Source organism: Symphalangus syndactylus, chromosome 12 (assembly GCF_028878055.3).
Source record: "Symphalangus syndactylus isolate Jambi chromosome 12, NHGRI_mSymSyn1-v2.1_pri, whole genome shotgun sequence".
Taxonomy (NCBI): domain Eukaryota; kingdom Metazoa; phylum Chordata; class Mammalia; order Primates; family Hylobatidae; genus Symphalangus; species Symphalangus syndactylus.
This window is the reverse complement of record NC_072441.2, coordinates 108,013,910-108,158,088: the sequence shown is the minus strand read 5'-3', so window position 1 is coordinate 108,158,088 and position 144,179 is coordinate 108,013,910.

The following is a 144,179-nucleotide window of genomic DNA, read 5'->3' as shown; positions in this document are numbered from 1 at the left end:
GAGTTGAACATTACTTTTGATTGAGCCGTTCTGAAACCCTCTTTCTGTAGAAACTGCAATTGGACATTCTGAGCGCTAAGAGGCCTATATTGGTAAAAAGAATGTCTACAAATAAAAACTACACAGGAGAATTGTGTGAAACTTCTTTCTGTTCTGTTTGTTCAACTAAAAGAGTTGAACCTTAGTTTTGATTGAGCCGTTCTGAAACACTCTTTCTGTAGAAAATGCAAGTGGAGATTCGGAGCGCTAAGAGGGTAATAGTGGAAAAAGGAATGTCTCCAAATATAAACTACACAGAATCATTCTGTGAAACTTCTTTCTGATCTGTGCATTCAGCTAACAGAGTTAAACCATACTTTTGATTGAGCAGATCTGAACACTCTTTCTGTAGAAAATGCAACTGGACATTTGGAGCGCTAAGAGAGTAGTAGTGGAAAAAGGAATATATTCAAATATAAACTACACAGAAGCATTCTGTGAAACTTCTTTCTGATCTGAGCATTCAGCTAACAGAGTTAAACCATACTTTTGATTGAGCAGTTTTGAAACACTCTGTCTGTAGAAAATGCAACTGGACATTCATAGCGCTAAGTGGGTCATAGTGGAAAAAAGAATATGTTCAAATATAAACTACACAGAAGCATTGTATGAAACTTCTTTCTGTTCTGTGCATTCAACTAACAGTGTTGAACCTTAGTTTTGATTGAGCCGTTCTGAAACACTCTTTCTGTAGAAACTGCAATTGGACATTCTGAGCGCTAAGAGGCCTATATTGGGAAAAAGAATGTCTACAAATAAAAACTACACAGAAGAATTGTGTGAAACTTCTTTCTGTTCTGTTTGTTCAACTAAAAGAGTTGAACCTTAGTTTTGATTGAGCCCTTCTGAAGCACTCTTTCTGTAGAAAATGCAAGTGGAGAATCGGAGCGCTAAGAGGGTAATAGTGGAAAAAGGAATGTCTCCAAATATAAACTACACAGAATCATTCTGTGAAACTTCTTTCTGATCTGTGCATTCAGCTAACAGAGTTAAACCATACTTTTGATTGAGCAGATCTGAACACTCTTTCTGTAGAAAATGCAACTGGACATTTGGAGCGCTAAGAGAGTAGTAGTGGAAAAAGGAATATATTCAAATATAAACTACACAGAAGCATTCTGTGAAACTTCTTTCTGATCTGAGCATTCAGCTAACAGAGTTAAACCATACTTTTGATTGAGCAGTTTTGAAACATTCTGTCTGTAGAAAATGCAACTGGACATTCGTAGCGCTAAGTGGGTAATAGTGGAAAAAAGAATATGTTCAAATATAAACTACACAGAAGCATTGTATGAAACTTCTTTCTGTTCTGTGCATTCAACTAACAGAGTTGAACCTGACTTTTGATTGAGCCTTTCTGAAACACTCTTTCTGTAGAAACTGCAATTGGACATTCTGAGCGCTAAGAGGCCTATATTGGGAAAAATAATATCTTCAAATAAAAACTACACAGAAGCATTGTGTGAAACTTATTTCTGATATGTTCATTAAGCTAACAGAGTTAAACCATACTTTTGATTGCGCAGTTCTGAACACTCTTTCTGTAGAAAATGCAAGTGGACATTCGGAGCGCTAAGAGGGTAATAGTGGAAAAGGAAATATATTCAAATATAAACTACACAGTAGCATTCTGTGAAAATTCTTTCTGTTCTGTGCATTCAACTAACAGAGTTGAACCTTACTTTTGATTGAGCCGTTCTGAAACACTCTTTCTGTAGAAACTGCAATTGGACATGCTAAGCGCTAAGAGGCCTACATTGGGAAAAAGAATATCTTCAAATAAAAACTACACAGATGCATTCTGTGAAACTTATTTCTGATCTGCAAATTCAGTTAACAGAGATAAAACATATTTTTGATTGAGCAGTTAGAAACACTCTTTTTGTAGAAAATGCAAGTGGAGACTCGGAGCGCTAAGAGGGTAATAGTGGAAAAAGGAATGTCTTCAAATATAAACTACACAGAATCATTCGGTGAAACTTCTTTCTGATCTGTGCATGCAGCTAACAGAGTTAAACCATACTTTTGATTGAGCAGATCTGAACACTCTTTCTGTAGAAAATGCAACTGGACATTTGGAGCGCTTAGAGCGTAGTAGTGGAAAAAGGAATATATTCAAATATGAACTACACCGAAGCATTCTGTGAAACTTCTTTCTGATCTGAGCATTCAGCTAACAGAGTTAAACCATACTTTTGATTGAGCACTTTTGAAACACTCTGTCTGTAGAAAATGCAACTGGACATTCGTAGCCCTAAGTGGGTAATAGTGGAAAAAAGAATATGTTCAAGTATAAACTACACAGAAGCATTGTATGAAACTTCTTTCTGTTCTGTGCATTCAACTAACAGAGTTGAACCTTACTTTTGATTGAGCCGTTCTGAAACACTCTTTCTGTAGAAACTGCAATTGGACATTCTGAGCACTAAGAGGCCTATATAGGGAAAAAGAATGTCTACAATTAAAAACTACACAGAAGAATTGTGTGAAACATCTTTCTGCTCTGTTTGTTCAACTAAAAGAGTTGAACCTTAGTTTTGATTGAGCCGTTCTGAAACACTCTTTCTGTAGAAAATGCAAGTGGAGATTCGGAGCGCTAAGAGGGTAATAGTGGAAAAAGGAATGTCTCCAAATATAAACTACACAGAATCATTCTGTGAAAGTTCTTTCTGATCTGTGCATTCAGCTAACAGAGTTAAACCATACTTTTGATTGAGCAGATCTGAACACTCTTTCTGTAAAAAATGCAACTGGACATTTGGAGCGCTAAGAGCGTAGTAGTGGAAAAAGGAATATATTCAAATATAAACTACACAGAAGCATTCTGTGAAACTTCTTTCTGATCTGAGCATTCAGCTAACAGATTTAAACCATACTTTTGATTGAGCAGTTTTGAAACACTCTGTCTGTAGAAAATGCAACTGGACATTCGTAGCACTAAGTAGGTAATAGTGGAAAAAAGAATATTTTCAAATATAAACTACACAGAAGCATTGTATGAAACTTCTTTCTGTTCTGTGCATTCAACTAACAGAGTTGAACATTACTTTTGATTGAGCCGTTCTGAAACCCTCTTTCTGTAGAAACTGCAATTGGACATTCTGAGCGCTAAGAGGCCTATATTGGTAAAAAGAATGTCTACAAATAAAAACTACACAGAAGAATTGTATGAAACTTCTTTCTGTTCTGTTTGTTCAACTAAAAGAGTTGAACCTTAGTTTTGATTGAGCCGTTCTGAAACACTCTTTCTGTAGAAAATGCAAGTGGAGAATCGGAGCGCTAAGAGGGTAATAGTGGAAAAAGGAATGTCTCCAAATATAAACTACACAGAATCATTCTGTGAAACTTCTTTCTGATCTGTGCATTCAGCTAACAGAGTTAAACCATACTTTTGATTGAGCAGATCTGAACACTCTTTCTGTAGAAAATGCAACTGGACATTTGGAGCGCTAAGAGAGTAGTAGTGGAAAAAGGAATATATTCAAATATAAACTACACAGAAGCATTCTGTGAAACTTCTTTCTGATCTGAGCATTCAGCTAACAGAGTTAAACCATACTTTTGATTGAACAGTTTTGAAACACTCTGTCTGTAGAAAATGCAACTGGACATTCGTAGCCCTAAGTGGGTAATAGTGGAAAAAAGAATATGTTCAAATATAAACTACACAGAAGCATTGTATGAAACTTCTTTCTGTTCTGTGCATTCAACTAACAGAGTTGAACCTGACTTTTGATTGAGCCTTTCTGAAACACTCTTTCTGTAGAAACTGCAATTGGACATTCTGAGCGCTAAGAGGCCTATATTGGGAAAAATAATATCTTCAAATAAAAACTACACAGAAGCATTGTGTGAAACTTATTTCTGATATGTTCATTAAGCTAACAGAGTTAAACCATACTTTTGATTGCGCAGTTCTGAACACTCTTTCTGTAGAAAATGCAAGTGGACATTCGGAGCGCTAAGAGGGTAATAGTGGAAAAAGAAATATATTGAAATATTAACTACACAGTAGCATTCTGTGAAAATTCTTTCTGTTCTGTGCATTCAACTAACAGAGTTGAACCTTACTTTTGATTGAGCCGTTCTGAAACACTCTTTCTGTAGAAACTGCAATTGGACATGCTAAGCGCTAAGAGGCCTACATTGGGAAAAAGAATATCTTCACATAAAAACTACACAGATGCATTCTGTGAAACTTATTTCTGATCTGCAAATTCAGTTAACAGAGATAAAACATATTTTTGATTGAGCAGTTAGAAACACTCTTTTTGTAGAAAATGCAAGTGGAGACTCGGAGCGCTAAGAGGGTAATAGTGGAAAAAGGAATGTCTTCAAATATAAACTACACAGAATCATTCGGTGAAACTTCTTTCTGATCTGTGCATGCAGCTAACAGAGTTAAACCATACTTTTGATTGAGCAGATCTGAACACTCTTTCTGTAGAAAATGCAACTGGACATTTGGAGCGCTTAGAGCGTAGTAGTGGAAAAAGGAATATATTCAAATATGAACTACACCGAAGCATTCTGTGAAACTTCTTTCTGATCTGAGCATTCAGCTAACAGAGTTAAACCATACTTTTGATTGAGCACTTTTGAAACACTCTGTCTGTAGAAAATGCAACTGGACATTCGTAGCACTAAGTGGGTAATAGTGGAAAAAAGAATATGTTCAAATATAAACTACACAGAAGCATTGTATGAAACTTCTTTCTCTTCTGTGCATTCAACTAACAGAGTTGAACCTTACTTTTGATTGAGCCGTTCTGAAACACTCTTTCTGTAGAAACTGCAATTGGACATTCTGAGCGCTAAGAGGCCTATATTGGGAAAAAGAATGTCTACAATTAAAAACTACACAGAAGAATTGTGTGAAACATCTTTCTGCTCTGTTTGTTCAACTAAAAGAGTTGAACCTTAGTTTTGATTGAGCCGTTCTGAAACACTCTTTCTGTAGAAAATGCAAGTGGAGATTCGGAGCGCTAAGAGGGTAATAGTGGAAAAAGGAATGTCTCCAAATATAAACTACACAGAATCATTCTGTGAAAGTTCTTTCTGATCTGTGCATTCAGCTAACAGAGTTAAACCATACTTTTGATTGAGCAGATCTGAACACTCTTTCTGTAGAAAATGCAACTGGACATTTGGAGCGCTAAGAGCGTAGTAGTGGAAAAAGGAATATATTCAAATATAAACTACACAGAAGCATTCTGTGAAACTTCTTTCTGATCTGAGCATTCAGCTAACAGAGTTAAACCATACTTTTGATTGAGCAGTTTTGAAACACTCTGTCTGTAGAAAATGCAACTGGACATTCGTAGCACTAAGTGGGTAATAGTGGAAAAAAGAATATTTTCAAATATAAACTACACAGAAGCATTGTATGAAACTTCTTTCTGTTCTGTGCATTCAACTAACAGAGTTGAACATTACTTTTGATTGAGCCGTTCTGAAACCCTCTTTCTGTAGAAACTGCAATTGGACATTCTGAGCGCTAAGAGGCCTATATTGGTAAAAAGAATGTCTACAAATAAAAACTACACAGAAGAATTGTGTGAAACTTCTTTCTGTTCTGTTTGTTCAACTAAAAGAGTTGAACCTTAGTTTTGATTGAGCCGTTCTGAAACACTCTTTCTGTAGAAAATGCAAGTGGAGATTCGGAGCACTAAGAGGGTAATAGTGGAAAAAGGAATGTCTCCAAATATAAACTACACAGAATCATTCTGTGAAACTTCTTTCTGATCTGTGCATTCAGCTAACAGAGTTAAACCATACTTTTGATTGAGCAGATCTGAACACTCTTTCTGTAGAAAATGCAACTGGACATTTGGAGCGCTAAGAGAGTAGTAGTGGAAAAAGGAATATATTCAAATATAAACTACACAGAAGCATTCTGTGAAACTTCTTTCTGATCTGAGCATTCAGCTAACAGAGTTAAACCATACTTTTGATTGAGCAGTTTTGAAACACTCTGTCTGTAGAAAATGCAACTGGACATTCATAGCGCTAAGTGGGTCATAGTGGAAAAAAGAATATGTTCAAATATAAACTACACAGAAGCATTGTATGAAACTTCTTTCTGTTCTGTGCATTCAACTAACAGAGTTGAACCTTAGTTTTGATTGAGCCGTTCTGAAACACTCTTTCTGTAGAAACTGCAATTGGACATTCTGAGCGCTAAGAGGCCTATATTGGGAAAAAGAATGTCTACAAATAAAAACTACACAGAAGAATTGTGTGAAACTTCTTTCTGTTCTGTTTGTTCAACTAAAAGAGTTGAACCTTAGTTTTGATTGAGCCGTTCTGAAGCACTCTTTCTGTAGAAAATGCAAGTGGAGAATCGGAGCGCTAAGAGGGTAATAGTGGAAAAAGGAATGTCTCCAAATATAAACTACACAGAATCATTCTGTGAAACTTCTTTCTGATCTGTGCATTCAGCTAACAGAGTTAAACCATACTTTTGATTGAGCAGATCTGAACACTCTTTCTGTAGAAAATGCAACTGGACATTTGGAGCGCTAAGAGAGTAGTAGTGGAAAAAGGAATATATTCAAATATAAACTACACAGAAGCATTCTGTGAAACTTCTTTCTGATCTGAGCATTCAGCTAACAGAGTTAAACCATACTTTTGATTGAGCAGTTTTGAAACACTCTGTCTGTAGAAAATGCAACTGGACATTCGTAGCGCTAAGTGGGTAATAGTGGAAAAAAGAATATGTTCAAATATAAACTACACAGAAGCATTGTATGAAACTTCTTTCTGTTCTGTGCATTCAACTAACAGAGTTGAACCTGACTTTTGATTGAGCCTTTCTGAAACACTCTTTCTGTAGAAACTGCAATTGGACATTCTGAGCGCTAAGAGGCCTATATTGGGAAAAATAATATCTTCAAATAAAAACTACACAGAAGCATTGTGTGAAACTTATTTCTGATATGTTCATTAAGCTAACAGAGTTAAACCATACTTTTGATTGCGCAGTTCTGAACACTCTTTCTGTAGAAAATGCAAGTGGACATTCGGAGCGCTAAGAGGGTAATAGTGGAAAAAGAAATATATTCAAATATAAACTACACAGTAGCATTCTGTGAAAATTCTTTCTGTTCTGTGCATTCAACTAACAGAGTTGAACCTTACTTTTGATTGAGCCGTTCTGAAACACTCTTTCTGTAGAAACTGCAATTGGACATGCTAAGCGCTAAGAGGCCTACATTGGGAAAAAGAATATCTTCACATAAAAACTACACTGATGCATTCTGTGAAACTTGTTTCTGATCTGCAAATTCAGTTAACAGAGATAAAACATATTTTTGATTGAGCAGTTAGAAACACTCTTTTTGTAGAAAATGCAAGTGGAGACTCGGAGCGCTAAGAGGGTAATAGTGGAAAAAGGAATGTCTTCAAATATAAACTACACAGAATCATTCGGTGAAACTTCTTTCTGATCTGTGCATGCAGCTAACAGAGTTAAACCATACTTTTGATTGAGCAGATCTGAACACTCTTTCTGTAGAAAATGCAACTGGACATTTGGAGCGCTTAGAGCGTAGTAGTGGAAAAAGGAATATATTCAAATATGAACTACACCGAAGCATTCTGTGAAACTTCTTTCTGATCTGAGCATTCAGCTAACAGAGTTAAACCATACTTTTGATTGAGCACTTTTGAAACACTCTGTCTGTAGAAAATGCAACTGGACATTCGTAGCACTAAGTGGGTAATAGTGGAAAAAAGAATATGTTCAAATATGAACTACACAGAAGCATTGTATGAAACTTCTTTCTGTTCTGTGCATTCAACTAACAGAGTTGAACCTTACTTTTGATTGAGCCGTTATGAAACACTCTTTCTGTAGAAACTGCAATTGGACATTCTGAGCGCTAAGAGGCCTATATTGGGAAAAAGAATGTCTACAATTAAAAACTACACAGAAGAATTGTGTGAAACTTCTTTCTGCTCTGTTTGTTCAACTAAAAGAGTTGAACCTTAGTTTTGATTGAGCCGTTCTGAAACACTCTTTCTGTAGAAAATGCAAGTGGAGATTCGGAGCGCTAAGAGGGTAATAGTGGAAAAAGGAATGTCTCCAAATATAAACTACACAGAATCATTCTGTGAAAGTTCTTTCTGATCTGTGCATTCAGCTAACAGAGTTAAACCATACTTTTGATTGAGCAGATCTGAACACTCTTTCTGTAGAAAATGCAACTGGACATTTGGAGCGCTAAGAGCGTAGTAGTGGAAAAAGGAATATATTCAAATATAAACTACACAGAAGCATTCTGTGAAACTTCTTTCTGATCTGAGCATTCAGCTAACAGAGTTAAACCATACTTTTGATTGAGCAGTTTTGAAACACTCTGTCTGTAGAAAATGCAACTGGACATTCGTAGCGCTAAGTGGGTAATAGTGGAAAAAAGAATATGTTCAAATATAAACTACACAGAAGCATTGTATGAAACTTCTTTCTGTTCTGTGCATTCAACTAACAGAGTTGAACCTGACTTTTGATTGAGCCTTTCTGAAACACTCTTTCTGTAGAAACTGCAATTGGACATTCTGAGCGCTAAGAGGCCTATATTGGGAAAAATAATATCTTCAAATAAAAACTACACAGAAGCATTGTGTGAAACTTATTTCTGATATGTTCATTAAGCTAACAGAGTTAAACCATACTTTTGATTGCGCAGTTCTGAACACTCTTTCTGTAGAAAATGCAAGTGGACATTCGGAGCGCTAAGAGGGTAATAGTGGAAAAAGAAATATATTCAAATATAAACTACACAGTAGCATTCTGTGAAAATTCTTTCTGTTCTGTGCATTCAACTAACAGAGTTGAACCTTACTTTTGATTGAGCCGTTCTGAAACACTCTTTCTGTAGAAACTGCAATTGGACATGCTAAGCGCTTAGAGGCCTACATTGGGAAAAAGAATATCTTCAAATAAAAACTACACAGATGCATTCTGTGAAACTTATTTCTGATCTGCAAATTCAGTTAACAGAGATAAAACATATTTTTGATTGAGCAGTTAGAAACACTCTTTTTGTAGAAAATGCAAGTGGAGACTCGGAGCGCTAAGAGGGTAATAGTGGAAAAAGGAATGTCTTCAAATATAAACTACACAGAATCATTCGGTGAAACTTCTTTCTGATCTGTGCATGCAGCTAACAGAGTTAAACTATACTTTTGATTGAGCAGATCTGAACACTCTTTCTGTAAAAAATGCAACTGGACATTTGGAGCGCTTAGAGCGTAGTAGTGGAAAAAGGAATATATTCAAATATAAACTACACCGAAGCATTCTGTGAAACTTCTTTCTGATCTGAGCATTCAGCTAACAGAGTTAAACCATACTTTTGATTGAGCAGTTTTGAAACACTCTGTCTGTAGAAAATGCAACTGGACATTCGTAGCACTAAGTGGGTAATAGTGGAAAAAAGAATATGTTCAAATATAAACTACACAGAAGCATTGTATGAAACTTCTTTCTGTTCTGTGCATTCAACTAACAGAGTTGAACCTTACTTTTGATTGAGCCGTTCTGAAACACTCTTTCTGTAGAAACTGCAATTGGACATTCTGAGCGCTAAGAGGCCTATATTGGGAAAAAGAATGTCTACAATTAAAAACTACACAGAAGAATTGTGTGAAACTTCTTTCTGCTCTGTTTGTTCAACTAAAAGAGTTGAACCTTAGTTTTGATTGAGCCGTTCTGAAACACTCTTTCTGTAGAAAATGCAAGTGGAGATTCGGAGCGCTAAGAGGGTAATAGTGGAAAAAGGAATGTCTCCAAATATAAACTACACAGAATCATTCTGTGAAACTTCTTTCTGATCTGTGCATTCAGCTAACAGAGTTAAACCATACTTTTGATTGAGCAGATCTGAACACTCTTTCTGTAGAAAATGCAACTGGACATTTGGAGCGCTAAGAGCGTAGTAGTGGAAAAAGGAATATATTCAAATATAAACTACACAGAAGCATTCTGTGAAACTTCTTTCTGATCTGAGCATTCAGCTAACAGAGTTAAGCCATACTTTTGATTGAGCAGTTTTGAAACACTCTGTCTGTAGAAAATGCAACTGGACATTCGTAGCACTAAGTGGGTAATAGTGGAAAAAAGAATATTTTCAAATATAAACTACACAGAAGCATTGTATGAAACTTCTTTCTGTTCTGTGCATTCAACTAACAGAGTTGAACATTACTTTTGATTGAGCCGTTCTGAAACCCTCTTTCTGTAGAAACTGCAATTGGACATTCTGAGCGCTAAGAGGCCAATATTGGGAAAAAGAATGTCTACAAATAAAAACTACACAGAAGAATTGTGTGAAACTTCTTTCTGTTCTGTTTGTTCAACTAAAAGGTTTGAACCTTAGTTTTGATTGAGCCGTTCTGAAACACTCTTTCTGTAGAAAATGCAAGTGGAGATTCGGAGCGCTAAGAGGGTAATAGTGGAAAAAGGAATGTCTCCAAATATAAACTACACAGAATCATTCTGTGAAAGTTCTTTCTGATCTGTGCATTCAGCTAACAGAGTTAAACCATACTTTTGATTGAGCAGATCTGAACACTCTTTCTGTAGAAAATGCAACTGGACATTTGGAGCGCTAAGAGCGTAGTAGTGGAAAAAGGAATATATTCAAATATAAACTACACAGAAGCATTCTGTGAAACTTCTTTCTGATCTGAGCATTCAGCTAACAGAGTTAAACCATACTTTTGATTGAGCAGTTTTGAAACACTCTGTCTGTAGAAAATGCAACTGGACATTCATAGCGTTAAGTGGGTCATAGTGGAAAAAAGTATATGTTCAAATATAAACTACACAGAAGCATTGTATGAAACTTCTTTCTGTTCTGTGCATTCAACTAACAGAGTTGAACCTTAGTTTTGATTGAGCCGTTCTGAAACACTCTTTCTGTAGAAACTGCAATTGGACATTCTGAGCGCTAAGAGGCCTATATTGGGAAAAAGAATGTCTACAAATAAAAACTACACAGAAGAATTGTGTGAAACTTCTTTCTGTTCTGTTTGTTCAACTAAAAGAGTTGAACCTTAGTTTTGATTGAGCCGTTCTGAAGCACTCTTTCTGTAGAAAATGCAAGTGGAGAATCGGAGCGCTAAGAGGGTAATAGTGGAAAAAGGAATGTCTCCAAATATAAACTACACAGAATCATTCTGTGAAACTTCTTTCTGATCTGTGCATTCAGCTAACAGAGTTAAACCATACTTTTGATTGAGCAGATCTGAACACTCTTTCTGTAGAAAATGCAACTGGACATTTGGAGCGCTAAGAGAGTAGTAGTGGAAAAAGGAATATATTCAAATATAAACTACACAGAAGCATTCTGTGAAACTTCTTTCTGATCTGAGCATTCAGCTAACAGAGTTAAACCATACTTTTGATTGAGCAGTTTTGAAACACTCTGTCTGTAGAAAATGCAACTGGACATTCGTAGCGCTAAGTGGGTAATAGTGGAAAAAAGAATATGTTCAAATATAAACTACACAGAAGCATTGTATGAAACTTCTTTCTGTTCTGTGCATTCAACTAACAGAGTTGAACCTGACTTTTGATTGAGCCTTTCTGAAACACTCTTTCTGTAGAAACTGCAATTGGACATTCTGAGCGCTAAGAGGACTATATTGGGAAAAATAATATCTTCAAATAAAAACTACACAGAAGCATTGTGTGAAACTTATTTCTGATATGTTCATTAAGCTAACAGAGTTAAACCATACTTTTGATTGCGCAGTTCTGAACACTCTTTCTGTAGAAAATGCAAGTGGACACTCGGAGCGCTAAGAGGGTAATAGTGGAAAAAGAAATATATTCAAATATAAACTACACAGTAGCATTCTGTGAAAATTCTTTCTGTTCTGTGCATTCAACTAACAGAGTTGAACCTTACTTTTGATTGAGCCGTTCTGAAACACTCTTTCTGTAGAAACTGCAATTGGACATGCTAAGCGCTTAGAGGCCTACATTGGGAAAAAGAATATCTTCAAATAAAAACTACACAGATGCATTCTGTGAAACTTATTTCTGATCTGCAAATTCAGTTAACAGAGATAAAACATATTTTTGATTGAGCAGTTAGAAACACTCTTTTTGTAGAAAATGCAAGTGGAGACTCGGAGCGCTAAGAGGGTAATAGTGGAAAAAGGAATGTCTTCAAATATAAACTACACAGAATCATTCGGTGAAACTTCTTTCTGATCTGTGCATGCAGCTAACAGAGTTAAACTATACTTTTGATTGAGCAGATCTGAACACTCTTTCTGTAGAAAATGCAACTGGACATTTGGAGCGCTTAGAGCGTAGTAGTGGAAAAAGGAATATATTCAAATATAAACTACACCGAGGCATTCTGTGAAACTTCTTTCTGATCTGAGCATTCAGCTAACAGAGTTAAACCATACTTTTGATTGAGCAGTTTTGAAACACTCTGTCTGTAGAAAATGCAACTGGACATTCGTAGCACTAAGTGGGTAATAGTGGAAAAAAGAATATGTTCAAATATAAACTACACAGAAGCATTGTATGAAACTTCTTTCTGTTCTGTGCATTCAACTAACAGAGTTGAACCTTACTTTTGATTGAGCCGTTCTGAAACACTCTTTCTGTAGAAACTGCAATTGGACATTCTGAGCGCTAAGAGGCCTATATTGGGAAAAAGAATGTCTACAATTAAAAACTACACAGAAGAATTGTGTGAAACTTCTTTCTGCTCTGTTTGTTCAACTAAAAGAGTTGAACCTTAGTTTTGATTGAGCCGTTCTGAAACACTCTTTCTGTAGAAAATGCAAGTGGAGATTCGGAGCGCTAAGAGGGTAATAGTGGAAAAAGGAATGTCTCCAAATATAAACTACACAGAATCATTCTGTGAAAGTTCTTTCTGATCTGTGCATTCAGCTAACAGAGTTAAACCATACTTTTGATTGAGCAGATCTGAACACTCTTTCTGTAGAAAATGCAACTGGACATTTGGAGCGCTAAGAGCGTAGTAGTGGAAAAAGGAATATATTCAAATATAAACTACACAGAAGCATTCTGTGAAACTTCTTTCTGATCTGAGCATTCAGCTAACAGAGTTAAACCATACTTTTGATTGAGCAGTTTTGAAACACTCTGTCTGTAGAAAATGCAACTGGACATTCGTAGCACTAAGTGGGTAATAGTGGAAAAAAGAATATTTTCAAATATAAACTACACAGAAGCATTGTATGAAACTTCTTTCTGTTCTGTGCATTCAACTAACAGAGTTGAACATTACTTTTGATTGAGCCGTTCTGAAACCCTCTTTCTGTAGAAACTGCAATTGGACATTCTGAGCGCTAAGAGGCCTATATTGGGAAAAAGAATGTCTACAAATAAAAACTACACAGAAGAATTGTGTGAAACTTCTTTCTGTTCTGTTTGTTCAACTAAAAGATTTGAACCTTAGTTTTGATTGAGCCGTTCTGAAACACTCTTTCTGTAGAAAATGCAAGTGGAGATTCGGAGCGCTAAGAGGGTAATAGTGGAAAAAGGAATGTCTCCAAATATAAACTACACAGAATCATTCTGTGAAACTTCTTTCTGATCTGTGCATTCAGCTAACAGAGTTAAAATATACTTTTGATTGAGCAGATCTGAACACTCTTTCTGTAGAAAATGCAACTGGACATTTGGAGCGCTAAGAGAGTAGTAGTGGAAAAAGGAATATATTCAAATATAAACTACACAGAAGCATTCTGTGAAACTTCTTTCTGATCTGAGCATTCAGCTAACAGAGTTAAACCATACTTTTGATTGAGCAGTTTTGAAACACTCTGTCTGTAGAAAATGCAACTGGACATTCATAGCGTTAAGTGGGTCATAGTGGAAAAAAGTATATGTTCAAATATAAACTACACAGAAGCATTGTATGAAACTTCTTTCTGTTCTGTGCATTCAACTAACAGAGTTGAACCTTAGTTTTGATTGAGCCGTTCTGAAACACTCTTTCTGTAGAAACTGCAATTGGACATTCTGAGCGCTAAGAGGCCTATATTGGGAAAAAGAATGTCTACAAATAAAAACTACACAGAAGAATTGTGTGAAACTTCTTTCTGTTCTGTTTGTTCAACTAAAAGAGTTGAACCTTAGTTTTGATTGAGCCGTTCTGAAGCACTCTTTCTGTAGCAAATGCAAGTGGAGAATCGGAGCGCTAAGAGGGTAATAGTGGAAAAAGGAATGTCTCCAAATATAAACTACACAGAATCATTCTGTGAAACTTCTTTCTGATCTGTGCATTCAGCTAACAGAGTTAAACCATACTTTTGATTGAGCAGATCTGAACACTCTTTCTGTAGAAAATGCAACTGGACATTTGGAGCGCTAAGAGAGTAGTAGTGGAAAAAGGAATATATTCAAATATAAACTACACAGAAGCATTCTGTGAAACTTCTTTCTGATCTGAGCATTCAGCTAACAGAGTTAAACCATACTTTTGATTGAGCAGTTTTGAAACACTCTGTCTGTAGAAAATGCAACTGGACATTCGTAGCGCTAAGTGGGTAATAGTGGAAAAAAGAATATGTTCAAATATAAACTACACAGAAGCATTGTATGAAACTTCTTTCTGTTCTGTGCATTCAACTAACAGAGTTGAACCTGACTTTTGATTGAGCCTTTCTGAAACACTCTTTCTGTAGAAACTGCAATTGGACATTCTGAGCGCTAAGAGGCCTATATTGGGAAAAAAAATATCTTCAAATAAAAACTACACAGAAGCATTGTGTGAAACTTATTTCTGATATGTTCATTAAGCTAACAGAGTTAAACCATACTTTTGATTGCGCAGTTCTGAACACTCTTTCTGTAGAAAATGCAAGTGGACATTCGGAGCGCTAAGAGGGTAATAGTGGAAAAAGAAATATATTCAAATATAAACTACACAGTAGCATTATGTGAAAATTCTTTCTGTTCTGTGCATTCAACTAACAGAGTTGAACCTTACTTTTGATTGAGCCGTTCTGAAACACTCTTTCTGTAGAAACTGCAATTGGACATGCTAAGCGCTAAGAGGGCTACATTGGGAAAAAGAATATCTTCAAATAAAAACTACACAGATGCATTCTGTGAAACTTATTTCTGATCTGCAAATTCAATTAACAGAGATAAAACATATTTTTGATTGAGCAGTTAGAAACATTCTTTTTGTAGAAAATGCAAGTGGAGACTCGGAGCGCTAAGAGGGTAATAGTGGAAAAAGGAATGTCTTCAAATATAAACTACACAGAATCATTCGGTGAAACTTCTTTCTGATCTGTGCATGCAGCTAACAGATTTAAACCATACTTTTGATTGAGCAGATCTGAACACTCTTTCTGTAGAAAATGCAACTGGACATTTGGAGCGCTTAGAGCGTAGTAGTGGAAAAAGGAATATATTCAAATATGAACTACACCGAAGCATTCTGTGAAACTTCTTTCTGATCTGAGCATTCAGCTAACAGAGTTAAACCATACTTTTGATTGAGCAGTTTTGAAACACTCTGTCTGTAGAAAATGCAACTGGACATTCGTAGCACTAAGTGGGTAATAGTGGATAAAAGAATATGTTCAAATATAAACTACACAGAAGCATTGTATGAAACTTCTTTCTGTTCTGTGCATTCAACTAACAGAGTTGAACCTTACTTTTGATTGAGCCGTTCTGAAACCCTCTTTCTGTAGAAACTGCAATTGGACATTCTGAGCGCTAAGAGGCCTATATTGGGAAAAAGAATGTCTACAATTAAAAACTACACAGAAGAATTGTGTGAAACTTCTTTCTGCTCTGTTTGTTCAACTAAAAGAGTTGAACCTTAGTTTTGATTGAGCCGTTCTGAAACACTCTTTCTGTAGAAAATGCAAGTGGAGATTCGGAGCGCTAAGAGGGTAATAGTGGAAAAAGGAATGTCTCCAAATATAAACTACACAGAATCATTCTGTGAAAGTTCTTTCTGATCTGTGCATTCAGCTAACAGAGTTAAACCATACTTTTGATTGAGCAGATCTGAACACTCTTTCTGTAGAAAATGCAACTGGACATTTGGAGCGCTAAGAGCGTAGTAGTGGAAAAAGGAATATATTCAAATATAAACTACACAGAAGCATTCTGTGAAACTTCTTTCTGATCTGAGCATTCAGCTAACAGAGTTAAACCATACTTTTGATTGAGCAGTTTTGAAACACTCTGTCTGTAGAAATTGCAACTGGACATTCGTAGCACTAAGTGGGTAATAGTGGAAAAAAGAATATTTTCAAATATAAACTACACAGAAGCATTGTATGAAACTTCTTTCTGTTCTGTGCATTCAAGTAACAGAGTTGAACATTACTTTTGATTGAGCCGTTCTGAAACCCTCTTTCTGTAGAAACTGCAATTGGACATTCTGAGCGCTAAGAGGCCTATATTGGTAAAAAGAATGTCTACAAATAAAAACTACACAGAAGAATTGTGTGAAACTTCTTTCTGTTCTGTTTGTTCAACTAAAAGAGTTGAACCTTAGTTTTGATTGAGCCGTTCTGAAACACTCTTTCTGTAGAAAATGCAAGTGGAGATTCGGAGCGCTAAGAGGGTAATAGTGGAAAAAGGAATGTCTCCAAATATAAACTACACAGAATCATTCTGTGAAACTTCTTTCTGATCTGTGCATTCAGCTAACAGATTTAAACCATACTTTTGATTGAGCAGATCTGAACACTCTTTCTGTAGATAATGCAACTGGACATTTGGAGCGCTAAGAGAGTAGTAGTGGAAAAAGGAATATATTCAAATATAAACTACACAGAAGCATTCCGTGAAACTTCTTTCTGATCTGAGCATTCAGCTAACAGAGTTAAACCATACTTTTGATTGAGCAGTTTTGAAACACTCTGTCTGTAGAAAATGCAACTGGACATTCATAGCGTTAAGTGGGTCATAGTGGAAAAAAGAATATGTTCAAATATAAACTACACAGAAGCATTTTATGAAACATCTTTCTGTTCTGTGCATTCAACTAACAGAGTTGAACCTTACTTTTGATTGAGCCTTTCTGAAACACTCTTTCTGTAGAAACTGCAATTGGACATTCTGAGCGCTAAGAGGCCTATATTGGGAAAAAGAATATCTTCAAATAAAAACTACACAGAAGAATTGTGTGAAACTTCTTTCTGTTCTGTTTGTTCAACTAAAAGAGTTGAACCTCAGTTTTGATTGAGCCGTTCTGAAACACTCTTTCTGTAGAAAATGCAAGTGGAGATTCGGAGCGCTAAGAGGGTAATAGAGGAAAAAGGAATGTCTCCAAATATAAACTACACAGAATCATTCTGTGAAACTTCTTTCTGATCTGTGCATTCAGCTAACAGCGTTAAACCATACTTTTGATTGAGCAGATCTGAACACTCTTTCTGTAGAAAATGCAACTGGACATTTGGAGTGCTAAGAGAATAGTAGTGGAAAAAGGAATATATTCAAATATAAACTACACAGAAGCATTCTGTGAAACTTCTTTCTGATCTGAGCATTCAGCTAACAGAGTTAAACCATACTTTTGATTGAGCAGTTTTGAAACACTCTGTCTGTAGAAAATGCAACTGGACATTCGTAGCACTAAGTGGGTAATAGTGGAAAAAAGAATATTTTCAAATATAAACTACACAGAAGCATTATATGAAACTTCTTTCTGTTCTGTGCATTCAACTAACAGAGTTGAACATTACTTTTGATTGAGCCGTTCTGAAACCCTCTTTCTGTAGAAACTGCAATTGGACATTCTGAGCGCTAAGAGGCCTATATTGGGAAAAAGAATGTCTACAAATAAAAACTACACAGAAGAATTGTGTGAAACTTCTTTCTGTTCTGTTTGTTCAACTAAAAGAGTTGAACCTTAGTTTTGATTGAGCCGTTCTGAAACACTCTTTCTGTAGAAAATGCAAGTGGAGATTCGGAGCGCTAAGAGGGTAATAGTGGAAAAAGGAATGTCTTCAAATATAAACTACACAGAATCATTCGGTGAAACTTCTTTCTGATCTGTGCATTCAGCTAACAGAGTTAAACCATACTTTTGATTGAGCAGATCTGAACACTCTTTCTGTAGAAAATGCAACTGGACATTTGGAGCGCTAAGAGCGTAGTAGTGGAAAAAGGAATATATTCAAATATAAACTACACAGAAGCATTCTGTGAAACTTCTTTCTGATCTGAGCATTCAGCTAACAGAGTTAAACCATACTTTTGATTGAGCAGTTTTGAAACACTCTGTCTGTAGAAAATGCAACTGGACATTCGTAGCGCTAAGTGGGTAATAGTGGAAAAAAGAATATGTTCAAATATAAACTACACAGAAGCATTGTATGAAACTTCTTTCTGTTCTGTGCATTCAACTAACAGAGTTGATCCTTACTTTTGATTGAGCCGTTCTGAAACACTCTTTCTGTAGAAACTGCAATTGGACATTCTGAGTGCTAAGAGGCCTATATTGGGAAAAGGAATGTCTACAAATAAAAACTACACAGAAGAATTGTGTGAAACTTCTTTCTGTTCTGTTTGTTCAACTAAAAGAGTTGAACCTTAGTTTTGATTGAGCCGTTCTGAAACACTCTTTCTGTAGAAAATGCAAGTGGAGATTCGGAGCGCTAAGAGGGTAATAGTGGTAAAAGGAACGTCTCCAAATATAAACTACACAGAATCATTCTGTGAAACTTCTTTCTGATCTGTGCATTCAGCTAACAGAGTTAAACCATACTTTTGATTGAGCAGATATGAACACTCTTTCTGTAGAAAATGCAACTGGACATTTGGAGCGCTTAGAGCGTAGTAGTGGAAAAAGGAATATATTCAAATATAAACTACACCGAAGCATTCTGTGAAACTTCTTTCTGATCTGAGCATTCAGCTAACAGAGTTAAACCATACTTTTGATTGAGCAGTTTTGAAACACTCTGTCTGTAGAAAATGCAACTGGACATTCATAGCGTTAAGTGGGTCATAGTGGAAAAAAGTATATGTTCAAATATAAACTACACAGAAGCATTGTATGAAACTTCTTTCTGTTCTGTGCATTCAACTAACAGAGTTGAACCTTAGTTTTGATTGAGCCGTTCTGAAACACTCTTTCTGTAGAAACTGCAATTGGACATTCTGAGCGCTAAGAGGCCTATATTGGGAAAAAGAATGTCTACAAATAAAAACTACACAGAAGAATTGTGTGAAACTTCTTTCTGTTCTGTTTGTTCAACTAAAAGAGTTGAACCTTAGTTTTGATTGAGCCGTTCTGAAGCACTCTTTCTGTAGCAAATGCAAGTGGAGAATCGGAGCGCTAAGAGGGTAATAGTGGAAAAAGGAATGTCTCCAAATATAAACTACACAGAATCATTCTGTGAAACTTCTTTCTGATCTGTGCATTCAGCTAACAGAGTTAAACCATACTTTTGATTGAGCAGATCTGAACACTCTTTCTGTAGAAAATGCAACTGGACATTTGGAGCGCTAAGAGAGTAGTAGTGGAAAAAGGAATATATTCAAATATAAACTACACAGAAGCATTCTGTGAAACTTCTTTCTGATCTGAGCATTCAGCTAACAGAGTTAAACCATACTTTTGATTGAGCAGTTTTGAAACACTCTGTCTGTAGAAAATGCAACTGGACATTCGTAGCGCTAAGTGGGTAATAGTGGAAAAAAGAATATGTTCAAATATAAACTACACAGAAGCATTGTATGAAACTTCTTTCTGTTCTGTGCATTCAACTAACAGAGTTGAACCTGACTTTTGATTGAGCCTTTCTGAAACACTCTTTCTGTAGAAACTGCAATTGGACATTCTGAGCGCTAAGAGGCCTATATTGGGAAAAAAAATATCTTCAAATAAAAACTACACAGAAGCATTGTGTGAAACTTATTTCTGATATGTTCATTAAGCTAACAGAGTTAAACCATACTTTTGATTGCGCAGTTCTGAACACTCTTTCTGTAGAAAATGCAAGTGGACATTCGGAGCGCTAAGAGGGTAATAGTGGAAAAAGAAATATATTCAAATATAAACTACACAGTAGCATTATGTGAAAATTCTTTCTGTTCTGTGCATTCAACTAACAGAGTTGAACCTTACTTTTGATTGAGCCGTTCTGAAACACTCTTTCTGTAGAAACTGCAATTGGACATGCTAAGCGCTAAGAGGGCTACATTGGGAAAAAGAATATCTTCAAATAAAAACTACACAGATGCATTCTGTGAAACTTATTTCTGATCTGCAAATTCAATTAACAGAGATAAAACATATTTTTGATTGAGCAGTTAGAAACATTCTTTTTGTAGAAAATGCAAGTGGAGACTCGGAGCGCTAAGAGGGTAATAGTGGAAAAAGGAATGTCTTCAAATATAAACTACACAGAATCATTCGGTGAAACTTCTTTCTGATCTGTGCATGCAGCTAACAGATTTAAACCATACTTTTGATTGAGCAGATCTGAACACTCTTTCTGTAGAAAATGCAACTGGACATTTGGAGCGCTTAGAGCGTAGTAGTGGAAAAAGGAATATATTCAAATATGAACTACACCGAAGCATTCTGTGAAACTTCTTTCTGATCTGAGCATTCAGCTAACAGAGTTAAACCATACTTTTGATTGAGCAGTTTTGAAACACTCTGTCTGTAGAAAATGCAACTGGACATTCGTAGCACTAAGTGGGTAATAGTGGATAAAAGAATATGTTCAAATATAAACTACACAGAAGCATTGTATGAAACTTCTTTCTGTTCTGTGCATTCAACTAACAGAGTTGAACCTTACTTTTGATTGAGCCGTTCTGAAACCCTCTTTCTGTAGAAACTGCAATTGGACATTCTGAGCGCTAAGAGGCCTATATTGGGAAAAAGAATGTCTACAATTAAAAACTACACAGAAGAATTGTGTGAAACTTCTTTCTGCTCTGTTTGTTCAACTAAAAGAGTTGAACCTTAGTTTTGATTGAGCCGTTCTGAAACACTCTTTCTGTAGAAAATGCAAGTGGAGATTCGGAGCGCTAAGAGGGTAATAGTGGAAAAAGGAATGTCTCCAAATATAAACTACACAGAATCATTCTGTGAAAGTTCTTTCTGATCTGTGCATTCAGCTAACAGAGTTAAACCATACTTTTGATTGAGCAGATCTGAACACTCTTTCTGTAGAAAATGCAACTGGACATTTGGAGCGCTAAGAGCGTAGTAGTGGAAAAAGGAATATATTCAAATATAAACTACACAGAAGCATTCTGTGAAACTTCTTTCTGATCTGAGCATTCAGCTAACAGAGTTAAACCATACTTTTGATTGAGCAGTTTTGAAACACTCTGTCTGTAGAAATTGCAACTGGACATTCGTAGCACTAAGTGGGTAATAGTGGAAAAAAGAATATTTTCAAATATAAACTACACAGAAGCATTGTATGAAACTTCTTTCTGTTCTGTGCATTCAAGTAACAGAGTTGAACATTACTTTTGATTGAGCCGTTCTGAAACCCTCTTTCTGTAGAAACTGCAATTGGACATTCTGAGCGCTAAGAGGCCTATATTGGTAAAAAGAATGTCTACAAATAAAAACTACACAGAAGAATTGTGTGAAACTTCTTTCTGTTCTGTTTGTTCAACTAAAAGAGTTGAACCTTAGTTTTGATTGAGCCGTTCTGAAACACTCTTTCTGTAGAAAATGCAAGTGGAGATTCGGAGCGCTAAGAGGGTAATAGTGGAAAAAGGAATGTCTCCAAATATAAACTACACAGAATCATTCTGTGAAACTTCTTTCTGATCTGTGCATTCAGCTAACAGATTTAAACCATACTTTTGATTGAGCAGATCTGAACACTCTTTCTGTAGATAATGCAACTGGACATTTGGAGCGCTAAGAGAGTAGTAGTGGAAAAAGGAATATATTCAAATATAAACTACACAGAAGCATTCCGTGAAACTTCTTTCTGATCTGAGCATTCAGCTAACAGAGTTAAACCATACTTTTGATTGAGCAGTTTTGAAACACTCTGTCTGTAGAAAATGCAACTGGACATTCATAGCGTTAAGTGGGTCATAGTGGAAAAAAGAATATGTTCAAATATAAACTACAAAGAAGCATTTTATGAAACATCTTTCTGTTCTGTGCATTCAACTAACAGAGTTGAACCTTACTTTTGATTGAGCCTTTCTGAAACACTCTTTCTGTAGAAACTGCAATTGGACATTCTGAGCGCTAAGAGGCCTATATTGGGAAAAAGAATATCTTCAAATAAAAACTACACAGAAGAATTGTGTGAAACTTCTTTCTGTTCTGTTTGTTCAACTAAAAGAGTTGAACCTCAGTTTTGATTGAGCCGTTCTGAAACACTCTTTCTGTAGAAAATGCAAGTGGAGATTCGGAGCGCTAAGAGGGTAATAGAGGAAAAAGGAATGTCTCCAAATATAAACTACACAGAATCATTCTGTGAAACTTCTTTCTGATCTGTGCATTCAGCTAACAGCGTTAAACCATACTTTTGATTGAGCAGATCTGAACACTCTTTCTGTAGAAAATGCAACTGGACATTTGGAGTGCTAAGAGAATAGTAGTGGAAAAAGGAATATATTCAAATATAAACTACACAGAAGCATTCTGTGAAACTTCTTTCTGATCTGAGCATTCAGCTAACAGAGTTAAACCATACTTTTGATTGAGCAGTTTTGAAACACTCTGTCTGTAGAAAATGCAACTGGACATTCGTAGCACTAAGTGGGTAATAGTGGAAAAAAGAATATTTTCAAATATAAACTACACAGAAGCATTATATGAAACTTCTTTCTGTTCTGTGCATTCAACTAACAGAGTTGAACATTACTTTTGATTGAGCCGTTCTGAAACCCTCTTTCTGTAGAAACTGCAATTGGACATTCTGAGCGCTAAGAGGCCTATATTGGGAAAAAGAATGTCTACAAATAAAAACTACACAGAAGAATTGTGTGAAACTTCTTTCTGTTCTGTTTGTTCAACTAAAAGAGTTGAACCTTAGTTTTGATTGAGCCGTTCTGAAACACTCTTTCTGTAGAAAATGCAAGTGGAGATTCGGAGCGCTAAGAGGGTAATAGTGGAAAAAGGAATGTCTTCAAATATAAACTACACAGAATCATTCGGTGAAACTTCTTTCTGATCTGTGCATTCAGCTAACAGAGTTAAACCATACTTTTGATTGAGCAGATCTGAACACTCTTTCTGTAGAAAATGCAACTGGACATTTGGAGCGCTAAGAGCGTAGTAGTGGAAAAAGGAATATATTCAAATATAAACTACACAGAAGCATTCTGTGAAACTTCTTTCTGATCTGAGCATTCAGCTAACAGAGTTAAACCATACTTTTGATTGAGCAGTTTTGAAACACTCTGTCTGTAGAAAATGCAACTGGACATTCGTAGCGCTAAGTGGGTAATAGTGGAAAAAAGAATATGTTCAAATATAAACTACACAGAAGCATTGTATGAAACTTCTTTCTGTTCTGTGCATTCAACTAACAGAGTTGATCCTTACTTTTGATTGAGCCGTTCTGAAACACTCTTTCTGTAGAAACTGCAATTGGACATTCTGAGTGCTAAGAGGCCTATATTGGGAAAAGGAATGTCTACAAATAAAAACTACACAGAAGAATTGTGTGAAACTTCTTTCTGTTCTGTTTGTTCAACTAAAAGAGTTGAACCTTAGTTTTGATTGAGCCGTTCTGAAACACTCTTTCTGTAGAAAATGCAAGTGGAGATTCGGAGCGCTAAGAGGGTAATAGTGGTAAAAGGAACGTCTCCAAATATAAACTACACAGAATCATTCTGTGAAACTTCTTTCTGATCTGTGCATTCAGCTAACATAGTTAAACCATACTTTTGATTGAGCAGATCTGAACACTCTTTCTGTAGAAAATGCAACTGGACATTTGGAGCGCTAAGAGAGTAGTCGTGGAAAAAGGAATATATACAAATATAAACTACACAGAAGCATTCTGTGAAACTTTTTTCTGATCTGAGCATTCAGCTAACAGAGTTAAACCATACTTTTGATTGAGCAGTTTTGAAACACTCTGTCTCTAGAAAATGCAACTGGACATTCTTAGCGCTAAGTGGGTAATAGTGGAAAAAAGAATATGTTCAAATATAAACTACACAGAAGCATTGTATGAAACTTCTTTCTGTTCTGTGCATTCAACTAACAGAGTTGAACCTTACTTTTGATTGAGCCGTTCTGAAACACTCTTTCTGTAGAAACTGCAATTGGACATTCTGAGCGCTAAGAGGCCTATATTGGGAAAAGGAATGTCTACAAATCAAAACTACACAGAAGAATTGTGTGAAACTTCTTTCTGTTCTGTGTGTTCAACTAAAAGAGTTGAACCTTAGTTTTGATTGAGCCGTTCTGAAACAGTCTTTCTGTAGAAAATGCAAGTGGAGATTCGGAGCGCTAAGAGGGTAATAGTGGAAAAAGGAATGTCTCCAAATATAAACTACACAGAATCATTCTGTGAAACTTCTTTCTGATCTGTGCATTCAGCTAACAGAGTTAAACCATACTTTTGATTGAGCAGATATGAACACTCTTTCTGTAGAAAATGCAACTGGACATTTGGAGCGCTTAGAGCGTAGTAGTGGAAAAAGGAATATATTCAAATATAAACTACACCGAAGCATTCTGTGAAACTTCTTTCTGATCTGAGCATTCAGCTAACAGAGTTAAACCATACTTTTGATTGAGCAGTTTTGAAACACTCTGTCTGTAGAAAATGCAACTGGACATTCGTAGCACTAAGTGGGTAATAGTGGAAAAAAGAATATGTTCAAATATAAACTACACAGAAGCATTGTATGAAACTTCTTTCTGTTCTGTGCATTCAACTAACAGAGTTGAACCTTACTTTTGATTGAGCCGTTCTGAAACACTCTTTCTGTAGAAACTGCAATTGGACATTCTGAGCGCTAAGAGGCCTATATTGGGAAAAAGAATGTCTACAATTAAAAACTACACAGAAGAATTGTGTGAAACTTCTTTCTGCTCTGTTTGTTCAACTAAAAGTGTTGAACCTTAGTTTTGATTGAGCCGTTCTGAAACACTCTTTCTGTAGAAAATGCAAGTGGAGATTCGGAGCGCTAAGAGGGTAATAGTGGAAAAAGGAATGTCTCCAAATATAAACTACACAGAATCATTCTGTGAAACTTCTTCCTGATCTGTGCATTCAGCTAACAGAGTTAAACCATACTTTTGATTGAGCAGATCTGAACACACTTTCTGTAGAAAATGGAACTGGACATTTGGAGCGCTAAGAGAGTAGTAGTGGAAAAAGGAATATATTCAAATATAAACTACACAGAAGCATTCTGTGAAACTTCTTTCTGATCTGAGCATTCAGCTAACAGAGTTAAACCATACTTTTGATTGAGCAGTTTTGAAACACTCTGTCTGTAGAAAATGCAACTGGACATCCATAGCGCTACGTGGGTCATAGTGGAAAAAAGAATATGTTCAAATATAAACTACACAGAAGCATTGTATGAAACTTCTTTCTGTTCTGTGCATTCAACTAACAGAGTTGAACCTTAGTTTTGATTGAGCCGTTCTGAAACACTCTTTCTGTAGAAACTGCAATTGGACATTCTGAGCGCTAAGAGGCCTATATTGGGAAAAAGAATGTCTACAAATAAAAACTACACAGAAGAATTGTGTGAAACATCTTTCTGTTCTGTTTGTTCAACTAAAAGAGTTGAACCTTAGTTTTGATTGAGCCGTTCTGAAGCACTCTTTCTGTAGAAAATGCAAGTGGAGAATCGGAGCGCTAAGAGGGTAATAGTGGAAAAAGGAATGTCTCCAAATATAAACTACACAGAATCATTCTGTGAAACTTCTTTCTGATCTGTGCATTCAGCTAACAGAGTTAAACCATACTTTTGATTGAGCAGATCTGAACACTCTTTCTGTAGAAAATGCAACTGGACATTTGGAGCGCTAAGAGAGTAGTAGTGGAAAAAGGAATATATTCAAATATAAACTACACAGAAGCATTCTGTGAAACTTCTTTCTGATCTGAGCATTCAGCTAACAGAGTTAAACCATACTTTTGATTGAGCAGTTTTGAAACACTCTGTCTGTAGAAAATGCAACTGGACATTCGTAGCGCTAAGTGGGTAATAGTGGAAAAAAGAATATGTTCAAATATAAACTACACAGAAGCATTGTATGAAATTTCTTTCTGTTCTGTGCATTCAACTAACAGAGTTGAACCTGACTTTTGATTGAGCCTTTCTGAAACACTCTTTCTGTAGAAACTGCAATTGGACATTCTGAGCGCTAAGAGGCCTATATTGGGAAAAATAATATCTCCAAATAAAAACTACACAGAAGCATTGTGTGAAACTTATTTCTGATATGTTCATTAAGCTAACAGAGTTAAACCATACTTTTGATTGCGCAGTTCTGAACACTCTTTCTGTAGAAAATGCAAGTGGACATTCGGAGCGCTAAGAGGGTAATAGTGGAAAAAGAAATATATTCAAATATAAACTACACAGTAGCATTCTGTGAAAATTCTTTCTGTTCTGTGCATTCAACTAACAGAGTTGAACCTTACTTTTGATTGAGCCGTTCTGAAACACTCTTTCTGTAGAAACTGCAATTGGACATGCTAAGCGCTTAGAGGCCTACATTGGGAAAAAGAATATCTTCAAATAAAAACTACACAGATGCATTCTGTGAAACTTATTTCTGATCTGCAAATTCAGTTAACAGAGATAAAACATATTTTTGATTGAGCAGTTAGAAACACTCTTTTTGTAGAAAATGCAAGTGGAGACTCTGAGCGCTAAGAGGGTAATAGTGGAAAAAGGAATGTCTTCAAATATAAACTACACAGAATCATTCGGTGAAACTTCTTTCTGATCTGTGCATGCAGCTAACAGAGTAAAACCATACTTTTGATTGAGCAGATCTGAACACTCTTTCTGTGGAAAATGCAACTGGACATTTGGAGCGCTAAGAGAGTAGTAGTGGAAAAAGTAATATATTCAAATATAAACTACACAGAAGCATTCTGTGAAACTTCTTTCTGATCTGAGCATTCAGCTAACTGAGTTAAACCATACTTTTGATTGAGCAGTTTTGAAACACTCTGTCTGTAGAAAATGCAACTGGACATTCGTAGTGTTAAGTGGGTAATAGTGGAAAAAAGAATATGTTCAAATATAAACTACACAGAAGCATTGTATGAAACATCTTTCTGTTCTGTGCATTCAACTAACAGAGTTGAACCTTACTTTTGATTGAGCCTTTCTGAAACACTCTTTCTGTAGAAACTGCAATTGGACATTCTGAGTGCTAAGAGGCCTATATTGGGAAAAAGAATGTCTACAATTAAAAACTACACAGAAGAATTGTGTGAAACATCTTTCTGCTCTGTTTGTTCAACTAAAAGAGTTGAACCTTAGTTTTGATTGAGCCGTTCTGAAACACTCTTTCTGTAGAAAATGCAAGTGGAGATTCGGAGCGCTAAGAGGGTAATAGTGGAAAAAGGAATGTCTTCAAATATAAACTACACAGAATCATTCGGTGAAACTTCTTTCTGATCTGTGCATTCAGCTAACAGAGTTAAACCATACTTTTGATTGAGCAGATCTGAACACTCTTTCTGTAGAAAATGCAACTGGACATTTGGAGCGCTAAGAGCGTAGTAGTGGAAAAAGGAATATATTCAAATATAAACTACACAGAAGCATTTTGTGAAACTTCTTTCTGATCTGAGCATTCAGCTAACAGAGTTAAACCATACTTTTGATTGAGCAGTTTTGAAACACTCTGTCTGTAGAAAATGCAACTGGACATTCGTAGCGCTAAGTGGGTAATAGTGGAAAAAAGAATATGTTCAAATATAAACTACACAGAAGCATTGTATGAAACTTCTTTCTGTTCTGTGCATTCAACTAACAGAGTTGATCCTTACTTTTGATTGAGCCGTTCTGAAACACTCTTTCTGTAGAAACTGCAATTGGACATTCTGAGTGCTAAGAGGCCTATATTGGGAAAAGGAATGTCTACAAATAAAAACTACACAGAAGAATTGTGTGAAACTTCTTTCTGTTCTGTTTGTTCAACTAAAAGAGTTGAACCTTAGTTTTGATTGAGCCGTTCTGAAACACTCTTTCTGTAGAAAATGCAAGTGGAGATTCGGAGCGCTAAGAGGGTAATAGTGGAAAAAGGAATGTCTCCAAATATAAACTACACAGAATCATTCTGTGAAACTTCTTTCTGATCTGTGCATTCAGCTAACAGAGTTAAACCATACTTTTGATTGAGCAGATCTGAACACTCTTTCTGTAGAAAATGCAACTGGACATTTGGAGCGCTAAGAGAGTAGTCGTGGAAAAAGGAATATATACAAATATAAACTACACAGAAGCATTCTGTGAAACTTTTTTCTGATCTGAGCATTCAGCTAACAGAGTTAAACCATACTTTTGATTGAGCAGTTTTGAAACACTCTGTCTCTAGAAAATGCAACTGGACATTCTTAGCGCTAAGTGGGTAATAGTGGAAAAAAGAATATGTTCAAATATAAACTACACAGAAGCATTGTATGAAACTTCTTTCTGTTCTGTGCATTCAACTAACAGAGTTGAACCTTACTTTTGATTGAGCCGTTCTGAAACACTCTTTCTGTAGAAACTGCAATTGGACATTCTGAGCGCTAAGAGGCCTATATTGGGAAAAGGAATGTCTACAAATCAAAACTACACAGAAGAATTGTGTGAAACTTCTTTCTGTTCTGTGTGTTCAACTAAAAGAGTTCAACCTTAGTTTTGATTGAGCCGTTCTGAAACAGTCTTTCTGTAGAAAATGCAAGTGGAGATTCGGAGCGCTAAGAGGGTAATAGTGGAAAAAGGAATGTCTCCAAATATAAACTACACAGAATCATTCTGTGAAACTTCTTTCTGATCTGTGCATTCAGCTAACAGAGTTAAACCATACTTTTGATTGAGCAGATCTGAAAACTCTTTCTGTAGAAAATGCAACTGGACATTTGGAGCGCTAAGAGAGTAGTAGTGGAAAAAGGAATATATTCAAATATAAACTACACAGAAGCATTCTGTGAAACTTCTTTCTGATCTGAGCATTCAGCTAACAGAGTTAAACCATACTTTTGATTGAGCAGTTTTGAAACACTCTGTCTGTAGAAAATGCAACTGGACATTCGTAGCGCTAAGTGGGTAATAGTGGAAAAAAGAATATGTTCAAATATAAACTACACAGAAGCATTGTATGAAACTTCTTTCTGTTCTGTGCATTCAACTAACAGAGTTGAACCTTACTTTTGATTGAGCCTTTCTGAAACACTCTTTCTGTAGAAACTGCAATTGGACATTCTGAGCGCTAAGAGGCCTATATTGGGAAAAATAATATCTTCAAATAAAAACTACACAGAAGCATTGTGTGAAATTTATTTCTGATATGTTCATTAAGCTAACAGAGTTAAACCATAATTTTGATTGCGCAGTTCTGAACACTCTTTCTGTAGAAAATGCAAGTGGACATTCGGAGCGCTAAGAGGGTAATAGTGGAAAAAGGAATATATGCAAATATAAACTACACAGTAGCATTCTGTGAAACTTCTTTCTTTTCTGTGCATTCAACTAACAGAGTTGAACCTTACTTTTGATTGAGCCGTTCTGAAACACTCTTTCTGTAGAAACTGCAATTGGACATGCTAAGGGATAAGAGGCCTACCTTGGGAAAAAGAATATCTTCAAATAAAAACTACACAGATGAATTCTGTGAAACTTATTTCTGATCTGTAAATTCAGTTAACAGAGATAAAACATATTTTTGATTGAGCAGTTATGAAACACTCTTTTTGTAGAAAATGCAACTGGACATTTGGAGCGCTAAGAGCGTAGTAGTGGAAAAAGGAATATATTCAAATATAAACTACACAGAAGCATTCTGTGAAACTTCTTTCTGATCTGAGCATTCAGCAAACAGAGTTAAACCATACTTTTGATCGAGCAGTTTTGAAACACTCTGTCTGTAGAAAATGCAACTGGACATTCGTAGCGCTAAGTGGGTAATAGTGGAAAAAAGAATATGTTCAAATATAAACTACACAGAAGCACTGTATGAAACTTCTTTCTGTTCTGTGCATTCAACTAACAGAGTTGAACCTTAGTTTTGATTGAGCCGTTCTGAAACACTCTTTCTGTAGAAACTGCAATTGGACATTCTGAGCGCTAAGAGGCCTATATTGGGAAAAGGAATGTCTACAAATAAAAACTACACAGAAGAATTGTGTGAAACTTCTTTCTGTTCTGTGTGTTCAACTAAAAGAGTTGAACCTTAGTTTTGATTGAGCCGTTCTGAAACACACTTTCTGTAGAAAATGCAAGTGGAGATTCGGAGCGCTAAGAGGGTAATAGTGGAAAAAGGAATGTCTCCAAATATAAACTACACAGAATCATTCTGTGAAAATTTTTTCTGATCTGTGCATTCAGCTAACAGAGTTAAACCATACTTTTGATTGAGCAGATCTGAACACTCTTTCTGTAGAAAATGCAACTGGACATTTAGAGCGCTAAGAGAGTAGTAGTGGAAAAAGGAATATATTCAAATATAAACTACACAGAAGCATTCTGTGAAACTTCATTCTGATCTGAGCATTCAGCTAACAGAGTTAAACCATACTTTTGATTGAGCAGTTTTGAAACACTCTGTCTGTAGAAAATGCAACTGGACATTCGTAGCGCTAAGTGGGTAATAGTGGAAAAAAGAATATGTTCAAATATAAACTACACAGAAGCATTGTATGAAACTTCTTTCTGTTTTGTGCATTCAACTAACAGAGTTGAACCTTACTTTTGATTGAGCCTTTCTGAAACACTCTTTCTGTAGAAACTGCAATTGGACATTCTGAGCGCTAAGAGGCCTATCTTGGGAAAAATAATATCTTCAAATAAAAACTACACAGAAGCATTGTGTGAAACTTATTTCTGATATGTTCATTAAGCTAACAGGGTTAAACCATACTTTTGATTGCGCAGTTCTGAACACTCTTTCTGTAGAAAATGCAAGTGGACATTCGGAGCGCTAAGAGGGTAATAGTGGAAAAAGGAATATATGCAAATATAAACTACACAGTAGCATTCTGTGAAAATTCTTTCTGTTCTGTGCATTCAACTAACAGAGTTGAACCTTACTTTTGATTGAGCCGTTCTGAAACACTCTTTCTGTAGAAACTGCAATTGGACATGCTAAGCGCTAAGAGGCCTACATTGGGAAAAAGAATATCTTCAAATAAAAACTACACAGATGCATTCTGTGAAACTTATTTCTGATCTGTAAATTCAGTTAACAGAGATAAAACATATTTTTGATTGAGCAGTTATGAAACACTCTTTTTGTAGAAAATGCAAGTGGAGATTCGGAGCACTAAGAGGGTAATAGTGGAAAAAGGAATGTCTTCAAATATAAACTACACAGAATCATTCGGTGAAACTTCTTTCTGATCTGTGCATTCAGCTAACAGAGTTAAACCATACTTTTGATTGAGCAGATCTGAACACTCTTTCTGTAGAAAATGCAACTGGACATTTGGAGCGCTAAGAGCGTAGTAGTGGAAAAAGGAATATATTCAAATATAAACTACACAGAAGCATTCTGTGAAACTTCTTTCTGATCTGAGCATTCAGCTAACAGAGTTAAACCATACTTTTCATTGAGCAGTTTTGAAACACTCTGTCTGTAGAAAATGCAACTGGACATTCGTAGCGCTAAGTGGGTAATAGTGGAAAAAAGAATATGTTCAAATATAAACTACACAGAAGCATTGTATGAAACTTCTTTCTGTTCTGTGCATTCAACTAACAGAGTTGAACCTTACTTTTGATTGAGCCGTTCTGAAACACTCTTTCTGTAGAAACTGCAATTTGACATTCTGAGCGCTAACAGGCCTATATTGGGAAAAGGAATGTCTACAAATAAAAACTACACAGAAGAATTGTGTGAAACTTCTTTCTGTTCTGTGTGTTCAACTAAAAGAGTTGAACCTTAGTTTTGATTGAGCCGTTCTGAAACAGTCTTTCTGTAGAAAATGCAAGTGGAGATTCGGAGCGCTAAGAGGGTAATAGTGGAAAAAGGAATGTCTCCTAATATAAACTACACAGAATCATTCTGTGAAACTTCTTTCTGATCTGTGCATTCAGCTAACAGAGTTAAACCATACTTTTGATTGAGCAGATCTGAACACTCTTTCTGTAGAAAATGCAACTGTACATTTGGAGCGCTAAGAGCGTAGTAGTGGAAAAAGGAATATATTCAAATATAAACTACACAGAAGCATTCTGTGAAACTTCTTTCTGATCTGAGCATTCAGCTAACAGAGTTAAACCATACTTTTGATTGAGCAGTTTTGAAACACTCTGTCTGTAGAAAATGCAACTGGACATTCGTAGCGCTATGTGGGTAATAGTGGAAAAAAGAATATGTTCAAATATAAACTACACAGAAGCATTGTATGAAACTTCTTTCTGTTCTGTGCATTCAACTAACAGAGTTGAACCTTACTTTTGATTGAGCCTTTCTGAAACACTCTTTCTGTAGAAACTGTAATTGGACATTCTGAGCGCTAAGAGGCCTATATTGGGAAAAATAATATCTTCAAATAAAAACTACACAGAAGCATTGTGTGAAACTTATTTCTGATATTTTCATTAAGCTAACAGAGTTAAACCATAATTTTGATTGCACAGTTCTGAACACTCTTTCTGTAGAAAATGCAAGTGGACATTCGGAGCGCTAAGAGGGTAATAGTGGAAAAAGGAATATATGCAAATATAAACTACACAGTAGCATTCTGTGAAACTTCTTTCTTTTCTGTGCATTCAACTAACAGAGTTGAACCTTACTTTTGATTGAGCCGTTCTGAAACACTCTTTCTGTAGAAACTGCAATTGGACATGCTAAGCGCTAAGAGGCCTACATTGGGAAAAAGAATATCTTCAAATAAAAACTACACAGATGCATTCTGTGAAACTTCTTTCTGATCTGAGCATTCAGCTAACAGAGTTAAACCATACTTTTGATTGAGCAGATCTGAACACTCTTTCTGTAGAAAATACAACTGGACATTTGGAGCGCTAAGAGCATAGTAGTGGAAAAAGGAATATATTCAAATATAAACTACACAGAAGCATTCTGTGAAACTTTTTCTGATCTGAGCATTCAGCTAACAGAGTTAAACCTTACTTTTGATTGAGCAGTTTTGAAACACTCTGTCTGTAGAAAATGCAACTGGACATTAGTAGCGCTAAGTGGGTAATAGTGGAGAAAAGAATATGTTCAAATATAAACTACACAGAAGCATTGTATGAAACTTCTTTCTGTTCTGTGCATTCAACTAACAGAGTTGAACCTTACTTTTGATTGAGCCGTTCTGAAACACTCTTTCTGTAGAAACTGCAATTGGACATTCTGAGCGCTAAGAGGCCTATATTGGGAAAAGGAATGTCTACAAATAAAAACTACACAGAAGAATTGTGTGAAACTTCTTTCTGTTCTGTGTGTTCAACTAAAAGAGTTGAACCTTAGTTTTGATTGAGCCGTTCTGAAACAGTCTTTCTGTAGAAAATGCAAGTGGAGATTCGGAGCGTTAAGAGGGTAATAGTGGAAAAAGGAATGACTCAAATATAAACTACACAGAATCATTCTGTGAAACTTCTTTCTGATCTGTGCATTCAGCTAACAGAGTTAAATCATACTTTTGATTGAGCAGATCTGAACACTCTTTCTGTAGAAAATGCAACTGGACATTTGGAGCGCTAAGAGAGTAGTAGTGGAAAAAGGAATATATTCAAATATAAACTACACAGAAGCATTCTGTGAAACTTCATTCTGATCTGAGCATTCAGCTAACAGAGTTAAACCATACTTTTGATTGAGCAGTTTTGAAACACTCTGTCTGTAGAAAATGCAACTGGACATTCGTAGCGCTAAGTGGGTAATAGTGGAAAAAAGAATATGTTCAAATATAAACTACACAGAAGCATTGTATGAAACTTCTTTCTGTTCTGTGCATTCAACTAACAGAGTTGAACCTTACTTTTGATTGAGCCTTTCTGAAACACTCTTTCTTTAGAAACTGCAATTGGACATTCTGAGCGCTAAGAGGCCTATATTGGGAAAAATAATATCTTCAAATAAAAACTACACAGAAGCATTGTGTGAAACTTATTTCTGATATATTCATTAAGCTAACAGGGTTAAACCATACTTTTGATTGCGCAGTTCTGAACACTCTTTCTGTAGAAAATGCAAGTGGACATTCGGAGCGCTAGGAGGGTAATAGTGGAAAAAGGAATATATGCAAATATAAACTACACAGTAGCATTCTGTGAAAATTCTTTCTGTTCTGTGCATTCAACTAACAGAGTTGAACCTTACTTTTGATTGAGCCGTTCTGAAACACTCTTTCTGTAGAAACTGCAATTGGACATGCTAAGCGCTAAGAGGCCTACATTGGGAAAAAGAATATCTTCAAATAAAAACTACACAGATGCATTCTGTGAAACTTATTTCTGATCTGTAAATTCAGTTAACAGAGATAAAACATATTTTTGATTGAGCAGTTATGAAACACTCTTTTTGTAGAAAATGCAAGTGGAGATTCGGAGCGCTAAGAGGGTAATAGTGGAAAAAGGAATGTCTCCAAATATAAACTACACAGAATCATTCTGTGAAACTTCTTTCTGATCTGTGCATTCAGCTAACAGAGTTAAACCATACTTTTGATTGAGCAGATCTGAACAATCTTTCTGTAGAAAATGCAACTGGACATTTGGAGCGCTAAGAGAGTAGTAGTGGAAAAAGGAATATATTCAAATATAAACTACACAGAAGCATTCTGTGAAACTTCTTTCTGATCTGAGCATTCAGCTAACAGAGTTAAACCATACTTTTGATTGAGCAGTTTTGAAACACTCTGTCTGTAGAAAATGCAACTGGACATTCGTAGCGCTAAGTGGGTAATAGTGGAAAAAAGAATATGTTCAAATATAAACTACACAGAAGCATTGTATGAAACTTCTTTCTGTTCTGTGCATTCAACTAACAGAGTTGAACCTTACTTTTGATTGAGCCTTTCTGAAACACTCTTTCTGTAGAAACTGTAATTGGACATTCTGAGCGCTAAGAGGCCTATATTGGGAAAAATAATATCTTCAAATAAAAACTACACAGAAGCATTGTGTGAAACTTATTTCTGATATTTACATTAAGCTAACAGAGTTAAACCATAATTTTGATTGCGCAGTTCTGAACACTCTTTCTGTAGAAAATGCAAGTGGACATTCGGAGCGCTAAGAGGGTAATAGTGGAAAAAGGAATATATGCAAATATAAACTACACAGTAGCATTCTGTGAAACTTCTTTCTTTTCTGTGCATTCAACTAACAGAGTTGAACCTTACTTTTGATTGAGCCGTTCTGAAACACTCTTTCTGTAGAAACTGCAATTGGACATGCTAAGCGCTAAGAGGCCTACATTGGGAAAAAGAATATCTTCAAATAAAAACTACACAGATGCATTCTGTGAAACTTCTTTCTGATCTGAGCATTCAGATAACAGAGTTAAACCATACTTTTGATTGAGCAGTTTTGAAACACTCTGTCTGTAGAAAATGCAACTGGACATTCGTAGCGCTAAGTGGGTAATAGTGGAAAAAAGAATATGTTCAAATATAAACTACACAGAAGCATTGTATGAAACTTCTTTCTGATCTGTGCATTCAACTAACAGAGTTGAACCTTACTTTTGATTGAGCCGTTCTGAAACACTCTTTCTGTAGAAACTGCAATTGGACATTCTGAGCGCTAAGAGGCCTATATTGGGAAAAGGAATGTCTACAAATAAAAACTACACAGAAGAATTGTGTGAAACTTCTTTCTGTTCTGTGTGTTCAACTAAAAGAGTTGAACCTTAGTTTTGATTGAGCCGTTCTGAAACACACTTTCTGTAGAAAATGCAAGTGGAGATTCGGAGCGCTAAGAGGGTAATAGTGGAAAAAGGAATGTCTCCAAATATAAACTACACAGAATCATTCTGTGAAAATTTTTTCTGATCTGTGCATTCAGCTAACAGAGTTAAACCATACTTTTGATTGAGCAGATCTGAACACTCTTTCTGTAGAAAATGCAACTGGACATTTAGACCGCTAAGAGAGTAGTAGTGGAAAAAGGAATATATTCAAATATAAACTACACAGAAGCATTCTGTGAAACTTCTTTCTGATCTGAGCATTCAGCTAACAGAGTTAAACCATACTTTTGATTGAGCAGTTTTGAAACACTCTGTCTGTAGAAAATGCAACTGGACATTCGTAGCGCTAAGTGGGTAATAGTGGAAAAAAGAATATGTTCAAATATAAACTACACAGAAGCATTGTATGAAACTTCTTTCTGTTTTGTGCATTCAACTAACAGAGTTGAACCTTACTTTTGATTGAGCCTTTCTGAAACACTCTTTCTGTAGAAACTGCAATTGGACATTCTGAGCGCTAAGAGGCCTATCTTGGGAAAAATAATATCTTCAAATAAAAACTACACAGAAGCATTGTGTGAAACTTATTTCTGATATGTTCATTAAGCTAACAGGGTTAAACCATACTTTTGATTGCGCAGTTCTGAACACTCTTTCTGTAGAAAATGCAAGTGGACATTCGGAGCGCTAAGAGGGTAATAGTGGAAAAAGGAATATATGCAAATATAAACTACACAGTAGCATTCTGTGAAAATTCTTTCTGTTCTGTGCATTCAACTAACAGAGTTGAACCTTACTTTTGATTGAGCCGTTCTGAAACACTCTTTCTGTAGAAACTGCAATTGGACATGCTAAGCGCTAAGAGGCCTACATTGGGAAAAAGAATATCTTCAAATAAAAACTACACAGATGCATTCTGTGAAACTTATTTCTGATCTGTAAATTCAGTTAACAGAGATAAAACATATTTTTGATTGAGCAGTTATGAAACACTCTTTTTGTAGAAAATGCAAGTGGAGATTCGGAGCACTAAGAGGGTAATAGTGGAAAAAGGAATGTCTTCAAATATAAACTACACAGAATCATTCGGTGAAACTTCTTTCTGATCTGTGCATTCAGCTAACAGAGTTAAACCATACTTTTGATTGAGCAGATCTGAACACTCTTTCTGTAGAAAATGCAACTGGACATTTGGAGCGCTAAGAGCGTAGTAGTGGAAAAAGGAATATATTCAAATATAAACTACACAGAAGCATTCTGTGAAACTTCTTTCTGATCTGAGCATTCAGCTAACAGAGTTAAACCATACTTTTGATTGAGCAGTTTTGAAACACTCTGTCTGTAGAAAATGCAACTGGACATTCGTAGCGCTAAGTGGGTAATAGTGGAAAAAAGAATATGTTCAAATATAAACTACACAGAAGCATTGTATGAAACTTCTTTCTGTTCTGTGCATTCAACTAACAGAGTTGAACCTTACTTTTGATTGAGCCGTTCTGAAACACTCTTTCTGTAGAAACTGCAATTTGACATTCTGAGCGCTAACAGGCCTATATTGGGAAAAGGAATGTCTACAAATAAAAACTACACAGAAGAATTGTGTGAAACTTCTTTCTGTTCTGTGTGTTCAACTAAAAGAGTTGAAACTTAGTTTTGATTGAGCCGTTCTGAAACAGTCTTTCTGTAGAAAATGCAAGTGGAGATTCGGAGCGCTAAGAGGGTAATAGTGGAAAAAGGAATGTCTCCTAATATAAACTACACAGAATCATTCTGTGAAACTTCTTTCTGATCTGTGCATTCAGCTAACAGAGTTAAACCATACTTTTGATTGAGCAGATCTGAACACTCTTTCTGTAGAAAATGCAACTGTACATTTGGAGCGCTAAGAGCGTAGTAGTGGAAAAAGGAATATATTCAAATATAAACTACACAGAAGCATTCTGTGAAACTTCTTTCTGATCTGAGCATTCAGCTAACAGAGTTAAACCATACTTTTGATTGAGCAGTTTTGAAACACTCTGTCTGTAGAAAATGCAACTGGACATTCGTAGCGCTATGTGGGTAATAGTGGAAAAAAGAATATGTTCAAATATAAACTACACAGAAGCATTGTATGAAACTTCTTTCTGTTCTGTGCATTCAACTAACAGAGTTGAACCTTACTTTTGATTGAGCCTTTCTGAAACACTCTTTCTGTAGAAACTGTAATTGGACATTCTGAGCGCTAAGAGGCCTATATTGGGAAAAATAATATCTTCAAATAAAAACTACACAGAAGCATTGTGTGAAACTTATTTCTGATATTTTCATTAAGCTAACAGAGTTAAACCATAATTTTGATTGCACAGTTCTGAACACTCTTTCTGTAGAAAATGCAAGTGGACATTCGGAGCGCTAAGAGGGTAATAGTGGAAAAAGGAATATATGCAAATATAAACTACACAGTAGCATTCTGTGAAACTTCTTTCTTTTCTGTGCATTCAACTAACAGAGTTGAACCTTACTTTTGATTGAGCCGTTCTGAAACACTCTTTCTGTAGAAACTGCAATTGGACATGCTAAGCGCTAAGAGGCCTACATTGGGAAAAAGAATATCTTCAAATAAAAACTACACAGATGCATTCTGTGAAACTTCTTTCTGATCTGAGCATTCAGCTAACAGAGTTAAACCATACTTTTGATTGAGCAGATCTGAACACTCTTTCTGTAGAAAATACAACTGGACATTTGGAGCGCTAAGAGCATAGTAGTGGAAAAAGGAATATATTCAAATATAAACTACACAGAAGCATTCTGTGAAACTTCTTTCTGATCTGAGCATTCAGCTAACAGAGTTAAACCTTACTTTTGATTGAGCAGTTTTGAAACACTCTGTCTGTAGAAAATGCAACTGGACATTAGTAGCGCTAAGTGGGTAATAGTGGAGAAAAGAATATGTTCAAATATAAACTACACAGAAGCATTGTATGAAACTTCTTTCTGTTCTGTGCATTCAACTAACAGAGTTGAACCTTACTTTTGATTGAGCCGTTCTGAAACACTCTTTCTGTAGAAACTGCAATTGGACATTCTGAGCGCTAAGAGGCCTATATTGGGAAAAGGAATGTCTACAAATAAAAACTACACAGAAGAATTGTGTGAAACTTCTTTCTGTTCTGTGTGTTCAACTAAAAGAGTTGAACCTTAGTTTTGATTGAGCCGTTCTGAAACAGTCTTTCTGTAGAAAATGCAAGTGGAGATTCGGAGCGTTAAGAGGGTAATAGTGGAAAAAGGAATGTCTCAAATATAAACTACACAGAATCATTCTGTGAAACTTCTTTCTGATCTGTGCATTCAGCTAACAGAGTTAAACCATACTTTTGATTGAGCAGATCTGAACACTCTTTCTGTAGAAAATGCAACTGGACATTTGGAGCGCTAAGAGAGTAGTAGTGGAAAAAGGAATATATTCAAATATAAACTACACAGAAGCATTCTGTGAAACTTCATTCTGATCTGAGCATTCAGCTAACAGAGTTAAACCATACTTTTGATTGAGCAGTTTTGAAACACTCTGTCTGTAGAAAATGCAACTGGACATTCGTAGCGCTAAGTGGGTAATAGTGGAAAAAAGAATATGTTCAAATATAAACTACACAGAAGCATTGTATGAAACTTCTTTCTGTTCTGTGCATTCAACTAACAGAGTTGAACCTTACTTTTGATTGAGCCTTTCTGAAACACTCTTTCTTTAGAAACTGCAATTGGACATTCTGAGCGCTAAGAGGCCTATATTGGGAAAAATAATATCTTCAAATAAAAACTACACAGAAGCATTGTGTGAAACTTATTTCTGATATGTTCATTAAGCTAACAGGGTTAAACCATACTTTTGATTGCGCAGTTCTGAACACTCTTTCTGTAGAAAATGCAAGTGGACATTCGGAGCGCTAGGAGGGTAATAGTGGAAAAAGGAATATATGCAAATATAAACTACACAGTAGCATTCTGTGAAAATTCTTTCTGTTCTGTGCATTCAACTAACAGAGTTGAACCTTACTTTTGATTGAGCCGTTCTGAAACACTCTTTCTGTAGAAACTGCAATTGGACATGCTAAGCGCTAAGAGGCCTACATTGGGAAAAAGAATATCTTCAAATAAAAACTACACAGATGCATTCTGTGAAACTTATTTCTGATCTGTAAATTCAGTTAACAGAGATAAAACATATTTTTGATTGAGCAGTTATGAAACACTCTTTTTGTAGAAAATGCAAGTGGAGATTCGGAGCGCTAAGAGGGTAATAGTGGAAAAAGGAATGTCTCCAAATATAAACTACACAGAATCATTCTGTGAAACTTCTTTCTGATCTGTGCATTCAGCTAACAGAGTTAAACCATACTTTTGATTGAGCAGATCTGAACACTCTTTCTGTAGAAAATGCAACTGGACATTTGGAGCGCTAAGAGAGTAGTAGTGGAAAAAGGAATATATTCAAATATAAACTACACAGAAGCATTCTGTGAAACTTCTTTCTGATCTGAGCATTCAGCTAACAGAGTTAAACCATACTTTTGATTGAGCAGTTTTGAAACACTCTGTCTGTAGAAAATGCAACTGGACATTCGTAGCGCTAAGTGGGTAATAGTGGAAAAAAGAATATGTTCAAATATAAACTACACAGAAGCATTGTATGAAACTTCTTTCTGTTCTGTGCATTCAACTAACAGAGTTGAACCTTACTTTTGATTGAGCCTTTCTGAAACACTCTTTCTGTAGAAACTGCAATTGGACATTCTGAGCGCTAAGAGGCCTATATTGGGAAAAATAATATCTTCAAATAAAAACTACACAGAAGCATTGTGTGAAACTTATTTCTGATATTTACATTAAGCTAACAGAGTTAAACCATAATTTTGATTGCGCAGTTCTGAACACTCTTTCTGTAGAAAATGCAAGTGGACATTCGGAGCGCTAAGAGGGTAATAGTGGAAAAAGGAATATATGCAAATATAAACTACACAGTAGCATTCTGTGAAACTTCTTTCTTTTCTGTGCATTCAACTAACAGAGTTGAACCTTACTTTTGATTGAGCCGTTCTGAAACACTCTTTCTGTAGAAACTGCAATTGGACATGCTAAGCGCTAAGAGGCCTACATTGGGAAAAAGAATATCTTCAAATAAAAACTACACAGATGCATTCTGTGAAACTTCTTTCTGATCTGAGCATTCAGATAACAGAGTTAAACCATACTTTTGATTGAGCAGTTTTGAAACACTCTGTCTGTAGAAAATGCAACTGGACATTCGTAGCGCTAAGTGGGTAATAGTGGAAAAAAGAATATGTTCAAATATAAACTACACAGAAGCATTGTATGAAACTTCTTTCTGATCTGTGCATTCAACTAACAGAGTTGAACCTTACTTTTGATTGAGCCGTTCTGAAACACTCTTTCTGTAGAAACTGCAATTGGACATTCTGAGCGCTAAGAGGCCTATATTGGGAAAACGAATGTCTACAAATAAAAACTACACAGAAGAATTGTGTGAAACTTCTTTCTGTTCTGTGTGTTCAACTAAAAGAGTTGAACCTTAGTTTTGATTGAGCCGTTCTGAAACACTCTTTCTGTAGAAAATGCAAGTGGAGATTCGGAGCGCTAAGAGGGTAATAGTGGAAAAAGGAATGTCTCCAAATATAAACTACACAGAATCATTCTGTGAAACTTCTTTCTGATCTGTGCATTCAGCTAACAGAGTTAAACCATACTTTTGATTGAGCAGATCTGAACACTCTTTCTGTAGAAAATGCAACTGGACATTTGGAGCGCTAAGAGAGTAGTAGTGGAAAAAGGAATATATTCAAATATAAACTACACAGAAGCATTCTGTGAAACTTCTTTCTGATCTGAGCATTCAGCTAACAGAGTTAAACCATACTTTTGATTGAGCAGATCTGAACACTCTTTCTGTAGAAAATACAACTGGACATTTGGAGCGCTAAGTGCATAGTAGTGGAAAAAGTAATATATTCAAATATAAACTACACAGAAGCATTCTGTGAAACTTCTTTCTGATCTGAGCATTCAGCTAACAGAGTTAAACCTTACTTTTGATTGAGCAGTTTTGAAACACTCTGTCTGTAGAAAATGCAACTGGACATTAGTAGCGCTAAGTGGGTAATAGTGGAAAAAAGAATATGTTCAAATATAAACTACACAGAAGCATTGTATGAAACTTCTTTCTGTTCTGTGCATTCAACTAACAGAGTTGAACCTTACTTTTGATTGAGCCGTTCTGAAACACTCTTTCTGTAGAAACTGCAATTGGACATTCTGAGCGCTAAGAGGCCTATATTGGGAAAAGGAATGTCTACAAATAAAAACTACACAGAAGAATTGTGTGAAACTTCTTTCTGTTCTGTGTGTTCAACTAAAAGAGTTGAACCTTAGTTTTGATTGAGCCGTTCTGAAACAGTCTTTCTGTAGAAAATGCAAGTGGAGGTTCGGAGCGTTAAGAGGGTAATAGTGGAAAAAGGAATGTCTCCAAATATAAACTACACAGAATCATTCTGTGAATCTTCTTTCTGATCTGTGCATTCAGCTAACAGAGTTAAACCATACTTTTGATTGAGCAGATCTGAACACTCTTTCTGTAGAAAATGCAACTGGACATTTGGAGCGCTAAGAGAGTAGTAGTGGAAAAAGGAATATATTCAAATATAAACTACACAGAAGCATTCTGTGAAACTTCATTCTGATCTGAGCATTCAGCTAACAGAGTTAAACCATACTTTTGATTGAGCAGTTCTGAAACACTCTGTCTGTAGAAAATGCAACTGGACATTCGTAGCGCTAAGTGGGTAATAGTGGAAAAAAGAATATGTTCAAATATAAACTACACAGAAGCATTGTATGAAACTTCTTTCTGTTCTGTGCATTCAACTAACAGAGTTGAACCTTACTTTTGATTGAGCCTTTCTGAAACACTCTTTCTTTAGAAACTGCAATTGGACATTCTGAGCGCTAAGAGGCTTATATTGGGAAAAATAATATCTTCAAATAAAAACTACACAGAAGCATTGTGTGAAACTTATTTGTGATATGTTCATTAAGCTAACAGGGTTAAACCATACTTTTGATTGCGCAGTTCTGAACACTCTTTCTGTAGAAAATGCAAGTGGACATTCGGAGCGCTAGGAGGGTAATAGTGGAAAAAGGAATATATGCAAATATAAACTACACAGTAGCATTCTGTGAAAATTCTTTCTGTTCTGTGCATTCAACTAACAGAGTTGAACCTTACTTTTGATTGAGCCGTTCTGAAACACTGTTTCTGTAGAAACTGCAATTGGACATGCTAAGCGCTAAGAGGCCTACATTGGGAAAAAGAATATCTTCAAATAAAAACTACACAGATGCATTCTGTGAAACTTCTTTCTGATCTGAGCATTCAGATAACAGAGTTAAACCATACTTTTGATTGAGCAGTTTTGAAACACTCTGTCTGTAGAAAATGCAACTGGACATTCGTAGCGCTAAGTGGGTAATAGTGGAAAAAAGAATATGTTCAAATATAAACTACACAGAAGCATTGTATGAAACTTCTTTCTGATCTTTGCATTCAACTAACAGAGTTGAACCTTACTTTTGATTGAGCCGTTCTGAAACACTCTTTCTGTAGAAACTGCAATTGGACATTCTGAGCGCTAAGAGGCCTATATTGGGAAAACGAATGTCTACAAATAAAAACTACACAGAAGAATTGTGTGAAACTTCTTTCTGTTCTGTGTGTTCAACTAAAAGAGTTGAACCTTAGTTTTGATTGAGCCGTTCTGAAACACTCTTTCTGTAGAAAATGCAAGTGGAGATTCGGAGCGCTAAGAGGGTAATAGTGGAAAAAGGAATGTCTCCAAATATAAACTACACAGAATCATTCTGTGAAACTTCTTTCTGATCTGTGCATTCAGCTAACAGATTTAAACCATACTTTTGATTGAGCAGATCTGAACACTCTTTCTGTAGAAAATGCAACTGGACATTTGGAGCGCTAAGAGAGTAGTAATGGAAAAAGGAATATATTCAAATATAAACTACACAGAAGCATTCTGTGAAACTTCTTTCTGATCTGAGCATTCAGCTAACAGAGTTAAACCATACTTTTGATTGAGCAGATCTGAACACTCTTTCTGTAGAAAATACAACTGGACATTTGGAGCGCTAAGAGCATAGTAGTGGAAAAAGTAATATATTCAAATATAAACTACACAGAAGCATTCTGTGAAACTTCTTTCTGATCTGAGCATTCAGCTAACAGAGTTAAACCTTACTTTTGATTGAGCAGTTTTGAAACACTCTGTCTGTAGAAAATGCAACTGGACATTAGTAGCGCTAAGTGGGTAATAGTGGAAAAAAGAATATGTTCAAATATAAACTACACAGAAGCATTGTATGAAACTTCTTTCTGTTCTGTGCATTCAACTAACAGAGTTGAACCTTACTTTTGATTGAGCCGTTCTGAAACACTCTTTCTGTAGAAACTGCAATTGGACATTCTGAGCGCTAAGAGGCCTATATTGGGAAAAGGAATGTCTACAAATAAAAACTACACAGAAGAATTGTGTGAAACTTCTTTCTGTTCTGTGTGTTCAACTAAAAGAGTTGAACCTTAGTTTTGATTGAGCCGTTCTGAAACACACTTTCTGTAGAAAATGCAAGTGGAGATTCGGAGCGCTAAGAGGGTAATAGTGGAAAAAGGAATGTCTCCAAATATAAACTACACAGAATCATTCTGTGAAAATTTTTTCTGATCTGTGCATTCAGCTAACAGAGTTAAACCATACTTTTGATTGAGCAGATCTGAACACTCTTTCTGTAGAAAATGCAACTGGACATTTAGAGCGCTAAGAGAGTAGTAGTGGAAAAAGGAATATATTCAAATATAAACTACACAGAAGCATTCTGTGAAACTTCATTCTGATCTGAGCATTCAGCTAACAGAGTTAAACCATACTTTTGATTGAGCAGTTTTGAAACACTCTGTCTGTAGAAAATGCAACTGGACATTCGTAGCGCTAAGTGGGTAATAGTGGAAAAAAGAATATGTTCAAATATAAACTACACAGAAGCATTGTATGAAACTTCTTTCTGTTTTGTGCATTCAACTAACAGAGTTGAACCTTACTTTTGATTGAGCCTTTCTGAAACACTCTTTCTGTAGAAACTGCAATTGGACATTCTGAGCGCTAAGAGGCCTATCTTGGGAAAAATAATATCTTCAAATAAAAACTACACAGAAGCATTGTGTGAAACTTATTTCTGATATGTTCATTAAGCTAACAGGGTTAAACCATACTTTTGATTGCGCAGTTCTGAACACTCTTTCTGTAGAAAATGCAAGTGGACATTCGGAGCGCTAAGAGGGTAATAGTGGAAAAAGGAATATATGCAAATATAAACTACACAGTAGCATTCTGTGAAAATTCTTTCTGTTCTGTGCATTCAACTAACAGAGTTGAACCTTACTTTTGATTGAGCCGTTCTGAAACACTCTTTCTGTAGAAACTGCAATTGGACATGCTAAGCGCTAAGAGGCCTACATTGGGAAAAAGAATATCTTCAAATAAAAACTACACAGATGCATTCTGTGAAACTTATTTCTGATCTGTAAATTCAGTTAACAGAGATAAAACATATTTTTGATTGAGCAGTTATGAAACACTCTTTTTGTAGAAAATGCAAGTGGAGATTCGGAGCACTAAGAGGGTAATAGTGGAAAAAGGAATGTCTTCAAATATAAACTACACAGAATCATTCGGTGAAACTTCTTTCTGATCTGTGCATTCAGCTAACAGAGTTAAACCATACTTTTGATTGAGCAGATCTGAACACTCTTTCTGTAGAAAATGCAACTGGACATTTGGAGCGCTAAGAGCGTAGTAGTGGAAAAAGGAATATATTCAAATATAAACTACACAGAAGCATTCTGTGAAACTTCTTTCTGATCTGAGCATTCAGCTAACAGAGTTAAACCATACTTTTGTTTGAGCAGTTTTGAAACACTCTGTCTGTAGAAAATGCAACTGGACATTCGTAGCGCTAAGTGGGTAATAGTGGAAAAAGGAATATGTTCAAATATAAACTACACAGAAGCATTGTATGAAACTTCTTTCTGTTCTGTGCATTCAACTAACAGAGTTGAACCTTACTTTTGATTGAGCCGTTCTGAAACACTCTTTCTGTAGAAACTGCAATTTGACATTCTGAGCGCTAACAGGCCTATATTGGGAAAAGGAATGTCTACAAATAAAAACTGCACAGAAGAATTGTGTGAAACTTCTTTCTGTTCTGTGTGTTCAACTAAAAGAGTTGAACCTTAGTTTTGATTGAGCCGTTCTGAAACAGTCTTTCTGTAGAAAATGCAAGTGGAGATTCGGAGCGCTAAGAGGGTAATAGTGGAAAAAGGAATGTCTCCTAATATAAACTACACAGAATCATTCTGTGAAACTTCTTTCTGATCTGTGCATTCAGCTAACAGAGTTAAACCATACTTTTGATTGAGCAGATCTGAACACTCTTTCTGTAGAAAATGCAACTGTACATTTGGAGCGCTAAGAGCGTAGTAGTGGAAAAAGGAATATATTCAAATATAAACTACACAGAAGCATTCTGTGAAACTTCTTTCTGATCTGAGCATTCAGCTAACAGAGTTAAACCATACTTTTGATTGAGCAGTTTTGAAACACTCTGTCTGTAGAAAATGCAACTGGACATTCGTAGCGCTATGTGGGTAATAGTGGAAAAAAGAATATGTTCAAATATAAACTACACAGAAGCATTGTATGAAACTTCTTTCTGTTCTGTGCATTCAACTAACAGAGTTGAACCTTACTTTTGATTGAGCCTTTCTGAAACACTCTTTCTGTAGAAACTGTAATTGGACATTCTGAGCGCTAAGAGGCCTATATTGGGAAAAATAATATCTTCAAATAAAAACTACACAGAAGCATTGTGTGAAACTTATTTCTGATATTTTCATTAAGCTAACAGAGTTAAACCATAATTTTGATTGCACAGTTCTGAACACTCTTTCTGTAGAAAATGCAAGTGGACATTCGGAGCGCTAAGAGGGTAATAGTGGAAAAAGGAATATATGCAAATATAAACTACACAGTAGCATTCTGTGAAACTTCTTTCTTTTCTGTGCATTCAACTAACAGAGTTGAACCTTACTTTTGATTGAGCCGTTCTGAAACACTCTTTCTGTAGAAACTGCAATTGGACATGCTAAGCGCTAAGAGGCCTACATTGGGAAAAAGAATATCTTCAAATAAAAACTACACAGATGCATTCTGTGAAACTTCTTTCTGATCTGAGCATTCAGCTAACAGAGTTAAACCATACTTTTGATTGAGCAGATCTGAACACTCTTTCTGTAGAAAATACAACTGGACATTTGGAGCGCTAAGAGCATAGTAGTGGAAAAAGGAATATATTCAAATATAAACTACACAGAAGCATTTTGTGAAACTTCTTTCTGATCTGAGCATTCAGCTAACAGAGTTAAACCTTACTTTTGATTGAGCAGTTTTGAAACACTCTGTCTGTAGAAAATGCAACTGGACATTAGTAGCGCTAAGTGGGTAATAGTGGAGAAAAGAATATGTTCAAATATAAACTACACAGAAGCATTGTATGAAACTTCTTTCTGTTCTGTGCATTCAACTAACAGAGTTGAACCTTACTTTTGATTGAGCCGTTCTGAAACACTCTTTCTGTAGAAACTGCAATTGGACATTCTGAGCGCTAAGAGGCCTATATTGGGAAAAGGAATGTCTACAAATAAAAACTACACAGAAGAATTGTGTGAAACTTCTTTCTGTTCTGTGTGTTCAACTAAAAGAGTTGAACCTTAGTTTTGATTGAGCCGTTCTGAAACAGTCTTTCTGTAGAAAATGCAAGTGGAGATTCGGAGCGTTAAGAGGGTAATAGTGGAAAAAGGAATGTCTCAAATATAAACTACACAGAATCATTCTGTGAAACTTCTTTCTGATCTGTGCATTCAGCTAACAGAGTTAAACCATACTTTTGATTGAGCAGATCTGAACACTCTTTCTGTAGAAAATGCAACTGGACATTTGGAGCGCTAAGAGAGTAGTAGTGGAAAAAGGAATATATTCAAATATAAACTACACAGAAGCATTCTGTGAAACTTCATTCTGATCTGAGCATTCAGCTAACAGAGTTAAACCATACTTTTGATTGAGCAGTTTTGAAACACTCTGTCTGTAGAAAATGCAACTGGACATTCGTAGCGCTAAGTGGGTAATAGTGGAAAAAAGAATATGTTCAAATATAAACTACACAGAAGCATTGTATGAAACTTCTTTCTGTTCTGTGCATTCAACTAACAGAGTTGAACCTTACTTTTGATTGAGCCTTTCTGAAACACTCTTTCTTTAGAAACAGCAATTGGACATTCTGAGCGCTAAGAGGCCTATATTGGGAAAAATAATATCTTCAAATAAAAACTACACAGAAGCATTGTGTGAAACTTATTTCTGATATGTTCATTAAGCTAACAGGGTTAAACCATACTTTTGATTGCGCAGTTCTGAACACTCTTTCTGTAGAAAATGCAAGTGGACATTCGGAGCGCTAGGAGGGTAATAGTGGAAAAAGGAATATATGCAAATATAAACTACACAGTAGCATTCTGTGAAAATTCTTTCTGTTCTGTGCATTCAACTAACAGAGTTGAACCTTACTTTTGATTGAGCCGTTCTGAAACACTCTTTCTGTAGAAACTGCAATTGGACATGCTAAGCGCTAAGAGGCCTACATTGGGAAAAAGAATATCTTCAAATAAAAACTACACAGATGCATTCTGTGAAACTTATTTCTGATCTGTAAATTCAGTTAACAGAGATAAAACATATTTTTGATTGAGCAGTTATGAAACACTCTTTTTGTAGAAAATGCAAGTGGAGATTCGGAGCGCTAAGAGGGTAATAGTGGAAAAAGGAATGTCTCCAAATATAAACTACACAGAATCATTCTGTGAAACTTCTTTCTGATCTGTGCATTCAGCTAACAGAGTTAAACCATACTTTTGATTGAGCAGATCTGAACACTCTTTCTGTAGAAAATGCAACTGGACATTTGGAGCGCTAAGAGAGTAGTAGTGGAAAAAGGAATATATTCAAATATAAACTACACAGAAGCATTCTGTGAAACTTCTTTCTGATCTGAGCATTCAGCTAACAGAGTTAAACCATACTTTTGATTGAGCAGTTTTGAAACACTCTGTCTGTAGAAAATGCAACTGGACATTCGTAGCGCTAAGTGGGTAATAGTGGAAAAAAGAATATGTTCAAATATAAACTACACAGAAGCATTGTATGAAACTTCTTTCTGTTCTGTGCATTCAACTAACAGAGTTGAACCTTACTTTTGATTGAGCCTTTCTGAAACACTCTTTCTGTAGAAACTGTAATTGGACATTCTGAGCGCTAAGAGGCCTATATTGGGAAAAATAATATCTTCAAATAAAAACTACACAGAAGCATTGTGTGAAACTTATTTCTGATATTTACATTAAGCTAACAGAGTTAAACCATAATTTTGATTGCGCAGTTCTGAACACTCTTTCTGTAGAAAATGCAAGTGGACATTCGGAGCGCTAAGAGGGTAATAGTGGAAAAAGGAATATATGCAAATATAAACTACACAGTAGCATTCTGTGAAACTTCTTTCTTTTCTGTGCATTCAACTAACAGAGTTGAACCTTACTTTTGATTGAGCCGTTCTGAAACACTCTTTCTGTAGAAACTGCAATTGGACATGCTAAGCGCTAAGAGGCCTACATTGGGAAAAAGAATATCTTCAAATAAAAACTACACAGATGCATTCTGTGAAACTTCTTTCTGATCTGAGCATTCAGATAACAGAGTTAAACCATACTTTTGATTGAGCAGTTTTGAAACACTCTGTCTGTAGAAAATGCAACTGGACATTCGTAGCGCTAAGTGGGTAATAGTGGAAAAAAGAATATGTTCAAATATAAACTACACAGAAGCATTGTATGAAACTTCTTTCTGATCTGTGCATTCAACTAACAGAGTTGAACCTTACTTTTGATTGAGCCGTTCTGAAACACTCTTTCTGTAGAAACTGCAATTGGACATTCTGAGCGCTAAGAGGCCTATATTGGGAAAACGAATGTCTACAAATAAAAACTACACAGAAGAATTGTGTGAAACTTCTTTCTGTTCTGTGTGTTCAACTAAAAGAGTTGAACCTTAGTTTTGATTGAGCCGTTCTGAAACACTCTTTCTGTAGAAAATGCAAGTGGAGATTCGGAGCGCTAAGAGGGTAATAGTGGAAAAAGGAATGTCTCCAAATATAAACTACACAGAATCATTCTGTGAAACTTCTTTCTGATCTGTGCATTCAGCTAACAGAGTTAAACCATACTTTTGATTGAGCAGATCTGAACACTCTTTCTGTAGAAAATGCAACTGGACATTTGGAGCGCTAAGAGAGTAGTAGTGGAAAAAGGAATATATTCAAATATAAACTACACAGAAGCATTCTGTGAAACTTCTTTCTGATCTGAGCATTCAGCTAACAGAGTTAAACCATACTTTTGATTGAGCAGATCTGAACACTCTTTCTGTAGAAAATACAACTGGACATTTGGAGCGCTAAGTGCATAGTAGTGGAAAAAGTAATATATTCAAATATAAACTACACAGAAGCATTCTGTGAAACTTCTTTCTGATCTGAGCATTCAGCTAACAGAGTTAAACCTTACTTTTGATTGAGCAGTTTTGAAACACTCTGTCTGTAGAAAATGCAACTGGACATTAGTAGCGCTAAGTGGGTAATAGTGGAAAAAAGAATATGTTCAAATATAAACTACACAGAAGCATTGTATGAAACTTCTTTCTGTTCTGTGCATTCAACTAACAGAGTTGAACCTTACTTTTGATTGAGCCGTTCTGAAACACTCTTTCTGTAGAAACTGCAATTGGACATTCTGAGCGCTAAGAGGCCTATATTGGGAAAAGGAATGTCTACAAATAAAAACTACACAGAAGAATTGTGTGAAACTTCTTTCTGTTCTGTGTGTTCAACTAAAAGAGTTGAACCTTAGTTTTGATTGAGCCGTTCTGAAACAGTCTTTCTGTAGAAAATGCAAGTGGAGGTTCGGAGCGTTAAGAGGGTAATAGTGGAAAAAGGAATGTCTCCAAATATAAACTACACAGAATCATTCTGTGAATCTTCTTTCTGATCTGTGCATTCAGCTAACAGAGTTAAACCATACTTTTGATTGAGCAGATCTGAACACTCTTTCTGTAGAAAATGCAACTGGACATTTGGAGCGCTAAGAGAGTAGTAGTGGAAAAAGGAATATATTCAAATATAAACTACACAGAAGCATTCTGTGAAACTTCATTCTGATCTGAGCATTCAGCTAACAGAGTTAAACCATACTTTTGATTGAGCAGTTTTGAAACACTCTGTCTGTAGAAAATGCAACTGGACATTCGTAGCGCTAAGTGGGTAATAGTGGAAAAAAGAATATGTTCAAATATAAACTACACAGAAGCATTGTATGAAACTTCTTTCTGTTCTGTGCATTCAACTAACAGAGTTGAACCTTACTTTTGATTGAGCCTTTCTGAAACACTCTTTCTTTAGAAACTGCAATTGGACATTCTGAGCGCTAAGAGGCTTATATTGGGAAAAATAATATCTTCAAATAAAAACTACACAGAAGCATTGTGTGAAACTTATTTGTGATATGTTCATTAAGCTAACAGGGTTAAACCATACTTTTGATTGCGCAGTTCTGAACACTCTTTCTGTAGAAAATGCAAGTGGACATTCGGAGCGCTAGGAGGGTAATAGTGGAAAAAGGAATATATGCAAATATAAACTACACAGTAGCATTCTGTGAAAATTCTTTCTGTTCTGTGCATTCAACTAACAGAGTTGAACCTTACTTTTGATTGAGCCGTTCTGAAACACTGTTTCTGTAGAAACTGCAATTGGACATGCTAAGCGCTAAGAGGCCTACATTGGGAAAAAGAATATCTTCAAATAAAAACTACACAGATGCATTCTGTGAAACTTCTTTCTGATCTGAGCATTCAGATAACAGAGTTAAACCATACTTTTGATTGAGCAGTTTTGAAACACTCTGTCTGTAGAAAATGCAACTGGACATTCGTAGCGCTAAGTGGGTAATAGTGGAAAAAAGAATATGTTCAAATATAAACTACACAGAAGCATTGTATGAAACTTCTTTCTGATCTGTGCATTCAACTAACAGAGTTGAACCTTACTTTTGATTGAGCCGTTCTGAAACACTCTTTCTGTAGAAACTGCAATTGGACATTCTGAGCGCTAAGAGGCCTATATTGGGAAAACGAATGTCTACAAATAAAAACTACACAGAAGAATTGTGTGAAACTTCTTTCTGTTCTGTGTGTTCAACTAAAAGAGTTGAACCTTAGTTTTGATTGAGCCGTTCTGAAACACTCTTTCTGTAGAAAATGCAAGTGGAGATTCGGAGCGCTAAGAGGGTAATAGTGGAAAAAGGAATGTCTCCAAATATAAACTACACAGAATCATTCTGTGAAACTTCTTTCTGATCTGTGCATTCAGCTAACAGATTTAAACCATACTTTTGATTGAGCAGATCTGAACACTCTTTCTGTAGAAAATGCAACTGGACATTTGGAGCGCTAAGAGAGTAGTAGTGGAAAAAGGAATATATTCAAATATAAACTACACAGAAGCATTCTGTGAAACTTCTTTCTGATCTGAGCATTCAGCTAACAGAGTTAAACCATACTTTTGATTGAGCAGATCTGAACACTCTTTCTGTAGAAAATACAACTGGACATTTGGAGCGCTAAGAGCATAGTAGTGGAAAAAGTAATATATTCAAATATAAACTACACAGAAGCATTCTGTGAAACTTCTTTCTGATCTGAGCATTCAGCTAACAGAGTTAAACCTTACTTTTGATTGAGCAGTTTTGAAACACTCTGTCTGTAGAAAATGCAACTGGACATTAGTAGCGCTAAGTGGGTAATAGTGGAAAAAAGAATATGTTCAAATATAAACTACACAGAAGCATTGTATGAAACTTCTTTCTGTTCTGTGCATTCAACTAACAGAGTTGAACCTTACTTTTGATTGAGCCGTTCTGAAACTCTCTTTCTGTAGAAACTGCAATTGGACATTCTGAGCGCTAAGAGGCCTATATTGGGAAAAGGAATGTCTACAAATAAAAACTACACAGAAGAATTGTGTGAAACTTCTTTCTGTTCTGTGTGTTCAACTAAAAGAGTTGAACATTAGTTTTGATTGAGCCGTTCTGAAACAGTCTTTCTGTAGAAAATGCAAGTGGAGGTTCGGAGCGTTAAGAGGGTAATAGTGGAAAAAGGAATGTCTCCAAATATAAACTACACAGAATCATTCTGTGAATCTTCTTTCGATCTGTGCATTCAGCTAACAGAGTTAAACCATACTTTTGATTGAGCAGATCTGAACACTCTTTCTGTAGAAAATGCAACTGGACATTTGGAGCGCTAAGAGAGTAGTAGTGGAAAAAGGAATATATTCAAATATAAACTACACAGAAGCATTCTGTGAAACTTCATTCTGATCTGAGCATTCACCTAACAGAGTTAAACCATACTTTTGATTGAGCAGTTTTGAAACACTCTGTCTGTAGAAAATGCAACTGGACATTCGTAGCGCTAAGTGGGTAATAGTGGAAAAAAGAATATGTTCAAATATAAACTACACAGAAGCATTGTATGAAACTTCTTTCTGTTCTGTGCATTCAACTAACAGAGTTGAACCTTACTTTTGATTGAGCCTTTCTGAAACACTCTTTCTTTAGAAACTGCAATTGGACATTCTGAGCGCTAAGAGGCCTCTATTGGGAAAAATAATATCTTCAAATAAAAATTACACAGAAGCATTGTGTGAAACTTATTTCTGATATGTTCATTAAGCTAACAGGGTTAAACCATACTTTTGATTGCGCAGTTCTGAACACTCTTTCTGTAGAAAATGCAAGTGGACATTCGAAGCGCTAGGAGGGTAATAGTGGAAAAAGGAATATATGCAAATATAAACTACACAGTAGCATTCTGTGAAAATTCTTTCTGTTCTGTGCATTCAACTAACAGAGTTGAACCTTACTTTTGATTGAGCCGTTCTGAAACACTCTTTCTGTAGAAACTGCAATTGGACATGCTAAGCGCTAAGAGGCCTACATTGGGAAAAAGAATATCTTCAAATAAAAACTACACAGATGCATTCTGTGAAACTTATTTCTGATCTGTAAATTCAGTTAACAGAGATAAAACATATTTTTGATTGAGCAGTTATGAAACACTCTTTTTGTAGAAAATGCAAGTGGAGATTCGGAGCGCTAAGAGGGTAATAGTGGAAAAAGGAATGTCTTCAAATATAAACTACACAGAATCATTCGGTGAAACTTCTTTCTGATCTGTGCATTCAGCTAACAGAGCTAAACCATACTTTTGATTGAGCAGATCTGAACACTCTTTCTGTAGAAAATGCAACTGGACATTTGGAGCGCTAAGAGCGTAGTAGTGGAAAAAGGAATATATTCAAATATAAACTACACAGAAGCATTCTGTGAAACTTCTTTCTGATCTGAGCATTCAGCTAACAGAGTTAAACCATACTTTTGATTGAGCAGATCTGAACACTCTTTCTGTAGAAAATGCAACTGGACATTTGGAGCGCTAAGAGTGTAGTAGTGGAAAAAGGAATATATTCAAATATAAACTACACAGAAGCATTCTGTGAAACTTCTTTCTGATCTGAGCATTCAGCTAACAGAGTTAAACCATACTTTTGATTGAGCAGTTTTGAAACACTCTGTCTGTAGAAAATGCAACTGGACATTAGTAGCGCTAAGTGGGTAATAGTGGAAAAAAGAATATGTTCAAATATAAACTACACAGAAGCATTGTATGAAACTTCTTTCTGTTCTGTGCATTCAACTAACAGAGTTGAACCTTACTTTTGATTCAGCCGTTCTGAAACACTCTTTCTGTAGAAACAGCAATTGGACATTCTGAGCGCTAAGAGGCCTATATTGGGAAAAGGAATGTCTACAAATAAAAACTACACAGAAGAATTGTGTGAAACTACTTTCTGTTCTGTGTGATCAACTAAAAGATTTGAACCTTAGTTTTGATTGAGCCGTTCTGAAACAGTCTTTCTGTAGAAAATGCAAGTGGAGATTCGGAGCGTTAAGAGGGTAATAGTGGAAAAAGGAATGTCTCCAAATATAAACTACACAGAATCATTCTGTGAAACTTCTTTCTGATCTGTGCATTCAGCAAACAGAGTTAAAACATACTTTTGATTGAGCAGATCTGAACACTCTTTCTGTAGAAAATGCAACTGGACATTTGGAGCGCTAAGAGAGTAGTAGTGGAAAAAGGAATATATTCAAATATAAACTACACAGAAGCATTCTGTGAAACTTCATTCTGATCTGAGCATTCAGCTAACAGAGTTAAAGAATACTTTTGATTGAGCAGTTTTGAAACACTCTGTCTGTAGAAAATGCAACTGGACATTCGTAGCGCTAAGTGGGTAATAGTGGAAAAAAGAATATGTTCAAATATAAACTACACAGAAGCATTGTATGAAACTACTTTCTGTTCTGTGCATTCAACTAACAGAGTTGAACCTTACTTTTGATTGAGCCTTTCTGAAACACTCTTTCTGTAGAAACTGCAATTGGACATTCTGAGCGCTAAGAGGCCTATATTGGGAAAAATAATATCTTCAAATAAAAACTACACAGAAGCATTGTGTGAAATTTATTTCTGATATATTCATTAAGCTAACAGGGTTAAACCATACTTTTGATTGCGCAGTTCTGAACACTCTTTCTGTAGAAAATGCAAGTGGACATTCGGAGCGCTAGGTGGGTAATAGTGGAAAAAGGAATATATGCAAATATAAACTACACAGTAGCATTCTGTGAAAATTCTTTCTGTTCTGTGCATTCAGCTAACAGAGTTGAACCTTACTATTGATTGAGCCGTTCTGAAACACTCTTTCTGTAGAAACTGCAATTGGACATGCTAAGCGCTAAGAGGCCTACATTGGGAAAAAGAATATCTTCAAATAAAAACTACACAGATGCATTCTGTGAAACTTATTTCTGATCTGTAAATTCAGTTAACAGAGATAAAACATATTTTTGATTGAGCAGTTATGAAACACTCTTTTTGTAGAAAATGCAAGTGGAGATTCGGAGCGCTAAGAGGGTAATAGTGGAAAAAGGAATGTCTTCAAATATAAACTACACAGAATCATTCGGTGAAACTTCTTTCTGATCTGTGCATTCAGCTAACAGAGCTAAACCATACTTTTGATTGAGCAGATCTGAACACTCTTTCTGTAGAAAATGCAACTGGACATTTGGAGCGCTAAGAGCGTAGTAGTGGAAAAAGGAATATATTCAAATATAAACTACACAGAAGCATTCTGTGAAACTTCTTTCTGATCTGAGCATTCAGCTAACAGAGTTAAACCATACTTTTGATTGAGCAGATCTGAACACTCTTTCTGTAGAAAATGCAACTGGACATTTGGAGCGCTAAGAGTGTAGTAGTGGAAAAAGGAATATATTCAAATATAAACTACACAGAAGCATTCTGTGAAACTTCTTTCTGATCTGAGCATTCAGCTAACAGAGTTAAACCATACTTTTGATTGAGCAGTTTTGAAACACTCTGTCTGTAGAAAATGCAACTGGACATTAGTAGCGCTAAGTGGGTAATAGTGGAAAAAAGAATATGTTCAAATATAAACTACACAGAAGCATTGTATGAAACTTCTTTCTGTTCTGTGCATTCAACTAACAGAGTTGAACCTTACTTTTGATTCAGCCGTTCTGAAACACTCTTTCTGTAGAAACAGCAATTGGACATTCTGAGCGCTAAGAGGCCTATATTGGGAAAAGGAATGTCTACAAATAAAAACTACACAGAAGAATTGTGTGAAACTACTTTCTGTTCTGTGTGATCAACTAAAAGATTTGAACCTTAGTTTTGATTGAGCCGTTCTGAAACAGTCTTTCTGTAGAAAATGCAAGTGGAGATTCGGAGCGTTAAGAGGGTAATAGTGGAAAAAGGAATGTCTCCAAATATAAACTACACAGAATCATTCTGTGAAACTTCTTTCTGATCTGTGCATTCAGCAAACAGAGTTAAAACATACTTTTGATTGAGCAGATCTGAACACTCTTTCTGTAGAAAATGCAACTGGACATTTGGAGCGCTAAGAGAGTAGTAGTGGAAAAAGGAATATATTCAAATATAAACTACACAGAAGCATTCTGTGAAACTTCATTCTGATCTGAGCATTCAGCTAACAGAGTTAAAGAATACTTTTGATTGAGCAGTTTTGAAACACTCTGTCTGTAGAAAATGCAACTGGACATTCGTAGCGCTAAGTGGGTAATAGTGGAAAAAAGAATATGTTCAAATATAAACTACACAGAAGCATTGTATGAAACTACTTTCTGTTCTGTGCATTCAACTAACAGAGTTGAACCTTACATTTGATTGAGCCTTTCTGAAACACTCTTTCTGTAGAAACTGCAATTGGACATTCTGAGCGCTAAGAGGCCTATATTGGGAAAAATAATATCTTCAAATAAAAACTACACAGAAGCATTGTGTGAAATTTATTTCTGATATATTCATTAAGCTAACAGGGTTAAACCATACTTTTGATTGCGCAGTTCTGAACACTCTTTCTGTAGAAAATGCAAGTGGACATTCGGAGCGCTAGGTGGGTAATAGTGGAAAAAGGAATATATGCAAATATAAACTACACAGTAGCATTCTGTGAAAATTCTTTCTGTTCTGTGCATTCAACTAACAGAGTTGAACCTTACTATTGATTGAGCCGTTCTGAAACACTCTTTCTGTAGAAACTGCAATTGGACATGCTAAGCGCTAAGAGGCCTACATTGGGAAAAAGAATATCTTCAAATAAAAACTACACAGATGCATTCTGTGAAACTTATTTCTGATCTGTAAATTCAGTTAACAGAGATAAAACATATTTTTGATTGAGCAGTTATGAAACACTCTTTTTGTAGAAAATGCAAGTGGAGATTCGGAGCGCTAAGAGGGTAATAGTGGAAAAAGGAATGTCTTCAAATATAAACTACACAGAATCATTCGGTGAAACTTCTTTCTGATCTGTGCATTCAGCTAACAGAGCTAAACCATACTTTTGATTGAGCAGATCTGAACACTCTTTCTGTAGAAAATGCAACTGGACATTTGGAGCGCTAAGAGCGTAGTAGTGGAAAAAGGAATATATTCAAATATAAACTACACAGAAGCATTCTGTGAAACTTCTTTCTGATCTGAGCATTCAGCTAACAGAGTTAAACCATACTTTTGATTGAGCAGATCTGAACACTCTTTCTGTAGAAAATGCAACTGGACATTTGGAGCGCTAAGAGTGTAGTAGTGGAAAAAGGAATATATTCAAATATAAACTACACAGAAGCATTCTGTGAAACTTCTTTCTGATCTGAGCATTCAGCTAACAGAGTTAAACCATACTTTTGATTGAGCAGTTTTGAAACACTCTGTCTGTAGAAAATGCAACTGGACATTAGTAGCGCTAAGTGGGTAATAGTGGAAAAAAGAATATGTTCAAATATAAACTACACAGAAGCATTGTATGAAACTTCTTTCTGTTCTGTGCATTCAACTAACAGAGTTGAACCTTACTTTTGATTCAGCCGTTCTGAAACACTCTTTCTGTAGAAACAGCAATTGGACATTCTGAGCGCTAAGAGGCCTATATTGGGAAAAGGAATGTCTACAAATAAAAACTACACAGAAGAATTGTGTGAAACTACTTTCTGTTCTGTGTGATCAACTAAAAGATTTGAACCTTAGTTTTGATTGAGCCGTTCTGAAACAGTCTTTCTGTAGAAAATGCAAGTGGAGATTCGGAGCGTTAAGAGGGTAATAGTGGAAAAAGGAATGTCTCCAAATATAAACTACACAGAATCATTCTGTGAAACTTCTTTCTGATCTGTGCATTCAGCTAAAAGAGTTAAACCATACTTTTGATTGAGCAGATCTGAACACTCTTTCTGTAGAAAATGCAACTGGACATTTGGAGCGCTAAGAGAGTAGTAGTGGAAAAAGGAATATATTCAAATATAAACTACACAGAAGCATTCTGTGAAACTTCTTTCTGATCTGAGCATTCAGCTAACAGAGTTAAACCATACTTTTGATTGAGCAGATATGAACACTCTTTCTGTAGAAAATGCAACTGGACATTTGGAGCGCTAAGAGCGTAGTAGTGGAAAAAGGAATATATTCAAATATAAACTACACAGAAGCATTCTGTGAAACTTCTTTCTGATCTGAGCATTCAGCTAACAGAGTTAAACCATGCTTTTGATTGAGCAGTTTTGAAACACTCTGTCTGTAGAAAATGCAACTGGACATTCGTAGCGCTAAGTGGGTAATAGTGGAAAAAAGAATATGTTCAAATATAAACTACACAGAAGCATTGTATGAAACTTCTTTCTGTTCTGTGCATTCAACTAACAGAGTTGAACCTTACTTTTGATTGAGCCGTTCTGAAACACTCTTTCTGTAGAAACTGCAATTGGACATTCTGAGCGCTAAGAGGCCTACATTGGGAAAAGGAATGTCTACAAATAAAAACTACACAGAAGAATTGTGTGAAACTTCTTTCTGTTCTGTGTGTTCAACTAAAAGAGTTGAACCTTAGTTTTGATTGAGCCGTTCTGAAACAGTCTTTCTGTAGAAAATGCAAGTGGAGATTCGGAGCGCTAAGAGGGTAATAGAGGAAAAAGGAATGTCTCCAAATATAAACTACACAGAATCATTCTGTGAAACTTCTTTCTGATCTGTGCATTCAGCTAACAGAGTTAAACCATACTTTTGATTGAGCAGATCTGAACACTCTTTCTGTAGAAAATGCAACTGGACATTTGGAGCGCTAAGAGAGTAGTAGTGGAAAAAGGAATATATTCAAATATAAACTACACAGAAGCATTCTGTGAAACTTCTTTCTGATCTGAGCATTCAGCTAACAGAGTTAAACCATACTTTTGATTGAGCAGTTTTGAAACACTCTGTCTGTAGAAAATGCAACTGGACATTCGTAGCGCTAAGTGGGTAATAGTGGAAAAAAGAATATATTCAAATGTAAACTACACAGAAGCATTGTATGAAACTTCTTTCTGTTCTGTGCATTCAACTAACAGAGTTGAACCTTACTTTTGATTGAGCCTTTCTGAAACACTCTTTGTGTAGAAACTGCAATTGGACATTCTGAGCGCTAAGAGGCCTATATTGGGAAAAATAATATCTTCAAATAAAAACTACACAGAAGCATTGTGTGAAACTTATTTCTGATATGTTCATTAAGCTAACAGGGTTAAACCATACTTTTGATTGCACAGTTCTGAACACTCTTTCTGTAGAAAATGCAAGTGGACATTCGGAGCGCTAAGAGGGTAATAGTGGAAATAGGAATATATGCAAATATAAACTACACAGTAGCATTCTGTGAAACTTCTTTCTTTTCTGTGCATTCAACTAACAGAGTTGAACCTTACTTTTGATTGAGCCTTTCTGAAACACTCTTTCTGTAGAAACTGCAATTGGACATGCTAAGCGCTAAGAGGCCTACATTGGGAAAAAGAATATCTTCAAATAAAAACTACACAGATGCATTCTGTGAAACTTATTTCTGATCTGTAAATTCAGTTAACAGAGATAAAACATATTTTTGATTGAGCAGTTATGAAACACTCTTTTTGTAGAAAATGCAAGTGGAGATTCGGAGCGCTAAGAGGGTAATAGTGGAAAAAGGAATGTCTTCAAATATAAACTACACAGAATCATTCGGTGAAACTTCTTTCTGATCTGTGCATTCAGCTAACAGAGTTAAACCATACTTTTGATTGAGCAGATCTGAACACTCTTTCTGTAGAAAATGCAACTGGACATTTGGAGCGCTAAGAGCGTAGTAGTGGAAAAAGGAATATATTCAAATATAAACTACACAGAAGCATTCTATGAAACTTCTTTCTGATCTGAGCATTCAGATAACAGAGTTAAACCATACTTTTGATTGAGCAGTTTTGAAACACTCTGTCTGTAGAAAATGCAACTGGACATTCGTAGCGCTAAGTGGGTAATAGTGGAAAAAAGAATATGTTCAAATATAAACTACACAGAAGCATTGTATGAAACTTCTTTCTGTTCTGTGCATTCAACTAACAGAGTTGAACCTTACTTTTGATTGAGCCGTTCTGAAACACTCTTTCTGTAGAAACTGCAATTGGACATTCTGAGCGCTAAGAGGCCTATATTGGGAAAAAGAATGTCTACAAATAAAAACTACACAGAAGAATTGTGTGAAACTTCTTTCTGTTCTGTGTGTTCAACTAAAAGAGTTGAACCTTAGTTTTGATTGAGCCGTTCTGAAACACTCTTTCTGTAGAAAATGCAAGTGGAGATTCGGTGCGCTAAGAGGGTAATAGTGGAAAAAGGAATGTCTCCAAATATAAACTACACAGAATCATTCTGTGAAACTTCTTTCTGATCTGTGCATTCAGCTAACAGAGTTAAAACATACTTTTGATTGAGCAGATCTGAACACTCTTTCTGTAGAAAATGCAACTGGACATTTGGAGCGCTAAGAGAGTAGTAGTGGAAAAAGGAATATATTCAAATATAAACTATACAGAAGCATTCTGTGAAACTTCTTTCTGATCTGAGCATTCAGCTAACAGAGTTAAACCATACTTTTGATTGAGCAGATCTGAACACTCTTTCTGTAGAAAATGCAACTGGACATTTGGAGCGCTAAGAGCGTAGTAGTGGAAAAAGGAATATATTCAAATATAAACTACACAGAAGCATTCTGTGAAACTTCTTTCTGATCTGAGCATTCAGCTAACAGAGTTAAACCATACTTTTGATTGAGCAGTTTTGAAACACTCTGTCTGTAGAAAATGCAACTGGACATTCGTAGCGCTAAGTGGGTAATAGTGGAAAAAAGAATATGTTCAAATATAAACTACACAGAAGCATTGTATGAAACTTCTTTCTGTTCTGTGCATTCAACTAACAGAGTTGAACCTTACTTTTGATTGAGCCGTTCTGAAACACTCTTTCTGTTGAAACTGCAATTGGACATTCTGAGCGCTAAGAGGCCTATATTGGGAAAAGGAATGTCTACAAATAAAAACTACACAGAAGAATTGTGTGAAACTTCTTTCTGTTCTGTGTGTTCAACTAAAATAGTTGAACCTTAGTTTTGATTGAGCCGTTCTGAAACAGTCTTTCTGTAGAAAATGCAAGTGGAGATTCGGAGCGCTAAGAGGGTAATAGTGGAAAAAGGAATGTCTCCAAATATAAACTACACAGAATCATTCTGTGAAACTTCTTTCTGATCTGTGCATTCAGCTAACAGAGTTAAACCATACTTTTGATTGAGCAGATCTGAACACTCTTTCTGTAGAAAATGCAACTGGACATTTGGAGCGCTAAGAGAGTAGTAGTGGAAAAAGGAATATATTCAAATATAAACTACACAGAAGCATTCTGTGAAACTTCTTTCTGATCTGAGCATTCAGCTAACAGAATTAAACCATACTTTTGATTGAGCAGTTTTGAAACACTCTGTCTGTAGAAAATGCAACTGGACATTCGTAGCGCTAAGTGGGTAATAGTGGAAAAAAGAATATGTTCAAATATAAACTACACAGAAGCATTGTATGAAACTTCTTTCTGTTCTGTGCATTCAACTAACAGAGTTGAACCTTACTTTTGATTGAGCCTTTCTGAAACACTCTTTCTGTAGAAACTGCAATTGGACATTCTGAGCGCTAAGAGGCCTATATTGGGAAAAATAATATCTTCAAATAAAAACTACACAGAAGCATTGTGTGAAACTTATTTCTGATATGTTCATTAAGCTAACAGGGTTAAACCATACTTTTGATTGCGCAGTTCTGAACACTCTTTCTGTAGAAAATGCAAGTGGACATTCGGAGCGCTAAGAGGGTAATAGTGGAAAAAGGAATATATGCAAATATAAACTACACAGTAGCATTCTGTGAAACTTCTTTCTTTTCTGTGCATTCAACTAACAGAGTTGAACCTTACTTTTGATTGAGCCCTTCTGAAACACTCTTTCTGTAGAAACTGCAATTGGACATGCTAAGCGCTAAGAGGCCTACATTGGGAAAAAGAATATCTTCAAATAAAAACTACACAGATGCATTCTGTGAAACTTATTTCTGATCTGTAAATTCAGTTAACAGAGATAAAACATATTTTTGATTGAGCAGTTATGAAACACTCTTTTTGTAGAAAATGCAAGTGGAGATTCGGAGCGCTAAGAGGGTAATAGTGGAAAAAGGAATGTCTTCAAATATAAACTACACAGAATCATTCGGTGAAACTTCTTTCTGATCTGTGCATTCAGCTAACAGAGTTAAACCATACTTTTGATTGAGCAGATCTGAACACTCTTTCTGTAGAAAATGCAACTGGACATTTGGAGCGCTAAGAGCATATTAGTGGAAAAAGGAATATATTCAAATATAAACTACACAGAAGCATTCTGTGAAACTTCTTTCTGATCTGAGCATTCAGCTAACAGAGTTAAACCATACTTTTGATTGAGCAGTTTTGAAACACTCTGTCTGTAGAAAATGCAACTGGACATTCGTAGCGCTAAGTGGGTAATAGTGGAAAAAAGAATATGTTCAAATATAAACTACACAGAAGCATTGTATGAAACTTCTTTCTGTTCTGTGCATTCAACTAACAGAGTTGAACCTTACTTTTGATTGAGCCGTTCTGAAACACTCTTTCTGTAGAAACTGCAATTGGACATTCTGAGCGCTAAGAGGCCTATATTGGGAAAAGGAATGTCTACAAATAAAAACTACACAGAAGAATTGTGTGAAACTTCTTTCTGTTCTGTGTGTTCAACTAAAAGAGTTGAACCTTAGTTTTGATTGAGCCGTTCTGAAACAGTCTTTCTGTAGAAAATGCAAGTGGAGATTCGGAGCGTTAAGAGGGTAATAGTGGAAAAAGGAATGTCTCCAAATATAAACTACACAGAATCATTCTGTGAAACTTCTTTCTGATCTGTGCATTCAGCTAACAGAGTTAAACCATACTTTTGATTGAGCAGATCTGAACACTCTTTCTGTAGAAAATGCAACTGGACATTTGGAGCGCTAAGAGAGTAGTAGTGGAAAAAGGAATATATTCAAATATAAACTACACAGAAGCATTCTGTGAAACTTCATTCTGATCTGAGCATTCAGCTAACAGAGTTAAACCATACTTTTGATTGAGCAGTTTTGAAACACTCTGTCTGTAGAAAATGCAACTGGACATTCGTAGCGCTAAGTGGGTAATACTGGAAAAAAGAATATGTTCAAATATAAACTACACAGAAGCATTGTATGAAACTTCTTTCTGTTCTGTGCATTCAACTAACAGAGTTGAACCTTACTTTTGATTGAGCCTTTCTGAAACACTCTTTCTGTAGAAACTGCAATTGGACATTCTGAGCGCTAAGAGGCCTATATTGGGAAAAATAATATCTTCAAATAAAAACTACACAGAAGCATTGTGTGAAACTTATTTCTGATATGTTCATTAAGCTAACAGGGTTAAACCATACTTTTGATTGCGCAGTTCTGAACACTCTTTCTGTAGAAAATGCAAGTGGATATTCGGAGCGCTAGGAGGGTAATAGTGGAAAAAGGAATATATGCAAATATAAACTACACAGTAGCATTCTGTGAAAATTCTTTCTGTTCTGTGCATTCAACTAACAGAGTTGAACCTTACTTTTGATTGAGCCGTTCTGAAACACTCTTTCTGTAGAAACTGCAATTGGACATGCTAAGCGCTAAGAGGCCTACATTGGGAAAAAGAATATCTTCAAATAAAAACTACACAGATGCATTCTGTGAAACTTATTTCTGATCTGTAAATTCAGTTAACAGAGATAAAACATATTTTTGATTGAGCAGTTATGAAACACTCTTTTTGTAGAAAATGCAAGTGGAGATTCGGAGCGCTAAGAGGGTAATAGTGGAAAAAGGAATGTCTTCAAATATAAACTACACAGAATCATTCGGTGAAACTTCTTTCTGATCTGTGCATTCAGCTAACAGAGTTAAACCATACTTTTGATTGAGCAGATCTGAACACTCTTTCTGTAGAAAATGCAACTGGACATTTGGAGCGCTAAGAGCGTAGTAGTGGAAAAAGGAATATATTCAAATATAAACTACACAGAAGCATTCTGTGAAACTTCTTTCTGATCTGAGCATTCAGCTAACAGAGTTAAACCATACTTTTGATTGAGCAGTTTTGAAACACTCTGTCTGTAGAAAATGCAACTGGACATTCGTAGCGCTAAGTGGGTAATAGTGGAAAAAGAATATGTTCAAATATAAACTACACAGAAGCATTGTATGAAACTTCTTTCTGTTCTGTGCATTCAACTAACAGAGTTGATCCTTACTTTTGATTGAGCCGTTCTGAAACACTCTCTCTGTAGAAACTGCAATTCGACATTCTGAGCGCTAAGAGGCCTATATTGGGAAAAGGAATGTCTACAAATAAAAACTACACAGAAGAATTGTGTGAAACTTCTTTCTGTTCTGTGTGTTCAACTAAAAGAGTTGAACCTTAGTTTTGATTGAGCCGTTCTGAAACACTCTTTCTGTAGAAAATGCAAGTGGAGATTCGGAGCGCTAAGAGGGTAATAGTGGAAAAAGGAATGTCTCCAAATATAAACTACACAGAATCATTCTGTGAAACTTCTTTCTGATCTGTGCATTCAGCTAAAAGAGTTAAACCATACTTTTGATTGAGCAGATCTGAACACTCTTTCTGTAGAAAATGCAACTGGACATTTGGAGCGCTAAGAGAGTAGTAGTGGAAAAAGGAATATATTCAAATATAAACTACACAGAAGCATTCTGTGAAACTTCTTTCTGATCTGAGCATTCAGCTAACAGAGTTAAACCATACTTTTGATTGAGCAGATCTGAACACTCTTTCTGTAGAAAATGCAACTGGACATTTGGAGCGCTAAGAGCGTAGTAGTGGAAAAAGGAATATATTCAAATATAAACTACACAGAAGCATTCTGTGAAACTTCTTTCTGATCTGAGCATTCAGCTAACAGAGTTAAACCATGCTTTTGATTGAGCAGTTTTGAAACACTCTGTCTGTAGAAAATGCAACTGGACATTCGTAGCGCTAAGTGGGTAATAGTGGAAAAAAGAATATGTTCAAATATAAACTACACAGAAGCATTGTATGAAACTTCTTTCTGTTCTGTGCATTCAACTAACAGAGTTGAACCTTACTTTTGATTGAGCCGTTCTGAAACACTCTTTCTGTAGAAACTGCAATTGGACATTCTGAGCGCTAAGAGGCCTACATTGGGAAAAGGAATGTCTACAAATAAAAACTACACAGAAGAATTGTGTGAAACTTCTTTCTGTTCTGTGTGTTCAACTAAAAGAGTTGAACCTTAGTTTTGATTGAGCCGTTCTGAAACAGTCTTTCTGTAGAAAATGCAAGTGGAGATTCGGAGCGCTAAGAGGGTAATAGTGGAAAAAGGAATGTCTCCAAATATAAACTACACAGAATCATTCAGTGAAACTTCTTTCTGATCTGTGCATTCAGCTAACAGAGTTAAACCATACTTTTGATTGAGCAGATCTGAACACTCTTTCTGTAGAAAATGCAACTGGACATTTGGAGCGCTAAGAGAGTAGTAGTGGAAAAAGGAATATATTCAAATATAAACTACACAGAAGCATTCTGTGAAACTTCTTTCTGATCTGAGCATTCAGCTAACAGAGTTAAACCATACTTTTGATTGAGCAGTTTTGAAACACTCTGTCTGTAGAAAATGCAACTGGACATTCGTAGCGCTAAGTGGGTAATAGTGGAAAAAAGAATATATTCAAATGTAAACTACACAGAAGCATTGTATGAAACTTCTTTCTGTTCTGTGCATTCAACTAACAGAGTTGAACCTTACTTTTGATTGAGCCTTTCTGAAACACTCTTTCTGTAGAAACTGCAATTGGACATTCTGAGCGCTAAGAGGCCTATATTGGGAAAAATAATATCTTCAAATAAAAACTACACAGAAGCATTGTGTGAAACTTATTTCTGATATGTTCATTAAGCTAACAGGGTTAAACCATACTTTTGATTGCGCAGTTCTGAACACTCTTTCTGTAGAAAATGCAAGTGGACATTCGGAGCGCTAAGAGGGTAATAGTGGAAAAAGGAATATATTCAAATATAAACTACACAGTAGCATTCTTTGTAAATTCTTTCTGTTCTGTGCATTCAACTAACAGAGTTGAACCTTACTTTTGATTGAGCCGTTCTGAAACACTCTTTCTGTAGAAACTGCAATTGGACATGCTAAGCGCTAAGAGGCCTACATTGGGAAAAAGAATATCTTCAAATAAAAACTACACAGATGCATTCTGTGAAACTTATTTCTGATCTGTAAATTCAGTTAACAGAGATAAATCATATTTTTGATTGAGCAGTTATGAAACACTCTTTTTGTAGAAAATGCAAGTGGAGATTCGGAGCGCTAAGAGGGTAATAGTGGAAAAAGGAATGTCTTCAAATATAAACTACACAGAATCATTCGGTGAAACTTCTTTCTGATCTGTGCATTCAGCTAACAGAGTTAAACCATACTTTTGATTGAGCAGATCTGAACACTCTTTCTGTAGAAAATGCAACTGGACATTTGGAGCGCTAAGAGCGTAGTAGTGGAAAAAGGAATATATTCAAATATAAACTACACAGAAGCATTCTATGAAACTTCTTTCTGATCTGAGCATTCAGATAACAGAGTTAAACCATACTTTTGATTGAGCAGTTTTGAAACACTCTGTCTGTAGAAAATGCAACTGGACATTCGTAGCGCTAAGTGGGTAATAGTGGAAAAAAGAATATGTTCAAATATAAACTACACAGAAGCATTGTATGAAACTTCTTTCTGTTCTGTGCATTCAACTAACAGAGTTGAACCTTACTTTTGATTGAGCCGTTCTGAAACACTCTTTCTGTAGAAACTGCAATTGGACATTCTGAGCGCTAAGAGGCCTATATTGGGAAAAAGAATGTCTACAAATAAAAACTACACAGAAGAATTGTGTGAAACTTCTTTCTGTTCTGTGTGTTCAACTAAAAGAGTTGAACCTTAGTTTTGATTGAGCCGTTCTGAAACACTCTTTCTGTAGAAAATGCAAGTGGAGATTCGGTGCGCTAAGAGGGTAATAGTGGAAAAAGGAATGTCTCCAAATATAAACTACACAGAATCATTCTGTGAAACTTCTTTCTGATCTGTGCATTCAGCTAACAGAGTTAAAACATACTTTTGATTGAGCAGATCTGAACACTCTTTCTGTAGAAAATGCAACTGGACATTTGGAGCGCTAAGAGAGTAGTAGTGGAAAAAGGAATATATTCAAATATAAACTACACAGAAGCATTCTGTGAAACTTCTTTCTGATCTGAGCATTCAGCTAACAGAGTTAAACCATACTTTTGATTGAGCAGATCTGAACACTCTTTCTGTAGAAAATGCAACTGGACATTTGGAGCGCTAAGAGAGTAGTAGTGGAAAAAGGAATATATTCAAATATAAACTACACAGAAGCATTCTGTGAAACTTCTTTCTGATCTGAGCATTCAGCTAACAGAGTTAAACCATACTTTTGATTGAGCAGTTTTGAAACACTCTGTCTGTAGAAAATGCAACTGGACATTCGTAGCGCTAAGTGGGTAATAGTGGAAAAAAGAATATGTTCAAATATAAACTACACAGAAGCATTGTATGAAACTTCTTTCTGTTCTGTGCATTCAACTAACAGAGTTGAACCTTACTTTTGATTGAGCCTTTCTGAAACACTCTTTCTGTAGAAACTGCAATTGGACATTCTGAGCGCTAAGAGGCCTATATTGGGAAAAATAATATCTTCAAATAAAAACTACACAGAAGCATTGTGTGAAACTTATTTCTGATATGTTCATTAAGCTAACAGGGTTAAACCATACTTTTGATTGCGCAGTTCTGAACACTCTTTCTGTAGAAAATGCAAGTGGACATTCGTAGCGCTAAGAGGGTAATAGTGGAAAAAGGGATATATGCAAATATAAACTACACAGTAGCATTCTGTGAAACTTCTTTCTTTTCTGTGCATTCAACTAACAGAGTTGAACCTTACTTTTGATTGAGCCGTTCTGAAACACTCTTTCTGTAGTAACTGCAATTGGACATGCTAAGCGCTAAGAGGCCTACATTGGGAAAAAGAATATCTTCAAATAAAAACTACACAGATGCATTCTGTGAAACTTATTTCTGATCTGTAAATTCAGTTAACAGAGATAAAACATATTTTTGATTGAGCAGTTATGAAACACTCTTTTTGTAGAAAATGCAAGTGGAGATTCGGAGCGCTAAGTGGGTAATAGTGGAAAAAGGAATGTCTTCAAATATAAACTACACAGAATCATTCGGTGAAACTTCTTTCTGATCTGTGCATTCAGCTAACAGAGTTAAACCATACTTTTGATTGAGCAGATCTGAACACTCTTTCTGTAGAAAATGCAACTGGACATTTGGAGCGCTAAGAGCGTAGTAGTGGAAGAAGGAATATATTCAAATATAAACTACACAGAAGCATTCTGTGAAACTTCTTTCTGATCTGAGCATTCAGCTAACGGAGTTAAACCATACTTTTGATTGAGCAGTTTTGAAACACTCTGTCTGTAGAAAATGCAACTGGACATTAGTAGCGCTAAGTGGTTAATAGTGGAAAAAAGAATATGTTCAAATATAAACTACACAGAAGCATTGTATGAAACTTCTTTCTGTTCTGTGCATTCAACTAACAGATTTGAACCTTACTTTTGATTGAGCCGTTCTGAAACACTCTTTCTGTAGAAACTGCAATTGGACATTCTGAGCGCTAAGAGGCCTATATTGGGAAAAGGAATGTCTACAAATAAAAACTACACAGAAGAATTGTGTGAAACTTCTTTCTGTTCTGTGTGTTCAACTAAAAGAGTTGAACCTTAGTTTTGATTGAGCCGTTCTGAAACAGTCTTTCTGTAGAAAATGCAAGTGGAGATTCGGAGCGTTAAGAGGGTAATAGTGGAAAAAGGAATGTCTCCAAATATAAACTACACAGAATCATTCTGTGAAACTTCTTTCTGATCTGTGCATTCAGCTAACAGAGTTAAACCATACTTTTGATTGAGCAGATCTGAACACTCTTTCTGTAGAAAATGCAACTGGACATTTGGAGCGCTAAGAGAGTAGTAGTGGAAAAAGGAATATATTCAAATATAAACTACACAGAAGCATTCTGTGAAACTTCATTCTGATCTGAGCATTCAGCTAACAGAGTTAAACCATACTTTTGATTGAGCAGTTTTGAAACACTCTGTCTGTAGAAAATGCAACTGGACATTCGTAGCGCTAAGTGGGTAATACTGGAAAAAAGAATATGTTCAAATATAAACTACACAGAAGCATTGTATGAAACTTCTTTCTGTTCTGTGCATTCAACTAACAGAGTTGAACCTTACTTTTGATTGAGCCTTTCTGAAACACTCTTTCTGTAGAAACTGCAATTGGACATTCTGAGCGCTAAGAGGCCTATATTGGGAAAAATAATATCTTCAAATAAAAACTACACAGAAGCATTGTGTGAAACTTATTTCTGATATGTTCATTAAGCTAACAGGGTTAAACCATACTTTTGATTGCCCAGTTCTGAACACTCTTTCTGTAGAAAATGCAAGTGGATATTCGGAGCGCTAGGAGGGTAATAGTGGAAAAAGGAATATATGCAAATATAAACTACACAGTAGCATTCTGTGAAAATTCTTTCTGTTCTGTGCATTCAACTAACAGAGTTGAACCTTACTTTTGATTGAGCCGTTCTGAAACACTCTTTCTGTAGAAACTGCAATTGGACATGCTAAGCGCTAAGAGGCCTACATTGGGAAAAAGAATATCTTCAAATAAAAACTACACAGATGCATTCTGTGAAACTTATTTCTGATCTGTAAATTCAGTTAACAGAGATAAAACATATTTTTGATTGAGCAGTTATGAAACACTCTTTTTGTAGAAAATGCAAGTGGAGATTCGGAGCGCTAAGAGGGTAATAGTGGAAAAAGGAATGTCTTCAAATATAAACTACACAGAATCATTCGGTGAAACTTCTTTCTGATCTGTGCATTCAGCTAACAGAGTTAAACCATACTTTTGATTGAGCAGATCTGAACACTCTTTCTGTAGAAAATGCAACTGGACATTTGGAGCGCTAAGAGCGTAGTAGTGGAAAAAGGAATATATTCAAATATAAACTACACAGAAGCATTCTGTGAAACTTCTTTCTGATCTGAGCATTCAGCTAACAGAGTTAAACCATACTTTTGATTGAGCAGTTTTGCAACACTCTGTCTGTAGAAAATGCAACTGGACATTCGTAGCGCTAAGTGGGTAATAGTGGAAAAAAGAATATGTTCAAATATAAACTACACAGAAGCATTGTATGAAACTTCTTTCTGTTCTGTGCATTCAACTAACAGAGTTGAACCTTACTTTTGATTGAGCCGTTCTGAAACACTCTTTCTGTAGAAACTGCAATTGGACATTCTGAGCGCTAAGAGGCCTATATTGGGAAAAGGAATGTCTACAAATAAAAACTACACAGAAGAATTGTGTGAAACTTCTTTCTGTTCTGTGTGTTCAACTAAAATAGTTGAACCTTAGTTTTGATTGAGCCGTTCTGAAACAGTCTTTCTGTAGAAAATGCAAGTGGAGATTCGGAGCGCTAAGAGGGTAATAGTGGAAAAAGGAATGTCTCCAAATATAAACTACACAGAATCATTCTGTGAAACTTCTTTCTGATCTGTGCATTCAGCTAACAGAGTTAAACCATACTTTTGATTGAGCAGATCTGAACACTCCTTCTGTAGAAAATGCAACTGGACATTTGGAGCGCTAAGAGAGTAGTAGTGGAAAAAGGAATATATTCAAATATAAACTACACAGAAGCATTCTGTGAAACTTCTTTCTGATCTGAGCATTCAGCTAACAGAGTTAAACCATACTTTTGATTGAGCAGTTTTGAAACACTCTGTCTGTAGAAAATGCAACTGGACATTCGTAGCGCTAAGTGGGTAATAGTGGAAAAAAGAATATGTTCAAATATAAACTACACAGAAGCATTGTATGAAACTTCTTTCTGTTCTGTGCATTCAACTAACAGAGTTGAACCTTACTTTTGATTGAGCCTTTCTGAAACACTCTTTCTGTAGAAACTGCAATTGGACATTCTGAGCGCTAAGAGGCCTATATTGGGAAAAATAATATCTTCAAATAAAAACTACACAGAAGCATTGTGTGAAACTTATTTCTGATATGTTCATTAAGCTAACAGGGTTAAACCATACTTTTGATTGCGCAGTTCTGAACACTCTTTCTGTAGAAAATGCAAGTGGACATTCGTAGCGCTAAGAGGGTAATAGTGGAAAAAGGGATATATGCAAATATAAACTACACAGTAGCATTCTGTGAAACTTCTTTCTTTTCTGTGCATTCAACTAACAGAGTTGAACCTTACTTTTGATTGAGCCGTTCTGAAACACTCTTTCTGTAGTAACTGCAATTGGACATGCTAAGCGCTAAGAGGCCTACATTGGGAAAAAGAATATCTTCAAATAAAAACTACACAGATGCATTCTGTGAAACTTATTTCTGATCTGTAAATTCAGTTAACAGAGATAAAACATATTTTTGATTGAGCAGTTATGAAACACTCTTTTTGTAGAAAATGCAAGTGGAGATTCGGAGCGCTAAGTGGGTAATAGTGGAAAAAGGAATGTCTTCAAATATAAACTACACAGAATCATTCGGTGAAACTTCTTTCTGATCTGTGCATTCAGCTAACAGAGTTAAACCATACTTTTGATTGAGCAGATCTGAACACTCTTTCTGTAGAAAATGCAACTGGACATTTGGAGCGCTAAGAGCGTAGTAGTGGAAGAAGGAATATATTCAAATATAAACTACACAGAAGCATTCTGTGAAACTTCTTTCTGATCTGAGCATTCAGCTAACGGAGTTAAACCATACTTTTGATTGAGCAGTTTTGAAACACTCTGTCTGTAGAAAATGCAACTGGACATTAGTAGCGCTAAGTGGTTAATAGTGGAAAAAAGAATATGTTCAAATATAAACTACACAGAAGCATTGTATGAAACTTCTTTCTGTTCTGTGCATTCAACTAACAGATTTGAACCTTACTTTTGATTGAGCCGTTCTGAAACACTCTTTCTGTAGAAACTGCAATTGGACATTCTGAGCGCTAAGAGGCCTATATTGGGAAAAGGAATGTCTACAAATAAAAACTACACAGAAGAATTGTGTGAAACTTCTTTCTGTTCTGTGTGTTCAACTAAAAGAGTTGAACCTTAGTTTTGATTGAGCCGTTCTGAAACAGTCTTTCTGTAGAAAATGCAAGTGGAGATTCGGAGCGTTAAGAGGGTAATAGTGGAAAAAGGAATGTCTCCAAATATAAACTACACAGAATCATTCTGTGAAACTTCTTTCTGATCTGTGCATTCAGCTAACAGAGTTAAACCATACTTTTGATTGAGCAGATCTGAACACTCTTTCTGTAGAAAATGCAACTGGACATTTGGAGCGCTAAGAGAGTAGTAGTGGAAAAAGGAATATATTCAAATATAAACTACACAGAAGCATTCTGTGAAACTTCATTCTGATCTGAGCATTCAGCTAACAGAGTTAAACCATACTTTTGATTGAGCAGTTTTGAAACACTCTGTCTGTAGAAAATGCAACTGGACATTCGTAGCGCTAAGTGGGTAATACTGGAAAAAAGAATATGTTCAAATATAAACTACACAGAAGCATTGTATGAAACTTCTTTCTGTTCTGTGCATTCAACTAACAGAGTTGAACCTTACTTTTGATTGAGCCTTTCTGAAACACTCTGTCTGTAGAAACTGCAATTGGACATTCTGAGCGCTAAGAGGCCTATATTGGGAAAAATAATATCTTCAAATAAAAACTACACAGAAGCATTGTGTGAAACTTATTTCTGATATGTTCATTAAGCTAACAGGGTTAAACCATACTTTTGATTGCCCAGTTCTGAACACTCTTTCTGTAGAAAATGCAAGTGGATATTCGGAGCGCTAGGAGGGTAATAGTGGAAAAAGGAATATATGCAAATATAAACTACACAGTAGCATTCTGTGAAAATTCTTTCTGTTCTGTGCATTCAACTAACAGAGTTGAACCTTACTTTTGATTGAGCCGTTCTGAAACACTCTTTCTGTAGAAACTGCAATTGGACATGCTAAGCGCTAAGAGGCCTACATTGGGAAAAAGAATATCTTCAAATAAAAACTACACAGATGCATTCTGTGAAACTTATTTCTGATCTGTAAATTCAGTTAACAGAGATAAAACATATTTTTGATTGAGCAGTTATGAAACACTCTTTTTGTAGAAAATGCAAGTGGAGATTCGGAGCGCTAAGAGGGTAATAGTGGAAAAAGGAATGTCTTCAAATATAAACTACACAGAATCATTCGGTGAAACTTCTTTCTGATCTGTGCATTCAGCTAACAGAGTTAAACCATACTTTTGATTGAGCAGATCTGAACACTCTTTCTGTAGAAAATGCAACTGGACATTTGGAGCGCTAAGAGCGTAGTAGTGGAAAAAGGAATATATTCAAATATAAACTACACAGAAGCATTCTGTGAAACTTCTTTCTGATCTGAGCATTCAGCTAACAGAGTTAAACCATACTTTTGATTGAGCAGTTTTGCAACACTCTGTCTGTAGAAAATGCAACTGGACATTCGTAGCGCTAAGTGGGTAATAGTGGAAAAAAGAATATGTTCAAATATAAACTACACAGAAGCATTGTATGAAACTTCTTTCTGTTCTGTGCATTCAACTAACAGAGTTGAACCTTACTTTTGATTGAGCCGTTCTGAAACACTCTTTCTGTAGAAACTGCAATTGGACATTCTGAGCGCTAAGAGGCCTATATTGGGAAAAGGAATGTCTACAAATAAAAACTACACAGAAGAATTGTGTGAAACTTCTTTCTGTTCTGTGTGTTCAACTAAAAGAGTTGAAACATAGTTTTGATTGAGCCGTTCTGAAACAGTCTTTCTGTAGAAAATGCAAGTGGAGATTCGGAGCGCTAAGAGGGTAATAGTGGAAAAAGGAATGTCTCCAAATATAAACTACACAGAATTATTCTGTGAAACTTTTTCTGATCTGTGCATTCAGCTAACAGAGTGAAACCATACTTTTGATTGAGCAGATCTGAACACTCTTTCTGTAGAAAATGCAACTGGACATTTGGAGCGCTAAGAGAGTAGTAGTGGAAAAAGGAATATATTCAAATATAAACTACACAGAAGCATTCTGTGAAACTTCTTTCTGATCTGAGCATTCAGCTAACAGAGTTAAACCATACTTTTGATTGAGCAGTTTTGAAACACTCTGTCTGTAGAAAATGCAACTGGACATTCGTAGCGCTAAGTGGGTAATAGTGGAAAAAAGAATATGTTCAAATATAAACTACACAGAAGCATTGTATGAAACTTCTTTCTGTTCTGTGCATTCAACTAACAGAGTTGGACCTTACTTTTGATTGAGCCTTTCTGAAACACTCTTTCTTTAGAAACTGCAATTGGACATTCTGAGCGCTAAGAGGCCTATATTGGGAAAAATAATATCTTCAAATAAAAACTACACAGAAGCATTGTGTGAAACTTATTTCTGATATGTTCATTAAGCTAACAGGGTTAAACCATACTTTTGATTGCGCAGTTCTGAACACTCTTTCTGTAGAAAATGCAAGTGGACATTCGGAGCGCTAGGAGGGTAATAGTGGAAAAAGGAATATATGCAAATATAAACTACACAGTAGCATTCTGTGAAAATTCTTTCTGTTCTGTGCATTCAACTAACAGAGTTGAACCTTACTTTTGATTGAGCCGTTCTGAAACACTCTTTCTGTAGAAACTGCAATTGGACATGCTAAGCGCTAAGAGGCCTACATTGGGAAAAAGAATATCTTCAAATAAAAACTACAGAGATGCATTCTGTGAAACTTATTTCTGATCTGTAAATTCAGTTAACAGAGATAAAACATATTTTTGATTGAGCAGTTATGAAACACTCTTTTTGTAGAAAATGCAAGTGGAGATTCGGTGCGCTAAGATGGTAATAGTGGAAAAAGGAATGTCTACAAATATAAACTACACAGAATCATTCGGTGAAACTTCTTTCTGATCTGTGCATTCAGCTAACAGAGTTAAACCATACTTTTGATTGAGCAGATCTGAACACTCTTTCTGTAGAAAATGCAACTGCACATTTGGAGCGCTAAGAGCGTAGTAGTGGAAAAAGGAATATATTCAAATATAAACTACACAGAAGCATTCTGTGAAACTTCTTTCTGATCTGAGCATTCAGATAACAGAGTTAAACCATACTTTTGATTGAGCAGTTTTGATACACTCTGTCTGTAGAAAATGCAACTAGACATTCGTAGCGCTAAGTGGGTAATAGTGGAAAAAAGAATATGTTCAAATATAAACTACACAGAAGCATTGTATGAAACTTCTTTCTGTTCTGTGCATTCAACTAACAGAGTTGAACCTTACTTTTGATTGAGCCGTTCTGAAACACTCTCTCTGTAGAAACTGCAATTGGACATTCTGAGCGCTAAGAGGCCTATATTGGGAAAAGGAATGTCTACAAATAAAAACTACACAGAAGAATTGTGTGAAACTTCTTTCTGTTCTGTGTGTTCAACTAAAAGAGTTGAACCTTAGTTTTGATTGAGCCGTTCTGAAACACTCTTTCTGTAGAAAATGCAAGTGGAGATTCGGAGCGCTAAGAGGGTAATAGTGGAAAAAGGAATGTCTCCATATATAAACTACACAGAATCATTCTGTGAAACTTCTTTCTGATCTGTGCATTCAGCTAACAGAGTTAAACCATACTTTTGATTGAGCAGATCTGAACACTCTTTCTGTACAAAATGCAACTGGACATTTGGAGCGCTAAGAGAGTAGTAGTAGAAAAAGGAATATATTCAAATATAAACTACACAGAAGCATTCTGTGAAACTTCTTTCTGATCTGAGCATTCAGCTAACAGAGTTAAACCATACTTTTGATTGAGCAGATCTGAACACTCTTTCTGTAGAAAATGCAACTGGACATTTGGAGCGCTAAGGGCGTAGTAGTGGAAAAAGGAATATATTCAAATATAAACTACACAGAAGCATTCTGTGAAACTTCTTTCTGATCTGAGCATTCAGCTAACAGAGTTAAACCATACTTTTGATTGAGCAGTTTTGAAACACTCTGTCTGTAGAAAATGCAACTGGACATTCGTAGCGCTAAGTGGGTAATAGTGGAAAAAAGAATATGTTCAAATATAAACTACACAGAAGCATTGTATGAAACTTATTTCTGTTCTGTGCATTCAACTAACAGAGTTGAACCTTACTTTTGATTGAGCCGTTCTGAAACACTCTTTCTGTAGAAACTGCAATTGGACATTCTGAGCGCTAAGAGGCCTATATTGGGAAAAGGAATGTCTACAAATAAAAACTACACAGAAGAATTGTGTGAAACTTCTTTCTGTTCTGTGTGTTCAACTAAAAGAGTTGAACCTTAGTTTTGCTTGAGCCGTTCTGAAACAGTCTTTCTGTAGAAAATGCAAGTGGAGATTCGGAGCGCTAAGTGGGTAATAGTGGAAAAAGGAATGTCTGCAAATATAAACTACACAGAATCATTCTGTGAAACTTCTTTCTGATCTGTGCATTCAGCTAACAGAGTTAAACCATACTTTTGATTGAGCAGATCTGAACACTCTTTCTGTAGAAAATGCAACTGGACATTTGGAGCGCTAAGAGCGTAGTAGTGGAAAAAGGAATATATTCAAATATAAACTGCACAGAAGCATTCTGTGAAACTTCTTTCTGATCTGAGCATTCAGCTAACAGAGTTAAACCATACTTTTGATTGAGCAGTTTTGAAACACTCTGTCTGTAGAAAATGCAACTGGACATTCGTAGCGCTAAGTGGGTAATAGTGGAAAAAAGAATATATTCAAATATAAACTACACAGAAGCATTGTATGAATCTTCTTTCTGTTCTGTGCATTCAACTAACAGAGTTGAACCTTACTTTTGATTGAGCCTTTCTGAAACACTCTTTCTGTAGAAACTGCAATTGGACATTCTGAGCGCTAAGAGGCCTATATTGGGAAAAATAATATCTTCAAATAAAAACTACACAGAAGCATTGTGTGAAACGTATTTCTGATATGTTCATTAAGCTAACAGAGTTAAACCATACTTTTGATTGCGCAGTTCTGAACACTCTTTCTGTAGAAAATGCAAGTGGACATTCGGAGCGCTAAGAGGGTAATAATGGAAAAAGGAATATATGCAAATATAAACTACACAGTAGCATTCTGTGAAACTTCTTTCTTTTCTGTGCATTCAACTAACAGAGTTGAACCTTACTTTTGATTGAGCCGTTCTGAAACACTCTTTCTGTAGAAACTGCAATTGGACATTCTGAGCGCTAAGAGGCCTATATTGGGAAAAGGAATGTCTACAAATAAAAACTACACAGAAGAATTGTGTGAAACTTCTTTCTGTTCTGTGTGTTCAACTAAAAGAGTTGAACCTTAGTTTTGATTGAGCCGTTCTGAAACACTCTTTCTGTAGAAAATGCAAGTGGAGATTCGGAGCGCTAAGAGGGTAATAGTGGAAAAAGGAATGTCTCCAAATATAAACTACACAGAATCATTCTGTGAAACTTCTTTCTGATCTGTGCATTCAGCTAACAGAGTTAAACCATACTTTTGATTGAGCAGATCTGAACACTCTTTCTGTAGAAAATGCAACTGGACATTTGGAGCGCTAAGAGAGTAGTAGTGGAAAAAGGAATATATTCAAATATAAACTACACAGAAGCATTCTGTGAAACTTCTTTCTGATCTGAGCATTCAGCTAACAGAGTTAAACCATACTTTTGATTGAGCAGATCTGAACACTCTTTCTGTAGAAAATGCAACTGGACATTTGGAGCGCTAAGAGCGTAGTAGTGGAAAAAGGAATATATTCAAATATAAACTACACAGAAGCATTCTGTGAAACTTCTTTCTGATCTGAGCATTCAGCTAACAGAGTTAAACCATACTTTTGATTGAGCAGTTTTGAAACACTCTGTCTGTAGAAAATGCAACTGGACATTCGTAGCGCTAAGTGGGTAATAGTGGAAAAAAGAATATGTTCAAATATAAACTACACAGAAGCATTGTATGAAAATTCTTTCTGTTCTGTGCATTCAACTAACAGAGTTGAACCTTACTTTTGATTGAGCCGTTCTGAAACACTCTTTCTGTAGAAACTGCAATTGGACATTCTGAGCGCTAAGAGGCCTATATTGGGAAAAGGAATGTCTACAAATAAAAACTACACAGAAGAATTGTGTGAAACTTCTTTCTGTTCTGTGTGTTCAACTAAAAGAGTTGAACCTTAGTTTTGATTGAGCCGTTCTGAAACAGTCTTTCTGTAGAAAATGCAAGTGGAGATTCGGAGCGCTAAGAGTGTAATAGTGGAAAAAGGAATGTCTCCAAATATAAACTACACAGAATCATTGTGTGAAACTTCTTTCTGATCTGTGCATTCAGCTAACAGAGTTAAACCATACTTTTGATTGAGCAGATCTGAACACTCTTTCTGTAGAAAATGCAACTGGACATTTTGAGCGCTAAGAGAGTAGTAGTGGAAAAAGGAATATATTCAAATATAAACGACACAGAAGCATTCTGTGAAACTTCTTTCTGATCTGAGCATTCAGCTAACAGAGTTAAACCATACTTTTGATTGAGCAGTTTTGAAACACTCTGTCTGTAGAAAATGCAACTGGACATTCGTAGCGCTAAGTGGGTAATAGTGGAAAAAAGAATATGTTCAAATATAGACTACACAGAAGCATTGTATGAAACTTCTTTCTGTTCTGTGCATTCAACTAACAGAGTTGAACCTTACTTTTGATTGAGCCTTTCTGAAACACTCTTTCTGTAGAAACTGCAATTGGACATTCTGAGCGCTAAGAGGCCTATATTGGGAAAAATAATATCTTCAAATAAAAACTACACAGAAGCATTGTGTGAAACTTATTTCTGATATGTTCATTAAGCTAACAGGGTTAAACCATACTTTTGATTGCGCAGTTCTGAACACTCTTTTTGTAGAAAATGCAAGTGGACATTCGGAGCGCTAAGAGGGTAATAGTGGAAAAAGGAATATATGCAAATATAAACTACACAGTAGCATTCTGTGAAACTTCTTTCTTTTCTGTGCATTCAACTAACAGATTTGAACCTTACTTTTGATTGAGCCGTTCTGAAACACTCTTTCTGTAGAAACTGCAATTGGACATGCTAAGCGCTAAGAGGCCTACATTGGGAAAAAGAATATCTTCAAATAAAAACTACACAGATGCATTCTGTGAAACTTATTTCTGATCTGTAAATTCAGTTAACAGAGATAAAACATATTTTTGATTGAGCAGTTATGAAACATTCTTTTTTAGAAAATGCAAGTGGAGATTCGGAGCGCTAAGAGGGTAATAGTGGAAAAAGGAATGTCTTCAAATATAAACTACACAGAATCATTCGGTGAAACTTCTTTCTGATCTGTGCATTCAGCTAACAGAGTTAAACCATACTTTTGATTGAGCAGATCTGAACACTCTTTCTGTAGAAAATGCAACTGGACATTTGGAGCGCTAAGAGCGTAGTAGTGGAAAAAGGAATATATTCAAATATAAACTACACAGAAGCATTCTGTGAAACTTCTTTCTGATCTGAGCATTCAGCTAACAGAGTTAAACCATACTTTTGATTGAGCAGTTTTGAAACACTCTGTCTGTAGAAAATGCAACTGGACATTAGTAGCGCTAAGTGGGTAATAGTGGAAAAAAAATATGTTCAAATATAAACTACACAGAAGCATTGTATGAAACTTCTTTCTGTTCTGTGCATTCAACTAACAGAGTTGAACCTTACTTTTGATTGAGCCGTTCTGAAACACTCTTTCTGTAGAAACTGCAATTGGACATTCTGAGCGCTAAGAGGCCTATATTGGGAAAAGGAATGTCTACAAATAAAAACTACACAGAAGAATTGTGTGAAACTTCTTTCTGTTCTGTGTGTTCAACTAAAAGAGTTGAACCTTAGTTTTGATTGAGCCGTTCTGAAACAGTCTTTCTGTAGAAAATGCAAGTGGAGATTCGGAGCGTTAAGAGGGTAATAGTGGAAAAAGGAATGTCTCCAAATATAAACTACACAGAATCATTCTGTGAAACTTCTTTCTGATGTGTGCATTCAGCTAACAGAGTTAAACCATACTTTTGATTGAGCAGATCTGAACACTCTTTCTGTAGAAAATGCAACTGGACATTTGGAGCGCTAAGAGAGTAGTAGTGGAAAAAGGAATATATTCAAATATAAACTACACAGAAGCATTCTGTGAAACTTCATTCTGATCTGAGCATTCAGCTAACAGAGTTAAACCATACTTTTGATTGAGCAGTTTTGAAACACTCTGTCTGTAGAAAATGCAACTGGACATTCGTAGCGCTAAGTGGGTAATAGTGGAAAAAAGAATATGTTCAAATATAAACTACACAGAAGCATTGTATGAAACTTCTTTCTGTTCTGTGCATTCAACTAACAGAGTTGAACCTTACTTTTGATTGAGCCTTTCTGAAACACTCTTTCTGTAGAAACTGCAATTGGACATTCTGAGCGCTAAGAGGCCTATATTGGGAAAAATAATATCTTCAAATAAAAACTACACAGAAGCATTGTGTGAAACTTATTTCTGATATGTTCATTAAGCTAACAGGGTTAAACCATACTTTTGATTGCGCAGTTCTGAACACTCTTTCTGTAGAAAATGCAAGTGGACATTCGGAGCGCTAGGAGGGTAATAGTGGAAAAAGGAATATATGCAAATATAAACTACACAGTAGCATTCTGTGAAAATTCTTTCTGTTCTGTGCATTCAACTAACAGATTTGAACCTTACTTTTGATTGAGCCGTTCTGAAACACTCTTTCTGTAGAAACTGCAATTGGACATGCTAAGCGCTAAGAGGCCTACATTGGGAAAAAGAATATCTTCAAATAAAAACTACACAGATGCATTCTGTGAAACTTATTTCTGATCTGTAAATTCAGTTAACAGAGATAAAACATATTTTTGATTGAGCAGTTATGAAACACTCTTTTTGTAGAAAATGCAAGTGGAGATTCGGAGCGCTAAGAGGGTAATAGTGGAAAAAGGAATGTCTTCAAATATAAACTACACAGAATCATTCGGTGAAACTTCTTTCTGATCTGTGCCTTCAGCTAACAGAGTTAAACCATACTTTTGATTGAGCAGATCTGAACACTCTTTCTGTAGAATATGCAACTGCACATTTGGAGCGCTAAGAGCGTAGTAGTGGAAAAAGGAATATATTCAAATATAAACTACACAGAAGCATTCTGTGAAACTTCTTTCTGATCTGAGCATTCAGATAACAGAGTTAAACCATACTTTTGATTGAGCAGTTTTGAAACACTCTGTCTGTAGAAAATGCAACTGGACATTCGTAGCGCTAAGTGGGTAATAGTGGAAAAAAGAATATGTTCAAATATAAACTACACAGAAGCATTGTATGAAACTTCTTTCTGTTCTGTGCATTCAACTAACAGAGTTGAACCTTACTTTTGATTGAGCCGTTCTGAAACACTCTCTCTGTAGAAACTGCAATTGGACATTCTGAGCGCTAAGAGGCCTATACTGGGAAAAGGAATGTCTACAAATAAAAACTACACAGAAGAATTGTGTGAAACTTCTTTCTGTTCTGTGTGTTCAACTAAAGAGTTGAACCTTAGTTTTGATTGAGCCGTTCTGAAACACTCTTTCTGTAGAAAATGCAAGTGGAGATTCGGAGCGCTAAGAGGGTAATAGTGGAAAAAGGAATGTCTCCAAATATAAACTACACAGAATCATTCTGTGAAACTTCTTTCTGATCTGTGCATTCAGCTAACAGAGTTAAACCATACATTTGATTGAGCAGATCTGAACACTCTTTCTGTAGAAAATGCAACTGGACATTTGGAGCGCTAAGAGAGTAGTAGTGGAAAAAGGAATATATTCAAATATAAACTACACAGAAGCATTCTGTGAAACTACTTTCTGATCTGAGCATTCAGCTAACAGAGTTAAACCATACTTTTGATTGAGCAGATCTGAACGCTCTTTCTGTAGAAAATGCAACTGGACATTTGGAGCGCTAAGAGCGTAGTAGTGGAAAAAGGAATATATTCAAATATAAACTACACAGAAGCATTCTGTGAAACTTCTTTCTGATCTGAGCATTCAGCTAACAGAGTTAAACCATACTTTTGATTGAGCAGTTTTGAAACACTCTGTCTGTAGAAAATGCAACTGGACATTCGTAGCGCTAAGTGGGTAATAGTGGAAAAAAGAATATGTTCAAATATAAACTACACAGAAGCATTGTATGAAACTTCTTTCTGTTCTGTGCATTCAACTAACAGAGTTGAACCTTACTTTTGATTGAGCCGTTCTGAAACACTCTTTCTGTAGAAACTGCAATTGGACATTCTGAGCGCTAAGAGGCCTATATTGGGAAAAGGAATGTCTACAAATAAAAACTACACAGAAGAATTGTGTGAAACTTCTTTCTGTTCTGTGTGTTCAACTAAAAGAGTTGAACCTTAGTTTTGATTGAGCCGTTCTGAAACAGTCTTTCTGTAGAAAATGCAAGTGGAGATTCGGAGCGCTAAGAGGGTAATAGTGGAAAAAGGAATGTCTCCCAATATAAACTACACAGAATCATTCTGTGAAACTTCTTTCTGATCTGTGCATTCAGCTAACAGAGTTAAACCATACTTTTGATTGAGCAGATCTGAACACTCTTTCTGTAGAAAATGCAACTGGACATTTTGAGCGCTAAGAGAGTAGTAGTGGAAAAAGGAATATATTCAAATATAAACTACACAGAAGCATTCTGTGAAACTTCTTTCTGATCTGAGCATTCAGCTAACAGAGTTAAACCATACTTTTGATTGAGCAGTTTTGAAACACTCTGTCTGTAGAAAATGCAACTGGACATTCGTAGCGCTAAGTGGGTAATAGTGGAAAAAAGAATATGTTCAAATATAGACTACACAGAAGCATTGTATGAAACTTCTTTCTGTTCTGTGCATTCAACTAACAGAGTTGAACCTTACTTTTGATTGAGCCTTTCTGAAACACTCTTTCTGTAGAAACTGCAATTGGACATTCTGAGCGCTAAGAGGCCTATATTGGGAAAAATAATATCTTCAAATAAAAACTACACAGAAGCATTGTGTGAAACTTATTTCTGATATGTTCATTAAGCTAACAGGGTTAAACCATACTTTTGATTGCGCAGTTCTGAACACTCTTTTTGTAGAAAATGCAAGTGGACATTCGGAGCGCTAAGAGGGTAATAGTGGAAAAAGGAATATATGCAAATATAAACTACACAGTAGCATTCTGTGAAACTTCTTTCTTTTCTGTGCATTCAACTAACAGATTTGAACCTTACTTTTGATTGAGCCGTTCTGAAACACTCTTTCTGTAGAAACTGCAATTGGACATGCTAAGCGCTAAGAGGCCTACATTGGGAAAAAGAATATCTTCAAATAAAAACTACACAGATGCATTCTGTGAAACTTATTTCTGATCTGTAAATTCAGTTAACAGAGATAAAACATATTTTTGATTGAGCAGTTATGAAACACTCTTTTTTAGAAAATGCAAGTGGAGATTCGGAGCGCTAAGAGGGTAATAGTGGAAAAAGGAATGTCTTCAAATATAAACTACACAGAATCATTCGGTGAAACTTCTTTCTGATCTGTGCATTCAGCTAACAGAGTTAAACCATACTTTTGATTGAGCAGATCTGAACACTCTTTCTGTAGAAAATGCAACTGGACATTTGGAGCGCTAAGAGCGTAGTAGTGGAAAAAGGAATATATTCAAATATAAACTACACAGAAGCATTCTGTGAAACTTCTTTCTGATCTGAGCATTCAGCTAACAGAGTTAAACCATACTTTTGATTGAGCAGTTTTGAAACACTCTGTCTGTAGAAAATGCAACTGGACATTAGTAGCGCTAAGTGGGTAATAGTGGAAAAAAGAATATGTTCAAATATAAACTACACAGAAGCATTGTATGAAACTTCTTTCTGTTCTGTGCATTCAACTAACAGAGTTGAACCTTACTTTTGATTGAGCCGTTCTGAAACACTCTTTCTGTAGAAACTGCAATTGGACATTCTGAGCGCTAAGAGGCCTATATTGGGAAAAGGAATGTCTACAAATAAAAACTACACAGAAGAATTGTGTGAAACTTCTTTCTGTTCTGTGTGTTCAACTAAAAGATTTGAACCTTAGTTTTGATTGAGCCGTTCTGAAACAGTCTTTCTGTAGAAAATGCAAGTGGAGATTCGGAGCGTTAAGAGGGTAATAGTGGAAAAAGGAATGTCTCCAAATATAAACTACACAGAATCATTCTGTGAAACTTCTTTCTGATGTGTGCATTCAGTTAACAGAGTTAACCATACTTTTGATTGAGCAGATCTGAACACTCTTTCTGTAGAAAATGCAACTGGACATTTGGAGCGCTAAGAGAGTAGTAGTGGAAAAAGGAATATATTCAAATATAAACTACACAGAAGCATTCTGTGAAACTTCATTCTGATCTGAGCATTCAGCTAACAGAGTTAAACCATACTTTTGATTGAGCAGTTTTGAAACACTCTGTCTGTAGATAATGCAACTGGACATTCGTAGCGCTAAGTGGGTAATAGTGGAAAAAAGAATATGTTCAAATATAAACTACACAGAAGCATTGTATGAAACTTCTTTCTGTTCTGTGCATTCAACTAACAGAGTTGAACCTTACTTTTGATTGAGCCTTTCTGAAACACTCTTTCTGTAGAAACTGCAATTGGACATTCTGAGCGCTAAGAGGCCTATATTGGGAAAAATAATATCTTCAAATAAAAACTACACAGAAGCATTGTGTGAAACTTATTTCTGATATGTTCATTAAGCTAACAGGGTTAAACCATACTTTTGATTGCGCAGTTCTGAACACTCTTTCTGTAGAAAATGCAAGTGGACATTCGGAGCGCTAGGAGGGTAATAGTGGAAAAAGGAATATATGCAAATATAAACTACACAGTAGCATTCTGTGAAAATTCTTTCTGTTCTGTGCATTCAACTAACAGATTTGAACCTTACTTTTGATTGAGCCGTTCTGAAACACTCTTTCTGTAGAAACTGCAATTGGACATGCTAAGCGCTAAGAGGCCTACATTGGGAAAAAGAATATCTTCAAATAAAAACTACACAGATGCATTCTGTGAAACTTATTTCTGATCTGTAAATTCAGTTAACAGAGATAAAACATATTTTTGATTGAGCAGTTATGAAACACTCTTTTTGTAGAAAATGCAAGTGGAGATTCGGAGCGCTAAGAGGGTAATAGTGGAAAAAGGAATGTCTTCAAATATAAACTACACAGAATCATTCGGTGAAACTTCTTTCTGATCTGTGCATTCAGCTAACAGAGTTAAACCATACTTTTGATTGAGCAGATCTGAACACTCTTTCTGTAGAAAATGCAACTGCACATTTGGAGCGCTAAGAGCGTAGTAGTGGAAAAAGGAATATATTCAAATATAAACTACACAGAAGCATTCTGTGAAACTTCTTTCTGATCTGAGCATTCAGATAACAGAGTTAAACCATACTTTTGATTGAGCTGTTTTGAAACACTCTGTCTGTAGAAAATGCAACTGGACATTCGTAGCGCTAAGTGGGTAATAGTGGAAAAAAGAATATGTTCAAATATAAACTACACAGAAGCATTGTATGAAACTTCTTTCTGTTCTGTGCATTCAACTAACAGAGTTGAACCTTACTTTTGATTGAGCCGTTCTGAAACACTCTCTCTGTAGAAACTGCAATTGGACATTCTGAGCGCTAAGAGGCCTATATTGGGAAAAGGAATGTCTACAAATAAAAACTACACAGAAGAATTGTGTGAAACTTCTTTCTGTTCTGTGTGTTCAACTAAAGAGTTGAACCTTAGTTTTGATTGAGCCGTTCTGAAACACTCTTTCTGTAGAAAATGCAAGTGGAGATTCGGAGCGCTAAGAGGGTAATAGTGGAAAAAGGAATGTCTCCAAATATAAACTACACAGAATCATTCTGTGAAACTTCTTTCTGATCTGTGCATTCAGCTAACAGAGTTAAACCATACATTTGATTGAGCAGATCTGAACACTCTTTCTGTAGAAAATGCAACTGGACATTTGGAGCACTAAGAGAGTAGTAGTGGAAAAAGGAATATATTCAAATATAAACTACACAGAAGCATTCTGTGAAACTACTTTCTGATCTGAGCATTCAGCAAACAGAGTTAAACCATACTTTTGATTGAGCATATCTGAACGCTCTTTCTGTAGAAAATGCAACTGGACATTTGGAGCGCTAAGAGCGTAGTAGTGGAAAAAGGAATATATTCAAATATAAACTACACAGAAGCATTCTGTGAAACTTCTTTCTGATCTGAGCATTCAGCTAACAGAGTTAAACCATACTTTTGATTGAGCAGTTTTGAAACACTCTGTCTGTAGAAAATGCAACTGGACATTCGTAGCGCTAAGTGGGTAATAGTGGAAAAAAGAATATGTTCAAATATAAACTACACAGAAGCATTGTATGAAACTTCTTTCTGTTCTGTGCATTCAACTAACAGAGTTGAACCTTACTTTTGATTGAGCCGTTCTGAAACACTCTTTCTGTAGAAACTGCAATTGGACATTCTGAGCGCTAAGAGGCCTATATTGGGAAAAAGAATGTCTACAAATAAAAACTACACAGAAGAATTGTGTGAAACTTCTTTCTGTTCTGTGTGTTCAACTAAAAGAGTTGAACCTTAGTTTTGATTGAGCCGTTCTGAAACACACTTTCTGTAGAAAATGCAAGTGGAGATTCGGAGCGCTAAGAGGGTAATAGTGGAAAAAGGAATGTCTCCAAATATAAACTACACAGAATCATTCTGTGAAACTTCTTTCTGATCTGTGCATTCAGCTAACAGAGTTAAACCATACTTTTGATTGAGCAGATCTGAACACTCTTTCTGTAGAAAATGCAACTGGACATTTGGAGCGCTAAGAGAGTAGTAGTGGAAAAAGGAATATATTCAAATATAAACTACACAGAAGCATTCTGTGAATCTTCTTTCTGATCTGAGCATTCAGCTAACAGAGTTAAACCATACTTTTGATTGAGCAGTTTTGAAACACTCTGTCTCTAGAAAATGCAACTGGACATTCGTAGCGCTAAGTGGGTAATAGTGGAAAAAAGAATATGTTCAAATATAAACTACACAGAAGCATTGTATGAAACTTCTTTCTGTTCTGTGCATTCAACTAACAGAGTTGAACCTTACTTTTGATTGAGCCTTTCTGAAACACTCTTTCTGTAGAAACTGCAATTGGACATTCTGAGCGCTAAGAGGCCTCTATTGGGAAAAATAATATCTTCAAATAAAAACTACACAGAAGCATTTTGTGAAACTTATTTCTGATATGTTCATTAAGCTAACAGAGTTAAACCATACTTTTGATTGCGCAGTTCTGAACACTCTTTCTGTAGAAAATGCAAGTGGACATTCGGAGCGCTAAGAGGGTAATAGTGGAAAAAGGAATATATGCAAATATAAACTACACAGTAGCCTTCTGTGAAAATTCTTTCTGTTCTGTGCATTCAACTAACAGAGTTGAACCTTACTTTTGATTGAGCCGTTCTGAAACACTCTTTCTGTAGAAACTGCAATTGGACATGCTAAGCGCTAAGAGGCCTACATTGTGAAAAAGAATATCTTCAAATAAAAACTACACAGATGCATTCTGTGAAGCTTATTTCTGATCTGTAAATTCAGTTAACAGAGATAAAACATATTTTTGATTGAGCAGTTATGAAACACCCTTTTTGTAGAAAATGCAAGTGGAGATTCGGAGCGCTAAGAGGGTAATAGTGGAAAAAGGAATGTCTTCAAATATAAACTACACAGAATCATTCGGTGAAACTTCTTTCTGATCTGTGCATTCAGCTAACAGAGTTAAACCATACTTTTGATTGAGCAGATCTGAACACTCTTTCTGTAGAAAATGCAACTGGACATTTGGAGCGCTAAGAGCGTAATAGTGGAAAAAGGAATATATTCAAATATAAACTACACAGAAGCATTCTTTGAAACTTCTTTCTGATCTGAGCATTCAGCTAACAGAGTTAAACCATACTTTTGATTGAGCAGTTTTGAAACACACTGTCTGTAGAAAATGCAACTGGACATTCGTAGCGCTAAGTGGGTAATAGTGGAAAAAAGAATATGTTCAAATATAAACTACACAGAATCATTGTATGAAACTTCTTTCTGTTCTGTGCATTCAACTAACAGAGTTGAACCTTACTTTTGATTGAGCCGTTCTGAAACACTCTTTCTGTAGAAACTGCAATTGGACATTCTGAGCGCTAAGAGGCCTATATTGGGAAAAGGAATGTCTACAAATAAAAACTACACAGAAGAATTGTGTGAAACTTCTTTCTGTTCTGTTTGTTCAACTAAAAGAGTTGAACCTTAGTTTTGATTGAGCCGTTCTGAAACACTCTTTCTGTAGAAAATGCAAGTGGAGATTCGGAGCGCTAAGAGGGTAATAGTGGAAAAAGGAATGTCTCCAAATATAAACTACACAGAATCATTCTGTGAAACTTCTTTCTGATTTGTGCATTCAGCTAACAGAGTTAAACCATACTTTTGATTGAGCAGATCTGAACACTCTTTCTGTAGAAAATGCAACTGGACATTTGGAGCGCTAAGAGAGTAGTAGTGGAAAAAGCAATATATTCAAATATAAACTACACAGAAGCATTCTGTGAAACTTCTTTCTGATCTGAGCATTCAGCTAACAGATTTAAACCATACTTTTGATTGAGCAGTTTTGAAACACTCTGTCTGTAGAAAATGCAACTGGACATTCGTAGCGCTAAGTGGGTAATAGTGGAAAATAGAATAGGTTCAAATATAAACTACACAGAAGCATTGTATGAAACTTCTTTCTGTTCTGTGCATTCAACTAACAGAGTTGAACCTTACTTTTGATTGAGCCTTTCTGAAACACTCTTTCTGTAGAAACTGCAATTGGACATTCTGAGCGCTAAGAGGCCTCTATTGGGAAAAATAATATCTTCAAATAAAAACTACACAGAAGCATTGTGTGAAACTTATTTCTGATATGTTCATTAAGCTAACAGAGTTAAACCATACTTTTGATTGCGCAGTTCTGAACACTCTTTCTGTAGAAAATTCAAGTGGACATTCGGAGCGCTAAGAGGGTAATAGTGGAAAAAGGAATATATGCAAATATAAACTACACAGTAGCATTCTGTGAAAATTCTTTCTGTTCTGTGCATTCAACTAACAGAGTTGAACCTTACTTTTGATTGAGCCGTTCTGAAACACTCTTTCTGTAGAAACTGCAATTGGACATGCTAAGCGCTAAGAGGCCTACATTGGGAAAAACAATATCTTCAAATAAAAACTACACAGATGCATTCTGTGAAACTTATTTCTGATCTGTAAATTCAGTTAACAGAGATAAAACATATTTTTGATTGAGCAGTTATGAAACACTCTTTTTGTAGAAAATGCAAGTGGAGATTCGGAGCGCTAAGAGGGTAATAGTGGAAAAAGGAATGTCTTCAAATATAAACTACACAGAATCATTCGGTGAAACTTCTTTCTGATCTGTGCATTCAGCTAACAGAGTTAAACCATACTTTTGATTGAGCAGATCTGAACACTCTTTCTGTAGAAAATGCAACTGGACATTTGGAGCGCTAAGAGCGTAGTAGTGGAAAAAGGAATATATTCAAATATAAACTACACAGAAGCATTCTGTGAAACTTCTTTCTGATCTGAGCATTCAGCTAACAGAGTTAAACCACACTTTTGATTGAGCAGTTTTGAAACACTCTGTCTGTAGAAAATGCAACTGGACATTCGTAGCGCTAAGTGGGTAATAGTGGAAAAAAGAATATGTTCAAATATAAACTACACAGAAGCATTGTATGAAACTTCTTTCTGTTCTGTGCATTCAACTAACAGAGTTGAACCTTACTTTTGATTGAGCCGTTCTGATACACTCTTTCTGTAGAAACTGCAATTGGACATTCTGAGCGCTAAGAGGCCTATATTGGGAAAAGGAATGTCTACAAATAAAAACTACACAGAAGAATTGTGTGAAACTTCTTTCTGTTCTGTTTGTTCAACTAAAATAGTTGAACCTTAGTTTTGATTGAGCCGTTCTGAAACACTCTTTCTGTAGAAAATGCAAGTGGAGATTCGGAGCGCTAAGAGGGTAATAGTGGAAAAAGGAATGTCTCCAAATATAAACTACACAGAATCATTCTGTGAAACTTCTTTCTGATCTGTGCATTCAGCTAACAGAGTTAAACCATACTTTTGATTGAGCAGATCTGAACACTCTTTCTGTAGCAAATGCAACTGGACATTTGGAGCGCTAAGAGATTAGTAGTGGAAAAAGGAATATATTCAAATATAAACTACACAGAAGCATTCTGTGAAACTTCTTTCTGATCTGAGCATTCAGCTAACAGAGTTAAACCATACTTTTGATAGAGCAGTTTTGAAACACTCTGTCTCTAGAAAATGCAACTGGACATTCGTAGCGATAAGTGGGTAATAGTGGAAAAAAGAATATGTTCAAATATAAACTACACAGAAGCATTGTATGAAACTTCTTTCTGTTCTGTGCATTCAACTAACAGAGTTGAACCTTACTTTTGATTGAGCCTTTCTGAAACACTCTTTCTGTAGAAACTGCAATTGGACATTCTGAGCGCTAAGAGGCCTATATTGGGAAAAATAATATCTTCAAATAAAAACTACACAGAAGCATTGTGTGAAACTTATTTCTGATATGTTCATTAAGCTAACAGAGTTAAACCATACTTTTGATTGCGCAGTTCTGAACACTCTTTCTGTAGAAAATGCAAGTGGACATTCGGAGCGCTAAGAGGGTAATAGTGGAAAAAGGAATATATGCAAATATAAACTACACAGTAGCATTCTGTGAAAATTCTTTCTGTTCTGTGCATTCAGCTAACAGAGTTGAACCTTACTTTTGATTGAGCCGTTCTGAAACACTCTCTCTGTAGAAACTGCAATTGGACATGCTAAGCGCTAAGAGGCCTACATTGGGAAAAAGAATATCTTCAAATAAAAACTACACAGATGCATTCTGTGAAACTTATTTCTGATCTGTAAATTCAGTTAACAGAGATAAAACATATTTTTGATTGAGCAGTTATGAAACACTCTTTTTGTAGAAAATGCAAGTGGAGATTCGGAGCGCTAAGAGGGTAATAGTGGAAAAAGGAATGTCTTCAAATATAAACTACACAGAATCATTCGGTGAAACTTCTTTCTGATCTGTGCATTCAGCTAACAGAGTTAAACCATACTTTTGATTGAGCAGATCTGAACACTCTTTCTGTAGAAAATGCAACTGGACATTTGGAGCGCTAAGAGCGTAGTAGTGGAAAAAGGAATATATTCAAATATAAACTACACAGAAGCATTCTGTGAAACTTCTTTCTGATCTGAGCATTCAGCTAACAGAGTTAAACCATACTTTTGATTGAGCAGTTTTGAAACACTCTGTCTGTAGAAAATGCAACTGGACATTCGTAGCGCTAAGTGGGTAATAGTGGAAAAAAGAATATGTTCAAATATAAACTACACAGAAGCATTGTATGAAACTTCTTTCTGTTCTGTGCATTCAACTAACAGAGTTGAACCTTACTTTTGATTGAGCCGTTCTGATACACTCTTTCTGTAGAAACTGCAATTGGACATTCTGAGCGCTAAGAGGCCTATATTGGGAAAAGGAATGTCTACAAATAAAAACTACACAGAAGAATTGTGTGAAACTTCTTTCTGTTCTGTTTGTTCAACTAAAAGAGTTGAACCTTAGTTTTGATTGAGCCGTTCTGAAACACTCTTTCTGTAGAAAATGGAAGTGGAGATTCGGAGCGCTAAGAGGGTAATAGTGGAAAAAGGAATGTCTCCAAATATAAACTACACAGAATCATTCTGTGAAACTTCTTTGTGATCTGTTAATTCAGCTAACAGAGTTAAACCATACTTTTGATTGAGCAGATCTGAACACTCTTTCTGTAGAAAATGCAACTGGACATTTGGAGCGCTAAGAGATTAGTAGTGGAAAAAGGAATATATTCAAATATAAACTACACAGAAGCATTCTGTGAAACTTCTTTCTGATCTGAGCATTCAGCTAACAGATTTAAACCATACTTTTGATTGAGCAGTTTTGAAACACTCTGTCTCTAGAAAATGCAACTGGACATTCGTAGCGCTAAGTGGCTAATAGTGGAAAAAAGAATATGTTCAAATATAAACTACACAGAAGCATTGTATGAAATTTCTTTCTGTTCTGTGCATTCAAATAACAGAGTTGAACCTTACTTTTGATTGAGCCTTTCTGAAACACTCTTTCTGTAGAAACTGCAATTGGACATTCTGAGCGCTAAGAGGCCTATATTGGGAAAAATAATATCTTCAAATAAAAACTACACAGAAGCATTGTGTGAAACTTATTTCTGATATGTTCATTAAGCTATCAGAGTTAAACCATACTTTTGATTGCGCAGTTCTGAACACTCTTTCTGTAGAAAATGCAAGTGGACATTCGGAGCGCTAAGAGGGTAATAGTGGAAAAAGGAATATATGCAAATATAAACTACACAGTAGCATTCTGTGAAAATACTTTCTGTTCTGTGCATTCAACTAACAGAGTTGAACCTTACTTTTGATTGAGCCGTTCTGAAACACTCTTTCTGTAGAAACTGCAATTGGACATGCTAAGAGCTAAGAGGCCTACATTGGGAAAAAGAATATCTTCAAATAAAAACTACACAGATGCATTCTGTGAAACTTATTTCTGATATGTAAATTCAGTTAACAGAGATAAAACATATTTTTGATTGAGCGGTTATGAAACACTCTTTTTGTAGAAAATGCAAGTGGAGATTCGGAGCGCTAAGAGGGTAATAGTGGAAAAAGGAATGTCTTCAAATATAAACTACACAGAATCATTCGGTGAAACTTCTTTCTGATCTGTGCATTCAGCTAACAGAGTTAAACCATACTTTTGATTGAGCAGATCTGAACACTCTTTCTGTAGAAAATGCAACTGGACATTTGGAGCGCTAAGAGCGTAGTAGTGGAAAAAGGAATATATTCAAATATAAACTACACAGAAGCATTCTGTGAAACTTCTTTCTGATCTGAGCATTCAGCTAACAGAGTTAAACCATACTTTTGATTGAGCAGTTTTGAAACACTCTGTCTGTAGAAAATGCAACTGGACATTCGTAGCGCTAAGTGGGTAATAGTGGAAAAAAGAATATGTTCAAATATAAACTACACAGAAGCATTGTATGAAACTTCTTTCTGTTCTGTGCATTCAACTAACAGAGTTGAACCTTACTTTTGATTGAGCCGTTCTGATACACTCTTTCTGTAGAAACTGCAATTGGACATTCTGAGCGCTAAGAGGCCTATATTGGGAAAAGGAATGTCTACAAATAAAAACTACACAGAAGAATTGTGTGAAACTTCTTTCTGTTCTGTTTGTTCAACTAAAAGAGTTGAACCTTAGTTTTGATTGAGCCGTTCTGAAACACTCTTTCTGTAGAAAATGCAAGTGGAGATTCGGAGCGCTAAGAGGGTAATAGTGGAAAAAGGAATGTCTCCAAATATAAACTACACAGAATCATACTGTGAAACTTCTTTCTGATCTGTGCATTCAGCTAACAGAGTTAAACCATACTTTTGATTGAGCAGATCTGAATACTCTTTCTGTAGAAAATGCAACTGGACATTTGGAGCGCTAAGAGAGTAGTAGTGGAAAAAGGAATATATTCAAATATAAACTACACAGAAGCATTCTGTGAAACTTCTTTCTGATCTGAGCATTCAGCTAACAGAGTTAAACCATAATTTTGATTGAGCAGTTTTGAAACACTCTGTCTGTAGAAAATGCAACTGGACATTCGTAGCGCTAAGTGGGTAATAGTGGAAAAAAGAATATGTTCAAATATAAACTACACAGAAGCATTGTATGAAACTTCTTTCTGTTCTGTGCATTCAACTAACAGAGTTGAACCTTACTTTTGATTGAGCCTTTCTGAAACACTCTTTCTGTAGAAACTGCAATTGGACATTCTGAGCGCTAAGAGGCCTATATTGGGAAATATAATATCTTCAAATAAAAACTACACAGAAGCATTGTGTGAAACTTATTTCTGATATGTTCATTAAGCTAACAGAGTTAAACCATACTTTTGATTGCGCAGTTCTGAACACTCTTTCTGTAGAAAATGCAAGTGGACATTCGGAGCGCTAAGAGGGTAATAGTGGAAAAAGGAATATATGCAAATATAAACTACACAGTAGCATTCGGTGAAAATTCTTTCTGTTCTGTGCATTCAACTAACAGAGTTGAACCTTACTTTTGATTGAGCCGTTCTGAAACACTCTCTCTGTAGAAACTGCAATTGGACATGCTAAGCGCTAAGAGGCCTACATTGGGAAAAAGAATATCTTCAAATAAAAACTACACAGATGCATTCTGTGAAACTTATTTCTGATCTGTAAATTCAGTTAACAGAGATAAAACATATTTTTGATTGAGCAGTTATGAAACACTCTTTTTGTAGAAAATGCAAGCGGAGATTCGGAGCGCTAAGAGGGTAATAGTGGAAAAAGGAATGTCTTCAAATATAAACTACACAGAATCATTCGGTGAAACTTCTTACTGATCTGTGCATTCAGCTAACAGAGTTAAACCATACTTTTGATTGAGCAGATCTGAACACTCTTTCTGTAGAAAATGCAACTGGACATTTGGAGCGCTAAGAGCGTAGTAGTGGAAAAAGGAATATATTCAAATATAAACTACACAGAAGCATTCTGTGAAACGTCTTTCTGATCTGAGCATTCAGCTAACAGAGTTAAACCATACTTTTGATTGAGCAGTTTTGAAACACTCTGTCTGTAGAAAATGCAACTGGACATTCGTAGCGCTAAGTGAGTAATAGTGGAAAAAAGAATATGTTCAAATATAAACTACACAGAAGCATTGTATGAAACTTCTTTCTGTTCTGTGCATTCAACTAACAGAGTTGAACCTTACTTTTGATTGAGCCGTTCTGAAACACTCTTTCTGTAGAAACTGCAATTGCACATTCTGAGCGCTAAGAGGCCTATATTGGGAAAAGGAATGTCTACAAATAAAAACTACATAGAAGAACTGTGTGAAACTTCTTTGTGTTCTGTTTGTTCAACTAAAAGAGTTGAACCTTAGTTTTGATTGAGCCGTTCTGAAACACTTCTTCTGTAGAATATGCAAGTGGAGATTCGGAGCGCTAAGAGGGTAATAGTGGAAAAAGGAATGTCTCCAAATATAAACTACACAGAATCATTCTGTGAAACTTCTTTCTGATCTGTGCATTCAGCTAACAGAGTTAAACCATACTTTTGATTGAGCAGATCTGAACACTCTTTCTGTAGAAAATGCAACTGGACATTTGGAGCGCTAAGAGCGTAGTAGTGGAAAAAGGAATATATTCAAATATAAACTACACAGAAGCATTCTGTGAAACTTCTTTCTGATCTGAGCATTCAGCTAACAGAGTTAAACCATACTTTTGATTGAGCAGTTTTGAAACACTCTGTCTGTAGAAAATGCAACTGGACATTCGTAGCGCTAAGTGGGTAATAGTGGAAAAAAGAATATGTTCAAATATAAACTACACAGAAGCATTGTATGAAACTTCTTTCTGTTCTGTGCATACAACTAACAGAGTTGAACCTTACTTTTGATTGAGCCATTATGATACACTCTTTCTGTAGAAACTGCAATTGGACATTCTGAGCGCTAAGAGGCCTATATTGGGAAAAGGAATGTCTACAAATAAAAACTACACAGAAGAATTGTGTGAAACTTCTTTCTGTTCTGTTTGTTCAACTAAAAGAGTTGAACCTTAGTTTTGATTGAGCCGTTCTGAAACACTCTTTCTGTAGAAAATGCAAGTGGAGATTCGGAGCGCTAAGAGGGTAATAGTGGAAAAAGGAATGTCTCCAAATATAAACTACACAGAATCATTCTGTGAAACTTCTTTCTGATCTGTGCATTCAGCTAACAGAGTTAAACCATACTTTTGATTGAGCAGATCTGAACACTCTTTCTGTAGAAAATGCAACTGGACATTTGGAACGCTAAGAGCGAAGTAGTGGAAAAAGGAATATATTCAGATATAAACTACACAGAAGCATTCTGTGAAACTTCTTTCTGATCTGAGCATTCAGCTAACAGAGTTAAACCATACTTTTGATTGAGCAGTTTTGAAACACTCTGTCTGTAGAAAATGCAACTGGACATTCGTAGGGCTAAGTTGGTAACAGTGGAAAAAAGAATACGTTCAAATATAAACTACACAGAAACATTGTATGAAACTTCTTTCTGTTCTGTGCATTCAACTAACAGAGTTGAACCTTACTTTTGATTGAGCCGTTCTGAAACACTCTTTCTGTAGAAACTGCAATTGGACATTCTGAGAGCTAAGAGGCCTATATTGGGAAAAAGAATGTCTACAAATAAAAACTACACAGAAGAATTGTGTGAAACTTCTTTCTGTTCTCTTTGTTCAACTAAAAGAGTTGAACCTTAGTTTTGATTGAGCCGTTCTGAAACACTCTTTCTGCAGAAAATGCAAGTGGAGATTCGGAGCGCTAAGAGGGTAATAGTGGAAAAAGGAATGTCTCCAAATATAAACTACACAGAACCATTCTGTGAAACTTCTTTCTGATCTGTGCATTCAGCTAACAGAGTTAAACCATACTTTTGATTGAGCAGATCTGAACACTCTTTCTGTAGAAAATGCAACTGGACATTTGGAGCGCTAAGAGAGTAGTAGTGGAAAAAGGAATATATTCAAATATAAACTACACAGAAGCATTCTGTGAAACTTCTTTCTGATCTGAGCATTCAGCTAACAGAGTTAAACCATACTTTTGATTGAGCAGTTTTGAAACACTCTGTCTGTAGAAAATGCAACTGGACATTCGTAGCGCTAAGTGGGTAATAGTGGAAAAAAGAATATGTTCAAATATAAACTACACAGAAGCATTGTATGAAACTTCTTTCTGTTCTGTGCATTCAACTGAGTTGAACCTTACTTTTGATTGAGCCTTTCTGAAACACTCTTTCTGTAGAAACTGCAATTGGACATTCTGAGCGCTAAGAGGCCTATATTGGGAAAAATAATATCTTCAAATAAAAACTACACAGAAGCATTGTGTGAAACTTATTTCTGATATGTTCATTAAGCTAACAGAGTTAAACCATACTTTGATTGCGCAGTTCTGAACACTCTTTCTGTAGAAAATGCAAGTGGACATTCGGAGCGCTAAGAGGGTAATAGTGGAAAAAGGAATATATTCAAATATAAACTACACAGTAGCACTCTGTGAAAATTCTTTCTGTTCTGTGCATTCAACTAACAGAGTTGATCCTTACTTTTGATTGAGCCGTTCTGAAACACTCTTTCTGTAGAAACTGCAATTGGACATGCTAAGCGCTAAGAGGCCTACATTGGGAAAAAGAATATCTTGAAATAAAAACTACACAGATGCATTCTGTGAAACTTATTTCTGATCTGTAAATTCAGTTAACAGAGATAAAACATATTTTTGATTGAGCAGTTATGAAACACTCTTTTTGTAGAAAATGCAAGTGGAGATTCGGAGCGCTAAGAGGGTAATAGTGGAAAATGGAATGTCGTCAAATATAAACTACACAGAATCATTCGGTGAAACATCTTTCTGATCTGTGCATTCAGCTAACAGAGTTAAACCATACTTTTGATTGAGCAGATCTGAACACTCTTTCTGTAGAAAATGCAACTGGACATTTGGAGCGCTAAGAGCGTACTAGTGGAAAAAGGAATATATTCAAATATAAACTACACAGAAGCATTCTGTGAAACTTCTTTCTGATCTGAGCATTCAGCTAACAGAGTTAAACCATACTTTTGATTGAGCAGTTTTGAAACACTCTGTCTGTAGAAAATGCAACTGGACATTCGTAGCGCTAAGTGGGTAATAGTGGAAAAAAGTATATGTTCAAATATAAACTTCACAGAGGCATTGTATGAAACTTCTTTCTGTTCTGTGCATTCAACTAACAGAGTTGAAACTTACTTTTGATTGAGCCGTTCTGAAACACTCTTTCTGTAGAAACTGCAATTGGACATTCTGAGCGCTAAGAGGCCTATATTGGGAAAAGGAATGTCTACAAATAAAAACTACACAGAAGAATTGTGTGAAACTTCTTTCTGTTCTGTGTGTTCAACTAAAAGAGTTGAACCTTAGTTTTGATTGAGCCGTTCTGAAACACTCTTTCTGTAGAAAATGCAAGTGGAGATTCGGAGCGCTAACAGGGTAATAGTGGAAAAAGGAATGTCTCCAAATATAAACTACACAGAATCATTCTGTGAAACTTCTTTCTGATCTGTGCATTCAGCTAACAGAGTTAAACCATACATTTGATTGAGCAGATCTGAACACTCTTTCTGTAGAAAATGCAACTGGACATTTGGAGCGCTAAGAGAGTAGTAGTGGAAAAGGGAATATATTCAAATATAAACTACACAGAAGTATTCTGTGAAACTTCTTTCTGATCTGAGCATTCAGCTAACAGAGTTAAACCATACTTTTGATTGAGCAGTTTTGAAACACTCTGTCTGTAGAAAATGCAACTGGACATTCGTAGCGCTAAGTTGGTAATAGTGGAAAAAAGAATATGTACAAATATAAACTACACAGAAGCATTGTATGAAACTTCTTTCTGTTCTTTGCATTCAACTAACAGAGTTGAACCTTACTTTTGATTGAGCCGTTCTGAAACACTCTTTCTGTAGAAACTGCAATTGGACATTCTGAGCGCTAAGAGGCCTATATTGTAAAAAATAATATCTTCAAATAAAAACTACACAGAAGCATTGTGTGAAACTTATTTCTGATATGTTCATTAAGCTAACAGAGTTAAACCATACTTTGATTGCGCAGTTCTGAACACTCTTTCTGTAGAAAATGCAAGTGGACATTCGGAGCGCTAAGAGGGTAATAGTGGAAAAAGGAATATATTCAAATATAAACTACACAGTAGCACTCTGTGAAAATTCTTTCTGTTCTGTGCATTCAACTAACAGAGTTGATCCTTACTTTTGATTGAGCCGTTCTGAAACACTCTTTCTGTAGAAACTGCAATTGGACATGCTAAGCGCTAAGAGGCCTACATTGGGAAAAAGAATATCTTCAAATAAAAACTACACAGATGCATTCTGTGAAACTTATTTCTGATCTGTAAATTCAGTTAACAGAGATAAAACATATTTTTCATTGAGCAGTTATGAAACACTCTTTTTGTAGAAAATGCAAGTGGAGATTCGGAGCGCTAAGAGGGTAATAGTGGAAAAAGGAATGTCGTCAAATATAAACTACACAGAATCATTCGGTGAAACTTCTTTCTGATCTGTGCATTCAGCTAACAGAGTTAAACCATACTTTTGATTGAGCAGATCTGAACACTCTTTCTGTAGAAAATGCAACTGGACATTTGGAGCGCTAAGAGCGTACTAGTGGAAAAAGGAATATATTCAAATATAAACTACACAGAAGCATTCTGTGAAACTTCTTTCTGATCTGAGCATTCAGCTAACAGAGTTAAACCATACTTTTGATTGAGCAGTTTTGAAACACTCTGTCTGTAGAAAATGCAACTGGACATTCGTAGCGCTAAGTGGGTAATAGTGGAAAAAAGAATATGTTCAAATATAAACTACACAGAAGCATTGTATGAAACTTCTTTCTGTTCTGTGCATTCAACTAACAGAGTTGAACCTTACTTTTGATTGAGCCTTTCTGAAACACTCTTTCTGTAGAAACTGCAATTGGACATTCTGAGCGCTAAGAGGCCTCTATTGGGAAAAATTATATCTTCAAATAAAAACTACACAGAAGCATTGTGTGAAACTTATTTCTGATATGTTCATTAAGCCAACAGAGTTAAACCATACTTTTGATTGCGCAGTTCTGAACACTCTTTCTGTAGAAAATGCAAGTGGACATTCGGAGCGCTGAGAGGGTAATAGTGGAAAAAAGAAAATATTCAAATATAAACTACACAGTAGCATTCTGTGAAAATTCTTTCTGTTCTGTGCATTCAACTAACAGAGTTGGACCTTACTTTTGATTGAGCCGTTCTGAAACACTCTTTCTGTATAAACTGCAATTGGACATGCTAAGCGCTAAGAGGCCTACATTGGGAAAAAGAATATCTTCAAATAAAAACTACACATATGCATTCTGTGAAACTTATTTCTGATCTGTAAATTCAGTTAACAGAGATAAAACATATTTTTGATTGAGCAGTTATGAAACACTCTTTTTGTAGAAAATGCAAGTGGAGATTCGGAGCGCTAAGAGGGTAATAGTGGAAAAAGGAATGTCTTCAAATATAAACTACACAGAATCATTCGGTGAAACTTCTTTCTGATCTGTGCATTCAGCTAACAGAGTTAAACCATACTTTTGATTGAGTAGATCTGAACACCCTTTCTGTAGAAAATGCAACTGGACATTTGGAGCGCTAAGAGCGTAGTAGTGGAAAAAGGAATATATTCAAATATAAACTACACAGAAGCATTCTGTGAAACTTCTTTCTGATCTGAGCATTCAGCTAACAGAGTTAAACCATACTTTTGATTGAGCAGTTTTGAAACACTCTGTCTGTAGAAAATGCAACTGGATATTCGTAGCGCTAAGTGGCTAATAGTGGAAAAAAAAATATGTTCAAATATAAACTACACAGAAGCATTGTATGAAACTTCTTTCTGTTCTGTGCATTCAACTAACAGAGTTGAACCTTACTTTTGATTGAGCCTTTCTGAAACACTCTTTATGTAGAAACTGCAATTGGACATTCTGAGCGCTAAGAGGCATCTGTTGGGAAAAATAATATCTTCAAATAAAAACTACACAGAAGCATTGTGTGAAACTTATTTCTGATATGTTCATTAAGCTAACAGAGTTAAACCATACTTTTGATTGCGCAGTTCTGAACACTCTTTCTGTAGAAAATGCAAGTGGACATTCGGAGCGCTAAGAGGGTAATAGTGGAAAAAGGAAAATATTCAAATATAAACTACACAGTAGCATTCAGTGAAACTTCTTTCTGTTCTGTGCATTCAACTAACAGAGTTGAACCTTACTTTTGATTGAGCCGTTCTGAAACACTCTTTCTGTAGAAACTGCAATTGGACATGCTAAGCGCTAAGAGGCCTACATTGGGAAAAAGAATATCTTCAAATAAAAACTACACAGATGCATTCTGTGAAACTTATTTCTGATCTGTAAATTCAGTTAACAGAGATAAAACATATTTTTGATTGAGCAGTTATGAAACACTCTTTTTGTAGAAAATGCAAGTGGAGATTCGGAGCGCTAAGAGGGTAATAGTGGAAAAAGGAATGTCTTCAAATATAAACTACACAGAATCATTCGGTGAAACTTCTTTCTGATCTGTGCATTCAGCTAACAGAGTTAAACCATACTTTTGATTGAGCAGATCTGAACACTCTTTCTGTAGAAAATGCAACTGGACATTTGGAGCGCTAAGAGCGTAGTAGTGGAAAAAGGAATATATTCAAATATAAACTACACAGAAGCATTCTGTGAAACTTCTTTCTGATCTGAGCATTCAGCTAACAGAGTTAAACCATACTTCTGATTGAGCAGTTTTGAAACACTCTGTCTGTAGAAAATGCAACTGGACATTCGTAGCGCTAAGTGGGTAATAGTGGAAAAAAGAATATGTTCAAATATAAACTACACAGAAGCATTGTATGAAACTTCTTTCTGTTCTGTGCATTCAACTAACAGAGTTGAACCTTACTTTTGATTGAGCCGTTCTGAAACACTCTTTCTGTAGAAACTGCAATTGGACATTCTGAGCGCTAAGAGGCCTATATTGGGAAAAGGAATGTCCACAAATAAAAACTACACAGAAGAATTGTGTGAAACTTCTTTCTGTTCTGTTTGTTCAACTAAAAGAGTTGAACCTTAGTTTTGATTGAGCCGTTCTGAAACACTCTTTCTGTAGAAAATGCAAGTGGAGATTCGGAGCGCTAAGAGGGTAATAGTGGAAAAAGAAATGTCTCCAAATATAAACTACACAGAATCATTCTGTGAAACTTCTTTCTGATCTGTGCATTCAGCTAACAGAGTTAAACCATACTTTTGATTGAGCAGATCTGAACACTCTTTCTGTAGAAAATGCAACTGGACATTTGGAGCGCTAAGAGAGTAGTAGTGGAAAAAGGAATATATTCAAATATAAACTACACAGAAGCATTCTGTGAAACTTCTTTCTGATCTGAGCATTCAGCTAACAGAGTTGAACCATACTTTTGATTGAGCAGTTTTGAAACACTCTGTCTGTAGAAAATGCAACTGGACATTCGTATCGCTAAGTGGGTAATAGTGGAAAAAAGAATATTTTCAAATATAAACTACACAGAAGCATTGTATGAAACTTCTTTCTGTTCTGTGCATTCAACTAACAGAGTTGAACCTTACTTTTGATTGAGCCTTTCTGAAACACTCTTTCTGTAGAAACTGCAATTGGACATTCTGAGCGCTAAGAGGACTCTATTGGGAAAAATTATATCTTCAAATAAAAACTACACAGAAGCATTGTGTGAAACTTATTTCTGATATGTTCATTAAGCTAACAGAGTTAAACCTTACTTTTGATTGCGAAGTTCTGAACACTCTTTCTGTAGAAAATGCAAGTGGACATTCGGAGCGCTAAGAGGGTAATAGTGGAAAAAGGAATATATTGAAATATAAACTATACAGTAGCACTCTGTGAAAATTCTTTCTGTTCTGTGCATTCAACTAACAGAGTTGATCCTTACTTTTGATTGATCCGTTCTAAAACACTCTTTCTGTAGAAACTGCAATTGGACATGCTAAGCGCTAAGAGGCCTACATTGGGAAAAAGAATATCTTCAAATAAAAACTACACAGATGCATTCTGTGAAACTTATTTCTGATCTGTAAATTCAGTTAACAGAGATAAAATATATTTTTGATTGAGCAGTTATGAAACACTCTTTTTGTAGAAAATGCAAGTGGAGATTCGGAGCGCTAAGAGGGTAATAGTGGAAAAAGGAATGTCGTCAAATATAAACTACACAGAATCATTCGGTGAAACTTCTTTCTGATCTGTGCTTTCAGCTAACAGAGTTAAACCATACTTTTGATTGACCAGATCTGAACACTCTTTCTGTAGAAAATGCAACTGGACATTTGGAGCGCTAAGAGCGTAGTAGTGGAAAAAGGAATATATTCAAATATAAACTACACAGAAGCATTCTGTGAAACTTCTTTCTGATCTGAGCATTCAGCTAACAGAGTTAAACCATACTTTTGATTGAGCAGTTTTGAAACACTCTGTCTGTAGAAAATGCAACTGGACATTCGTAGCGCTAAGTGGGTAATAGTGGAAAAAAGAATATGTTCAAATATAAACTACACAGAAGCATTGTATGAAACTTCTTTCTGTTCTGTGCATTCAACTAACAGAGTTGAACCTTACTTTTGATTGAGCCTTTCTGAAACACTCTTTCTGTAGAAACTGCAATTGGACATTCTGAGCGCTAAGAGGCCTCTATTGGGAAAAATTATATCTTCAAATAAAAACTACACAGAAGCATTGTGTGAAACTTATTTCTGATATGTTCATTAAGCCAACAGAGTTAAACCATACTTTTGATTGCGCAGTTCTGAACACTCTTTCTGTAGAAAATGCAAGTGGACATTCGGAGCGCTGAGAGGGTAATAGTGGAAAAAAGAAAATATTCAAATATAAACTACACAGTAGCATTCTGTGAAAATTCTTTCTGTTCTGTGCATTCAACTAACAGAGTTGAACCTTACTTTTGATTGAGCCGTTCTGAAACACTCTTTCTGTATAAACTGCAATTGGACATGCTAAGCGCTAAGAGGCCTACATTGGGAAAAAGAATATCTTCAAATAAAAACTACACATATGCATTCTGTGAAACTTATTTCTGATCTGTAAATTCAGTTAACAGAGATAAAACATATTTTTGATTGAGCAGTTATGAAACACTCTTTTTGTAGAAAATGCAAGTGGAGATTCGGAGCGCTAAGAAGGTAATAGTGGAAAAAGGAATGTCTTCAAATATAAACTACACAGAATCATTCGGTGAAACTTCTTTCTGATCTGTGCATTCAGCTAACAGAGTTAAACCATACATTTGATTGAGTAGATCTGAACACCCTTTCTGTAGAAAATGCAACTGGACATTTGGAGCGCTAAGAGCGTAGTAGTGGAAAAAGGAATATATTCAAATATAAACTACACAGAAGCATTCTGTGAAACTTCTTTCTGATCTGAGCATTCAGCTAACAGAGTTAAACCATACTTTTGATTGAGCAGTTTTGAAACACTCTGTCTGTAGAAAATGCAACTGGATATTCGTAGCGCTAAGTGGCTAATAGTGGAAAAAAAAATATGTTCAAATATAAACTACACAGAAGCATTGTATGAAACTTCTTTCTGTTCTGTGCATTCAACTAACAGAGTTGAACCTTACTTTTGATTGAGCCTTTCTGAAACACTCTTTATGTAGAAACTGCAATTGGACATTCTGAGCGCTAAGAGGCATCTGTTGGGAAAAATAATATCTTCAAATAAAAACTACACAGAAGCATTGTGTGAAACTTATTTCTGATATGTTCATTAAGCTAACAGAGTTAAACCATACTTTTGATTGCGCAGTTCTGAACACTCTTTCTGTAGAAAATGCAAGTGGACATTCGGAGCGCTAAGAGGGTAATAGTGGAAAAAGGAAAATATTCAAATATAAACTACACAGTAGCGTTCAGTGAAACTTCTTTCTGTTCTGTGCATTCAACTAACAGAGTTGAACCTTACTTTTGATTGAGCCGTTCTGAAACACTCTTTCTGTAGAAACTGCAATTGGACATGCTAAGCGCGAAGAGGCCTACATTGGGAAAAAGAATATCTTCAAATAAAAACTACACAGATGCATTCTGTGAAACTTATTTCTGATCTGTAAATTCAGTTAACAGAGATAAAACATATTTTTGATTGAGCAGTTATGAAACACTCTTTTTGTAGAAAATGCAAGTGGAGATTCGGAGCGCTAAGAGGGTAATAGTGGAAAAAGGAATGTCTTCAAATATAAACTACACAGAATCATTCGGTGAAACTTCTTTCTGATCTGTGCATTCAGCTAACAGAGTTAAACCATACTTTTGATTGAGCAGATCTGAACACTCTTTCTGTAGAAAATGCAACTGGACATTTGGAGCGCTAAGAGCGTAGTAGTGGAAAAAGGAATATATTCAAATATAAACTACACAGAAGCATTCTGTGAAACTTCTTTCTGATCTGAGCATTCAGCTAACAGAGTTAAACCATACTTCTGATTGAGCAGTTTTGAAACACTCTGTCTGTAGAAAATGCAACTGGACATTCGTAGCGCTAAGTGGGTAATAGTGGAAAAAAGAATATGTTCAAATATAAACTACACAGAAGCATTGTATGAAACTTCTTTCTGTTCTGTGCATTCAACTAACAGAGTTGAACCTTACTTTTGATTGAGCCGTTCTGAAACACTCTTTCTGTAGAAACTGCAATTGGACATTCTGAGCGCTAAGAGGCCTATATTGGGAAAAGGAATGTCTACAAATAAAAACTACACAGAAGAATTGTGTGAAACTTCTTTCTGTTCTGTTTGTTCAACTAAAAGAGTTGAACCTTAGTTTTGATTGAGCCGTTCTGAAACACTCTTTCTGTAGAAAATGCAAGTGGAGATTCGGAGCGCTAAGAGGGTAATAGTGGAAAAAGAAATGTCTCCAAATATTAACTACACAGAATCATTCTGTGAAACTTCTTTCTGATCTGTGCATTCAGCTAACAGAGTTAAACCATACTTTTGATTGAGCAGATCTGAACACTCTTTCTGTAGAAAATGCAACTGGACATTTGGAGCGCTAAGAGAGTAGTAGTGGAAATAGGAATATATTCAAATATAAACTACACAGAAGCATTCTGTGAAACTTCTTTCTGATCTGAGCATTCAGCTAACAGAGTTGAACCATACTTTTGATTGAGCAGTTTTGAAACACTCTGTCTGTAGAAAATGCAACTGGACATTCGTATCGCTAAGTGGGTAATAGTGGAAAAAAGAATATTTTCAAATATAAACTACACAGAAGCATTGTATGAAACTTCTTTCTGTTCTGTGCATTCAACTAACAGAGTTGAACCTTACTTTTGATTGAGCCTTTCTGAAACACTCTTTCTGTAGAAACTGCAATTGGACATTCTGAGCGCTAAGAGGACTCTATTGGGAAAAATAATATCTTCAAATAAAAACTACACAGAAGCATTGTGTGAAACTTATTTCTGATATGTTCATTAAGCTAACAGAGTTAAACCTTACTTTTGATTGCGAAGTTCTGAACACTCTTTCTGTAGAAAATGCAAGTGGACATTCGGAGCGCTAAGAGGGTAATAGTGGAAAAAGGAATATATTGAAATATAAACTATACAGTAGCACTCTGTGAAAATTCTTTCTGTTCTGTGCATTCAACTAACAGAGTTTATCCTTACTTTTGATTGATCCGTTCTAAAACACTCTTTCTGTAGAAACTGCAATTGGACATGCTAAGCGCTAAGAGGCCTACATTGGGAAAAAGAATATCTTCAAATAAAAACTACACAGATGCATTCTGTGAAACTTATTTCTGATCTGTAAATTCAGTTAACAGAGATAAAATATATTTTTGATTGAGCAGTTATGAAACACTCTTTTTGTAGAAAATGCAAGTGGAGATTCGGAGCGCTAAGAGGGTAATAGTGGAAAAAGGAATGTCGTCAAATATAAACTACACAGAATCATTCGGTGAAACTTCTTTCTGACCTGTGCTTTCAGCTAACAGAGTTAAACCATACTTTTGATTGACCAGATCTGAACACTCTTTCTGTAGAAAATGCAACTGGACATTTGGAGCGCTAAGAGCGTAGTAGTGGAAAAAGGAATATATTCAAATATAAACTACACAGAAGCATTCTGTGAAACTTCTTTCTGATCTGAGCATTCAGATAACAGAGTTAAACCATACTTTTGATTGAGCAGTTTTGAAACACTCTGTCTGTAGAAAATGCAACTGGACATTCGTAGCGCTAAGTGGGTAATAGTGGAAAAAAGAATATGTTCAAATATAAACTACACAGAGGCATTGTATGAAACTTCTTTCTGTTCTGTGCATTCAACTAACGGAGTTGAACCTTACTTTTGATTGAGCCGTTCTGAAACACTCTTTCTGTAGAAACTGCAATTGGACATTCTGAGCGCTAAGAGGCCTATATTGGGAAAAGGAATGTCTACAAATAAAAACTACACAGAAGAATTGTGTGAAACTTCTTTCTGTTCTGTTTGTTCAACTAAAAGAGTTGAACCTTAGTTTTGATTGAGCCGTTCTGAAACACTATCTCTGTAGAAAATGCAAGTGGACATTCGGTGCGCTAAGAGGGTAATAGTGGAAAAAGGAATGGCTCCAAATATAAACTACACAGAATCATTCTGTGAAACTTCTTTCTGATCTGTGCATTCAGCTATCAGAGTTAAACCATACTTTTGATTGAGCAGATCTGAACACTCTTTCTGTAGAAAATGCAACTGGACATTTGGAGCGCTAAGAGAGTAGTAGTGGAAAAAGGAATATATTCAAATATAAACTACACAGAAGCATTCTGTGAAACTTCTTTCTGATCTGAGCATTCAGCTAATAGAGTTAAACCATACTTTTGATTGAGCAGTTTTGAAACACTCTGTCTGCAGAAAATGCAACTGGACATTCGTAGCGCTAAGTGGCTAATAGTGGAAAAAAGAATATGTTCAAATATAAACTACACAGAAGCATTGTATGAAACTTCTTTCTGTTCTGTGCATTCAACTAACAGAGTTGAACCTTACTTTTGATTGAGCCTTTCTGAAACACTTTTTCTGTAGAAACTGCAATTGGACATTCTGAGCGCTAAGAGGCCTCTATTGGGAAAAATAATATCTTCAAATAAAAACTACACAGAAGCATTGTGTGAAACTTATTTCTGATATGTTCATTAAGCTAACAGAGTTAAACCATACTTTTGATTGCGCAGTTCTGAACACTCTTTCTGTAGAAAATGCAAGTGGACATTCGGAGCGCTAAGAGGGTAATAGTGGAAAAAGGAATATATTCAAATATAAACTACACAGTAGCATTCTGTGAAAATTCTTTCTGTTCTGTGCATTCAACTAACAGAGTTGAACCTTACTTTTGATTGAGCCTTTCTTAAACACTCTTTCTGTAGAAACTGCAATTGGACATGCTAATCGCTAAGAGGCCTACATTGGGAAAAAGAATATCTTCAAATAAAAACTACACAGATGCATTCTGTGAAACTTATTTCTGATCTGTAAATTCAGTTAACAGAGATAAAACATATTTTTGATTGAGCAGTTATGAAACACTCTTTTTGTAGAAAATGCAAGTGGAGATTCGGAGCGCTAAGAGGGTAATAGTGGAAAAAGGAATGTCTTTAAATATAAACTACACAGAATCATTCGGTGAAACATCTTTCTGATCTGTGCATTCAGCTCACAGAGTTAAACCATACTTTTGATTGAGCAGATCTGAACACTCTTTCTGTAGAAAATGCAACTGGACATTTGGAGCGCTAAGAGCGTAGTAGTGGAAAAAGGAATATATTCAAATATAAACTACACAGAAGCATTCTGTGAAACTTCTTTCTGATCTGAGCATTCAGCTAACAGAGTTAAACAATACTTTTGATTGAGCAGTTTTGAAACACTCTGTCTGTAGAAAATGCAACTGGACATTCGTAGCGCTAAGTGGCCAATAGTGGAAAAAAGAATATGTTCAAATATAAACTACACAGAAGCATTGTATGAAACTTCTTTCTGTTCTGTGCATTCAAGTAACAGAGTTGAACCTTACATTTGATTGAGCCTTTCTGAAACACTTTTTCTGTAGAAACTGCAATTGGACATTCTGAGCGCTAAGAGGCCTCTGTTGGGAAAAATAATATCTTCAAATAAAAACTACACAGAAGCATTGTGTGAAACTTATTTCTGATATGTTCATTAAGCAAACAGAGTTAAACCATACTTTTGATTGCGCAGTTCTGAACACTCTTTCTGTAGAAAATGCAAGTGGACATTCGGAGCGCTAAGAGGGTAATAGTGGAAAAAGGAATGTCTCCAAATATAAACTACACAGAATCATTCTGTGAAACTTCTTTCTGATCTGTGCATTCAGCTAACAGAGTTAAAACATACTTTTGATTGAGCAGATCTGAACACTCTTTCTGTAGAAAATGCAACTGGACATTTGGAGCGCTAAGAGAGTAGTAGTGGAAAAAGGAATATATTCAAATATAAACTACACAGAAGCATTCTGTGAAAGTTCTTTCTGATCTGAGCATTCAGCTAACAGAGTTAAACCATACTTTTGATTGAGCAGTTTTGAAACACTCTGTCTGTAGAAAATGCAACTGGACATTCGTAGCGCTAAGTGGGTAATAGTGGAAAAAAGAATATGATCAAATATAAACTACACAGAAGCATTGTATGAAACTTCTTTCTGTTCTGTGCATTCAACTAACAGAGTTGAACCTTACTTTTGATTGAGCCTTTCTGAAACACTCTTTCTGTAGAAACTGCAATTGGACATTCTGAGCGCTAAGAGGCCTATATTGGGAAAAATAATAACTTCAATTAAAAACTACACAGAAGCATTGTGTGAAACTTATTTCTGATATGTTCATTAAGCTAACAGAATTAAACCATACTTTTGATTGCGCAGTTCTGAACACTCTTTCTGTAGAAAATGCAAGTGGACATTCGGAGCGCTAAGAGGGTAATAGTGGAAAAAGGAATATATTCAAATATAAACTACACAGTAGCATTCAGTGAAAATTCTTTCTGTTCTGTGCATTCAACTAACAGAGTTGAACCTTACTTTTGATTGAGCCGTTCTGAAACACTCTTTCTGTAGAAACTGCAATTGGACATGCTAAGCGCTAAGAGGCCTACGTTGGGAAAAAGAATATCTTCAAATAAAAACTACACAGATGCATTCTGTGAAACTTATTTCTGATCTGTAAATTCAGTTAACAGAGATAAAACATATTTTTGATTGAGCAGTTATGAAACACTCTTTTTGCAGAAAATGCAAGTGGAGATTCGGAGCGCTAAGAGGGTAATAGTGGAAAAAGGAATGTCTCCATATATAAACTACACAGAATCATTCGGTGAAACTTCTTTCTGATCTGTGCATTCAGCTAACAGAGTTAAACCATACTTTTGATTGAGCAGATCTGAACACTCTTTCTGTAGAAAATGCAACTGGACATTTGGAGCGCTAAGAGCGTAGTAGTGGAAAAAGGAATATATTCAAATATAAACTACACAGAAGCATTCTGTGAAACTTCTTTCTGATCTGAGCATTCAGCTAACAGAGTTAAACCATACTTTTGATTGAGCAGTTTTGAAACACTCTGTCTGTAGAAAATGCAACTGGACATTCGTAGCGCTAAGTGGCTAATAGTGGAAAAAAGAATATGTTCAAATATAAACTACACAGAAGCATTGTATGAAACTTCTTTCTGTTCTGTGCATTCAAGTAACAGAGTTGAACCTTACTTTTGATTGAGCCATTATGATACACTCTTTCTGTAGAAACTGCAATTGGACATTCTGAGCGCTAAGAGGCCTATATTGGGAAAAGGAATGTCTACAAATAAAAACTACACAGAAGAATTGTGTGAAACTTCTTTCTGTTCTGTTTGTTCAACTAAAAGAGTTGAACCTTAGTTTTGATTGAGCCGTTCTGAAACACTATTTCTGTAGAAAATGCAAGTGGAGATTCGGTGCGCTAAGAGGGTAATAGTGGAAAAAGGAATGGCTCCAAATATAAACTACACAGAATCATTCTGTGAAACTTCTTTCTGATCTGTGCATTCAGCTAACAGAGTTAAACCATACTTTTGATTGAGCAGATCTGAACACTCTTTCTGTAGAAAATGCAACTGGACATTTGTAGCGCTAAGAGAGTAGTAGTGGAAAAAGGTATATATTCAAATATAAACTACGCAGAAGCATTCTGTGAAAGTTCTTTCTGATCTGAGCATTCAGCTAACAGAGTTAAACCATACTTTTGATTGAGCAGTTTTGAAACACTCTGTCTGTAGAAAATGCAACTGGACATTCGTAGCGCTAAGTGGGTAATAGTGGAAAAAAGAATATGTTCAAATATAAACTACACAGAAGCATTGTATGAAACTTCTTTCTGTTCTGTGCATTCAACTAACAGAGTTGAACTTTACTTTTGATTGAGCCTTTCTGAAACACTCTTTCTGTAGAAACTGCAATTGGACATTCTGAGCGCTAAGAGGCCTCTATTGGGAAAAATAATATCTTCAAATAAAAACTACACAGAAGCATTGTGTGAAACTTATTTCTGATATGTTCATTAAGCTAACAGAGTTAAACCATACTTTTGATTGCGCAGTTCTGAACACTCTTTCTGTAGAAAATGCAAGTGGACATTCGGAGCGCTAAGAGGGTAATAGTGGAAAAAGGAATATATTCAAATATAAACTACACAGTAGCATTCAGTGAAAATTCTTTCTGTTCTGTGCATTCAACTAACAGAGTTGAACCTTACTTTTGATTGAGCCGTTCTGAAACACTTTTTCTGTAGAAACTGCAATTGGACATTCTGAGCGCTAAGAGGCCTCTGTTGGGAAAAATAATCTCTTCAAATAAAAACTACACAGAAGCATTGTGTGAAACTTATTTCTGATATGTTCATTAAGCTAACAGAGTTAAACCATACTTTTGATTGCGCAGTTCTGAACACTCTTTCTGTAGAAAATGCAAGTGGACATTTGGAGCGCTAAGAGAGTAGTAGTGGAAAAAGGAATATATTCAAATATAAACTACACAGAAGCATTCTGTGAAACTTCTTTCTGATCTGAGCATTCAGCTAACAGAGTTAAACCATACTTTTGATTGAGCAGTTTTGAAACACTCTGTCTGTAGAAAATGCAACTGGACATTCGTAGCGCTAAGTGGGTAATAGTGGAATAAAGAATATGTTCAAATATAAACTACACAGAAGCATTGTATGAAACTTCTTTCTGTTCTGTGCATTCAACTAACAGAGTTGAACCTTACTTTTGATTGAGCCTTTCTGAAACACTCTTTCTGTAGAAACTGCAATTGGACATTCTGAGCGCTAAGAGGCCTCTATTGGGAAAAATAATATCTTCAAATAAAAACTACACAGAAGCATTGTGTGAAACTTATTTCTGATATGTTCATTAAGCTAACAGAGTTAAACCATACTTTTGATTGCGCAGTTCTGAACACTCTTTCTGTAGAAAATGCAAGTGGACATTCGGAGCGCTAAGAGGGTAATAGTGGAAAAAGGAATATATTCAAATATAAACTACACAGTAGCATTCTTTGAAAATTCTTTCTGTTCTGTGCATTCAACTAACAGAGTTGAACCTTACTTTTGATTGAGCCGTTCTGAAACACTCTTTCTGTAGAAACTGCAATTGGACATGCTAAGCGCTAAGAGGCCTACATTGGGAAAAAGAATATCTTCAAATAAAAACTACACTGATGCATTCTGTGAAACTTATTTCTGATCTGTAAATTCAGTTAACAGAGATAAAACATATTTTTGATTGAGCAGTTATGAAACACTCTTTTTGTAGAAAATGCAAGTGGAGATTCGGAGCGCTAAGAGGGTAATAGTGGAAAAAGGAATGTCTTCAAATATAAACTACACAGAATGATTCGGTGAAACTTCTTTCTGATCTGTGCATTCAGCTAACAGAGTTAAACCATACTTTTGATTGAGCAGATCTGAACACACTTTCTGTAGAAAATGCAACTGGACATTTGGAGCGCTAAGAGCGTAGTAGTGGAAAAAGGAATATATTCAAATATAAACTACACAGAAGCACTCTGTGAAACTTCTTTCTGATCTGAGCATTCAGCTAACAGAGTTAAACCATACTTTTGATTGAGCAGTTTTGAAACACTCTGAATGTAGAAAATGCAACTGGACATTCGTAGCGCTAAGTGGGTAATAGTGGAAAAAAGAATATGTTCAAATATAAACTACACAGAAGCATTGTATGAAACTACTTTCTGTTCTGTGCATTCAACTAACTGAGTTGAACCTTACTTTTGATTGAGCCTTTCTGAAACACTTTTTCTGTAGAAACTGCAATTGGACATTCTGAGCGCTAAGAGGCCTCTGTTGGGAAAAATAATCTCTTCAAATAAAAACTACACAGAAGCATTGTGTGAAACTTATTTCTGATATGTTCATTAAGCTAACAGAGTTAAACCATACTTTTGATTGCGCAGTTCTGAACACTCTTTCTGTAGAAAATGCAAGTGGACATTCGGAGCGCTAAGAGGGTAATAGTGGAAAAAGGAATGTCTCCAAATATAAACTACACAGAATCATTCTGTGAAACTTCTTTCTGATCTGTGCATTCAGCTAACAGAGTTAAACCATACTTTTTATTGAGCAGATCTGAACACTCTTTCTGTAGAAAATGCAACTGGACATTTGGAGCGCTAAGAGAGTAGTAGTGGAAAAAGGTATATATTCAAATATAAACTACGCAGAAGCATTCTGTGAAAGTTCTTTCTGATCTGAGCATTCAGCTAACAGAGTTAAACCATACTTTTGATTGAGCAGTTTTGAAACACTCTGTCTGTAGAAAATGCAACTGGACATTCGTAGCGCTAAGTGGGTAATAGTGGAAAAAAGAATATGTTCAAATATAAACTACACAGAAGCATTGTATGAAACTTCTTTCTGTTCTGTGCATTCAACTAACAGAGTTGAACTTTACTTTTGATTGAGCCTTTCTGAAACACTCTTTCTGTAGAAACTGCAATTGGACATTCTGAGCGCTAAGAGGCCTCTATTGGGAAAAGGAATGTCTACAAATAAAAACTACATAGAAGAATTGTGTGAAACTTCTTTCTGTTCTGTTTGTTCAACTAAAGGAGTTGAACCTTAGTTTTGATTGAGCCGTTCTGAAACACTCTTTCTGTAGAAAATGCAAGTGGAGATTCGTAGCGCTAAGAGGGTAATAGTGGAAAAAGAATGTCTCCAAATATAAACTACACAGAATAATTCTGTGAAACTTCTTTCTGATCTGTGCATTCAGCTAACAGAATTAAACCATACTTTTGATTGAGCAGATCTGAACACTCTTTCTGTAGAAAATGCAACTGGACATTTGGAGCGCTAAGAGAGTAGTAGTGGAAAAAGGAATATATTCAAATATAAACTACACAGAAGCATTCTGTGAAACTTCTTTCTGATCTGAGCATTCAGCTAACAGAGTTAAACCATACTTTTGATTGAGCAGTTTTGAAACACTCTGTCTGTAGAAAATGCAACTGGACATTCGTAGCGCTAAGTGGGTAATAGTGGAAAAAAGAATATGTTCAAATATAAACTACACAGAAGCATTGTATGAAACTTCTTTCTGTTCTGTGCATTCAACTAACAGAGTTGAACCTTACTTTTGATTGAGCCTTTCTGAAACACTCTTTCTGTAGAAACTGCAATTGGACATTCTGAGCGCTAAGAGGCCTATATTGGGAAAAATAATATCTTCAAATAAAAACTACACAGAAGCATTGTATGAAACTTCTTTCTGTTCTGTGCATTCAACTAACAGAGTTGAACCTTACTTTTGATTGAGCCTTTCTGAAACACTTTTTCTGTAGAAACTGCAATTGGACATTCTGAGCGCTAAGAGGCCTCTGTTGGGAAAAATAATCTCTTCAAATAAAAACTACACAGAAGCATTGTGTGAAACTTATTTCTGATATGTTCATTAAGCTAACAGAGTTAAACCATACTTTTGATTGCGCAGTTCTGAACACTCTTTCTGTAGAAAATGCAAGTGGACATTCGGAGCGCTAAGAGGGTAATAGTGAAAAAAGGAATGTCTCCAAATATAAACTACACAGAATAATTCTGTGAAACTTCTTTCTGATCTGTGCATTCAGCTAACAGAGTTAAACCATACTTTTGATTGAGCAGATCTGAACACTCTTTCTGTAGAAAATGCAACTGGACATTTGGAGCGCTAAGAGAGTAGTAGTGGAAAAAGGAATATATTCAAATATAAACTACACAGAAGTATTCTGTGAAACTTCTTTCTGATCTGAGCATTCAGCTAACAGAGTTAAACCATACTTTTGATTGAGCAGTTTTGAAACACTCTCTCTGTAGAAAATGCAACTGGACATTCGTAGCGCTAAGTGGCTAATAGTGGAAAAAAAATATGCTCAAATATAAACTACACAGAAGCATTGTATGAAACTTCTTTCTGTTCTGTGCATTCAACTAACAGAGTTGAACCTTACTTTTGATTGAGCCTTTCTGAAACACTCTTTCTGTAGAAACTGCAATTGGACATTCTGAACGCTAACAGGCCTCTATTGGGAAAAATAATATCTTCAAATAAAAACTACACAGAAGCATTGTGTGAAACTTATTTCTGATATGTTCATTAAGCTAACAGAGTTAAACCATACTTTTGATTGCGCAGTTCTGAACACTCTTTCTGTAGAAAATGCAAGTGGACATTCGGAGCGCTAAGAGGGTAATAGTGGAAAAAGGAATATATTCAAATATAAACTACACAGTAGCATTCAGTGAAAATTCTTTCTGTTCTGTGCATTCAACTAACAGAGTTGAACCTTACTTTTGATTGAGCCGTTCTGAAACACTTTTTCTGTAGAAACTGCAATTGGACATTCTGAGCGCTAAGAGGCCTCTGTTGGGAAAAATAATCTCTTCAAATAAAAACTACACAGAAGCATTGTGTGAAACTTATTTCTGATATGTTCATTAAGCTAACAGAGTTAAACCATACTTTTGATTGCGCAGTTCTGAACACTCTTTCTGTAGAAAATGCAAGTGGACATTTGGAGCGCTAAGAGAGTAGTAGTGGAAAAAGGAATATATTCAAATATAAACTACACAGAAGCATTCTGTGAAACTTCTTTCTGATCTGAGCATTCAGCTAACAGAGTTAAACCATACTTTTGATTGAGCAGTTTTGAAACACTCTGTCTGTAGAAAATGCAACTGGACATTCGTAGCGCTAAGTGGGTAATAGTGGAATAAAGAATATGTTCAAATATAAACTACACAGAAGCATTGTATGAAACTTCTTTCTGTTCTGTGCATTCAACTAACAGAGTTGAACCTTACTTTTGATTGAGCCTTTCTGAAACACTCTTTCTGTAGAAACTGCAATTGGACATTCTGAGCGCTAAGAGGCCTCTATTGGGAAAAATAATATCTTCAAATAAAAACTACACAGAAGCATTGTGTGAAACTTATTTCTGATATGTTCATTAAGCTAACAGAGTTAAACCATACTTTTGATTGCGCAGTTCTGAACACTCTTTCTGTAGAAAATGCAAGTGGACATTCGGAGCGCTAAGAGGGTAATAGTGGAAAAAGGAATATATTCAAATATAAACTACACAGTAGCATTCTTTGAAAATTCTTTCTGTTCTGTGCATTCAACTAACAGAGTTGAACCTTACTTTTGATTGAGCCGTTCTGAAACACTCTTTCTGTAGAAACTGCAATTGGACATGCTAAGCGCTAAGAGGCCTACATTGGGAAAAAGAATATCTTCAAATAAAAACTACACTGATGCATTCTGTGAAACTTATTTCTGATCTGTAAATTCAGTTAACAGAGATAAAACATATTTTTGATTGAGCAGTTATGAAACACTCTTTTTGTAGAAAATGCAAGTGGAGATTCGGAGCGCTAAGAGGGTAATAGTGGAAAAAGGAATGTCTTCAAATATAAACTACACAGAATCATTCGGTGAAACTTCTTTCTGATCTGTGCATTCAGCTAACAGAGTTAAACCATACTTTTGATTGAGCAGATCTGAACACACTTTCTGTAGAAAATGCAACTGGACATTTGGAGCGCTAAGAGCGTAGTAGTGGAAAAAGGAATATATTCAAATATAAACTACACAGAAGCACTCTGTGAAACTTCTTTCTGATCTGAGCATTCAGCTAACAGAGTTAAACCATACTTTTGATTGAGCAGTTTTGAAACACTCTGAATGTAGAAAATGCAACTGGACATTCGTAGCGCTAAGTGGGTAATAGTGGAAAAAAGAATATGTTCAAATATAAACTACACAGAAGCATTGTATGAAACTACTTTCTGTTCTGTGCATTCAACTAACTGAGTTGAACCTTACTTTTGATTGAGCCTTTCTGAAACACTTTTTCTGTAGAAACTGCAATTGGACATTCTGAGCGCTAAGAGGCCTCTGTTGGGAAAAATAATCTCTTCAAATAAAAACTACACAGAAGCATTGTGTGAAACTTATTTCTGATATGTTCATTAAGCTAACAGAGTTAAACCATACTTTTGATTGCGCAGTTCTGAACACTCTTTCTGTAGAAAATGCAAGTGGACATTCGGAGCGCTAAGAGGGTAATAGTGGAAAAAGGAATGTCTCCAAATATAAACTACACAGAATCATTCTGTGAAACTTCTTTCTGATCTGTGCATTCAGCTAACAGAGTTAAACCATACTTTTGATTGAGCAGATCTGAACACTCTTTCTGTAGAAAATGCAACTGGACATTTGGAGCGCTAAGAGAGTAGTAGTGGAAAAAGGTATATATTCAAATATAAACTACGCAGAAGCATTCTGTGAAAGTTCTTTCTGATCTGAGCATTCAGCTAACAGAGTTAAACCATACTTTTGATTGAGCAGTTTTGAAACACTCTGTCTGTAGAAAATGCAACTGGACATTCGTAGCGCTAAGTGGGTAATAGTGGAAAAAAGAATATGTTCAAATATAAACTACACAGAAGCATTGTATGAAACTTCTTTCTGTTCTGTGCATTCAACTAACAGAGTTGAACTTTACTTTTGATTGAGCCTTTCTGAAACACTCTTTCTGTAGAAACTGCAATTGGACATTCTGAGCGCTAAGAGGCCTCTATTGGGAAAAGGAATGTCTACAAATAAAAACTACATAGAAGAATTGTGTGAAACTTCTTTCTGTTCTGTTTGTTCAACTAAAGGAGTTGAACCTTAGTTTTGATTGAGCCGTTCTGAAACACTCTTTCTGTAGAAAATGCAAGTGGAGATTCGTAGCGCTAAGAGGGTAATAGTGGAAAAAGAATGTCTCCAAATATAAACTACACAGAATAATTCTGTGAAACTTCTTTCTGATCTGTGCATTCAGCTAACAGAATTAAACCATACTTTTGATTGAGCAGATCTGAACACTCTTTCTGTAGAAAATGCAACTGGACATTTGGAGCGCTAAGAGAGTAGTAGTGGAAAAAGGAATATATTCAAATATAAACTACACAGAAGCATTCTGTGAAACTTCTTTCTGATCTGAGCATTCAGCTAACAGAGTTAAACCATACTTTTGATTGAGCAGTTTTGAAACACTCTGTCTGTAGAAAATGCAACTGGACATTCGTAGCGCTAAGTGGGTAATAGTGGAAAAAAGAATATGTTCAAATATAAACTACACAGAAGCATTGTATGAAACTTCTTTCTGTTCTGTGCATTCAACTAACAGAGTTGAACCTTACTTTTGATTGAGCCTTTCTGAAACACTCTTTCTGTAGAAACTGCAATTGGACATTCTGAGCGCTAAGAGGCCTATATTGGGAAAAATAATATCTTCAAATAAAAACTACACAGAAGCATTGTATGAAACTTCTTTCTGTTCTGTGCATTCAACTAACAGAGTTGAACCTTACTTTTGATTGAGCCTTTCTGAAACACTTTTTCTGTAGAAACTGCAATTGGACATTCTGAGCGCTAAGAGGCCTCTGTTGGGAAAAATAATCTCTTCAAATAAAAACTACACAGAAGCATTGTGTGAAACTTATTTCTGATATGTTCATTAAGCTAACAGAGTTAAACCATACTTTTGATTGCGCAGTTCTGAACACTCTTTCTGTAGAAAATGCAAGTGGACATTCGGAGCGCTAAGAGGGTAATAGTGAAAAAAGGAATGTCTCCAAATATAAACTACACAGAATAATTCTGTGAAACTTCTTTCTGATCTGTGCATTCAGCTAACAGAGTTAAACCATACTTTTGATTGAGCAGATCTGAACACTCTTTCTGTAGAAAATGCAACTGGACATTTGGAGCGCTAAGAGAGTAGTAGTGGAAAAAGGAATATATTCAAATATAAACTACACAGAAGTATTCTGTGAAACTTCTTTCTGATCTGAGCATTCAGCTAACAGAGTTAAACCATACTTTTGATTGAGCAGTTTTGAAACACTCTCTCTGTAGAAAATGCAACTGGACATTCGTAGCGCTAAGTGGCTAATAGTGGAAAAAAAATATGCTCAAATATAAACTACACAGAAGCATTGTATGAAACTTCTTTCTGTTCTGTGCATTCAACTAACAGAGTTGAACCTTACTTTTGATTGAGCCTTTCTGAAACACTCTTTCTGTAGAAACTGCAATTGGACATTCTGAACGCTAACAGGCCTCTATTGGGAAAAATAATATCTTCAAATAAAAACTACACAGAAGCATTGTGTGAAACTTATTTCTGATATGTTCATTAAGCTAACAGAGTTAAACCATACTTTTGATTGCGCAGTTCTGAACACTCTTTCTGTAGAAAATGCAAGTGGACATTCGGAGCGCTAAGAGGGTAATAGTGGAAAAAGGAATATATTCAAATATAAACTACACAGTAGCATTCTTTGTAAATTCTTTCTGTTCTGTGCATTCAACTAACAGAGTTGAACCTTACTTTTGATTGAGCCGTTCTGAAACACTCTTTCTGTAGAAACTGCAATTGGACATGCTAAGCGCTAAGAGGCCTACATTGGGAAAAAGAATATCTTCAAATAAAAACTACACTGATGCATTCTGTGAAACTTATTTCTGATCTGTAAATTCAGTTAACAGAGATAAAACATATTTTTGATTGAGCAGTTATGAAACACTCTTTTTGTAGAAAATGCAAGTGGAGATTCGGAGCGCTAAGAGGGTAATAGTGGAAAAAGGAATGTCTTCAAATATAAACTACACAGAATCATTCGGTGAAAATTCTTTCTGATCTGTGCATTCAGCTAACAGAGTTAAACCATACTTTTGATTGAGCAGATCTGAACACTCTTTCTGTAGAATATGCAACTGGACATTTGGAGCGCTAAGAGCGTAGTAGTGGAAAAAGGAATATATTCAAATATAAACTACACAGAAGCATTCTGTGAAACTTCTTTCTGATCTGAGCATTCAGCTAACAGAGTTAAACCATACTTTTGATTGAGCAGTTTTGAAACACTCTGAATGTAGAAAATGCAACTGGACATTCGTAGCGCTAAGTGGCTAATAGTGGAAAAAAGAATGTGTTCAAATATAAACTACACAGAAGCATTGTATGAAACTTCTTTCTGTTCTGTGCATTCAACTAACTGAGTTGAACCTTACTTTTGATTGAGCCTTTCTGAAACACTTTTTCTGTAGAAACTGCAATTGGACATTCTGAGCGCTAAGAGGCCTCTGTTGGGAAAAATAATCTCTTCAAATAAAAACTACACAGAAGCATTGTGTGAAACTTATTTCTGATATGTTCATTAAGCTAACAGAGTTAAACCATACTTTTGATTGCGCAGTTCTGAACACTCTTTCTGTAGAAAATGCAAGTGGACATTCGGAGCGCTAAGAGGGTAATAGTGGAAAAAGGAATGTCTCCAAATATAAACTACACAGAATCATTCTGTGAAACTTCTTTCTGATCTGTGCATTCAGCTAACAGAGTTAAACCATACTTTTGATTGAGCAGATCTGAACACTCTTTCTGTAGAAAATGCAACTGGACATTTGGAGCGCTAAGAGAGTACTAGTGGAAAAAGGAATATATTCAAATATAAACTACACAGAAGCATTCTGTGAAAGTTCTTTCTGATCTGAGCATTCAGCTAACAGAGTTAAACCATACTTTTGATTGAGCAGTTTTGAAACACTCTGTCTGTAGAAAATGCAACTGGACATTCGTAGCGCTAAGTGGGTAATAGTGGAAAAAAGAATATGTTCAAATATAAACTACACAGAAGCATTGTATGAAACTTCTTTCTGTTCTGTGCATTCAACTAACAGAGTTGAACTTTACTTTGATTGAGCCTTTCTGAAACACTCTTTCTGTAGAAACTGCAATTGGACATTCTGAGCGCTAAGAGGCCTCTATTGGGAAAAATAATATCTTCAAATAAAAACTACACAGAAGCATTGTGTGAAACTTATTTCTGATATGTTCATTAAGCTAACAGAGTTAAACCATACTTTTGATTGCGCAGTTCTGAACACTCTTTCTGTAGAAAATGCAAGTGGACATTCGGAGCGCTAAGAGGGTAATAGTGGAAAAAGGAATATATTCAAATATAAACTACACAGTAGCATTCTGTGAAAATTCTTTCTGTTCTGTGCATTCAACTAACAGATTTGAACCTTACTTTTGATTGAGCCGTTCTGAAACACTCTTTCTGTAGAAACTGCAATTGGACATGCTAAGCGCTAAGAGGCCTACATTGGGAAAAAGAATATCTTCAAATAAAAACTACACAGATGCATTCTGTGAAACTTATTTCTGATCTGTAAATTCAGTTAACAGAGATAAAACATATTTTTGATTGAGCAGTTATGAAACACTCTTTTTGTAGAAAATGCAAGTGGAGATTCAGAGCGCTAAGAGGGTAATAGTGGAAAAAGGAATGTCTTCAAATATAAACTACACAGAATCATTCGGTGAAACTTCTTTCTGATCTGTGCATTCAGCTAACAGAGTTAAACCATACTTTTGATTGAGCAGATCTGAACACTCTTTCTGTAGAAAATGCAACTGGACATTTGGAGCGCTAAGAGCGTAGTAGTGGAAAAAGGAATATATTCAAATATAAACTACACAGAAGCATTCTGTGAAACTTCTTTCTGATCTGAGCATTCAGCTAACAGAGTTAAACCATACTTTTGATTGAGCAGTTTTGAAACACTCTGTCTGTAGAAAATGCAACTGGACATTCGTAGCGCTTAGTGGGTAATAGTGGAAAAAAGAATATGTTCAAATATAAACTACACAGAAGCATTGTATGAAACTTCTTTCTGTTCTGTGCATTCAACTAACAGAGTTGAACCTTACTTTTGATTGAGCCGTTCTGAAACACTCTTTCTGTAGAAACTGCAATTGGACATTCTGAGCGCTAAGAGGCCTATATTGGGAAAAGGGATGTCTACAAATAAAAACTACACAGAAGAATTGTGTGAAACTTCTTTCTGTTCTGTTTGTTCAACTAAAAGAGTTGAACCTTAGTTTTGATTGAGCCGTTCTGAAACACTCTTTCTGTAGAAAATGCAAGTGGAGATTCGGTGCGCTAAGAGGGTAATAGTGGAAAAAGGAATGTCTCCAAATATAAACTACACAGAATCATTCTGTGAAACTTCTTTCTGATCTGTGCATTCAGCTAACAGAGTTAAACCATGCTTTTGATTGAGCAGATCTGAACACTCTTTCTGTAGAGAATGCAACTGGACATTTGGAGCGCTAAGAGAGTATTAGTGGAAAAAGGAATATATTCAAATATAAACTACACAGAAGCATTCTGTGAAACTTCTTTCTGATCTGAGCATTCAGCTAACAGAGTTTAACCATACATTTTATTGAGCAGTTTTGAAACACTCTGTCTGTAGGAAATGCAACTGGACATTCGTAGCGCTAAGTGGCTAATAGTGGAAAAAAGAATATGTTCAAATATAAACTACACAGAAGCATTGTATGAAACTTATTTCTGTTCTGTGCATTCAACTAACAGAGTTGAACCTTACTTTTGATTGAGCCTTTCTGAAACACTCTTTCTGTAGAAACTGCAATTGGACATTCTGAGCGCTAAGAGGCCTCTATTGGGAAAAATAATATCTTCAAATAAAAACTACACAGAAGCATTGTGTGAAACTTATTTCTGACATGTTCATTAAGCTAACAGAGTTAAACCATACTTTTGATTGCGCAGTTCTGAACACTCTTTCTGTAGAAAATGCAAGTGGACATTCGGAGTGCTAAGAGGGTAATAGTGGAAAAAGGAATATATACAAATATAAACTACACAGTAGCATTCTGTGAAACTTCTTTCTGTTCTGTGCATTCAACTAACAGATTTGAACCTTACTTTTGATTGAGCCGTTCTGAAACACTCTTTCTGTAGAAACTGCAATTGGACATGCTAAGCTCTAAGAGGCCTACATTGGGAAAAAGAATATCTTCAAATAAAAACTACACAGATGCATTCTGTGAAACTTATTTCTGATCTGTAAATTCAGTTAACAGAGATAAAATATATTTTTGATTGAGCAGTTATGAAACACTCTTTTTGTAGAAAATGCAAGTGGAGATTCGGAGCGCTAAGAGGGTAATAGTGGAAAAAGGAATGTCTTCATATATAAACTACACAGAATCATTCGGTGAAACTTCTTTGTGATCTGTGCATTCAGCTAACAGAGTTAAACCATACTTTTGACTGAGCAGATCTGAACACTCTTTCTGTAGAAAATGCAACTGGACATTTGGAGCGCTAAGAGCGTAGTAGTGGAAAAAGGAATATATTGAAATATAAACTACACAGAAGCATTCTGTGAAACTTCTTTCTGATCTGAGCATTCAGCTAACAGAGTTAAACCATACTTTTGATTGAGCAGTTTTGAAACACTCTGTCTGTAGAAAATGCAACTGGACATTCGTAGCGCTAAGTGGGTAATAGTGGAAAAAAGAATATGTTCAAATATAAACTACACAGAGGCATTGTATGAAACTTCTTTCTGTTCTGTGCAATCAACTAACGGACTTGAACCTTACTTTTGATTGAGCCGTTCTGAAACACTCTTTCTGTAGAAACTGCAATTGGACATTCTCAGCGCTAAGAGGCCTATATTGGGAAAAGGAATGTCTACAAATAAAAACTACACAGAAGAATTGTGTGAAACTTCTTTCTGTTCTGTTTGTTCAACTAAAAGAGTTGAAACTTAGTTTTGATTGAGCCGTTCTGAAACACTCTTTCTGTAGAAAATGCAAGTGGAGATTCGGAGCGCTAGGAGGGTAATAGTAAAAAAAGGAATGTCTCCAAATATAAACTAGACAGAATCATTCTGTGAAACTTCTTTCTGATCTGTGCATTCAGCTAACAGAGTTAAACCATACTTTTGATTGAGCAGATCTGAACACTCTTTCTGTAGAAAATGCAACTGGACATTTGGAGCGCTAAGAGAGTAGTAGTGGAAAAAGTAATATATTCAAGTATAAACTACACAGAAGAATTCTGTGAATCTTCTTTCTGATCTGAGCATTCAGCTAACAGAGTTAAACCATACTTTTGATTGAGCAGTTTTGAAACACTTTGTAGAAAATGCAACTGGACATTCGTAGCGCTAAGTGGCTAATAGTGGAAAAAAGAATATGTTCAAATATAAACTACACAGAAGCATTGTATGAAACTTCTTTCTGTTCTGTGCATTCAACTAACAGAGTTGAAACTTACTTTTGATTGAGCCTTTCTGAAACACTCTTTCTGTAGAAACTGCAATTGGACATTCTGAGCGCTAAGAGGCCTATATTGGAAAAAATAATATCTTCAAATAAAAACTACACAGAAGCATTGTGTGAAACTTATTTCTGATATGTTCATTAAGCTAACAGAGTTAAACCATACTATTGATTGCGCAGTTCTGAACACTCTTTCTGTAGAAAATGCAAGTGGACATTCGGAGCGCTAAGAGGGTAATAGTGGAAAAAGGAATATATTCAAATATAAACTACACAGTAGCATTCTGTGAAACTTCTTTCTGTTCTGTGCATTCAACTAACAGAGTTGAACCTTACTTTTGATTGAGCCGTTCTGAAACACTCTTTCTGTAGAAACTGCAATTGGACATGCTAAGCGATAAGAGGCCTACATTGGGAAATAGAATATCTTCAAATAAAAACTACACAGATGCATTCTGTGAAACTTATTTCTGATCTGTAAATTCAGTTAACAGAGATAAAACATATTTTTGATTGAGCAGTTATGAAACACTCTTTTTGTAGAAAATGCAAGTGGAGATTCGGAGCGCTAAGAGGGTAATAGTGGAAAAAGGAATGTCTCCAAATATAAACTACACAGAATCATTCGGTGAAACTTCTTTCTGATCTGTGCATTCAGCTAACAGAGTTAAACCATACTTTTGATTGAGCCGATCTGAACACTCTTTCTGTAGAAAATGCAACTGGAAATTTGGAGCACTAAGAGCGTAGTAGTGGAAAAAGGAATATATTCAAATATAAACTACACAGAAGCATTCTGTGAAACTTCTTTCTGATCTGAGCATTCAGCTAACAGAGTTAAACCATACTTTTGATTGAGCAGTTTTGAAACACTCTGTCTGTAGAAAATGCAACTGGACATTCGTAGCGCTAAGTGGGTAATAGTGGAAAAAAGAATATGTTCAAATATAAACTACACAGAAGCATTGTATGAAACTTCTTTCTGTTCTGTGCATTCAACTAACAGAGTTGAACCTTACTTTTGATTGAGCCGTTCTGAAACACTCTTTCTGTAGAAACTGCAATTGGACATTCTGAGCGCTAAGAGGCCTATATTGGGAAAAAGAATGTCTACAAATAAAAACTACACAGAAGAATTGTGTGAAACTTCTTTCTGTTCTGTTTGTTCAACTAAAAGAGTTGAACCTTAGTTTTGATTGAGCCGTTCTGAAACACTCTTTCTGTAGAAAATGCAAGTGGAGATTCGGAGCGCTAAGAGGGTAATAGTGGAAAAAGGAATGTCTCCAAATATAAACTACACAGAATCATTCTGTGAAACTTCTTTCTGATCTGTGCATTCAGCTAACAGAGTTAAACTATACTTTTGATTGAGCAGATCTGAACACTCTTTCTGTAGAAAATGCAACTGGACATTTTGAGCGCTAAGAGAGTAGTAGTGGAAAAAGGAATATATTCAAATATAAACTACACAGAAGCATTCTGTGAAACTTCTTTCTGATCTGAGCATTCAGCTAACAGAGTTAAACCATACTTTTGATTGAGCAGTTTTGAAACACTCAGTCTGTAGAAAATGCAACTGGACATTAGTAGCGCTAAGTGGGTAATAGTGGAAAAAAGAATATGTTCAAATATAAACTACACAGAAGCATTGTATGAAACTTATTTCTGTTCTGTGCATTCAACTAACAGAGTTGAACCTTACTTTTGATTGAGCCTTTCTGAAACACTCTTTCTGTAGAAACTGCAATTGGACATTCTGAGCGCTAAGAGGCCTCTATTGGGAAAAATAATATCTTCAAATAAAAACTACACAGAAGCATTGTGTGAAACTTATTTCTGACATGTTCATTAAGCTAACAGAGTTAAACCATACTTTTGATTGCGCAGTTCTGAACACTCTTTCTGTAGAAACTGCAATTGGACATTCTGAGCGCTAAGAGGCCTATATTGGGAAAAGGAATGTCTACAAATAAAAACTACACAGAAGAATTGTGTGAAACTTCTTTCTGTTCTGTTTGTTCAACTAAAAGAGTTGAAACTTAGTTTTGATTGAGCCGTTCTGAAACACTCTTTCTGTAGAAAATGCAAGTGGAGATTCGGAGCGCTAGGAGGGTAATAGTAAAAAAAGGAATGTCTCCAAATATAAACTAGACAGAATCATTCTGTGAAACTTCTTTCTGATCTGTGCATTCAGCTAACAGAGTTAAACCATACTTTTGATTGAGCAGATCTGAACACTCTTTCTGTAGAAAATGCAACTGGACATTTGGAGCGCTAAGAGAGTAGTAGTGGAAAAAGTAATATATTCAAGTATAAACTACACAGAAGAATTCTGTGAATCTTCTTTCTGATCTGAGCATTCAGCTAACAGAGTTAAACCATACTTTTGATTGAGCAGTTTTGAAACACTTTGTAGAAAATGCAACTGGACATTCGTAGCGCTAAGTGGCTAATAGTGGAAAAAAGAATATGTTCAAATATAAACTACACAGAAGCATTGTATGAAACTTCTTTCTGTTCTGTGCATTCAACTAACAGAGTTGAAACTTACTTTTGATTGAGCCTTTCTGAAACACTCTTTCTGTAGAAACTGCAATTGGACATTCTGAGCGCTAAGAGGCCTATATTGGAAAAAATAATATCTTCAAATAAAAACTACACAGAAGCATTGTGTGAAACTTATTTCTGATATGTTCATTAAGCTAACAGAGTTAAACCATACTATTGATTGCGCAGTTCTGAACACTCTTTCTGTAGAAAATGCAAGTGGACATTCGGAGCGCTAAGAGGGTAATAGTGGAAAAAGGAATATATTCAAATATAAACTACACAGTAGCATTCTGTGAAACTTCTTTCTGTTCTGTGCATTCAACTAACAGAGTTGAACCTTACTTTTGATTGAGCCGTTCTGAAACACTCTTTCTGTAGAAACTGCAATTGGACATGCTAAGCGATAAGAGGCCTACATTGGGAAATAGAATATCTTCAAATAAAAACTACACAGATGCATTCTGTGAAACTTATTTCTGATCTGTAAATTCAGTTAACAGAGATAAAACATATTTTTGATTGAGCAGTTATGAAACACTCTTTTTGTAGAAAATGCAAGTGGAGATTCGGAGCGCTAAGAGGGTAATAGTGGAAAAAGGAATGTCTCCAAATATAAACTACACAGAATCATTCGGTGAAACTTCTTTCTGATCTGTGCATTCAGCTAACAGAGTTAAACCATACTTTTGATTGAGCCGATCTGAACACTCTTTCTGTAGAAAATGCAACTGGAAATTTGGAGCACTAAGAGCGTAGTAGTGGAAAAAGGAATATATTCAAATATAAACTACACAGAAGCATTCTGTGAAACTTCTTTCTGATCTGAGCATTCAGCTAACAGAGTTAAACCATACTTTTGAATGAGCAGTTTTGAAACACTCTGTCTGTAGAAAATGCAACTGGACATTCGTAGCGCTAAGTGGGTAATAGTGGAAAAAAGAATATGTTCAAATATAAACTACACAGAAGCATTGTATGAAACTTCTTTCTGTTCTGTGCATTCAACTAACAGAGTTGAACCTTACTTTTGATTGAGCCGTTCTGAAACACTCTTTCTGTAGAAACTGCAATTGGACATTCTGAGCGCTAAGAGGCCTATATTGGGAAAAAGAATGTCTACAAATAAAAACTACACAGAAGAATTGTGTGAAACTTCTTTCTGTTCTGTTTGTTCAACTAAAAGAGTTGAACCTTAGTTTTGATTGAGCCGTTCTGAAACACTCTTTCTGTAGAAAATGCAAGTGGAGATTCGGAGCGCTAAGAGGGTAATAGTGGAAAAAGGAATGTCTCCAAATATAAACTACACAGAATCATTCTGTGAAACTTCTTTCTGATCTGTGCATTCAGCTAACAGAGTTAAACTATACTTTTGATTGAGCAGATCTGAACACTCTTTCTGTAGAAAATGCAACTGGACATTTTGAGCGCTAAGAGAGTAGTAGTGGAAAAAGGAATATATTCAAATATAAACTACACAGAAGCATTCTGTGAAACTTTTTTCTGATCTGAGCATTCAGCTAACAGAGTTAAACCATACTTTTGATTGAGCAGTTTTGAAACACTCAGTCTGTAGAAAATGCAACTGGACATTAGTAGCGCTAAGTGGGTAATAGTGGAAAAAAGAATATGTTCAAATATAAACTACACAGAAGCATTGTATGAAACTTCTTTCTGTTCTGTGCATTCAACTAACAGAGTTGAACCTTACTTTTGATTGAGCCTTTCTGAAACACTCTTTCTGTAGAAACTGCAATTGGACATTCTGAGCGCTAAGAGGCCTGTATTGGAAAAAATAATATCTTCAAATAAAAACTACACAGAAGCATTGTGTGAAACTTATTTCTGATATGTTCATTAAGCTAACAGAGTTAAACCATACTTTTGATTGCGCAGTTCTGAACACTCTTTCTGTAGAAAATGCAAGTGGACATTCGGAGCGCTAAGAGGGTAATAGTGGAAAAAGGAATATATTCAAATATAAACTACACAGTAGCATTCGGTGAAAATACTTTCTGTTCTGTGCATTCAACTAACAGAGTTGAACCTTACTTTTGATTGAGCCGTTATGAAACACTCTTTCTGTAGAAACTGCAATTGGACATGCTAAGCGCTAAGAGGCCTACATTGGGAAAAAGAATATCTTCAAATAAAAACTACACAGATGCATTCTGTGAAACTTATTTCTGATCTGTAAATTCAGTTAACAGAGATAAAACATATTTTTGATTGAGCAGTTATGAAACACTCTTTTTGTAGAAAATTCAAGTGGAGATTCGGAGCGCTAAGTGGGTAATAGTGGAAAAAGGAATGTCTTCAAATATAAACTACACAGAATCATTCGGTGAAACTTCTTTCTGATCTGTGCATTCAGCTAACAGAGTTAAACCATACTTTTGATTGAGCAGATCTGAACACTATTTCTGTAGAAAATGCAACTGCACATTTGGAGCGCTAAGAGGGTAGTAGTGGAAAAAGGAATATAATCAAATATAAACTACACAGAAGCATTCTGTGAAACTTCTTTCTGATCTGAGCATTCAGCTAACAGAGTTAAACCATACTTTTGATTGAGCAGTTTTGAAACACTCTGTCTGTAGAAAATGCAACTGGACATTCGTAGCGCTAAGTGGGTAATAGTGGAAAAAAGAATATGTTCAAATATAAACTACACAGAAGCATTGTATGAAACTTCTTTCTGTTCTGTGCATTCAACTAACAGAGTTGAACCTTACTTTTGATTGTGCCGTTCTGAAACACTCTTTCTGTAGAAACTGCAATTGGACATTCTGAGCGCTAAGAGGCCTATATTGGGAAAAAGAATGTCTACAAATAAAAACTACACAGAAGAATTGTGTGAAACTTCTTTCTGTTCTGTTTGTTCAACTAAAAGAGTTGAACCTTAGTTTTGATTGAGCCGTTCTGAAACACTCTTTCTGTAGAAAATGCAAGTGGAGATTCGGAGCGCTAAGAGGGTAATAGTGGAAAAAGGAATGTCTCCAAATATAAACTAAACAGAATCATTCTGTGAAACGTCTTTCTGATCTGTGCATTCAGCTAACAGAGTTAAACCATACTTTTGATTGAGCAGATCTGAACACTCCTTCTGTAGAAAATGCAACTGGACATTTGGAGCGCTAAGAGGGTAGTAGTTCAAAAAAGGAATATATTCAAATATAAACTACACAGAAGCATTCTGTGAAACTTCTTTCTGATCTGAGCATTCAGCTAACAGAGTTAAACCATACTTTTGATTGAGCAGTTTTGAAACACTCTGTCTGTAGAAAATGCAACTGGACATTCGTAGCGCTAAGTGGGTAATAGTGGAAAATAGAATATGTTCAAATATAAACTACACAGAAGCATTGTATGAAACTTCTTTCTGTTCTGTGCATTCAAATAACAGAGTTGAACCTTACTTTTGATTGAGCCTTTCTGAAACACTCTTTCTGTAGAAACTGCAATTGGACATTCTGAGCGCTAAGAGGCCTATATTGGGAAAAAAAATATCTTCAAATAAAAACTACACAGAATCATTGTGTGAATCTTATTTCTGATATGTTCATTAAGCTAACAGAGTTAAACCATACTTTTGATTGCGCAGTTCTGAACACTCTTTCTGTAGAAAATGCAAGTGGACATTCGGAGCGCTAAGAGGGTAATAGTGGAAAAAGGAATATATTCAAATATAAACTACACAGTAGCATTCTGTGAAAATTCTTTCTGTTCTGTGCATTCAACTAACAGAGTTGAACCTTACTTTTGATTGAGCCGTTCTTAAACACTCTTTCTGTAGAAACTGCAATTGGACATTCTGAGCGCTAAGAGGCCTACATTGGGAAAAATAATATCTTCAAATAAAAACTACACAGAAGCATTGTGTGAAACTTATTTCTGATAGGTGCATTCAGCTAACAGATTTAAATCATACTTTTGATTGCGCAGTTCCGAACACTCTTTCTGTAGAAAATGCAAGTGGACATTCGGAGCGCTAAGAGGGTAATAGTGGAAAAAGGAATATATTCAAATATAAACTACACAGTAGCATTCTGTGAAACTACTTTCTGTTCTGTGCATTCAACTAACAGAGTTGAACCTTACTTTTGATTGAGCCGTTCTGAAACACTCTTTCTGTAGAAACTGCAATTGGACATTCTGAGCGCTAAGAGGCCTACATTGGGAAAAAGAATATCTTCAAATAAAAGCTACACAGATGCATTCTGTGAAACTTATTTCTGATCTGTAAATTCAGTTAACAGAGCTAAACCATATTTTTGATTGCGCAGTTCTGAACACTCTTTCTGTAGAAAATGCAAGTGGACATTCGGAGCGCTAAGAGGGTAATAGTGGAAAAAGGAATATATTCAAATATAAACTACACAGTAGCATTCTGTGAAAATACTTTCTGTTCTGTGCATTCAACTAACAGAGTTGAACCTTACTTTTGATTGAGCCGTTCTGAAACACTCTTTCTGTAGAAACTGCCATTGGACATGCTAAGCGCTAAGAGGCCTACATTGGGAAAAAGAATATCTTCAAATAAAAACTACACAGATGCATTCTGTGAAACTTATTTCTGATCTGTAAATTCAGTTAACAGAGATAAAACATATTTTTGATTGAGCAGTTATGAAACACTCTTTTTGTAGAAAATGCAAGTGGAGATTCGGAGCGCTAAGAGGGTAATAGTGGAAAAAGGAATGTCTTCAAATATAAACTACACAGAATCATTCGGTGAAACTTCTTTCTGATCTGTGCATTCAGCTAACAGTGTTAAACCATACTTTTGATTGAGCAGATCTGAACAGTCTTTCTGTAGAAAATGCAACTGGACATTTGGAGCGCTAAGAGCGTAGTAGTGGAAAAAGTAATATATTCAAATATAAACTACACAGAAGCATTCTGTGAAAATTCTTTCTGATCTGAGCATTCAGCTAACAGAGTTAAACCATACTTTTGATTGAGCAGTTTTGAAACACTCTGTCTGTAGAAAATGCAACTGGACATTTGTAGCGCTAAGTGGGTAATAGTGGAAAAAAGAATATGTTCAAATATAAACTACACAGAAACATTGTATGAAACTTCTTTCTGTTCTGTGCATTCAACTAACAGAGTTGAACCTTACTTTTGATTGAGCCGTTCTGAAACACTCTTTCTGTAGAAACTGCAATTGGACATTCTGAGCGCTAAGAGGCCTATATTGGGAAAAAGAATGTCTACAAATAAAAACTACACAGAAGAATTGTGTGAAACTTCTTTCTGTTCTGTTTGTTCAACTAAAAGAGTTGAACCTTAGTTTTGATTGAGCCGTTCTGAAACACTCTTTCTGTAGAAAATGCAAGTGGAGATTCAGAGCGCTAAGAGGGTAATAGTGGAAAAAGGAATGTCTCCAAATATAAACTACACAGAATCATTCTGTGAAACTTCTTTCTGATCTGTGCATTCAGCTAACAGAGTTAAACCATACTTTTGATTGAGCAAATCTGAACACTCCTTCTGTAGAAAATGCAACTGGACATTTGGAGCGCTAAGAGGGTAGTAGTGGAAAAAGGAATATATTCAAATATAAACTACACAGAAGCATTCTGTGAAACTTCTTTCTGATCTGAGCATTCAGCTAACAGAGTTAAACCATACTTTTGATTGAGCAGTTTGGAAACACTCTGTCTGTAGAAAATGCAACTGGACATTCGTAGCGCTAAGTGGCTAATAGTGGAAAAAAGAATATGTTCAAATATAAACTACACAGAAGCATTGTATGAAACTTCTTTCTGTTCTGTGCATTCAAATAACAGAGTTGAACCTTACTTTTGATTGAGCCTTTCTGAAACACTCTTCCTGTAGAAACTGCAATTGGACATTCTGAGCGCTAAGAGGCCTATATTGGGAAAAAAAATATCTTCAAATAAAAACTACACAGAAGCATTGTGCGAATCTTATTTCTGATATGTTCATTAAGCTAACAGAGTTAAACCATACTTTTGATTGCGCAGTTCTGAACACTCTTTCTGTAGAAAATGCAAGTGGACATTCGGAGCGCTAAGAGGGTAATAGTGGAAAAAGGAATATATTCAAATATAAACTACACAGTAGCATTCTGTGAAAATTCTTTCTGTTCTGTGCATTCAACTAACAGAGTTGAACCTTACTTTTGATTGAGCCGTTCTTAAACACTCTTTCTGTAGAAACTGCAATTGGACATTCTGAGCGCTAAGAGGCCTACATTGGGAAAAATAATATCTTCAAATAAAAACTACACAGAAGCATTGTGTGAAACTTATTTCTGATAGGTGCATTCAGCTAACAGAGTTAAAACATACTTTTGATTGCGCAGTTCCGAACACTCTTTCTGTAGAAAATGCAAGTGGACATTCGGAGCGCTAAGAGGGTAATAGTGGAAAAAGGAATATATTCAAATATAAACTACACAGTAGCATTCTGTGAAACTTCTTTCTGTTCTGTGCATTCAACTAACAGAGTTGAACCTTACTTTTGATTGAGCCGTTCTGAAACACTCTTTCTGTAGAAACTGCAATTGGACATTCTAAGCGCTAAGAGGCCTACATTGGGAAAAAGAATATCTTCAAATAAAAGCTACACAGATGCATTCTGTGAAACTTATTTCTGATCTGTAAATTCAGTTAACAGAGCTAAACCATATTTTTGATTGAGCAGTTCTGAAACACTCTTTTTGTAAAAAATGCAAGTGGACATTCGGAGCGCTAAGATTGTAATAGAGGAAAAAGGAATATCTCCAATTAAAAACTACACAGAAGCATGCTCTGAAACTCCTTTCTGTTCTCCGCATTCAACTAACAGAGTTGAGCCTTACTTTTGAAGGAGCAGTTCTTAAACACTCTTTGTGTATAAACTGCCAGTGGATATTCGGAGCGCTAAGTGGGTAATAGTCCAAAAAGGAGTATCTTCAACTAAATACTACACAGAAGCATTCTGTGAAACTTCTTTCTGTTCTGTGCATTCAACTAAGAGAGTTGAACCTTACATTTGATTGAGCCGTTCTGAAACACTCTATCTGTAGAAACTGCAATTGGAAATTCTGGGCGTTAAGAGGCCTATATTGGGAAAAATAATATCTTCAAATAAAAACTACATAGAAGCATTTTTTGAAACTTATTTCTGATATGTGCATTCAGCTAACAGAGTTAAACCATACTTTCGATTGCGCAGTTCAGAACACTCTTTCTGTAGAAAATGCAAGTGGACATTCGGAGCGCTAAGAGGGTAATAGTGGAAAAAGGAATATATTCGAATATAAAATAAACAGAAGCATTCTGTGAAACTTCTTTCTGTTCTGTGCATTCAATTACCAGGGTTGAACCTTACTTTTGATTGAGCCGTTCTGAAACACTCTTTCTGTAGAAACTGCAATTGGACATTCTGAGCACTAAGAGGCCTATATTGGGAAAAAGAATATCTACAAATAAAAACTACACAGAAGCATTCTGTGAAACTCCTTTCTGTTCTGTTCATTCAACTAAAAGAGTTGAACCTTAGTTTTGATTGAGCCGTTCTGAAACACTCTTTCTGTAGAAAATGCAGGTGGAGATTCGGAGTGCTAAGAGGGTAATAGTGGAAAAAGGAATGTCTTCAAATATAAAATACACAGAATCATTCTGTGAAACTTCTTACTGATCTGTGCATTCAGCTAACAGAGTTAAACCATACTTTTGATTGAGCAGATCTGAACACTCCTTCTGTAGAAAATGCAACTGGACATTTGGAGCGCTAAGAGGGTAGTAGTGGTAAAAGGAATATATTCAAATATAAACTACACAGAAGCATTCTGTGAAACTTCGTTCTGATCTGAACATTCAGCTAACGGAGTTAAACCATACTTTTGATTGAGCAGTTTGAAACACTCTGTCTGTAGAAAATGCAACTGGACATTCGTAGCGCTAAGTGGGTAATAGTGGAAAAAAGAATATGTTCAAATATAAACTACACAGAAGCATTGTATGAAACTTCTTTCTGTTCTGTGCATTCAACTAACAGAGTTGAACCTTACTTTTGATTGAGCCTTTCTGAAACACTCTTTCTGTAGAAACTGCAATTGGACATTCTGGGCGCTAAGAGGCCTATATTGGGAAAAATAATATCTTCAAATAAAAACTACACAGAAGCATTGTGTGAAACTTATTTCTGATATGTGCATTCAGCTAACAGAGTTAAACCATACTTTTGATTGCGCAGTTCCGAACACTGTTTCCGTAGAAAATGCAAGTGGACATTCGGAGCGCAAAGAGGGTAATAGTGGAAAAAGGAATATATTCAAATATAAACTACACAGTAGCATTCTGTAAAACTTCTTTCTGTTCTGTGCATTCAACTAACAGAGTTGAACCTTACTTTTGATTGAGCCGTTCTGAAACACTCTTTCTGTAGAAACTGCAATTGGACATTCTAAGCGCTAAGAGGCCTATATTGGGAAAAAGAATGTCTACAAATAAAAACTACACAGAAGAATTGTGTGAAACTTCTTTCTGTTCTGTTTGTTCAACTAAAAGAGTTGAACCTTAGTTTTGATTGAGCCGTTCTGAAACACTCTTTCTGTAGAAAATGCAAGTGGAGATTCGGAGCGCTAAGAGGGTAATAGTGGAAAAAGGAATGTCTCCAAATATAAACTACACAGAATCATTCTGTGAAACTTCTTTCTGATCTGTGCATTCAGCTAACAGAGTTAAACCATACGTTTGATTGAGCAGATCTGAACACTCCTTCTGTAGAAAATGCAACTGGACATTTGGAGCGCTAAGAGGGTAGTAGTGGAAAAAGGAATATATTCAAATATAAACTACACAGAAGCATTCTGTGAAACTTCTTTCTGATCTGAGCATTCAGCTAACAGAGTTAAACCATACTTTTGATTGAGCAGTTTTGAAACACTCTGTCTGTAGAAAATGCAACTGGACATTCGTAGCGCTAAGTGGGTAATAGTGGAAAAAAGAATATGTTCAAATATAAACTACACAGAAGCATTGTATGAAACTTCTTTCTGTTCTGTGCATTCAAATAACAGAGTTGAACCTTACTTTTGATTGAGCCTTTCTGAAACACTCTTTCTGTAGAAACTGCAATTGGACATTCTGAGCGCTAAGAGGCCTATATTGGGAAAAAAAATATCTTCAAATAAAAACTACACAGAAGCATTGTGTGAAACTTATTTCTGATATGTTCATTAAGCTAACAGAGTTAAACCATACTTTTGATTGCGCAGTTCTGAACACTCTTTCTGTAGAAAATGCAAGTGGACATTCGGAGCGCTAAGAGGGTAATAGTGGAAAAAGGAATATATTCAAATATAAACTACACAGTAGCATTCTGTGAAAATTCTTTCTGTTCTGTGCATTCAACTAACAGAGTTGAACCTTACTTTTGATTGAGCCGTTCTTAAACACTCTTTCTGTAGAAACTGCAATTGGACATTCTGAGCGCTAAGAGGCCTACATTGGGAAAAATAATATCTTCAAATAAAAACTACACAGAAGCATTGTGTGAAACTTATTTCTGATAGGTGCATTCAGCTAACAGAGTTAAAACATACTTTTGATTGCGCAGTTCCGAACACTCTTTCTGTAGAAAATGCAAGTGGACATTCGGAGCGCTAAGAGGGTAATAGTGGAAAAAGGAATATATTCAAATATAAACTACACAGTAGCATTCTGTGAAACTTCTTTCTGTTCTGTGCATTCAACTAACAGAGTTGAACCTTACTTTTGATTGAGCCGTTCTGAAACACTCTTTCTGTAGAAACTGCAATTGGACATTCTAAGCGCTAAGAGGCCTACATTGGGAAAAAGAATATCTTCAAATAAAAGCTACACAGATGCATTCTGTGAAACTTATTTCTGATCTGTAAATTCAGTTAACAGAGCTAAACCATATTTTTGATTGAGCAGTTCTGAAACTCTCTTTTTGTAAAAAATGCAAGTGGACATTCGGAGCGCTAAGATTGTAATAGAGGAAAAAGGAATATCTCCAATTAAAAACTACACAGAAGCATGCTCTGAAACTCCTTTCTGTTCTCCGCATTCAACTAACAGAGTTGAGCCTTACTTTTGAAGGAGCAGTTCTTAAACACTCTTTGTGTATAAACTGCCAGTGGATATTCGGAGCGCTAAGTGGGTAATAGTCCAAAAAGGAGTATCTTCAACTAAATACTACACAGAAGCATTCTGTGAAACTTCTTTCTGTTCTGTGCATTCAACTAAGAGAGTTGAACCTTACATTTGATTGAGCCGTTCTGAAACACTCTATCTGTAGAAACTGCAATTGGACATTCTGGGCGTTAAGAGGCCTATATTGGGAAAAATAATATCTTCAAATAAAAACTACATAGAAGCATTTTTTGAAACTTATTTCTGATATGTGCATTCAGCTAACAGAGTTAAACCATACTTTTGATTGCGCAGTTCAGAACACTCTTTCTGTAGAAAATGCAAGTGGACATTCGGAGCGCTAAGAGGGTAATAGTGGAAAAAGGAATATATTCGAATATAAAATAAACAGAAGCATTCTGTGAAACTTCTTTCTGTTCTGTGCATTCAATTACCAGGGTTGAACCTTACTTTTGATTGAGCCGTTCTGAAACACTCTTTCTGTAGAAACTGCAATTGGACATTTTGAGCGCTAAGAGGCCTATATTGGGAAAAATAATATCTTCAAATAAAAACTACACAGAAGCATTGTGTGAAACTTATTTCTGATATATTCATTAAGCTAACAGAGTTAAACCATACTTTTGATTGCGCAGTTCTGAACACTCTTTCTTTAGAAACTGCAATTGGACATTCTGAGCACTAAGAGGCCTATATTGGGAAAAAGAATATCTACAAATAAAAACTACACAGAAGCATTCTGTGAAACTCCTTTCTGTTCTGTTCATTCAACTAAAATAGTTGAACCTTAGTTTTGATTGAGCCGTTCTGAAACACTCTTTCTGTAGAAAATGCAGGTGGAGATTCGGAGCGCTAAGAGGGTAATAGTGGAAAAAGGAATGTCTTCAAATATAAAATACACAGAATCATTCTGTGAAACTTCTTACTGATCTGTGCATTCAGCTAACAGAGTTAAACCATACTTTTGATTGAGCAGATCTGAACACTCTTTCTGTAGAAAATGCAACTGGACATTTGGAGCGCTAAGAGGGTAGTAGTGGTAAAAGGAATATATTCAAATATAAACTACACAGAAGCATTCTGTGAAACTTCTTTCTGATCTGAATATTCAGCTAACAGAGTTAAACCATACTTTTGATTGAGCAGTTTGAAACACTCTGTCTGTAGAAAATGCAACTGGACATTCGTAGCGCTAAGTGGGTAATAGTGGAAAAAAGAATATGTTCAAATATAAACTACACAGAAGCATTGTATGAAACTTCTTTCTGTTCTCTGCATTCAACTAACAGAGTTGAACCTTACTTTTGATTGAGCCTTTCTGAAACTCTCTTTCTGTAGAAACTGCAATTGGACATTCTGGGCGCTAAGAGGCCTATATTGGGAAAAATAATATCTTCAAATAAAAACTACACAGAAGCATTGTGTGAAACTTATTTCTGATATGTGCATTCAGCTAACAGAGTTAAACCATACTTTTGATTGCGCAGTTCCGAACACTCTTTCCGTAGAAAATGCAAGTGGACATTCGGAGCGCAAAGAGGGTAATAGTGGAAAAAGGAATATATTCAAATATAAACTACACAGTAGCATTTTGTGAAACTTCTTTCAGTTCTGTGCATTCAACTAACAGAGTTGAACCTTACTTTTGATTGAGCCGTTCTGAAACTCTCTTTGTGTAGAAACTGAAATTGGACATTCTAAGCGTTAAGAGGCCTACATTGGGAAAAAGAATATCTACAAATAAAAACTACACAGATGCATTCTGTGAAACTTATTACTGATCTGTAAATTCAGTTAACAGAGCTAAACCATATTTTTGATTGAGCAGTTATGAAACACTCTTTTTGTAGAAAATGCAAGTGGACATTCGGAGCGCTAAGATCGTAATAGAGGAAAAAGGAATATCTCCAATTAAAAACTACACAGAAGCATTCTCTGAAACCCCTTTCTGTTCTCCGCATTCAACTAACAGAGTTGAGCCTTACTTTTGAAGGAGCAGTTCTGAAACACTCTTTGTGTAGAAACTGCCAGTGGATATTTGGAGCGCTAAGTGGGTAATAGTCCAAAAAGGAGTATCTTCAACTAAATACTACACAGAAGCATTCTCTGAAACCCCTTTCTGTTCTCCGCATTCAACTAACAGAGTTGAGCCTTACTTTTGAAGGAGCCGTTCTGAAACACTCTTTTTGTAGAAACTGCAATTGGACATTTTGAGCGCTAAGAGGCCTATATTGGGAAAAATAATATCTTCAAATAAAAACTACACAGAAGCATTGTGTGAAACTTATTTCTGATATGTGCATTAAGCTAACAGAGTTAAACCATACTTTTGATTGCGCAGTTCCGAACACTCTTTCTGTAGCGAATGCAAGTGGACATTCGGAGCGCTAAGAGGGTAATAGTGGAAAAAGGAATATATTCAAATATAAACTACACAGAAGCATTCTGTGAAACTTCTTTCTGTTCTGTGCATTCAACTAACAGAGTTGAACCTTACTTTGATTGAGCCGTTCTGAAACACTGTTTCTTTAGAAACTGCAATTGGACATTCTGAGCGCTAAGAGGCCTATATTGGGAAAAATAATATCTACAAATAAAAACTACACAGAAGCATTCTGTGAAACTTCTTTCTCTTCTGTTCATTCAACTAAAAGTGTTGAACCTTAGTTTTGATTGAGCCGTTCTGAAACACTCTTTCTGTAGAAAATGCAAGTGGAGATTCGGAGCGCTAAGAGGGTAATAGTGGAAAAAGGAATGTCATCAAGTATAAACTACACAGAATCATTCTGTGAAACATCTTTCTGATCTGTGCATTCAGCTAACAGAGTTAAACCATACTTTTCATTGAGCAGATCAGAACACTCTTTCTGTAGATAATGCAACTGGACATTTGGAGCAATAAGAGGGTAGTAGTGGAAAAAGGAATATATTCAAATATAAACTACAAAGAAGCATTCTGTGAAACTTCTTTCTGATCTGAGCATTCAGCTAACAGAGTTAAACCATACTTTTGATTGAGCAGTTTTGAAACACTCTGTCTGTAGAAAATGCACCTGGACATTCGTAGCGCTAAGTGGGTAATAGTGGAAAAAAGAATATGTTCAAATATAAACTACACAGAAGCATTGTATGAAACTTCTTTCTGTTCTGTGCATTCAACTAACAGAGTTGAACCTTACTTTTGATTGAGAAGTTTTGAAACACTCTTTCTGTAGAAACTGCAATTGGACATTCTGAGCGCTAAGAGGCCTATATTGGGAAAAATAATATCTTCAAATAAAAAGTACACAGAAGCATTGTGTGAAACTTATTTCTGATATGTGCATTCAGCTAACAGAGTTAAACCATACTTTTGATTGCGCAGTTCCGTACACTCTTTCTGTAGCAAATGCAGTGGACATTCGGAGCGCTAAGAGGGTAATAGTGGAAAAAGGAATATATTCAAATATAAACTACACAGTAGCATTCTGTGAAACTTCTTTCTGTTCTGTGCATTCAACTAACAGAGTTGAACCTTACTTTTGATTGAGCCGTTTTGAAACACTCTTTCTGTAGAAACTGCAATTGGACACTCTAAGCGCTAACACGCCTACATTGGGAAAATGAATATCTTCAAATAAAAACTACACAGATGAATTCTGTGAAACTTATTTCTGATCTGTAAATTCAGTTAACAGAGCTAAACCATATTTTTGATTGAGCAGTTATGAAACACTCTTTTTGTAGAAAATGCAGGTGGACATTCGGAGCGCTAAGATTGTAATAGAGGAAAATGGAATATCTCCAATTAAAAACTACACAGAAGCATTCTCTGAAACCCCTTTCTGTTCTCCGCATTCAACTAACAGAGTTGAGCCTTACTTTTGAAGGAGCAGTTCTGAAACCCTCTTTGTGTAGAAACTGCCAGTGGATATTCGGAGCGCTAAGTGGGTAATAGTCCAAAAAGGAGTACCTTCAACTAAATACTACACAGAAGCATTCTGTGAAACTCCTTTCTGTTCTGTGCATTCAACTAAGAGAGTTGAACCTTACATTTGATTGAGCCTTTCTGAAACACTCTTTCTGTATAAACTGCAATTGGACATTCTGAGCGCTAAGAGGCCTATATTGGGAAAAATAATATCTTCAAATAAAAACTACACAGAAGCATTGTTTGAAACTTATTTCTGATATGTGCATTCAGCTAACAGAGTAAAACCATACTTTTGATTGCGCAGTTCGGAACACTCTTTCTGTAGAAAATGCAAGTGGACATTCGGAGCGCTAAGAGGGTAATAGTGGAAAAAGGAATATATTCAAATATAAACTACACAGAAGCATTCTGTGAAACTTCTTTCTGTTCTGTGCATTCAACTACCAGGGTTGAACCTTACTTTTGATTGAGCCGTTCTGACGCAATCTTTTTGTAGAAACTGCAATTGGAGATTCTGAGCGCTAAGAGGCCTATATTGGGAAAAAGAATATCTACAAATAATATCTACACAGAAGCATTCTGTGAAACTACATTCTGTTCTGTTCATTCAACTAAAAGAGTTGAACCTTAGTTTTGATTGAGCCGTTCTGAATCACTCTTTCTGTAGAAAATGCAAGAGGAGATTCGGAACGCTAAGAGGGTAACAGTGGAAAAAGGAATGTCTTCAAATATAAACTACACAGAATCATTCTGTGAAACATCTTTCTGATCTGTGCATTCAGCTAACAGAGTTAAACCATACTTTTGATTGAGCAGATCTGAACACTCTTTCTGTAGAAAATGCAACTGGACATTTGGAGCGCTAAAAGGGTAGTAGTGGAAAAGGGAATATATTCAAATATAAACTACACAGAAGCATTCTGTGAAACTTCTTTCTGATCTGAGCATTCAGCTAACAGAGTTAAACCATACTTTTGATTGAGCAGTTTTGAAACACTCTGTCTGTAGAAAATGCAAATGGACATTCGTAGCGTTAAGTGGGTAATAGTGGAAAAAAGAATATGTTCAAATATAAACTACACAGAAGCATTGTATGAAATTTCTTTCTGTTCTGTGCATT